Below are 144,179 nucleotides of genomic sequence, written 5' to 3' on the forward strand. Positions count from 1 at the left end.
ACTGGGATTTCGTGCCTGTGGATCAAGCATCCCATAAATCCCAGAAAATGGTGCTGGCTGTGGATCTGTGAGCAGGAAAGGAAAACCCATACCTGGAGTAATAAGTATTTAGCTCTGTGAGGATGAACCACTGGCTCTTCCAGGATGGAAGGGACATTCAAGTCGGTCTCTTTGAGGAATAGTTCCATAGGAGGACCCCAGTGTTCGTCCATGTTGCTGACAGTTTGGACATTCAGAGGCAGCAATAGATAGACTGGCCCTGGGAAGTAGAAGTTCATGTTTTGTGGCCAATACATAGCCTCCCTCTCTTTCACTATAGTCAGTCTGTTCATGTGTCCATCATGCCTGATCCAGACTTGACAATGGCAATGGCCGGCTAACATCAACTAGCTGAGAGATTTTGTCTGCTTTGTTCAGCACTTCTGTGGTAGATGACTCTGGCAGGGATTAATACTTGATACAAAAATCTTCATACTTGGTGCCTACTCTCTGTGTCCTTCAACAAGGCTGTGCTCCTTATCTCCAATCTTCCAGTCCTTTTCTTTCCACACCCCTGACCAGATGGTCATGCCATTGGCCACTGCCAGGGGTCTCTACATATTCGTTCCTCAGACCATTTCTCCTTTCACACCATCCCATAGCAGGCAGTGTTAATTACCTTATTGGTGATTTTGAAGATGAACATCCTCCTTCCTGTTTCTCTTTGGAATCTACCTTCCTAAAAAAACACACACACATCCTGGGTTGTTCCTCTAGGGTGTGAATTTTACAGAGATAGGCTTAGCATTGCCCAGTACTGCCTGTGAGTGTGTGGGTCAATTTGTCCAATTCTGCTGCTAAACTGCCTCCTCCAAACTAGCCTTTATCAGCAATTAAGGTGATACTTTGATCTCCAGCTGCCTGACTCCTGCATATTTCTCTGGATTAGTTCCTAGCTCTGGAAATATTACTTATTATGCAACTGAAACTCCAGTAGAAAGGACAGTGCTTCCGTACTCTAAAACTTCTCCAGAGAGGCAGGCACTTCTCTGGACCTAGGGAATTATAGGAACATTTGAAGTCATGGTGGACCCAGGAGCTGAAGCAGCTTGAAAGAACATTATCCCTTGACAGAAAGTTATAGGTGACAATGGGTTCTGAAGGACACAGAGGTAGGTGCAGTCTTGTTGCTTCATCTCCTTGGCTCTCTGCAGGGCTCCTTTCTAGGAAGCTGTTGTGATGAGAGGCAAGACCAGGCTCCTGCAGCAACCCAAATTCTTTGAACCCATAGTTCATTTGGACCACATCACAGAAAGAACTTTGGAAGGATCAGAGTGAAAATACTTATTCTCTTTGAAAGACTAAATATTTTTCTTTATATGCATTTTTGTTGTTCATTACAGAGTCTTTCTATACATTCAACTCTATAAAAATATTAATTTCCTACCACACTTGAGGTGTTTACTATTTTATATATTCATATATATATATATATGATGTGAGAGAAAAAAATAAGCAGTTGAGCTTCTCACGTTTCTTACAAGTATTTCTTTAGTGACTACATGCCCATATGGAATAAGCAACTTTTTCTTTTCAAAGCAATGTTAAAATACTTCTGCTCAAGCTAGTGAATTATCAGGAAGGAAGAAGTTCACATATAAGTGTGGGAACTAGAGCACTTAATTTCACCTCAGAATATAAGTGTCTTGGGTTTTTGTGTAAAAGAAACAGAATACATTTGATGTTTACTCTCTTAATTTTCGCAGTACCAACAGTTGCCCCCCATCTGGCATTCTGGTGGCCACACCTGGGTCATCACAAAACTGAAAACAGATGTGTGGGCTCCTAGAAAGCAGAAGTACGTGTCAGATTGAATCAGAGAAGCAATGGGAACATTATAGGGTGAAGCCTGTGTTTAACCACAAGATGCCAAATTTGATTGGGGTTGCCACTGACAAAGAGAAGCCACAGATGAGCAGCTGGGAAAGGAAGAGAGGCAGAAGGAGAAAAGAGACGGAGATAAGACATGGGAGAGCAGATGTAGCTCAATCCAGGGTACTTTGGTGTGTTTTGGGGTTTGGGTTACTTTGAGTGAGCTCAGTGCTACAATCATTCCTCTCACCTCCCTGCACTGCCCAGGATTTGACACCTGTAACATGTACACTTTCATAGAAGGCCAAATACCATGGCAATTAAGAGCCTGGGCTTTGAAGTCAGGAAATCTGGTGTCAAAGCCCAGCTCCATTATTTACCACTGTGTAGTCAGTAATTAACTCAATTAACAGCTCTGACTTTTAGTTTCTTTATCTGTAAAATGGAGCCAATAAGGGATTCTTCCTCATAGAAAGGTGTGGTGATTATTATATGAGATAATAGATTATAGAGTTCTTAACACAATGTCTGGCACATAATGAGTCCTAATAAAAGTTAGCTCATTTTATTAACCTGGGTCAATAGTGCTCTGAGTTCTAGAAAGACCGAGAGGTGTGTGGACGTGTCTTTGTTTACTCCCCACCTTCACCAAAGCCATTCCTCTTTTATCTATTTTATATGTCTTCTGTGAAGATTTTACTTGAGTGAAGTTTTGCTTTTAAAATACCCTTCGAAACCATGATCTAAATCACCGATATAAATCCTGAATTGGGCAAGTCCTACAACTTACCCAGGACACTTTACTAGAAAATTCTCTCCAGACTATTAGGGATTACCCTTTGGTATACAATACCCCATGAACACAATGTCCCGTCAACTATGAAGACACTTGTAATGCCATCATCCTGCCTACACTTTAATATCTTAAAGGAGACACTGAGAAATTTTTGCTAACTGCCCTGCTCCACTCTGGAAACACTGCAGGCACAGCATTACCTCAATCTATCAGTCTGGTTGATAGAAAAAGAAACAATATTGTTTCTCTTTGGTTTCATTGTTTCCAGTGCAGCTTCACATGCTGGCAATGATCATTTACAGGTTCTTCAATAAATCTGTTCCCTCCATACAGAGCTCAATACCATGGGAATTCATATAAGTTAAATAAAGGGAATGGGAGAGTAGACATAGGAAAAGCTTTGATTTCTATAATTTCATGCCAAGGAAGTTCGATTGAGAGAGAAGTTTTAAAAATCTCTTTCTGGCATTAGTTATATAGTTAAATCGTTTTCTTTAAAAAATAAGAAAGCTAGATGCATCATCATTTTAAAAGGTTAAGTTGATGCCTCTTTTCATGCACTAAGTATTCTTAATGTAGAGGAAGATTCCAGGTGGTCTCTCTGATTGTTCTATGCTTGAACAACGCTTCGAAAATTAGTCTGGGATTGTATTTACCATGCCTCCACCTCCATTTACCAAAAGGTAGCATATCAACCATCTGCACAGGGATAAAATTTATATCATGCAGTTTTTAAAAGAATATGTTGTTTTCATAGCAGGGCTATGACACAAGAAGGCAACAAAAGTGAATTTTATAAACTTAAAGGGCAAGGGCCTGGAAAAATAAATAAATTCATTACATTTATTTGACGATAATGAAAATACATTTTTTAAAAGAGCAGAAAGATGTTTTTGCTGATATAGAGAGAGGATTGTAAATCTTACTCTAAAAACTAAGTAAATAAAATCTTTAAGTAAAGTAGAGTATATTTAGTCAGAGGATAGGATATATTGATAATCAAACACCACATGCACACTATAAACATAATGTTCTGGGAATTAAATCTCCAAAGCACTGAAATACGACGTTATTAAAATGGAATTGAATGTAATGCCATCATTTAAAATTTTTGAATTACTACATGAGTTCCAGGGTTGTACATGAAACCCCATAATTGTTATGTAGTACTGGGTTAACAAGGGAAGTGTCAGCTAACAGGCATTTCTCACTAATAGAATAAAAGATAATAGAATTTCTGCATTCGATAGTATCTAGTGGCCCATCACCGCAGCTTAAACATTTTTTCTTCAGAACTATATTCTTTCATCTAAATCTACACTCTGTAAGCATTTTTGAGCTCCTAATGTTGTAATAATTATAAAATAACTTAGAAGTGTTCTGTGCTTTGGCTACATGAACCCTGATTGAATATTTCTCTTAAGCAATCTGTTTAGATGACCTTTAATTATTAAGGCCATAAATTAGCTACAGATAAAAAGCTACTAAAAGTTATTATTGAGCATCTACAATTTTAACTTACAAACTACCTTTCTACTCATTTGCTCTGGAGAGGGTTGGGAGGCTGATGAGCTTTTTCTCATACCTCTCCTTGTTTATCTGATGCACATCCAGACCAGATGCATGCCCCAATGAACCATGATGCATGCCCCAGCTAACCACAGCCATGCTCCCCTCATCATCCAACTGCTCATCCCCTCCCTGTTCCCTCAGTCAACCACAGACCCTCCTGGGGATTAAAACATTTTATGCAGGGCAATCTGTTCCCCACTTAGACTCATGCCTAGATATCCAAGTGATCATGGCATATATTTTCACTGAACTTCTCTTTCAACTGAATCTAGAAGAGTTAAGAAAAATGACTCAGTAATTCACTCTTCTAGCTTTTTTAGGGTAGGAGAGTGTAAGGGAGAGATGAAATCATCCAATTAAATTTTAAGAGCCTTCAGAGTAAAACATCATTTGCTCAAAGTCACTAAGAAAAAAAATTAAACTAAGGAAACATTATGCCCTCAGATGCATTGTTTATCCAAAGCTGTATCTAAAATCATTTAGAAATCAAATACTTCCACTGAATTGGTTTCATGGCCATGCAAGCTGTGCAGTTCACACAGGATCCACACTCAAAAGTGCCCCACACTTGACTTAATGCTCTACTGTCTTCATCTTGAAATTCTTAATAATTTAAACTTTGAACTTATATATTGTAAGTGAAGTCTGATGGGACAATGTGACCTGTGCATGAACAGAAGAGATAAAAGTGTTCTCCATTCTTTGCTGCTGAATTTGCATGTAACTTTCTAGATTTGCCCCATGAACGCAGAATTCTGGAGGAGATCCACAATGCCTGAGTGTTCAGCAAGATTCAAAACAAGTACAAGGTAAGCATGTTATGTACAAAACTAAGTGGGGCCTTGACAGCCCCAAGAGGCTTGTGCTTTCTGTTCAAAGCAGAACTTGCTTTCTGGTTTCCTAAGAAACACAGATGACTGAAAAACACTATCATACCCTTTCTTACTTGTATTGCTCCCCTATATTAGCCAACCATTTACACTGAAAATGACATAGAAGGAAAGGGAAAGATAGTGACCTATGGTTCTTTTACTTTCAGTTCTTCTTTACTCATCAGTAAACTGAAGGTAGTACTTGTAGGATGCGTGCATATCATGAAGTGAAATAAACACAGTTGAGTTATTTTTGTGCTGTGTTTCCACTGTTCTGGTAAGGACAAAATATATGCGCATATATGAGCTACAATATATGAAATCTGTAATTTTGGTAATTCTGCATGAATTACATGCTCTTATATTTGCATTTAAAACTGGCATTGCACGATACAAAGATAAACATTAAAATTCATGTTAATAATTTAAAATTTTACTTTTTCTTTATTTAGAATGACAAAAATATCAAATAAAAAACACCATTGAAAATCAGAAAAAGACCTCAAAAGAAAGAAAAAAACTTTATATTTTAGTACCTTTTTTTTTAAAAAAAAAAACAGCTTTATTAAGATACAGCTCACAAAAATGAAATCTTGCCATTTGTGACAACATGGATGGATCTGAAGGGTATTATGCTAAGTGAAATAAGTAAGACAGAGAAAGATAAATACTGTATGATTTTACTTATATGTGGAATCCAAAAGACAGAACAAGGAGATACAAACCTCTAGTTATAGAATAAATAAGCCACGGGGATGTAATACACAGCACAAGGAATATGGTCAATAATATCACAATAATTTTGTATGGGGACAGATGGTTACTACATTTATCAAGGTGATCATTTCATAATGTATGCAAATGTCAAATCACTACATAGTATACTTGAAACTAACATAATATCGTATGTCAACTATTTCAATAAAAAAAGATGAACACACACAAATGATATAGTTCACATACTCTACAATTTACATTACAATTTAGAAGTATAGAATTCAATATTCACAGACAGGTGCAACCATCACCACAGTCAATTTTAGAACATTTTCATCACCTCAGAAAGAAAACCCCTCTCCTTACCCTTGCAGGTCCCTCTCCCTCACCTATCCCTAGGCAATGAATAACTTACTTTCCATCCCTACAGATTTTTCTATTCTGGATATTTCATTATGAGTGGAATCATACAATATGTGGTCTTTTTGTGACTGGCTCCTTTTACTTAGCATATTGCTTTCAAAGTTAATTCATGTTGTAGCATGTATAATACATCATTCCTTTTTATAACCAAATACTATTGCATAGTATGGATATACCACTTTTGTTTATCCATTTATCAGTTGATGACCTTTTGGGTTGTTTCCATTTTTTGGCAAAACGAATAATGCTGTTATAAACATTATATTTTAGTACTTTTTATGTCACTTTTTTCCTCCTTTTTGAGCAAGAGGACCTGTATTTTATTGTTTTTTTCTCTGGGCTCGGCAAATTATGTAGCCATCCCTGGTTCCGATTCATTTAATTTAAGAAGCATTTGTTAGGTGTCTACTCCGTCCAAGGTATTAGAGTTGACAGTGCCTGCCTTTCAGTGGTCTACAGTGTGGTAAGCAAGTATAAATCAAATCCATAAAAATGTACTTAGCACTAAAACACTTCAATACACAGAGTACGGTTAGACCTGGACAGGGACTTCTCTATGGAAGTGTGCTCCAACTTCTGGGATCAGCATTGGTCAATTTCATGAAAATACTGACTCTCTGAGGGCTGATTAACAGAGAGTCTTTTCCCTAAACTAAGCAGGCAAAAGCAGACATGCTGATAAGGACCAGGGAAACCCAGCCTCTGAAGCTGCCAAGTGCCTCTGCCATTGAAGACGGGAGAGAAAAGATTTAATATTTGATAAAAGCCAGTATAGTAACTTTATTTGACGTCGTCTTTCTGTTGTGACTAATGTTTGCCATTAAAATATATCTCAGTTGACTGGTGAATAGTTCAAATGAAAAGAAGGCTAGGACATCAGTCTGAATCAAAAAGTACCTCCACGACTTAAGAGTAAGGACAAGACTGAAGGTGCCTTTAATACTTCAGAATTGATTAAAGTGGGTGGGGACTGAGGAAGGATGGTCTCCAGGACACCCTGAATAAGATTCCTGGGTTTCCTGCCATTACAGAAGTGGAAAAGGAAAAAAAATCTTATGAGAAAGAGACACATAATGCAAACATGTAAAACAATCCACAATGGGTTTTTGTTTGTTTTTCTTTTACTCTTTCATGAGTATATGTAGACTAACGCTAATGAAAAAGCACAGGCAAAAAAAAATGCTGTTTAAAAAAAGGAAGATGAAAAAAAAAGAATGCTATTCACTTAATTGTTGATTCATCACCTATTTATATTGTGATCCTGCTCTATGGTAGAATATATAGGGAAAATACATGGTTCTTCCTTTTCAAGGAGCCCAGACTAAAAAAAAAGAAACTAATCAATATCTAAATAAATTATACTGTGAACAACTGAAACATAGAAATATGAAAAGAGGAGAACACAGAAGGAGCTTTCAATTCTGGCAGTAATGGGACTAATATCTACAATATCTGAACTGGTCTTTGAAGGATGAGGAGGGGCTCACTATGTAAAAAAAGAAGTTCAGGGGGCTTCCCTGGTGGCGCAGTGGTTTGGAATCTGCCTGCCAGTGGAGGGGACATGGGTTCGAGCCCTGGCCCAGGAAGATCCCACATGCCCCAGAGCAGCTGGCCCCATGAGCCACAACTACTGAGCCTGCACTCTAGGGCTCGCGTGCCACAACTACTGAGCCCATGTGCCGCAACTACTGAGGCCCGCACGCCTAGAGCCCGTGCTCTGCAACAAGAGAAGCCACCCCAATGAGAAGCCCAATGAGAAGCCCACCACAACAGAGTAGCCCCGGCTTAACACAACTAGAGAAAGTCCGTGTGCAGCAATGAAGACCCAATGCAGCCAAAAGTAAAAATAATAATAATAAAAATAAGTTCACTCCAGCATGGCAGAAGACCCAGCGCTATGAGAGAGCATATTCTGTCTGGGGAATGTGACTGTACTAGTGGGCTGGAGAGTGGGGTGTGTATCAGGGAGATGCAGATGCAGATTCTGACCTCAGGCTAAGGGCTCAGGAATGTTGCTTTTGTCCTGTGGAATCAGGGATATTTTAAGAACAGGAATGATATGCTAAGATACATATTTTAGGCTGACAAATCTGGGCTGCAAGAGAGGAAAAATCTTTGAAGGGAGAAGAAGAAAATGGAGGCTCAGAGACTGGTTTGGAGACAAAGGTAAGAAATGATGCGAGTTTGGTAGGGCACTAGCAATGGGAAGGAAAAGAAAGATCTGAGGGGCATTTCAAGGAAGAATCAAAAAGATTTAGGCATCAGCTGAATGTAAGTCAAACTCAAGCTGAAAGCTGTATTGTAGAGCCTGACCAAAAGTCCTCACCCTTAAGAAGTTTACAATCAAGTTGAGAAGGCAAGACAATTACATGGATACTCAAGCGCACACACACGTATCCACAACCTAGCAAACAAACAATAGCCTAAGCGACAAATGACAAGAGTCATTTGGAATGAATGAGAGAGTAGTATAGTTGACAAATGCTATGACAGTCAGAGGAGCACAGTAGTAGACCATTAGGCACAATATTTATGAGTACAGGCTTTGGAATCAGGCCTTTTATCGAATTTCCATACAACCACTTAACAGCAGGGAGAACTTGGGCAAGTTATTTAATCTTTCTGAGCTTCATTTTCGCATTTGTGAAGTAGGCATAATAATCACACCCTCAAAGCGTTGATGTGAAGATAAAAAATGTATTACCTGTATAGGGCCTAGTACCTCGTATATGATCAATAAATGATAAATATTATATTTGTGATGTCTTGGAGATGGTCCAGGATGACTTCTCCAAGGAGGTGAAACTTTGTAGACCCTAAACTGAATTTATAGAATGGATAGATTTTATATAAGCAATGAGAGAGCAAGGCATTTGCTACAGTCATGAGGAATGATATGAGCATTATATAGAATAAAACAAGGCAAAATCATAAACCAGTTCCTCTGTGTTTCTTCTCTATACTCCCATTCTGTACACATGGGGTTTTTAGGGTCTGATTCCTTCATTCCTTGAAAGCAAGAAATGTATCATTTATGACTGTCACTGTATTCTCAGTACCTAACGTAATGCCTGGTGCATAGTAGGCACTCAGACATGATGTTCAACGAGTAGAGAAATAAACAGATCTTCATGGAGCTGCAAGATTAATCAGGGATGGATTTTGTGGGACAATGTCACTGATATGCATTTTATCAGCAGGGTATCTTTTTTTCTCCCATGCCATAGCTATTTTTATTTGAGTCACAACTGGAGGATGGTTTTACATCCTTGGCAACATAAAGGCAGCAGCTTGCTTCTTTTCTGGCTTAGGACTTTAAAGAATAAAGTATCTTTAAAAGGAAGTTAAGAGACTTACATGGTGGCGCAGTGGTTAAGAATCCGCCTGCCAGTGCAGGGGACACAAATTCGAACCCTGGTCAGGAAAGATCCCACATGCCGTGGAGAAAATAAGCCCATGTGCCCCAACTACTGAGCCCGCGTGCGGCAACTACTGAAGTGCACGTGCCTAGAGCCCATGCTCCGCAACAAGAGAAGCCACTGCAAGGAGAAGCCCATGCACCACAACGAAGAGTAGCCCCAGCTTGCCTGCGCGCCGCAGCTAGAGAAAGCCTGTGTGCAGCAATGAAGACCCAACGCAGCCAAAATAAATAAATAAATTTTTTAAAAAAGAAGTTAAAATCCATTGGAAAGATATAGCTTGATAGCTTCCATCACTAGTTATTAATAGATTCTAGAACAGATCTTGAAGCAATTCCTTATAGTAGCACAATATCCTAAGTTAAAAGCAAGTGCAATCAACCTTCTAACACTTTTTAACTATTTTTAAAAACACTTTCTAGGGACTTCCCTGGTAGCACAGTGGTTAAGAATCCGTCTGCCAATGCAGGGGACACGGGTTCGAGCCTGGGAAGATCCCACATGCCGCGGAGCATCTAAGCCCGTGTGCCACAAGTGTGCCACAACTGCTGAGCCTGCACTCTAGAGCCTGCAAGACACAACTACTGAGCGCACGTGCCACAACTACTGAAGCCTGCGTGCTTAGAGCCCATGCTCTGTAACAAGAGAAGCCACCAGAATGAGAAGCCTGTGCACCGCAATGAAGAGTAGCCCCTGCTCGTGGCAACTAGAGAAAGCCCATGCACGGCAATGAAGACCCAACGCAGCAAAAATACATACGTAAATAAATAAATATATTTAAAAAATAAAAACACTTTCTATAAATAACTTTACATGAGAAATATTGTTATAACTTATTAAATGATCTTTTTCTCTCTCTGTATCTTCACTGTCTTGAACATAGTCTTGATTAAAATTATAGCCTTACTTTTCACGGAAATAAAATTTAAGTTATCTAAAATATACTTTTAAAAAGTATTATAGATAATGGACATACACGCTCCCCTCTGTCTCTCCTCAACACCCTTGTAGTAATCAGAACAGAAACCTCCTTTCTTCTCTTGTTTCCATTTTTTAATTATCCAATCAACTTTCTGTATCAGTACATTGAGCTCTTCTCATTATTTTTACAGCTGCATACTATTCCATTTATGGATGTACCATTGTTTATTTAACCAGTTCTCTATAGATCAGTGGTCTTTATCAGGGGACTGGGAAAGATCTTGTCCCCCAGCCTTACCCCAGGAGACATGTGGGAATGTCTGCAGTCATTTTGGTTTGGAGGGAAGAATGCTACTGTCATCTAGTGAGTAGAGGCCAGGGATGCTGCTAACCATCCTACAGTGCAGAGGACAACCCCACAACAAAGAATTTATCTGGTCCAAAATATCAGTTAGTACTGAGATTGAGAAACCATGCTATAGATGGGCACTTGGGCTCTTTCCAGTCTTGGCTAGTACAAACAATTATTCAACACATAACTTTGTAAATTTGTTGTTTTATATAAATGCAAATATATTTTTAGGATAAATTGCCAGAAATGAGATTGCTGGGTCAAAGAATAAATGCAATTGAAATGCCTTCCAAATGTCCTCCGAGGGACTGTAGATTTTATACTCCCAACAGCATTTTATTTATTTCCATAGTCTTGTCAGCAGAGTGTGTAGTCACACTTTTGCTTTTCTTTTTTTCTTTTTGCGGTACGCGGGCCTCTCACTGTTGTGGCCTCTCCCGTTGCGGAGCACAGGCTCCGGACGCGCAGGCTCAGCGGCCGTGGCTCACGGGCGCAGCCGCTCCGCGGCATGTGGGATCTTCCCAGACCGGGGCACAAGCCCGTGTCCCCTGCATCGGCAGGCGGACTGACAACCACTGTGCCACCAGGGAAGCCCCACACTTTTGCTTTTTAACAATCTGAAAGATTCAAGATGTCATTTTAGCTAGTTTTATTTTGCAATTATCTTATGATAACATCTTTTTATATGTTTAAGGGCCGTTTGTGTGTTTGTTTGTTTTGGCTGCACCATGCAGCTTGCGGGATCTTAGTTCCCCGACCAGGGATTGAACCTGGGCCCTGGCAGTGAAAGCATTGAGTCCTAACCACTGGACCTCCAGGGAATTCCCAGGGCCATTTGAAATTTGTTTTCTGTTTCCTGAGTGTGAGAGTCAGACAGTTGTCTATTGGATCGAGTTTTCAGAGGAAGGGACTTGGACAATAGCCCCCTCTACAGTGTCGTGCAAGAAACCACCACAGATGGAGGGTAGAGACAGAGAATTTTCTCTCTTATCTGGGCAAGAGTCAAACTTCCATTTTACGTGAAGTATAAAAATGGGATAATCACCAAAGATTAATGATTTAGGACTCTTTCAGTTGCTGGGTTATTGCAGCTAAGGACCTACACTCCTTGACAATAGAATTTCTAGACAGTGAGTTCCATGAGAATGCAAAAATCCACAAAGACCGTGTCTCTGATGTTTTTGTTCATTAATGTATCTCCAGAATCTAGAATAGTACTTGGTGCATAGTTGACTCAATAAATAGCTGTTGGAATGAATGGATAATCTGCAAACTGTGTTATAAGGATATGGGAATGGGAATGGAAAGAAAATGACAAGAAAGAGGCTTAGAAAAAAAGAATTTGTTGATTGGGACTGGAGTGTCAAGGGTAAGGAAGGAGTTAAGAAGATTTAGAGGATTAACCAGCTGGTGACTTTGGGAATTGTAGCCCCATTGACATAAGCAGGACAGTCAGAAGGGTGTCCAGTTACAGGTGTCAGTTCGTGTTCATGCTGAGTTAGAGGAAATGACAGGATATTCGAGTGGAAATACTCAAAAGGCAGAGAAGGGACAGAGTTGAAGGTATTGACTTGGAAGATATTTGTTAAAAGGGTTGATATTTCAATATTGCCTGAGATCTTTGAAGGACAGAATGTTGAAAAAAACATTTGCTAGGAAAAAAATTATTTTTAAAACTTTTTTGAGAAATAGGTGAGCTCAGCTAATCAATAAAATAAGCCCTTGCTCCATCAGCTATCCTCACTTCCTTATATTTTCAAGTCCTCTCTCTCAAATGGCAACTTTCTCTAATCAATAAATGTGCTCAAATATCGCTAGTACTAATAATGTTCTCTCTCACTTCTCTGGTGACCTGCCTATCTCCTCTTCAAGCCCACAGGGTCTCACATTTCCAAAGTGATCAAAGGTTTTCCCAAACAGAGAGGAGTTTTGATGCCAGGTGGTGACAATTTTTAACCTTTTATTATGAAAAATTTTAAATAGTTACAAAAGTAGAACAGAATAAAGAATTCCTGTCACCAGATTAAATAATTACCAACTCATGGGCAATTTTGTTCAATCTGTTAGCCCCCTATTGCCCTCATCATTTCTTATGTGCAAATCCCAGACTTCAAATGGCTTCATAGAGAAATATTTCAGTGTGTATTTCCAAAAGATATGGACTCTTTAAAAAACATAATAACAAAACTATTGTCACATCTAAAAATGAAGTTTCTTAATATCATCTAATATTCAGTGTTCAAATATCCTTGATTGTCTCACAAAGTTTGGTTTTTACAGTATTTGTTTCAATCAGGATCCAAATAATGTCCATACATTGCAACTGGTTGCTATGTCTTTTACCTTTTTTAATCTATAGATTCCCCTGCACTCTGCCCCCTTAACTTGACATTTATTTGTTGAAAAAAACATGTTTTTTGTCCTATAGTGTTTCCATAGTCCAGATTTGCTGAGTTATCCCCAATGATATTGTTTAGTATATTCCCCTGTCCCTTGTGTTTCCTGTAAATTGATAGTTTAGATCTAAGCTAGGTTTGCCTAGATTTTGGATTTTTTTAATTTTTATTTTTTTTTGGCAGGACTACTTCATATGTGGTATTAGACACATAAAAGGCACACAATGTCTGATTATCTCTCTCCCTTTTTTTTTTTTTGCGGTACGTGGGCCTCTCACTGTTGTGGCCTCTCCCGTTGCGGAGTACAGGCTCTGGACGCACAGGCTCAGCGGCCATGGCTCACGGGCCTAGCCGCTCCGCAGTATGTGGGATCTTCCCGGACCGGGGCACGAACTCGTGTCCCCTGCATCAGCAGGCGGACTCTCAACCACTGCGCCACCAGGGAAGCCCTATCTCTCCTTTTTAATGTGAGCAGATGTAATTAATACATCTATTAAGTCATTAGAAGTTGTAAAATGGTGATATTCTAGTTCTATTAAGTCCTTCTGCATTTTTAGCTAGAATACGTCTATAAATGAGAAATTTTCTCTCATGAACTATTTGGTAGAGTTCATATAGGAAAGGTAGAATAAGGGTTTGATTCTTTCCTTTTGTTTTTTTTTTTTACTGATTTTCAAAATACAGCGTTGGCTCCCTAGAACCTTCTAAATGTGACCAATTAGTTTCTTCTAATCATTATGAACTCATGGATTTAAAGTTTATGTTTTTCAATCCACTGCAATTATTTTCTTTTTTAATAACTTAATACTTAAATTATCCCATCTTTGGTCAGTTGGCTTCTGAGTTCTTTGATTTGCCTTCTTGCTTTGTGGTATTACAAAATATTCCAAGCTTTTCTTTTATATTTTCTGCCCTAGACAGAATCAGCCATTTCTCCTAGGATCCTTGATTTCTTTTAGTGCAAAATGCTACATACAGCCTACAAACTGGGTGCTGGGGTTGCTCATTACTCCTGGTTTGTCATTGTTTCTAGACCATTTCGGTGGGCAGAGATAGGAAATGTATATATCTATATATTTAAAGATAAAAGACATTATGAGATCATACTGATATTTTCAATTCAAATTTAGGGTTTTTTTCCTCTTCTCTTTTACATCTATATCTCATCTGTCCCATGGCAAAAATCCCAGTTCTCAGTGATGCCAGTATAATTGCTAATTTGCTTTATGCCACAGCACATAATTATCCCATGATAATACCAACACCTCCATCAACTATATGAATACTGAAATTGAAAACAGTTTAAGGGTTTTGTTTGTTTGTTTTCTTTTGTTTTTGCAATTTTCTTTTTCTTTTTCCTTAAGGTATATCCCAATAGGAACCTACAGTCAAATTACTGTGTTTTAAAGTCATTTGGAATAGTTCCTCTCTGTGTGGTTATGCCACCAACTGGATATGTGGTTAAGTTGAATTGGTTTTTTGCTTTAAATTTTTCAAGATTTTTTAAAATTTCATTTTGTTTTATAACTATATTAAATATTTACATTGTTCCAGAGTCTAAACTAAAAGCAAGGTATAATTAAACACATCTATCTTCTATCCCTGTTCCCACAGCCCTATCCTTCTTGCTCCCACAGGTAACTACTTTAAAAATTGTGTGATTTATCATTCCACTTAAAAATATATATAGACAAATGTATGTGTACATTCATTTTTCTCTACTCATGCATGGATAAATGGTAGCATATCAAAACACTTTTGTCCACCTTGCTTTTTGCACTTAATACATCCTGATGATCATGTCATTTTAATATATAAAGATGTTTCTCATTTCTTTTTACAGTTTTATAATTCTACAGTGTGTAAATGTATCACAACTTTTTCAACTTTTCCCATATTAATGGACTATTGGGTTGTTTCCAGTCTTTCGATAATACAAAGAATGTAGTTATGAATAGCCCCATGCAAAATTTGTTCTCATTTGTGCCAGTAAATGTCCGAGATAGATTCCTGGAAGTAGGATTTATGGGTCAAATACACATGTAATTTTGCCAAATACTGCCAAATTCCCTGCCATTCACGGTTGTAGTGTTTCGCATTCCCATAAGCCATATAGGAAAGTGTCCATGCCCCAAACAGCCTCACTAAAAGAGTGTTGTCAAACTTTGGGATTTTTGACAATCTTATAGGTGAGAAATGATATCTCACTGCAGTATTGATTTGCATTGTTTTTCTTATGAATGAGATTGAACATCTTTTCATATGGTTGGGAGTCATTAGCATTTCTTTTTTGTGACATCTCTAATCCACTTTTTCTATGGGATTTTTGGTCTTTTATATTTTAGAAGCTTTTTATATGCTAGAGATATTAATCTCTTTTCTATGATAAATATTGCAAAAATTTTCCCAATTTGGGATTTTTCTATTTTGCTCATTGTGATTTTTATCACATAATTTAAAATTATTTTATGAAATAAAATTTATTAATCTTTTCCTTATTGTTTCTTGGTAGGAAAGTTTTCTCCACTCTCACAGAGAAATTCATTATTTTCCTCTTTTTACAGTAAAACATTTTTTACTATATGATTATCTTCTTCTAGTCTAAATTAATAAATACAATTGGCTGACAATCATTGCAGCATATTCGGTTTTATTTGTGTGTATGTAAGTGACCAGAAACTCATAGTATGATGAAAGTCCTGCTCTTGGAAACAACAAAAACAGAAAATACACCCATGCTATGATATCTCTCTTTCATGCTTTTTGTGAATATTTGATGTTTCATGTAAGACTATAGCTCTCATGCCAAGTAAAATACTCATATTGAGTTCTACAGACACGCTTCAGTTGAAAAGTTCTAGAGAAATACTAATGAAATTATAGTTACCAACTTTACTTTTTCTGGATTATTTGAGACTCACTTTCTTTGGGTGGTATTTTAAAAATTGTATTACCAGTCTTTCTTCAAGGCTGGTAATATAAAAATCTTCAATAGGATTTTATAATTATTCTATAAATTATGCTGATTATATTTTATTATTTTTTTAAATTAATTTTATTTATTTATTTTTATTTATTTATTTTTGGTTGCATTGGGTCTTTTTTTTTTTTTAACTTTCCCTATAATCCAAGTGAAAACCAGCTGAGAAGTTCAGCTTCATTAGTTGTAACATGCAGGCTCAGTAGTTGTGGCGCACGGGCTTAGTTGCTCCGTGGCATGTGGGATCTTCCCGGACCAGGGCTTGAACCCATGTCCTCTGCATTGGTAGCCAAATTCCTAACCACTGCTCCACCAGGGAAGCCCTGCATTGGGTCTTTGTTGCTGTGCACGGGCTTTCTCTAGCTGCAGTGAGTGGGGTCTACTCTTTGTTGTGGTGCACGGGTTTCTCATTGCAGTGGCTTCTCTTGTTGCAGAGCACGGGCTCTAGGCAGGCGGGCTTCAGTAGTTGCAGCACACAGGGTCAGTAGTTGTGGCTCATGGGCTTAGTTGCTCCGCAGCAAGTGGGATCTTCCCGGACCGGGGATCGAACCCGTGTCCCCTGCACTGACAGGCAGATTCCCAAACACTGTGCCACCAGGGAAGTCCCCTGATTATATTTTAAATTGAATGTTTGTTGATGACTTAGCAAGAAATATATGACTCTCAACACTAAACGCCTACTAACACTAAACTGTAGAATTTAATATTTCAGGAATGTTTCTTGCAGACGACCAACCCCCATCAAAGTTTCCACTTGGTTCAAAAGTTATCTTATGAAAGTAGAATAGTAAGTTAAAGTTTAGTTCAAAGCCTGATTATCATGAATTGAAGTATTTATTATCTTCTATGCTTATAGTACCATATTTGGGCAATGTAAAGTTGAGTAATACATATTTTCTACCTCCCAAGACGTCAAAGATTAGTGAAGGAAATAAGCAAAACATACAACTAATGACAATATAAACCAGACTGTGTGGTGTTTTTCCCCATTTTAAAAGCACCAATTGTGGTTATAAGCAATTGCTAAATGAATACAAGTGTTGGGTCAGGAGTAGCTTCACAAAACTAGTAACATTAAAGGATGATTAAGGTATGGAAAGATGAGATGCAGGGGAAGGGCATTCCAGGCAGAGGGCACAGCATGAAAAAAGGCAGAGAAGTAAGTGAAAACGTAGCACAGGGGGAAGTGGGATAGAAAATGGTAGATGTATAGCCAAGATAGGAACACAGGGATAGTGGGTGTTTTTAGTGGAAGAAGGGAGGAAATAAATGATAGGTGATAAGTAACAGTTGAAGGTACGGAAATGGATGAACTAATTTATGAAAAGTAGACTATAGAATAAAAAGGAGAAGGACTGAGGAAGGGGTGTCGTAGTTATTATTTAAGGGCTAAGCAGAGGAAGAAGAATTAGCAAACATGCAGGTAGAAAATCCATCAGAAAAGTATTGAGGTTTTAAGATTCATATTATTTTCCTTTACTTATTTTTTATATTAAAAAATTACTGGACTTTATTTTTTGGAGCAATTTTAGGTTTACAGAAAAATTGAGAAGAAATTACAAAGTTTCCATATACTCCCTTCCCTAATCCTTCAGTTTCCCCTGTTACTAGCATCTTGCATTGGTGTGGTACATTGGTTAAAACTGATGAACTAATATCGACACATTAATATTTACTAAAGTCCATAGTTTATATTAGGGTTCAGCTTTGTGTTGTACTATTCTATGTTTTTTTTATTGTACTTCTCAATGTTCTTTTTCACTTTAAAGATATATCTTGATAATGAGTTTATTCATCTCTTATTCTTCCTTATGGTATTTTATAATTAGTCATATTTTAAAAGTTTTTCAAAATTAATAGATCTTTTCTTGAGAATGGGAATTACAGAGCTATCTCCTCTGTCTTTACTTCTGGTTTCATGGAGCTATTTATCCATAGTCCAAAGTAGTTATCAGAAAAGGAAATATTCATAAATTTTGTAATCACACTTCTAGTATTTTCTACTTCCAATTTAAATGAAACATAGGTGTCACAATTCTTTTCTTCCTTTTCAAAGAAATATTTTATATGGGACTATGGAGAGCAAATGTTAATAGTGTTTATTTCCATATAGATTATGAGTAATTTTTATTTTATGCTTTAAACTTTTTTCTATATTTTTCCAGAAATAACATCAATACTTTATAATTGGAAAAATATGTGTTAGAGACAACTATTGGTTTGTACAAAAATTTTTTTGTTTGTTTTTTATTTTATTGTGGTAACAACACTTAACATGAGACCTACCCTCTTAAGAAATTTTTAAGTAAACAATATATTATAGTTGACATAGGTACAATGTTGTACAGTAGATCTCTAGAGCTTATTCATATTGTTTAATTGAAACTTTATGCTTGTTATTCTTTGATTCCATGAATTTGAGTATTTTAGATACCTCACATATGTGTAATCATGCAATATTTTTCTTTCTGTGACTTATTTCACTTAGCATAATGCCCTCAAGATTCATTTATGTTGTTGCATGTGAGGTGGTTTGTTCCACAGAAGTTTGTGGCAATCGGTTTGCAGGATATCTGACACAGATCAAAAAAATTTCTTTTGGGCTTCCCTGGTGGCGCAGTGGTTGAGAGTCCACCTGCCGATGCAGGGGACACGGGTTCGTGCCCCGGTCCGAGAAGATCTCACATGCCGGGGAGCGGCTGGGCCCGTGAGCCATGGCCGCTGAGCCTGCGCGTCTGGAGCCTGTGCTCCGCAACGGGAGAGGCCACAGCTATGAGAAGCCTGCGTACCGCAAAAAAAAAAAAAAAGAAAAAAAAATTATTTTGCTTTTGTGAAAATACAGAGGAAAAATCTAACGTTATTTTACAATGAAAATATGTTATATGTTAACAAAAGAACCCTTTTTACAGAAGCCCCTAGAAATAAAAGGAAAATTAAGGCCAAAGCAAAATTCATGTCATGACTTAAGAGCATTTTACTCCCAAAGATACAAGATCTATTAATTTAAACAGTGGGACTTCTGTCCATAAGAGTACCAAATATTCTGAATGGATAGAAGACTCGAGCTGTAAGCTGATGGACTTTTGTGGTCTAAAAGCAGTTGAGAGTTTCTACGCTTAAGAAAAGATTTCTCATGTTACAGCAATTGAGGTTGTCAAAAGTGTATAGAACAGATTGTGTTTCACGCTTTTTATGAGTGAAACAGCTTGCATGGCTTATTGAAGGTGGGTTAAAACTGTGGGAATCCTTATTCCATTCACAACTCTGAATACGTACTTATGGTATTTATACATCTAGAGTTTAAGTGATCGCTGATTACCATCTGTACATGGATAATTTTTACCCTATGAACTATTGGTTCCAAAGTATTGTTTTGACATTATACACTATAACTGATCTAAACAGAAGTAAATACCACAACAGTTCGTTCTCCAAAACCAAATTCAGCCCAATAATTTCCACATTATTGTGAAATCTAACATACTCATCACCCACACTTAGTTCACTACATAGTCAAAGTTTGGGAAAGTAAGAATGAGATCTATGTAGACATTATCATCACCCACTTGACAAAAATCCTAAATGAAATCAATTGAGACCCCAGAGTTCAATTTAAGAAAGTTACACAGACCTAGAATTCCCAAAATTTATCAAGTATGGCTGTTGGCTGATATTTATGGTCTCCCTTTCCATTTGTATTCTACTGTTTCTTTTTAATCATGGTACAGTATAACTTGTCTAAAATTTTTTCAAGGACTGGAGATTCAGAAACAAAACTAAACAATTTGAAAGCAAAACTTCTTGGGATTATAGATGCAATCTAAAAAATAGAAGCATAAGGTATGGGAAATCTTTATATAGACATTTTAATAGCAGCCAAGGCATAATAGGTACCAAACAATCAAATTCCAGCTACAAAGGACTGTTTTAAGACTCATTTTAAAAGTTGTATAAACAGCTTCTCATAACCATAACACTTCCCACCAATTAAAAAAAGGAGGGTGGAAAAAAAAAAAAAAAAAGGAGGGTGGGAAAGCATATGGATGAGAAAGAGGATTATTGTTAGACATAATTGAAGTTATTTATTTACAAGTATGTATTTCTAAATATCAGAATAATTGAAGTTTTGTGTTGAGTCGTTTAATCAAAATCTGTCTAAAGTTGGAGAGAGAAAATATCCTGAGAGATTGCTGTATTGATTAATTCCTAACCTGAGTTGTAATGCATACTGACCTGACTAATATAATCTGAAACTATTAGGTCAATATTACTGTAATTATCTAATTCTGAAAGTTCATACACATATGGTTGACTCTAATAACCCTTGAATATGTTTGTAATTCATTGAGGAGTTTTGACCTGTTCTAACAACCACAGCAAAAAAGGAATTAATGGGAGTGTTCAATTGTTAATGAACCTAATAAGAGAGGGAAGAGAAATTTACATTCCTAGAATGTCACTATATATCAGACATCATGCTAGGCACTTTACATGGGTTACTTACTTAATATTTCCAACAATCCTATGAGTGATATATTGTAGCATTATCCTACTTCACAGATGAAGAAAAATAAGACTTAAAGGGAGAAAGTGATATGTAGGTGACACTTAGTCCTTCTTTGTGATGAAAACCCAAACTCATGAGGATAAATTAGAGGAAGCTGTTGTAAGACAGTGAGGCTGGGCGAAAAACATGTCAGCTAGGTTTCAGCATGAACAAATGCAAGGTGACATTTCTTTAAAATATATTCAGAGAATAATGGTAAGTCATTATTAACTACTCCTGTAGTTAATAAGATACTAATCCAAGCTGTTACAGGCAACACACCAATAAAGGATTGAGCATTACCAAACACTAAATGTAAAACTAAATTGAAAACACTGCTCTACTCTTCTACAAACTACAATATATCCAGATCCATTCTATTCTATTCTGCCTACTTCATCTCTAGAAATAAATAATGCAATCAAAAAAGGCCCGGATGAAATTGACTGACTTATTTAAGGGAAAATGACACGAAGTTTTTTAGGTTAAAAATATAGATTCTTCCATCCTCAGGGCACTTTATGTGAAATGTTGGTCTAGACTCTGGAGTATGATGGCAAGAAGGATGAACATGCTCACTCGTCTCTTTTCCAGTAACTCATGTGACAAACATCAGATACTGTCCAGATGCTAGAAATCAAAATGACAATGATATCTTTTAGTCACTTGTCTAGACATCCCTGCCATTTTACTGTGACCTGGGATATAAATGCAGACCTGTGCCAGGCTCTACCTATCCCCTTGGGCCTGGAAAAGCAATTCCATACTGTTGCATTTGTTTTCCTCAACCCCTGACCTACCCCAACCCTGGTTCTATATCATCCTCCCATCCTTTAGGGGAAGGCTAGTTAAAAAAGTTTAGGGACTTCCCTGGTGGGGCAGTGGTTAAGACTCTGTGCTCCCAATGCAGTGGGCCCAGGCTCAATCCCTGACCAGAGAAATAGATCCCACATGCGTGCCACAAGTAAGAGTTTGCATGCCGCAACTAAGGAGCCAGCCCACCGCAACTAACCTGGCGCAACCAAATAAATAAATAAATATTTAAAAACAGTTTGTTGTCCTAATTTCTCCCTCCAGCTGGCCTGGGCTTCACTGGGGAAGATGTCTCATATGTGTTGAACCCTAGGATCAAAGTCCCTGTGTCAACTTCAAAACCTTGCAGAAATGAAAGTGAAAAAACCTATCATTGTTCCTAGCCCTCGTTATTTATGTAGAGTAAAATATTTTAATCAGGCCTTAGTACAAACAAGACAGCACATGAAGACAATAAATCTACAGTACAATTTCTAAAATATTTATTTGATAAAGTATGGTCAGTTTAATGAATATAAACCCCATTAATATTAACAAGTTCATAATGGGAAATACAGGGACCTGTGAAATAAGACATAAATATAGTAACTACAATTGAAGTGGAGATTAGAGCTAGCCTAGTGGTAGCAGAAAATCCCAAAGCGTTGGGCCCCTCCCTTCCCAAGGTCAGCTCTGCACTGGGCACAGGAGAAGAGTTAAAGCCCAAGCACCATGCCTTTTCTGACTGGCTTAGATTACAAATCCACTGAGCCAAAGTCCTTGGTTTGGCCATCATTTTATCCATATAGTTATCATAATCAATTTTTCTCGCCCAGAATACCTCTCATACATCTGCCCCTACTAGGTACATGAGTTTTTTTTTTTTTTTTTTTTTTTGCTGTACGCGGGCCTCTCACTGTTGTGGCCTCTCCCGTTGCGGAGCACAGGCTGCGGACGTGCAGGCTCAGCGGCCATGGCTCACGGGCCCAGCCGCTCCGCGGCACGTGGGATCTTCCCGGACCAGGACACGAACCCGTGTCCCCTGCATCGGCAGGCGGACTCTCAACCGCTGCGCAACCAGGGAAGCCCAGTACATGAGCTTTTGCTAAAAGCAGTTTGTTACAGGTTGGGTTCTCTGGGAAGCAGACCCTGAGATGGAAAGTAGCACATGGGAAGTTTATTTAGGAATCTCTTAAAATCAACACTTATAGGGGAAGGGAAGAAAGAAAGAGTGGGCAGAGGGAGAATTTGGCTGCAATGTAGCCACAACAAGGTCTTAGCTGACTCCATGGGAAGGTCTGAAGTTAAGATGATCCTTGAGTTGTCTCCTGCTGAAGTAAAGGAGCCTGATGGCCAATAATGTTGAACATCTTTTGCTGTGCTCATTGGCCATTTGTTGATTATCTTTGGAGAAATTTCTCTCTTTTTAAAATCAGTAATGTTGTTTAATCTATTTGTTATACAGAAGAGGAAATAAAGGAACGTAGAGTTATTTTCACAAGATTGCCCAAATAAAATCTGAGCAGGGCATATAGCATTTCGTTCCCACCTTCTTTCTTTCTTTCTTTTTTTTCTTTTTTTTTTTTTTCCGGTACACGGGCCTCTCACTGCTGTGGCCTCTCCCGTTGCAGAGCACAGGCTCCGGACACGCAGGCTCAGCGGCCATGGCTCACGGGCCCAGCCGCTCCGCAGCATGTGGGATCTTCCCAGACCGGGGCATGAACCCGTGTCCCCTGCATCGGCAGGCGGACTCTCAACCACCGCGCCACCAGGGAAGCCCTCTTTCTTTCTTTTTAAAAAAATATTTATTTATTTCAGCTGCACAGGGTCTTAGTTGCGGCATGCAGGATCTAGTTCCGCGACCAGGGATCAAACCCAGGCCCCCTGCCTTGGGACCGCAGAGTCCTACCCACTGGACCACCAGGGAAGTCCTTCCACCTTCTTTCTTGAATGACCCTGGACCATTGACGCAACCAAGCATCACAAGGCCTTGGCATAAGCCATTCCAGAGTCTAAAGAATTAGACTTAAAAGTCAAGCAGGGACTTAAAAGTTTGATTCTATTAAAAATGAACTCATATATATATTTTCAAGCAAACTATTCTCAGGGGATTCCTAAGAGTCCTTTCTCAAAATGACTAGGTTTCACAATTAACCTTTGTGAATTTTTTAAAAATAAATTTATTTATTTATTTTTGGCTGCATTGGGTCTTTTTTGCGGGCTTTCTCTAGTTGTGGCGAGCGGGGGCTACTCTCCGTTGCGGTGTGCGGGCTTCTCATTGTGGTGGCTTCACTTGTTGCGGCTCACAGGCTCCAGGCGTGCGGGCTCAGTAGTTGAGGTACAGCGGCTTAGTTGCTTCACGGCATGTGGGATCTTCCCAGACCAGGGCTCAAACCGGTGTCCCTGCGTTAGCAGGCGGTTTCTTAACCATCATGCCACCACGGAAGTCTCCAACCTTTGTGAATTTTAAACAGAAGAACAAAATTAAGCTGTTAAAGGATCAAATGAGATAATGTATGACAAAGGAAATACAAGAGATTATCATGATTAAATATGTTTCTTGGTTTACCACAATATTTGCCCTATGCTAGAAAGTGAATAAGTAATTTTAAAAGAACTAAATTATAGTTTTTTTAGGCTCTTTAAAAAAATTAATTTCTGGGCTTCCCTGGTGGCGCAGTGGTTGAGAGTCCGCCTGCCGATGCAGGGGACACGGATTCGTGCCCCGGTCCGGGAAGATCCCACGTGCCGCGGAGCGGCTAGGCCCGTGAGCCATGGCTGCTGAGCCTGCACGTTCGGAGCCTGTGCTCCGCAACGGGAGAGGCCACAGCAGTGAGAGGCCCGCGTACCACCAAAAAATTTGTGAATTTTAAACAGAAGAACAAAATTAAGCTGTTAAAGGATCAAATGAGATAATGTATGACAAAGGAAATACAAGAGATTATCATGATTAAATATGTTTCTTGGTTTACCACAATATTTGCCCTATGCTAGAAAGTGAATAAGTAATTTTAAAAGAACTAAATTATAGTTTTTTTAGGCTCTTTAAAAAAATTAATTTCTGGGCTTCCCTGGTGGCGCAGTGGTTGAGAGTCCGCCTGCCGATGCAGGGGACACGGATTCGTGCCCCGGTCCGGGAAGATCCCACGTGCCGCGGAGCGGCTAGGCCCGTGAGCCATGGCTGCTGAGCCTGCACGTTCGGAGCCTGTGCTCCGCAACGGGAGAGGCCACAGCAGTGAGAGGCCCGCGTTCCCCCAAAAAAAAAAAAAAAAAAAGTGCATATGTAAAAAGACCAAATAACTAATCTGCTCTAAGACCAGTATTTTCCTGAAAAAAAAATTAAAAAAAATAAATAAAAGGGGTGAATCTCCATACTGTAAACAAACAAACAAATAAGCAAACAAAAAACAAACAAAATCACACATCTAATTAACTCTCATTCATCCTTGAGATCATAGTTCTAACATCTCTTCCTTAGGGAAGACTTCCCTAGACCTCCACACTAGGTATAAGGTCTCATAGTCCCACGAAGCTTTCATTCACAGCAGCATGTAATTACGCACTTGTGACAATATTTCATTAGTATCTGTCCCCCCTACAACCCACATGCTACATTGAAATGCCAAGAGGGCCAATAATTCCAGTTTTTAGTGCAATGGCTGACATATAGTAAACATTAGATAATATTTTTATTAATAGATTTTAATTTTTAGAAGTTTTAGGTTTATAGAAAAATCGAGCAGATATACAGAGTTACCATATAATGTTCCCTCCCCCACCCTGGTTTCCCATATTATATCTTTAGCGTGGTAGTTTTGTTAGAATTAAAGAGACAATATTGAAACATTAACTGAAGTCCATAGTTTACATTAAGGTTCATTCTTTGTGTTGTATAGTTCTATGGGTTTTGACAACTGCATAATGTCATGATCCACCATTATAGTGCAATATGTAATAGTTTCATGACACTAAAAATCCCCTATGTTCTTCCTATTTATTCCTCCCTCTCTCTCCTCCCTAACCTCTGGCAACTATTGATCTTTTTACTGTCTCTATAGTTTTGCCTTTTCCAGAATATCACAGTGTTGAACTCATACAGTGTGTAGCCTTTTCAGACTGGCGTCTTTCACTTAGCAATATGCATTTGTTTCCTCCATGTCCTTTCATTGCTTCATAGCTCATTTCTTTTTATCATTGAATGATATCCTACTGTAAGGATGTACCATAGTTTGTTTATCCATTCAACTGTTGAAGGACATGTTGGTTGCTTCTAGTTTTGCTACAAACATATGTAAACATTCATGTGCAAGTTTTTGTGTGGACATATTTATATTTATTTGGGTAAACACCTAAATTTGTGATTCCCAGATCATATGGTAAGACTGTACCTAGTTTTGTAAGAAACTGCCAAACTGTCTTCCAAAGTGCCTGTACCATTCTCCAGCAATGATAAGAGTTCCTACTGCTCTACATCTTCACCAGCATTTGGTTTTATCAGCATTTTGGATTTTAGCCATTCTAATCGGTGTGTAATAGTATCTCATCGTTTTAATTCGCAGTTCCTTAATGACATATGATGTTCAGCATCTTTTCATATGCTTTATTTGCCATCTTTATGTCTTCTTTGGTAAGTTGTCTGTTCAGGTTTTTTGCCCATTTTTAATTGGGTTCTTTGTTTTCTTATTGTTGAGCTTTAAAAGTTCTTTGTATTTTTTGGATATGTTCTTTACTGGATGTGTTTTGCAAATATTTCTCCCATTCCTTGATTTCCTTTTCTTAATGGTGTCTTTTGCAGAGTGAAGTTAATTTTCATAAAGTTCAACTTATCGATTTTTTAATTCATGGAGCATGGTTTTAGTGGTGCATCTAAAAGCAAATTGCCAAACCCAAATCACAAAGACTTTCTCCTATTTTATCTTCTGTAAGTTTTATAGTTTTGCATTTTACATTTCTTTGTATACTCAGTAGCATTTGTTAGATAAATTAAGGAAGGTTAATGTCAACAGAAATGGAACAGATGAGTTTGGGTGGGAAGAAAGTTACTGGTTCTACCGATTTTGAAGGCATCAGCATAAAATGAACAGTTAAAGCCTGTTGGGAACTCATCCAGAGAACTAAGTTGCAGGTTAAGACATAGTTGAGACAGCCAGTTGATCAGAGGGCAGGATTCAGGGTAGACAAAGGACAGATAAGTCAGAAGAGACATAAAGATCTGGTTCACCAGTCAGAATTTCAAGAGAGGGAGTCCAGTACCCTGGAGAGCTCCCCACGTTTTGACAGCCTGGGAGCTTTCAAACGCTCCTAGATGACAGCATTTACATTTTCTCACAGGTTACATGACCAGAAACCTATATCACTGTACCGCATGAGTTTTAAATATCCTTTTAACTATTACAAGAGTGTAAAAATTAGGAAACAGAGAGGAACATAAAGGAGGAAAAAAAATCTTACCACAGAGATAATGATTAACTAATGACAGCGGTGAAACAAGATCCACAAATTGACCCTATTTATTCATTCCTGTTTTCTTTTGTCAGCAATCCTTCAAATACTCCAGTTTAATTTGTACATTTTGTGAAATTAAATTTGAATACCCAAGATTATGTAATTAAATATATTCTGATTCATTTTTAATTACTATTTTTGCCAAACCCTTGTTCCTGGCATAGGAGAGATAGGGAAGAACACTAGTGAAGCAAACTGGACTGGAGTACCAAGGCTTGATTAGGTGTGTAGCTTTCCATCTAATACCAGCCCTCTCCTTTATTGAGCTCTAGCTGAACTTCCTGCTGCATACTTGACATCTTATTTTAATATCCCATGGGCACCTTAAACTCAAATTGTTCAGAACTTAGTTAATTAGCTTTTCCCTCAAATTGTTCCATATCTTTTATTATCTATCTTGGTTAATTTTAATATCAACCACCTTATCCAGTCTTTGCAAAAATGAAGAAGGGAAGAAAGAAAGGAAAGAGGGAAGAAGAAACGAAGAAATACAGTCATCATCTCTCATCTCACTCAAGCCACAGACCTCAAAGATTATCCTCAAATCAATTCATTCTGTCACCTATCTCTTCCAGTGACTGCCAAGTTTTGTTGGCATCTCCTTCTGTCTCTGATGTCTCTTCTTTCCTTGCTGTTCAGACCTTCAGCCATTACTCACCTAGACGGTTGCAGCGGCCTCTTTATTTGCAGTATTTCCCATCTTGAATCCAATTTCCACACTACTACCAGAGTGATATTTCTAAAGGATGGATTTATTTAAAAATCCTCTGACGATTCTCCTATTTCTCTATAGGATAGTGATTAAAAAATCATCTCCAGAGTCAAACAAAACTGGATTCAGGGAATTCCCTGATGGTTCAATGGTTAGGACATGGCGCTTTCACTGGGGTGGCCCAGGTTCAATTCCTGGTCGGACAACTAAGATCCTGCAAGCTGCGTAGTGCTGCCAAAACAAACAAAAATCGGATTCAGATCTGCACTTACTGTTCTGTGACCCTGGACAATTTGCTTATCTTCTCTGTACCTCAGATGCTTTACCTGTAAAACAGGAATTGATAATATATGCTTCATAGGGTGGTTGGGAATATTAAATAAAGTAGCATATGTAAAGTACTTTTTCACACATCTTAGCAGAGGGTAAACATTCAATAAATATTATTATTATTACTATTATTATAATAATGGAAGTTCAAACTTCACTGCATGTTAGTAGATTTAAAATATTTTGATAGCCCAGAATAGCAAATCCTTCTTTGGGAAAACATCTTATCTCACAGTCCAGTCCAGTACTCTGCCTCTTGCAGTGACAGCTAATAAGACTCCACTGTTTTGGCTACAGGGATGGGCATTGGTTCAATTTTTGTTGACTATCTCATCTTCTTGCCTATAACATCTGGTTCAGGATAAGCATGTGACCCGAGCCTAGCCCAGCAGAATACTTCACTGGGATTTTTTTGGCTGGTACACTGAAGGTGGGGGGTAGGGATGGGGGAAGGAGGTAGAGGTAGAAAATTCCCTTTTCTTAATTGGTTCCTCTAGAAAATATAACCTTCCTAAAAGCCCTGTTTCCCACTAAACAGAGAACGCCATCTGTAGAGGAAGAGATGAAACACCATTCAGAGAGGAGAAGAGATGAGAGAGAGAGAGAGAGAGAGAGAGAGGGAGAGAGACGGAGGATCCTTATATCTCTTTAGTTTCTGTTTCTAGGCAACACCAAGGCAAGGGTTTTCACCTTTCCAAGGCTTGTTCTGGTTACAGTCAGGACCCTTGCAATGAAAAAAGTCTTGACTGATACCACTTGTCATACGAGGTCTCTCACGATAAGACCCAACCACCTTTCAATCCTGTTTCTATCTTTCACACTAGGTTTCACTAAATTTGTTCTTATTCCTAGCACACATCACACCCTTCACACTTCTGTACATTTGTATTGTATCTCAATTACTTATTAATGGCACTATCTCCACACTCTAAGCCCTCCAGCTCACTTTGTGGATATATATTATCAATGCTTGTACCCTGTCCTGAACACTGTGTAGCACAGTATTTCTGCTATTTATTGTTAAATAAATATCCATTTAAAATTTTATTTATATAAAGGCAGATCTGTGGTCCAAATGTGTTTCCAGGAATAGGGATATAAAGAATAGTAATGGCTTCCTACCCTCAAGAAGCTCGCAGTTGAATCAGGGGAGTCAGACATGTAATAACTGCTGTAAGAGAAAAATACTTTTACACATATTATTTCCTTTAATCCAAATGATAAAGCTTTAATGTTGATATTCTTATCCTCCCCATTGAATTCAGCAAAGAAGCTCAGGCTGTGAGAGTTTAGGAAACTTGCCCAAGATCACTCAGCTAATAAAGTGAGAGAGGCTGGCCAGCAACTCAGGTCCTTTGTCTTCCAGCGTTCCTGCTTCTGTTATTCTGTCTCTCACGTCATGCTTTCTGTCTTTTCTTGTCTACATCTTTGAACACTCAGTGGACAAAATAGCAGAGCAAAGCAGATAAGATGCTTTATTTTTTCTTACCACTGGATAATTCTCTCTCTCATCCCCTTCCTCCTAGCTTTTGCTGATTTAATCTTCAAAAGCTTCTGTCATAGGCAGGATATGTCACAAGCATGAATTGGAACCTAGTTCTTATGACTCTTTTTTTGGGGGGCCGTGCTGTGCGACATGCAGGACTTTACCCAACCAGGGATCGAACCTGTGCCCCCTGCAATGGAGGTGTGGAGTCTTAACCACTGGACCGCCAGGGAAGTCCCTTATGACTCTTAATTGAGTGATTTGTTTTGACTGCACACACAGTTTTCACTTGCCTTAAATTTTTGACTGCCAAGACAGCACAAATATCATTTGATGGAAGCACATGTAAATTATTCTGGGATTAGGGTAGGGGAAAGATGATTTGACAAGCCTGAGGAATGTGCACATGCTACAGGGTCCCAGCTCTGGGGAAGCTTTGCACACTGTGGGAGGCTGCTGAGAGTACACTTTGGAACCAGGAAGGAAAACCACTTTATTCTTATTTTTTTAATATCTTTATTGGAGTATAATTGCGTTACAATGTTGTGTTAGTTTCTGCTGTATCACAAAGTGAATCAGCTATACATATACATATATCCCCATATCTCTTCCCTCTTGCGTCTCCCTCCCACCCTCACTATCCCACCCCTCTAGGTGGTCACAAAGCACCGAGTTGATCTCCCTGTGCTATGCAGCTGCTTCCCACTAGCTATCTATTTTACATTTGGTAGTGTATATATGTCCATGCCACTCTCTCACTTCGTCCCAGCTTACCCTTCCCCCTCCCCGTGTCCTCAAGTCCATTCTCTATGTCTGCGTCTTTATTCCTGTCCTGCCCCTAGGTTCATCAGAACCACTTTTTGTTTTTAGATTCCATATATATGTGTTAGCATACAGTATTTGTTTTTCTCTTTCTGACATACTTCACTCTGTATGACAGACTCTAGGTCCATCCACCTCACTACAAATAACTCGATTTCATTTTTTTTATGGCTGAGTAATATTCCATTGTATATATGTGCCACATCTTCTTTATCCATTCATCTGTCGATGGACACTTAGGTTGCTTCCATGTCCTGGCTATTGTAAATAGTGCTGCAATGAAAATTGTGGTACATGTGTCTTTTTGAATTATGGTTTTCTCAGGGTATATGCCCAGTAGTGGGATTGCTGGGTCATATGGTAGCTCTATTTTCAGTTTTTTGAGGAACTTCCACACTGTTCTCCATAATGGTTGTATCAATTTACATTCCCATCAACAGTGCAAGAGGGTCCCTTTTTCTCCACACCCTCTCCACCATTTATTGTTTGTAGATTTTTGATGATGGCCATTCTGACCCGTGTGATATGATACTTTACTGTGGTAGGAAAACCATTTTACATGGCATGGTCTCTCCAGCACTCTCCTCTGACAAAGCTTAACATTCTGCCAGCTGGTGAGGGAAAAATATTTAAAGGATCCACATCCATTTTCACAAAACAAGTAATGAAGGGTGAATTTGGAAATGGTAGGTAATAAATTGATAATGGGCATGCTATATTTTAAGATGTATTATATGAGGGGTCTAAATTTGCTATATATATTTTTACAACAAATAACTGGGTTTAAAAACAATGTTCATGTTACATATGGACGTTTCAGTTTTGGATAAAAAGGAAAGGAATTTTAACAAATCCTTTTGATTTGATTATTATGAAAACATTCTTTATTTTTTTTTTTATATTTCAGATCCATTTCCCTTTTCAGACCGATGAAAGCAAACTCTATAAGGACACAGAATGTGTTTCCTTTTTTTTTTTTTAACATCTTCATTGGAGTATAATTGCTTTACAATGGTGTGTTAATTTCTGCTGTATAACAAAGTGAATCAGCTATACATATACATACATACCCATACCTCCTCCCTCTTGCTTCTCCCTCCCACCCTACCTATCCCACCCCTCTAGGTGGTCACAAAGCACCAAGCTGATCTTCCTGTGCTATGTGGCTGCTTCCCACTAGCTATCTATTTTACATTTGGTAGTGTATATATGTCCATGCCACGCTCTCACTTCGTCCCAGCTTACCCTTCCCCCTCCCCGTGTCCTCAAGTCCATTCTCTATGTCTGCGTCTTTATTCCTGTCCTGCCCCTAGGTTCATCAGAACCATTGTTTTTTTGTTGTTGTTACAGAATGTGTTTCTTTGACGTCTCTGACTTGTCTAGTTATTTGTATTTCTATCTCTGCACAATGAATAATGTAAAAGATCTTCTAGTCTTTCTCCACAGAGAATAATAGCTAATAATTGAGAGCTTGTAGGTTTATAAACACAGTATTTTATAATATTCTCTGTGATTTTTCAATTATATAAATTTTTATAAATTTTGAGAATTACCTAATATCTTGAATATTCTGCTCAAATTTTTGTATTTTTCACTTTTGGCTTTGAATATGGTAGAGAGCTCAATGCTATTATTGAGTTCTGTTACATATTAACATATCTGGATTATTTCAGTCAGAGTAAATTAAAATATGCTGGGTGGCAGACAACTCCAAATCGCAGTGGCTTAACACAACAAGAGTTTGTTTCTCTAATTAAAAATTTACATGCAAAAAGATGAATACAGGCCCATACCTCACAGTATACACAAAAATTAACTCAAATGGATCATAGACTTAAATGTAAGAGCTAAACCTATAAAACTTCCATGAGAAAACATAATAGAAAATCTTTGTGATCTTGGGTCAGGCAAAGAGTTCTTAGCTATAACATCAAACGCATATGGCATTGAAAAAAGATCCATTGAACTTTATCAAAATTAAGGAACTTTTGTGCTTCAAAAGACATGATTAGAATATTACTCAGCCATCAAAAGAAACTAAATTGAGTTATTTGTAGTGAGGTGGATGGACCTAGAGTCTGTCATACAGAGTGAAATATGTCAGAAAGAGAAAAGCAAATACTGTATGCTAACACATATTTATGGAATCTAAAAAAAAATTTTTTAATGGTTCTGAAGAACCCAGGGGCAGGACAGGGATAAAGACGCAGACATAGAGAATGGACTTGAGGACACGGGGAGGGGGAAGGGTAAGCTGGGACGAAGTGAGAGAGTGGTATGGACATATATACACTACCAAATGTAAAATAGATAGCTAGTGGGAAGCAGCTGCATAACACAGGGAGACCAGCACAGGGAGACCAGCTCCATGCTTTGTGACCACCTAGAGGGGTGGGATAGTGAGGGTGGGAGGGAGACGCAAGAGGAAGGAGATATGGGGATATATGTATACATATAGCTGATTCACTCTGTTATAAAGCAGAAACGAACACACCATTGTAAAGCAATTATACTCCAATAAAGGTGTTAAAAAAAAAGTGGTTAAAAGATTTGAATATATGTTTCACCAAATAAGATATAAGAATGGCTAATAAGCACATGAAAAGATGCTCAACATCATTAGCCATTAGGGAAATACAGATTGAAACCATGAAGAGAAACCACTTCACTCCCACTGGAGTCAGTAAAATAAAAAAGATAGACAATAACAAGTATTGGTGAGGATGTGGAGAAATCAGAACTCTCTCTCATTGCATACACTTTGGAAAACACTTTGGCAGTATCTCAAAAGATTAAACATAAACTTACCATACAATGCAGGAATTCCACTTCTAGGAATCAATCCAAGAAAAGTAAAAACAAGTATCTACACAAGACTTGTACACAAATATTCATAGCATCATTATTCATAATAGCCCCAAACTGGAAACAATTCAAATGTGCATCAACTGGTGAATGAATAAACAAAATATGGCACATTCATACAATGGAGTACTATTCAGCAATAAAAAGGAGAGAACTAGAGACACATGGTACAATGTGGATGAACCTCAAAAACATTGTGCTGAGTGAAAGAAGTCAGACCAAAAGATGACATACCATGTGAGTCCATTTATGAAATGGCCAGAAAAGGCAATTCTATAGAGACAGATAACAGATTGCCTGAGTTTGGCAGTCAGAATAAGGATTGATTGCAAACGGGCATAATGAATTCTTTTAGGGTGATGGAAACATCCTAAAACTGGATTGTGGTGATGGTTGCACAACTTTAGTCTCTGCTTGTGGCATTTTTCACAGAACTGGAACAAAAAATTTCACTATTTGTATGGAAACACAAATGACCCCAAGTTCCACATATGTGCGTTAATATACGGTATTTGTTTTTCTCTTTCTGACTTACTTCACTCTGCAAAAATATATATATTAAAAAAATTTTAATTTATTTTTGGCTGCTTTGGGTCTTCATTGCTGCACGTGGGCTTTCTCTAGTTGTGAAGTCCCCCCACCCCCAATTTCCCCCCTTGGTGTCCATACGTTTGGTCTCTACATCTTTGTCTCTATTTCTGCCTTGCAAACTGGTTCATCTGTACTATTTTTCTAAGTTCCACATATGTGCGTTAATATACGGTATTTGTTTTTCTCTTTCTGACTTACTTCACTCTGCAAAAATATATATATTAAAAAAATTTTAATTTATTTTTGGCTGCTTTGGGTCTTCATTGCTGCACGTGGGCTTTCTCTAGTTGTGGTGAGCGGGGCTACTCTTCGTTGTGGAGCACGGGCTCTAGGTACAAGGGCTTCAGTAGTTGTGGCTCGCGGGCTCTAGAGTGCAGGCTCAGTAGTTGTGGCGCACAGGCTTAGTTGCTCCGTGGCATGTGGGATCTTCCCGGACCAGGGCTCGAACCCGTGTCCCCTGCATTGGCAGGCAGATTCTTAACCACTGTGTCACCAGGGAAGTCCCCAGAAATTCCTACGACCACAGTTACAGGAATTTTTTTTACTGTGCCTCCCTCAGTGCCCTTTATTCCCTGAGCACCTGGCTTCCTCAAATTAAATGATTGCCCTCTTGTACTTATATGTTTACATAGGGAAATAGCAAGCTTTTTTTTTTAATTTCAAAAAGACAGGCATCATTGACTTCTCTAATGTATAAGAAATTAGAACAGTTTCGTGTGGCTAAAGCCAAAAGTTATACCAGTAAGTGGAAATTATAGGAAGGCAGATTGTACATCTATACAAGGAATAACTTTCTAGTTATTAGTGTTTGTGAAATTGAAATGACTGCCTCTGAGGTTCTGAACCACTGAAGATGTTGAAGCTGAGGGTTGCTGACCACTTGAGAGAAATGTTGAGGAGAATTTAGACCAAATGTTCTCTAAAACTGATATTCTGTGACTAGGCTTAGATGCACAGCAAATATACCTGTTTGTGTAATATCTTTATCCATTTTTGGACTGCATCTACTTTTTTTAAAGTTAAACTCTACTCAACCAAAAAGTGTGAAGGGCATTGAAGATATATTTTTGAGAAACTATGTTATCACTGAGTTCAAAATGAAACTTGAAGGGTAGCAGATAGACTGAAGCTGTCTTCTTAAACAGATTGAAAAACATGGTACTAATTATCCCTGTGATGTAATATGACAAAATATAAAATGATTTTTAAAATATTTTGACAAAGTTATAAACAAAGGTCCCTCATGTGGCTACTAAGAGGAGCTGGGTTTTATCTAAGTAGAAGTCAGAGAGACAAGCATGCACTCTCTGTCACTTGGAACCTCTGTCGGCAGCTAAGGGTCTGCCCTAGTACGAAAAAGTTCTGTATTCCTAAAATAAACCACTTTGCACGAAATTATTCTCAAATTTCATCGCAATTCGTAAGGATTTGCAAAGCAAGTAAACAGAGAAACCTTTCATCGTCAGGGAAAAAAAGTCCGAAAATCTTCTATATAAGCAGCTTCTGATAGGAAGGAATTTGGGACTGGACAATAATCGCCGAACAAAATATAATTCTGACATCCAGGGTCTTTTCCGCGCTGAATGAAATTCGAACAGCAGGTCTCAGGGTGAAGATAAGAGATTTTCTCCACATAAAGGATACTGGCAAGGCAAGACGTAGCGAGCACCGTCTTATTTCTCAGGAACAGAACACGCAGCGTGAAAGTTGGACACAATCTTCCCTCTGCAACACAAACAGAAGCAGGACAGCGTAGCGTCCCAAGCTCAGCGTTCACTATTGTGTTAGCGCCGGCGGCGGAAGGACTTAGCCCCACCGCAAAGTTAAAGAGTCCTTCTTTGTTCAGCCCCGGCCGCGGACGCAGGGCACGGTGTTCTTCCGCGCTTACCACACAGTCTCCGCCCCCTCGCGGCTCTGGAGAGCTGCCATTCGGTCCCGGAGTCTCTCTGCGCTCCCAGAATGCACCGGCAGTCCGCGGGAAACCAAAATGGCGAAGGGTTGTAGTGAAGTGGGCTGTGTTTGAGGCCGGTGTAAGAACGCTCACTCTCTCCCCCCCCAACCTTCGTCCCCAGGTCCTCGGTTTGTGCGTGTGTATGTGCGGGGTGCCTGGTGGGGCGGGTGCCCGGTAAGTGCTCGGACTCGCAGGGGAAGCGCCCACGGGGTCGTGATTGGTTGTTTTTTCCTGTATGAAGCGGTTGGCACCACTGAAGTGACCGAATGAGGTGAGAGACCTTGGCCTGGGAACCAGGCTCTTCCGGAGGAGGTGGAGGGGGTGGGGAGGAGGAAGAAAGGAAGCAAGTATAAAAGGGAAAGATGGAGGCTCGAGGTGGGGGTGGGGGCTCCAGTGTACGTATGGGGGTGCCTTGCATATATGTATATGTTGAAAAGAATGGATGGAAAGGGGCAGTCAGTTGGGTGTTGGAGAAAATAGGGACTAAAGGAGCGAGCAGGGCGTTGGGGAAGTCGGTTGGAGGAACAAGATGAAACGTTGAGACGGGGAAGCTGTGTTTGGAGGGGCAGGAAGGAACCTGGGGGCGGGAGACGGTTGGAGGGGCAGGATGAACCTGGTGATGAGGGGGTGGGGAACCGAGGGGAGGAGCCGTGAGGAAATGGGGACTGAGGGAGATGAGGGGGACCAGAGTGCAGGGGTTGCCTGGGACCTTAGGGGCCGCAAAGGGAAGTAGCAGCATGAAACGGGAGGGTGGTGGAATTGTATGGAATTGGAGTATGGGGGTAGAGTAGAAGGGCAGGATGGAGTAGGAGGATAAGGGGAACACTAAGTAGAACGTGAGAGCAAACCCTGAAAGCTTAAGGGGAAGAAGTGGAAGGGAAAGTGTGAGATGGGGGAGAGGTACCTTATATTCGGAGCCCACCAAAAATTTGAGACAGTTTTCTGTTTAATTAAATCTAACTCGTATGCCTGCTTGGATGTGGATTTGTATTATTGTATTCATTTTTACAACTGAGGTACTTACGGTTGAAGGGATTTAAACTAATTTGCCAAGATTTCTTAACATGTTTTAGTAGTGCCAGAACTCTTAACTATGTGTTTTACAGTCTGGCGTCCTTGGTTGCTAGAATTTTTCTTTGGAAGCAGCTAGAGGGAACAGATGGATTTATCGGGGTGATTTGACGAACTGTGAGGGTTCCTGAACAATGGGTAAAGGGATATGGAATGCTATTCTATTCTTTAAAACATTTAACTTTGGTTAAAGATAGAACCCATTTACTAATTCAAATATATAAACCTAGGTAGACCTGTGTATAACGTAAGAAAGCACCATGTGAGGTCAGTATAGAACTAGAAATATGTAAATAGTGCCTGATTTAATTTGACTCCAGATGCTCCGGTAGTAGTAACTTTCTCCTTCAGATTGATTCCAGGTGACCCTTCTGTACACTTTGCCTATAGGCTGGTTTCAATTTCCATGTTTTCATTCTCCCTTGAGAATTTCTTTTTTGAGCAGTGGATTGCAAAGACAGTGAATTTAAAAGTATTTAATGTGGGTAAAATAAAATGTACTTAAATTATTGAGTGACCTTTTCAGAGGTTTGAAATGCTTTAAATGGAGCCATTTTGACGAACAGCTGTAAGTGCCCAGTAGTTTTGGCAAGGAAAGAGCTGATTTTAAATGTCTTTTCTATTCTTGATATTTGGAATGTTATTCACACTCCAAGCATTTGTAGTGATAGCTTGCAAAGGGAATACAAGGTGAAACTTTTTTTTTTAGGTTCCTAATATAAAAATCTGTTTGAATTCATACTTTAAATTTGCTCGCCTTCATTTTTTTTAAGTGCTAAAAATATTCTGAAGTATTTGAATTAAGAGTGCACCTGTTTCCTGATAACTGCATATTCATGTCAATGGGCATTAACGGAAATCTATACCTATCATGATGAAATGCACACACAATTTTAGAACTAGAAGTATAGAAATCATCTGGTTAAAATTTTTTTTCTAGATGAAACAAAATATATTTAATTATGCTTTTAATTATGCCTGTTACCTCAAAGCTCAGTTAGGAAAGGAATTTTATCCTTTGTATTTTGCTGTGGGTCATAAGTTCTTTGATGTCATGGATTATAAATATACCTTTTCATTAGATCTTTGACTGAAAGGATAATTTGCTTTATTTGTATTTCAGCATAATCTTTACATCTGACTTTAGGAAACTGGCAGTATAGTGATAATCTATTTTAACAGATGGGGAAATTTGCCTCTGAGCAGTTGCCATGGCCAACATCTGTAGACTGGTGGTTCTGAAAGTAAAATTTAATTGCAGCTTTAGTTAGTCTAAACTTCCGTGAATGATACTCCTTGGTTGATATTTTTATGCTTTGTTTCCCATGTTCTTCAAGATTTGTTTCTTGCAGCAAAATACAGTATCGCAATCCTAAATTGGAATATGGTAGTTTCTCTTTGGATGTTTTTTATGTATTCGAGTAGTGTTGTCCAATAGAACTTTCTGCAATCATGGCAGTTATCTATATCTGCTGTATCCAGTATGATAGCCATAGGCCAATGTGGTGTTGAACACTAGAAATGTAACTGATGAGGCTGATAATTGAATTTATAATTTAATTTATTTCATTAAAACTAAAATTTAAATGGCCATATGTGGCTGCTGTATTGGACAGCACAGTATTGCATCCATTTATTAGGCATTGTCACACCCATCAGCCATGGAAACCACAGGAACTAAGGAACTATCTTTGAACTAGGGAGAGTCAAATTCTCTTTGTACATTTTTAAGATGAAGTAATCTTCATTTTTGCCACGCATCACGTCTTCTGTCATTTCTCTGTTTTCATATAACATTGCAAAAGAATAATGAAGTTATCAATGTCTCTGGTCTTTTTAAGATGTAAGTTTCTTTTTCCTGTGTCAAAAACAACAAAAATGGATTTTAGGAAAATTAGTTTACCTTGTTATTTTAAAAAATTTATTTTGTTATTTTTACTCAAAAAATTTCAAACACATACAAAGTGAATAGAAGTATAATGAACTGTTTTGTATCCATGCTTGTTTCATCTGTACTTCTACCCCCCCCACTCCTTTGTTTTTATTATTTTTTAAAGTTTTTTGAGGGAAAATTTACACATCTTGAAGATCTTAACTCTACACTTTTAATAATAGTTTAATTGAGATATAATGCATGTATTATATTTATATATACATAACTCACATGTATATACCCTTTTAAGTTATAATTCAATGATTTTTAGTATATTCAGAGTTGCACAACCGTCACCATTATCTAATTTCAGAGCATTTTATTACTCCAGAATGAAAGTCTGTATCCATTAGTAGTCACTCTCCATTCCTCCCTACCTGGGCCAACCACTAATCTACTTTTTGTGTTTATATTTTGTCTGTCTTGGACATTTCATATGAATGGACTCATACATTTTTGTGGCCTTTTGTGTGTGGCTTCTTTCACCTAGCGTAATGTTTTCAGAGTATATCCATGTTGTAGCACATATCAGTACTTCCTTTTTATGGCTAAAATAGATTTCATTGTATGTACATACTACATTTTGTTTATTCATTCATCAGTTGATTGACATTGTTTTTTCCCCACTTTTTGGCTATTATGAATAATGCTACCATAAACATAACATGTACAGGGTTTGTATGGACACGTGCTTCCATTTCTCTTGGGTATGTAGCTAGGAGTGGAATTGCTGGGTCAGGTGATACCTCTGTGTTTAACGTTTTGAGGAAATGTCAAGCCATTTTCCAAAGACCCTGCACCCTTTTACAGCCTCACCAGCAACTATGAGGGTTACAGTTTTTCCACATCCTTGCGTGTACTTGTCTTTCTTTTTGATCATAATCATCCTAGTGGGTGTGCAGTGGTATCTCCTGGTGGTTTTGATTTACATTACCCCGATGGGTAATGTTGTTGAGCATGTTTTGTAGTTATTGGCCTGTTGTATACCTTCTTTGAAGAACTGTCTATTCAGGTCCTTTGCCTATTTAAAAAAAATTGGATTATTTCTCTTTTTACTGAGAGTTGTAAGCATTCTTTGTATATTTTGGATACAAGTCCCTCATCAAGGTTCTGAAAAATGGATATAACTGTGTTTCTCATAAGCCTATCATGGTGTAGAATACTTGTCTCTAGGAAGCTCACATGTAGCCTTTCTCAGTCTTCCCTCTCCCTAATTACTGTTCACTTTAATTTTGAGTAGAACTTTATATAATGGAATCATTCAGTATGCATATCTGTTAAAATTTTTGTTTCATGAAACTAGAACTGCAGTCTTAGCTTGAAAAATCCCATTATGCAAAGGATATTGTAGTAGTGGCTTAAGAATCTTACATTATGTGGTGACAGTCCTAACCAGTACTTTGTGTAACATGAGGTTTTTTTTAATGGCTTATGAAGACAGTTCTCTTATTTTGAATGGATAAAACTGAGTAGGGACTTAATGAGTATTTACTTCCAAATGTTGCCTAAGATGAGGATTTAAAAATTAAGGGCACAGGGCAATGTGAGGGATCCTTGTGATGATGGAAATATTGGTATCAAATATTTTTGGTTGTGATATTATTCTGTAGTATAAAATGCTACATCAAAGATGCTTCCACTTGGTAAGAGTTACATGGAATTTATTATTTCTTACAACTGCATATAAATCTACAATTATCACAAACTAAAATGATTGATTAAAAAATAAAAGTTAGGGGGACAAAAGTGGACCAAAGCAGGCGTAGCAAGAACAGGTCAAATTGGTTTGGTTTCGGTCAGTCAGGTTCTAAAAACAAACTAAAGATGCGCGTTTGTTTTTCTCTACCCTTACTAGTGAAGTTTACATTGCAGGAAAAGCTCCCACAATTTTTTTAAGTTGTAGTGGGGGGTGGAGTGGAAAGACACAGGTGTCTACTGGAAAGTACTGAATGTATACTCAGAAGATTGGGGTCTTTGTTTAATCTGCTAGATCCGCAGCAGTTTTAGTTTCTTTACCTGTAAAATGGGGATGTTACCCACATGTGTTACTCACAGGATTGTTGGGAGGGTCAAGAAGGAAAATAAAGGAGAAAGCACTTTATAAACTCTAGGTGCAGTGTAATTGGGTAGTATTATTTTCCAGAATCTTTTCCCAGAAGAGTTGTTGTATAGAACAAGAGAATCAGGTATACCTGTGATGAAACCTATGCACTAAAAACATCTTCTACAACTTTCCTCTCCAGATGATGAGTATGTCTAATACTGAATGAATAAATTATTTTGCCCTGTTCATAATTATGACTTCAGACATGTTAACTAAACTGCCATGTACGCTGTTGAGTATAATATATTTAGAAGTGTTACTGAACCAGATGTTGAATTTTTTAAAACCATATTTTGTTAGCATTTGAAAATACTGGCCCTTGGTGTTTTGGTATGACCAGTGCTGATAGATCTAATTGATCTAAGATAAGCACCCATAGAGCTATCAATAAAAAACCGAAAAACAAACCAAAACAAACAAGACCAGTTTCTTAGAACTCATACGCTAGAGATTCTGATTTGAGAGATTTGGTACAGGCTTTTATATACGTTTGTGTTTAAAATTTTTTCCCACTTGATTTTGTTTTGCAGCCAGGGTTAAGAAGTACTAAATTTTGTTCTAGGGTCAAGTTTAGAAACTTACCACTTATTAAAACATTACTAAGAGCTATACAAAGGAAATACTAATAATAGGCATGTTTTTCATACTTGAAATGAAAAAGAAAAATATTTTAGTAGTGTTTCCATCACACTCATTTAAAATCTTTTAAATAAGTGGTTAATAAAGTAGTTAATGGAACTTTGTAGTTTGGGAACCTTGTGAACCTGTTAAATGTTTTATAATATTGCATTTAGGTGTTGTGAGATAGAGAATTCTCCTTTCAGGGAAGCGTTTAAACAGAGGCTAGATGATCATCTTATTTAGGGATATTATAAGGAGGGATTTTTTTTTTTTCATTAGCTAGGAAGTAAATGACCTTCTAGGAACTTTCTGAAACTAAAATAAGTTTCTAGATTATAATGAAAACAATGGGCACTCTTTTTCCTTTAGGTTGATGAGAATTGTCGAGGGGGATAGAATCCTTCCCCAAGTTAAGTTTCTCCTGAATGTCCTCTTTTCTATTTTTTCAGTCTTTTCCACTTTATGTCTAAATTCATCTCTTAGATTTTTCTTTTTCAAAAACAGCCTGCAGAATATGATGTTTTTCAGTTTTTTTGTTTCAAGAGTTTTATTGCTGTTCATTAGAGAGGAACAAACAAAAAGTGGTTATTTGCAAAAATTAAAAATTTAGAATAGCCTTACAGAATTCACTAGTGCAGTGATTCTCAAATTTTTTGGTCTTAGGACCCCTTTACAGTCTTAATTCTTGAGGACCCCAAGAATTAAAAAATGAGAATACATATGTGCACACCCCATTAATTTGAAGAGTGAAATCATCACATATCATTTAGTCCCTGGAAAATTCCACTCTACAGTTCTGGGAGAATGAGTGAAAAAGGCACATAATGTCTTAATATTATTTTGAAACTAGCTAGGACTTTGTAGAGCTCATAGATCCCCAGGTACCATACCTTGAGACCTGCTTCTTCAGTCTACTCTTTCTTTAGGGAGTTAGGGTGGTTTTATGCATTGCAGGGTGTTTAGCATTCCTGGCTTCTCTCCTTAAGCAGATTTTTGTCTCTTCTTGGGAAAAATTTGAGGCTCTCAAACATGAACTACTTCAGGACAGGAATAAAGACGCAGACGTAGAGAATGGACTTGAGGACACGGGGAGGGGGAAGGGTAAGCTGGGACAAAGTGAGAGAGTAGCATTGACCTATATACACTACCAAGTGTAAAATAGATAGCTAGTGGGAAGCAGCTGCGTAACACAGGGAGACCAGCACAGGGAGATCAGCTCCATGCTTTGTGACCACCTAGAGGGGTGGGATAGTGAGGGTGGGAGGGAGATGCAAGAGGGAGGGGATATGGTGATATATGTATACATACAGCTGATTAACTTTGTTATGCAGCAGAAACTAACACAACATTGTAAAGCAATTATACTCCAATAAAGATGTTAAAAAAAACAACAAAAAAACCCACCATGAACTGCTTCAACTTCCTATCTTCACATCTACCAACTTAACTATAAATGTTTCCAAACTGACATGAAAAGAAATGTACCTTCTTTGATTCAAGACTAGTCTTTCCCTTAAAGATTCAATTTCTCTGACTTGTGTTTTCAGTTATCTTTTGATATCCTCCTTTCATATTAGAAACATGGTCAAGACTTTTCATACTTAAAAACAGAAAAAGCCATTCACCTTAACCTTGTATCCTTATCCAGATGTTTGTAGCCCTCTCTCCTTTATGTAGCCAAGCTCTGAAAAAATAGTTTCAACTTCAGCTCTCATTTAAACTTTTATTAATAAAGATATATATATGATACACTCATTGTAGAAAATTTAAATATTAAAAATCTTTAAAAAGTAATCTATATCACTCAGCTACCAAAAATGCCTTTTTTAGTCTCATTGCCTTCTTTTTAAGCATATTTTTCACTTATGCTAAACACTTAAAAATTTCCTTTAGTGGGTAATGCATGTAGTTGACTAAAAATATCAGAGTATAGAAACAGAAGGATTTAAATGAACAGCTACAGTCTTTAGGCCTCCTGAGTCCTGCTGTGAGAGGGAATTACTTTATTTTTAAGTGTTATATTCCTTTGTTCTGCTCATTGTCTCCATAATGCTAAGTGATACTTTTATACTACTATTTTTTTTTTTTTTTTTGCGGTACGCGGGCCTCTCCCGTTGCGGAGCACAGGCTCCGGACGCGCAGGCTCAGCAGCCAACGGCTCACGGGCCCAGCCGCTCCGCGGCATATGGGATCTTCCCGGACCGGCTCACGAACCCGTGTCCCCTGCATCGGCAGGCGGACGCTCAACCACTGCGCCACCAGGGAAGCCCGTATACTACTATTTGATTTACTCACTTTAGACATTTTGCTGTATAAAGACATAAAGATTATGCTGTGATAAAGATTCAGTTAACTTATGCCCTACATTTCTTTTCTTTTCCCCTTTCCAGTTTTTGGGTTCTCTACTGGTTAGTTCCTTAACTTTAAACTTAAACCTTTTTTCATATCCCATCAGTTTTGGACTTTATTCCTCCACCTCGTAAGGCAAGTAGTATTAAACTCCCTTCCTTTGCCTTGGTTTCTCTTCCTCCTTCCACTGCTCAATTTTTGTCATTTTCACATTGCTTTTCTGTTTTAAATTTTGATAACATTTAATATTCTCTTCTTAGCTATAATTATCTGTCTTGTTTATAGTTGATTCTAAAGGTTGAAGATTAATAAGCAGCTTTTATATGATCTTGACCAAGTAAATATTATCGTCTGCTGTGCTGGATAGAACCATGATTACAGTTCCTTTCTTGTAACACTTTTTTCTCTTAAATTTCTAACACTTTTTCATGTTTTCTCTGCCTTTGTCTTATCTGTAAATTTTTCTGGTGTCTTAAACTGTCTAGTTTGTTAATCTTCCTTTTTCCTCAAACACCACTCTTTAGAACCTTTTTTTTTTCTTTCTTTTTCTTTTTCTGGTCCAGACTAGTTGTGCTCTAGATTTTTTTCATGGCTGCCATTGTGGGGATTCTCTCTGTTGCTCTCTTGGGTTGGGTGCACTGTTTCCTGCATCCCATGTTTTTTCTTTCTTGGGGGATATTTCCTCACTTTACTAGAGCCAAATCCTCAAATCTTGGTTTAAGAGCTTAACATTTATTTTATATGCCTTCATTTTTTTCAAATTTAGTTTGGTTCATTGGGATTCTAGTTTGAACTTTATTTTTCTTCACAATTTTGAGGCAGTCCATTATCTTCTAGAATCTTAACTCTAATTCTGCTTCTCATTCTTCTGTAGGTAACTTGATTTTTCTTTTCAGAAGCTTATTGAGTCTTCTGTTTTCAGTGTTATGCAATTTCATGCAAATTTAGGGTTTTTGAAAATCAGTACTTTGAAAGTCCTATCATTTTGAAGATTTTTGTCTCCTTTCAACCTTGGGAAATTTTCTTTTATTATTATTTAAAAAATAATATTCCCTCACACCTGTTAGATTGGCTCTTGCCGAAAAGACAAGAAATGACAAGTGTTGGTGAGGATGTAGAGAAAAGGAATCCTTGGGCACTGTTGGTAGGAATGTAAATTGGTGCAGCCACTATGAAAAACAGTATGGTGGTTCCTCAAAAAATTAAAAATAGGACTACCATATGATCCAGCATTTCCATTTCTGGGTATTTATTTCAAGAAAACGGAAACACTAACTCGAAAAGATACCCAGTTGACCTAGAATGACACAGGTTTGAAGTGTGCGGATTCACCTTTATGTGGATTTTTTTCCCACAAATATAGTACCTGTATTTTCATTTTACAGGTCTTTAAGTGTGGGGGGAAAGTTTGTGTTTGATTAGAGATCACAGTATGTGGAATCAGAAGAACTAGGATTTGATTATGTTTCTATCCAAGACTATTTCAGTTTCCTGACCTTGGGTGAGTCATTTATCAGTTCCTTTGTTTTTGAGGCAGAGATAGCAGCACTCAGATTTTGACTCTGCATCGGGGTGGGGGTGGGGGTGGGGTGCTGGTTGTTGCCCCTAACCTCCTACTTGTTCAAGGGTCAACTGTATATACCTCCCATGTTCATTGCAGCATTATTTATAATAGCAAAGACCTGGAAGCAACCTGAGTGTCTATCGGTGGATGAATGGATAAAGAAAATGAGGTAGGGATGTGTATGTGTGTGTGTCATGGAATATTATTCAGCCATTAAAAAGAATGAGATCTTGCAGTTTGTGACAACATGGTGACTGAACCTTAAGGGCATTATGCTAAGTAAAATAAGTCAGAGAAAGACAAATACTGTATGATCTCACTTACATGTGGAACCTAAAACAGGACAACAACCAAAAAACCCAAGCTCAGATACAGAGAACAGATTGGTGGTTGCCGGAGTTGTGGGCTGTGGGTGTGGGTTGGACAAAATGGGTGAAGGGGGTCAACAGGTACAAATTTCCAGTTATAAAGTTATGGGGATGTAATGTACAGCATAGTGACTGTAGTTAGTAATCCTGTATTGCGTATTTGAAAGTTGAGTAGATCTTAAAAGTTTCATACAGGAGAAAAAATTGTAACTGGGAACTGGTGTTAACTAGACTTACTGCTAACTGATGTTATAAGACTTTTGTTGTCATTTCACAATATATATAAATATCAAATCATATTGTATACAGGAAACTAATATAGTGTATGTCAATTGTATCTCAATGTGAAATATTAACTAGTAAAAATAAAAAGGTGCTGTGGAAATATATTTCTAGATATGGAAAGATGTTTCAAATATACTGTTAAATTGTAAAAAAAGAAAAGAAAAAAGGCATGTTATGAGCAGTATGCAAAGACCTAATTTTTAGAGATGAAAATATACACGTAGATCAAAAAAAATTTTTTGGTTCTGTGCATTATCTCTTTATTGAGGGCCTCTTTTTTTTTTTTTTGCGGTACGCGGGCCTCTCCCGTTGCGGAGCACAGGGTCCGGATGCGCAGGCTCCGCGGCTATGGCTCACGGGCCCAGCCGCTCCGCGGCACATGGGACCCTCCCGGACCGGGGCACGAACGCATGTCCCCTGCATCAGCAGGCGGACTCTGAACCACTGCGCCACCAGGGAAGCCCTCTTTTCTTTTATATTCTCCATTTCCTTGATCATTTACCCTCCCCCCACCGCCCCTCAATAATCTGGGGATATTTTCATTGACTTATTTTTCCAGTTCAATTAAAGATTTTTTTAAATCACATTTTTAATTTCAGGAGCTCATTCTTGGATTCTGATTGTTCCTTTTTTACATCATCATGTTTTCAATGTTTGGATGCAACATATCCTTAATTTTTTTCTATGTATATTAATTAGACTTTATTTTGGCTGCAGTTTACAGTATCTTAGTTCCCTGACCAGGGATGGAACCTAGGGCCCTGGCAGTGAAAGTGCTAAGTCCTAACTACTGGACTGCCAGGGAATTCCCATAGACTTTATTTATTTTATTTTATTTTTTGGGGGGGGGGGTTTTGGGTTTCTTTTTGCGGTACGTGGGCCTCTCACTGTTGTGGCCTCTCCCGTTGCGGAGCACAGGCTCCGGACGCACAGGCTCAGCCGCCACGGCTCACGGGCCCAGCCGCTCCGCGGCACGCGGGATCCTCCCGGACTGGGGCACGAACCCGCGTCCCCTGCATCGGCAGGCGGACTCTCAACCACTGCGCCACCAGGGAAGCCCCATAGACTTTATTTTTTAAGTTCTCTGTTCCTGGATTGTTTCCTTTGTAATCTGTTTTCTTGGGCTTCGTCTTTTATATTGTAGTTTTTCAATATTATTAAATCAGGAGGCAATACATGCTTTGGTACCTGGCGTGGCAGGGTTTAATTCATGATGAAATGTGGATAGCTAGCTCCCTTCTGCTCCCATGTTCCAGAATGTGAAAGGCATTGGGACACCAGCACTCATTCACCCTTCTTAGTTCTTTTCAGGCACTCTCCTTGTGAGTTGAACCCTCACTTTTTTTTTGTTTTCCTTCCTTTGCTCCCAAAGCCAGCAGCTGGTCATACCAATGATGGTTAGATGTAGAGGAGGCAGCCAATTCTTGAGATGCTGCTCAAGAATGGTGACATCTCAGGAACATGGGGAGGTATATTTAAAAATAGTCCCTTCCTCCCCTCAGTAAAAGGGGGAAGGGGAGTAGAAATGAAAGGAAAGAGAACTAACTAATGCTGTAGTGCAGCAGTCCTGGACCTTTTTGGCACCAGGGACCAGTTTCGTGGAAGACAATTTTTCCACGGACCAGGGTGGGTGGGGGGTGGTTTGGGGATGATTCAAGCGCATTATATTTAATGTGCACTTTATTTCTATTATTATTACATTGCAGTATATAATGAAATAATTATACAGCTTACCATAATGCAGAGTGGGAGCCCTGAGCTTGTTTTCCTGCAACTAGATGGTCCCATGTGGGGGTGATGGGAGACAGTGACACCCGAAGTGTGTTGCTTCTGTCCATTCTACTCTGTAATCTTGTTTTGGTTGCTGTCACTGCAGAAAACCCTGCTTCACAAAGATAGGATGTTGGAAATGGAAGCAGGCTTTTCAGTGTTTTTGTGGCAGTCTCAGGATATCCCACCTTGAACATATGGAGATTTGAAGTTGTCTCAAACATACTTTTAAGGCCACCATCATTTGCGATCTCAAGCAGTCAATCCTCTTTTAGCACGGACAAAGTTGATTCACCCGGCTTATTCACAAATGGGTCGTGGATCCATTCCTTCCCAGTTTGGGGGTCTTTTGTGGTTGGGAAGTAACGCTCAGATTCTTTTGAAAGCTGAGATAGGTGATCATGCACCAGCTGGGAGAAAGAAGGCCCTGGTTCAGTCTCTTTCAAAATCTCTGCTAATGTTTGAAACGTCAAAAATCCCAGTGTTTACTTGTTGCCCCCATAATTACAGTTTGGCTTTGAATGCAGCCACTTTATTTGCCAACCTGAACACAGTTGTCGTTTTCCCTTGAAATGACAGATTGAGTTCGTTGAGCAGGTTGAATATGTCACACAAGTAAGCAATTTTGTGACCCACTGTGTGTCACTGAAATGTGCTGCCAGTGGTGACTGTTTTTCTAAAAGAAAACTCTGGAGCAGCTCTCGTAACTCAGAAACTCTGGCCAGTGATCTACATTTAGAAAGCCATCTCACTTCTGTGTATAAGAGAAGATGTGTGTGCTCTGCGTCCATCTCCTCACAGAGCTGCATGAACAGACGTGAATTAAGGGCATGTGCTTTAAAGTGGTTGATAATTTTAATCAGATCCTGTAAAACGTTAAATTCAGGTGACATTTTTCGGCTAACCAGCACTTCTCTGGATGACACAGTGCGTAGACTCACATTCAGAAGTGACCTCTTCGACCCAAGTAGTGAAACCAGAAAGCCGTCCAGTCGTGGCAGCTGCTCTGTCCCTGCATATACCGACACAAAATGACCAATTCAGTTTTCCTGATATGTAATCGTTCAAAGACTTGAATAGTTCTGCAGCTGTGGTGTTGGTTGGCAACAAAAGTGTACTTAACATATCCTCATGTACATCCTCCTGAAAAATATATCGAACAAAACCACGCATTGTTGCCTTGTTGTCAACATCGGTAGACTCATCAACCTGGATTGTGTACCATGGTGACTCATTAATCCTCTAACAATTGTGCCTCAATGTTCTCTGCTGTTTTGTCAATTCATCTAGTTATGGTGCTAGCTGAAAGAGGAACACGTGCCACCTTTTGAACTGCAGCCTCTCCTAAAAGTTCACAACAAATGTCCTTAGCAGCAGGCAGGATCAACTCTTCAATAGTAAAGGGCTTCTTAGCTTTAGCAATGCAGTTAGCCACTAAGAATGATGTTCACAGTGCAGACACATTTGATGAAGTGGTGGCCTTCAATAATTGCTTCTGTTCTTCGTGGTCACGTTTTTTTCTTTTGCAAAACTCCAAAGGCTTGTCTTTTAATGCAGGGTGCTTGGTCTGCATGTGGCAAAGCAGTTCTGAAGGTTTCATGGCTTCGTTGGATAGCCGGTTGCCACATTTTATACAAAGCGGGCTTGGAGAATGTGAATCACCTGTTGCAATGAACCCATAATTTTAGTAGCATTCTTGGTATTTTCTTTTAAATGCAGCTTTCTTTTTGTTGGCAGTCTTAGAGTCTTTTGCTGTCTCATCATCGGGTCTTCCCCCTTTTCAAAGAAGCTCTCCAGCGACGTTTGTTTTTTACTAATTTTGGCTGGGGTTAGCCTGTGGGCTTAACAAAACTGTGACTGAGACAAGTGCAAAGTGCAGGAAAGAGGCGCGGACGGAAGTGGTAAATAAAACAATGGGCGGGCCATGTGCGGACTAAAATAAGTGACGGATTCTGACTTAAAGCCTGCCACCAGGTGCAGCTGTACAATTGAAGTACATCGACTCACTATAAAGCCTGCCACCAGATGCAGCTTAATTGTCACTTGCCACTCACTGATAGGGTTTTGATGAGTCTGCAAGCAATTGATTTATTATGGTCTCTGTGCAGTCAAACCTCTCTGCTAATGATAATCTGTATTTGCAGCCGCTCCCCAGCACTAGCATCACCACTTCAGCTCCACCTCAGATCATCAGGCTTTAGATTAGATTCTCATAGGGAGGGCGTAACCTAGATCCCCCGCATGCGCATTTCACAGTAGGGTTCGTACTCCTATAGCGGATCTGAATAGGGGCGGAGCTCAGGTGGTAATGCGAGCCGTGGGGACTGGCTGTAAATACAGATGAAGCTTCGCTTGCTCACCTGCCGCTCACTTCCTGCTGTGCGGCCTGGTTCCTCACAGGCCACAGACTGGTACCGGTCCGTGGCCCCGGGGGGTTGGGGACCCCTGCTGTAATGAGTTGCAGTTATTAATGGGATTTTCAGGAACATTGGGCCAAGGTGGAAAAAAAAAAGATTGAGAAATACAGTCGGCCCTCATATATGTGGGGTTCTGCATTCGTGGATTGAACCAACCTTAGATGGAAAATATACAGGAAAAAAATTCCAGAAATTTCCCAAAAGAAAAAATTGAATTTGTCTTGCATTGGCAACTCTTTACACAGCATTTACATTGTATTAGGTATTATAAGTAACCAAGAGATGATTTAAAGTATATGGGAAGATAGGTTATATGCAAATACTATACCATTTTATATGAAGGACTAGAGCATCCTTGGATTTTGGTGTCTGAGGGGTCAGGGGAGAAGGGGTGGGGGTGGGGGTCCTGGAACCAATATCGTGTTAATACTGAGTGAGACTGTAATGTTTACAAGGTCCAAATGTAACACATAAAGCCCTTTATGGTATGTTTGTTGACAACGTCATCTCACAGGAATAATGAGAAAAATGAATTATTGTTGTGATTGGAATATTGGGGAGTGGGAATGAGGATTGTATGAGAGGTTAACTTACGAAAGCATTTTATATTTTGTAGGGATTTAAACTTTATTCTTTTGACCAATGTGATTCTTAAACTTAATTTTGTTGCCAAAATGATTTCTTGCCATATCTGAGTATCTCTATTATTATTTACTAAATGGTTTTCTTTATATTAGCTTTAACTCATTTAGCTTTATTCTAAGCAATAACCATCAGTTTGGGAATGAATATATTTTTAACACGCACTAAAATAATTATACAAAATGAAAAATGTTTTTTCCTGCCAAGATACTTATTACAACTCTGTAAAATGCTGTATATCATCAACTATGAGATGCCAACAATTGCAGGATGTGCTATTATTCGGTGTATCATTAAGAAAGGAAAGGCCCTATTAATTAAGCTGGAACACAGAGCTTATCATGTAGAATTTTTATTTTATGCTGATTGAAAGACAGCTTTTTATCTATCATTCTTGTATAAACATAAAAAGGAAAGTATAAAGGACATTGGGTTAAGGTATTTCTATGACTTTCTGTTAAAAATTTGCTTGTTTTGAATTACTTAAAAAAACAGTTAAAAAACATTTTTATTGAGATACTTCATATGTCATAATTCATCCTTTTAAAGTATACAATTCAGTGTCTTTTAAAAAAAATTCATAGAGTGTAGAATCATTACCATTATCTAATTTTAGAACATTTTATTACCCCAAAAAGAAACCCCATACCAATTAGCATTCATTCTTCATTTCCGCCGCCTCCCCCTAGCCCCTGAAAACCACTAATCTACGTTGTAGGTTTATATTTTGCCTATCCTGGACATTTCATATAAGTAAAATCATACATTTTGTGGCCTTTTGTGTTTGGCTTCTTTCACCTAGCATGTTTTCAGAGTACATCCATGTTGTAGCATGTATCGGTATTTCCTTTTTATGGCTAAAATATATTTAATTATATGGACATATATTTTGTTTATTCATCAGTTGATGGACATTGGGTTTTTTCCCCCCCACTTTTTAGCTATTATGAGTAATGCTGCTATAAACAGACATGTACAGGGTTTGTATGGACACATGCTTCCATTTCTCTTGGATACGTAGCTAGGAGTGGAATTGCTAGGTCAGACGATACCTCTGTGTTTAACGTTTTGAGGAACTGCCAAACCATTTTCCAAAGACCCTGCACCTGCAACTAAGGGTTGCAGTTTCTCCACATCCTTGCTTGTACTTGTCTGTCTTTTTGATTATAATCATCCTAGTGGGTGTGCAGTGGTATCTCATTGTGGTTTTGATTTGCATTACCCTGATGGCTAATGTTGTTGAGCATGTTTTAAACCCTGTAGTTATTGGCCTGTTGTATAACTTCTTTGAAGAACTGTCTATTCAGGTCCTTTCCTATTTAAAAAAAAATTGGATTATTTCTCTTTTTATTGAGAGTTGTAAGCATTCTTTGTATATTTTGGATACAAGTCCCTTATCAGATGTATGATGTGCAATTATTTTCTCCTATGGGTTGTCTTTTCACTTTATGGTGTCCTTTGAAGCACAGAAGTTTTTAATTTTGATGAAGTTTAATTTATCCCTTTTTCTTTCTTTGCTTGTGCTTTTGATGTCATATCTGAGAAACTGTTGCCTAACACAAGGTCACAAAGATTTACTCCTATGCTTTTTTTCTAAGAATTATATAGTTTTAGCTCTTACATTTAGTCTATGATCTGTTTTGTGTTAATTTTTGTGTATGGTGTGAGGTAGGTGTCCAGCTTTATTCTTTTTACATGTGAATACCAGTTCCCTAGAATCATTTGTTTAAAAACCCTTCTTTCCCCATGGAATTGTTTTGGCAATCTTTTCAAAGATCAGTTGACCATAAACGTAAGGGTTTGTTTCTGGATTCTTAATTTCATTCCCTCCACTTATGTGTACTTATGCCTGTATCATAACATCTTGATTACTTTTGCTTTAAGTTCTGAAATTGGGGCATGCTTAAACTAGTTTTGTCGTTCTTTTTCAAGGTTATTTAGGTATTCTGTGTTCCTGGCTTTATGTGGATTTTAAGATCTGTCTGTCAGTTTCTGCAAAAAAGGCACCTGGATATTGATAGATATTGCATTGAATGTTTACGTCAATTTGGGAAATATTGCCATCTTAACAATGTTAACATCTATGAACATGGGATAACTTTCCATTCATGTAGGTCTTATTTATTAATTCCTCTCTCTGTTGTGTAGTTTTCATTGTACAAGCCTTCCACTTTTTTGTTAAATTTATTCCTAAATGTTTTGTTCTTTTTGGTACTGTTGCAAATGGAATTTTTTCTTAATTTCATTTTCTGATTGTTCATTGCTAGTATGTAGAAACAGTATTGAGTTTTGTATGTTAATCTTGTATTCTGCAACCTTGCTGAACTGATTTATTAGTTCTAATAGTTTTTGTGTGTGTGTGTGTATTCTGAATCACTACTTGAGTTTTATAGCATAGCTTTCCCTCACAGTGTCAATTTTGGTGCCATCATGAACATTGGTGATAGTATTTCTTAAACTAATCTATGTAAGAATTAAAATAATTATATAAAGATTGGTACTGGTCTCTATTGCAGGTTTATAGTGAAGTACAGCAGGTCTTTTCTTGATTCTCACTTTAGGAGACCAGCTGAACATGTCTGATTTACTATGTGTACCCTGACTTCACCTATAATCATTTGTTTCCCAGAGGGATAAAAGGTGCCTCAGTATTTTCTCTAATATTTTCTCCCCAGTGGCTTCTGATACTCATTCTCTATGTTTTGATTCTGGTGTTCTTATTGTATGCATATGCACTGGCAGTGAGGAGTACTTTGCTGCTGCTGCTTGGCTAGTTAGTGATTAGGAGTTACCAGCAATTGTAAGACAGATTTGCATTTCATAGACTTAAAATGTGAAAATTACGTGTCCTTTAGTTAATGACTTCTCTAGGCATAGGGCCCATTGGAGCTCTTTAAGCAAAGAAGTGAGTGGCTAAAACAGGTTTTCCTTACAGCAAATTGAAAGTGCATTAAATAAGTGATGGGGTTGGTGGCAAAAAGATCAGTTAGGAGTTGATGGTAATAGTGCAGGTGAGAGCTGATAATGATCTGAAATAAGGCTGTGGTTATAGGCGACATTTGTGAGGTGGTCTTTAAGGAGGAATCAGGATTTGGTGAATATTTGGAGGGTTAGGGAAGAGGATTAGGGAGGAATCAAGGATAAAAAATTTCTAGATAGAGATGGTCAGATAGTAATGGTATTAGCTGAGATAGGGAATACTGGAGAAAGGGGAGGAATTTGAAGAGAATGTTAGTTTTGTTAAGTTAAAGGTGCTGGGATAATCCAGGTTGAGGTGTCTAGTGGGCAGTGTCAAATGAGGGTCAGAAGCTTTTGAGATAGGATGGGGCTGGAGATGAAAGATTTAGAAATTGTCAACAGACAAAAATTAGGTGAAGCGTTAGGAGAACATGACTACTTAGGACAAGCAGAACATGTAGCACAAGAGGAGGGAACCCTAGGCAACTCCACCATTTAAAGGGTTGGCAAAGGAGGAAGAATCAGTAACAGGAAATGTCAGATAGATGGGAGAAGAATCGTTGCAATGGGGTGAGGAGTATTTTAGAAACTAAGAGAAGTGAATTTTAAGAAGTATGTCATGATCATCAGTTATTATGTAAAGATTTGGGTACAATGAGAACTGAAATTAGAGCATTGACTGGTATTGGGTCATTTGGAGGTCTTTGATGCAACTGGTAATTAGGACTGTCAATTTGCTATGGATTAAGTGGAGTGTGCTTTTTAAAGTTTATTGGTGAAAAGAGTGATAAAAATGGAGATGTAGTTTGTAAAGATTTTTGTTGTTTTTGTTTGTTTTTAATTTTGGTTACGGCAGATTTACACCAAGGAGAGTTGGAGATTTAAAATAAAGGAAAGGCAATAATTGATAAAGTGTGATTCTCAATACGAGATCTCGCTCTCATACTGGAGAGAAGAGACTTGTCTTTCTTAGAGAAGCTTATTAGGTACTTGTTTTTGTGGATAGGTTTAGGGGGAAAGGGGTGGGAGAAAGTTGAGGTATTTAATATTTGTAGCTTCTGTTTTCTCTGATTAGACTCTACCTTGTGAGTGAAGGAATTGAGTACCCCAGCAGATCTTACACCAAGTTCTTCTTTCTGAAAGTGTGTATACATAGGAGAAAAATGGTAAACACATATTTTTCAAAAAGCTTAGGTGCTATAACTAGACATATGCTAAGTTATTAATACACAACAAAAAAAGAAGTCAGCTCTTTGAGGACTATCTGGCACAAATACTGCTTTACTATTCCTAGGTGAGTATTTTTTTTTTTTAAGAAAAATAGTTTTATAATATTAAGATGTTTTAAAACATATAGAAATAAAATAAACCAGTTTTCAGTGAGAAGAGAGATGATCATTTCCTCCTCACAGTTTAAAGTTTCTTTATGGAAACTTGAACCCCTCTGTTGACAATTGAGGACTTTTTGATAGCAGTTCATGAATTCTCTATTAGAAGAGTAGTTTATGCAGCTCCGGTTAAGAACACTTACCTAGTACTAAAAATAAATTTATACTGAATTTCAAAATATTCTCCTCATAATGTAGTTTTGGATCCTAATGACATTACCTTTTTTCTTTTTAAACAGGGATTTGTGAGTTTTTTAATTTAATTTTTATTTTTATTGAAGTATAGTTGATTTACAATGTTGTATTAGTTTCAGGTGTACAGTAAAGTGATTGTTATATATATATATTTTCTTTTTCAGATTCTTTTACCTTATAGTTATTATATCAGATGTATGATGTGCAATTATTTTCTCCTATGGGTTGTCTTTTCACTTTATGGTGTCCTTTGAAGCACAGAAGTTTTTAATTTTGATGAAGAAAGTATAGTTGATTTACAATGTTGTATTAGTTTCAGGTGTACAGTAAAGTGATTGTTATATATATATATTTTCTTTTTCAGATTCTTTTACCTTATAGTTATTACAAAATATTGAGTATAGTTCCATGTGTTATACAGTAGGTCCTTGCTAGTTATCTATTTTTAGGTCCTTGCTAGTTATCTATACACATAGCAGTGTGTATATGTTAATCTGAAACTCCTAATTTAGCCCTCCCCCCTTTCCCCCTTGGTAACCACAAGTTTGTTTTCTTCTTCATTTATATCATTTTTTTGTTTAAATATTCCACATACAAGTGATACCATACAATATTTGTTTTTCTCTGTCTTGCTTACTTCACTTAGCATGATAATCTCTAGGTCCATCCATGTTGCTGCAAATGTTACTATTTCTTTTTTATGGCTGAGTAATATTCCATTACACACACACACACACACACACACACACACACACACACACACACACACACCCCATATCTTCTTTTTTTTTAAATTAGTTTGTTTTATTTTTGGCTGTGTTGCGTCTTCGTTGCAGTGAGCGGGCTTCTCATTGTGGTGGCTTCTCTTGTTGTGGGGCACAGGCTCTAGGCGTGCGGGTTTCAGTAGTTGTGGCACGTGGGCTCTAGAGTGCAGGCTCAATAGTTGTAGCACATGGGCTTAGTTGCTCCATGGCACGTGGGATCTTCCCAGGCCAGGGATCAAACCCGTGTCCCCAGCATTGGCAGTGGATTCTTAACCACTGCACCACCAGGGAAGCCCCCACATATCTTCTTTATCCATCTGTCATTGGACATTTAGGTTGCTTCCATATCTTGTCTATTGTAAATAGTGCTGCTGTGAACATTGGGGGTGCATGTATCTTTTACATTACCTTTTAGTCATGAAATAACATCAACAGATAATCTGTTGGGTGCTCATCTTGAAGAAAGTACTATAATTTAGTGCTATATGCTATGGAGAATTTATTTTCTTATTTGTTCAACAAATATTATTGAGGACCTTATAATGTGGGATATAGTTTTACATGCTAGAGATATATTGTGGAACAGCATAGACATTTTCACTGCTTTTGTGGAGTATGCAGTATTTTGGAGGAGGGAGTGGGGAGGGAGACACACACAGACACATACACACAGGAAGCAAGTAAACACACAGTATCACCTATGTAGTGTTTTTTTCTAAAACTGTTTAACTTTAATCATGAGGAAAGGATAAGGCAAATCCAGAACATGTAGCATGCTACCAAGATAGCTGAAATGAGAAAGTGTTGAGTGTTAAAAATACAAAACAACAAAACAAGGACAGGGATAAAGTTGAGATGAAAGGAGGCAAAAGAGACATGACAAATGCAATGTGTGAACCTTGACTAAGATCCTAGGTTTTGAAAAAAGCTTTGAAGAACATTTTTTTTTGTATGTCAAATGGGAGAATTTGGACTGTACATTAGGTGATGATATTAATGTTAAATTTGCTGCGAATGATAATGGTCTTGTGGCTACACAGGAGAAAGATCATTGTTCTAAGGGGGTACATGCTGATATTTGCTGGTGAAGTGTCATGGTGTCTGCAGCTTTCAAATGGATCAGCAAAAATGTGTGTGTGTGTGTGTGTGTTGGAGAGAGGGAGAGAAATGTGAAATATTAATTGGTGAATCTAGGTGAAGGGTATACTGATGATTATTATGTTTTGACTATATTTGGCAACTTTCAAAATAAAGAATTGAGAAAAAAGAAATGTAAATATGTTATAAGTGCTTTAAAGAATAAGGCTTCTCTGATAGTATTGTAGAGTGCAACTATTTTGATATAATTACTTAGAAGAATCAGTTATTCAAAGAATGGAGACGTTGGGGTGGGCAGTGGGCAGTTTTGGGAGTAGGTACAATATGTATGAATGTCTTCGGTGGGAAAGGTCTTGGTTTTGAAGAATTGAAAGGTGGAGTGTATGGCTAGATATTGAGATGCAAGGATGTAGTACTCCTATGAGAGGAGAAAAGTAACGTGACACTTTATAACATTTTTAGCCTAATAAATATCTTTTTAAAAATTTATTAAAGTATAGTTGATTTACAGTGTTGTGCTAATTTCTGCTGTATAGCAGAGTGATGCAGTTATACACATATATACATTCTTTTTTAAAATATTCTTTTCCATTATGGTTTATCCCAGGAGATTGGATATAGTTCCCTAGTCTAATATCTTTTTTTTTTTTTAATGCATTTATTTATTTATTTGGCTGCATTCGGTCTTATTTGCAGCATGCGGGGTCTTTTGTGGTGGCGCGCGAGCTTCTCTCTAGTTGTGGCACACGGGCTTTAGAGTGCGCGGGCTCAGTAGTTGCAGTGCTCAGGCTCTCTGGTTGTGGCACACGGGCTCTAGAGTGTGCGGGCTTAGTTGCCCCGCGGCATGTGGTTCCCCATACCCTGCATTGGAAGGCGGATACTTAACCACTGGATCACCAGGGAAGTCTCTAAATATCTTAATGTCCCTGTTTTGTTAGTGTTGGAACTATTTATAAAAGTCCTTTTGTATTTATCTATATGAGACTCTTATATGCAGAAGTTTGAAAAAGTAAAATAGAGACAGTTGGTTGTTTTTGAACTTTCTATTTTGTCAGAATCAGGGACAGCCAGCTGTTCTTACCCAGGAAACTTAACATCCAAGTTGAACCATCTCCAGAAAGACATTTCATCATTGGTAAATTAAGCTTGTGGAAGCCTTGTGGTTAAATATACTATGGACAGAAGGCTTGTTAGTGGTAATGAATGACCTGATTTGACCACTTGTTGAGTCTGAAAATGTTCTTGGCCTTCCCACTATATTTTGTGACTTCATTTCATATTTGGGATCGAAAATGACAAATATCTAGAATAACTTCATCTGTTTCAGAGACTATGTGACTTTCTTTAGATCTTCAAGGAAGTGATTGTTTTTTAAAATTTTTATTGGAGTATAGTTGACTTAAAATATTGTGTTAGTCAAGGAAGTGATTTTTATTTCTGAGTTACTTGTTGAATGGAAGAGTAGTCTCCCCTTCCTATCTTATGGCATTGTTATTAGGAAAAAATGAGATGTGAATGATCCTGAGAAAAGTTAAACAGTATAATAAGGTGAAGATGTTTTCAGGCCCTTTAAAATGTCTGTTCTGTTGTACTGTCCAAGATCCAGTTCATATTTTTCTTTTAGGAATTGGAACTTTTAAACTCTAGGGCATTGTTGGCTTGCAGCAAGGATACCACAGTTTTGTTTGGTCTTAGAACCAAATTCTGCAGGAGGACCAAATTCTGCAGGATTACAATGAAAATTCTCAACTTTCCATTCAGTTCATTTTTGGCTGAATTTTTAGTGGAGTTTCATTTATGTATTGCAATCAACCTTACCAGTTTTGGACTTGAACGTGAATATATATTTAACTCACAGTTATCTATGGTTTTTATGTATATTATTAGTATTGTTGGTTTTGGTGTTTTAAATCTGTAGTTACCTGCTATCTATTGTATGCAATATAACTAACTTCTATGCAAGATAACTAATCATCTCACAACTAATATATCATCAGAGATCTGTAAACTAATATTACTAGCTAATAATAAAATGTCATTGTGGAGGCATTCTGTTTTCTATTTGCACAAATAGTTTAGATGACTATGGATGTTGTGATGAAAAGACTTAACCAACTGTCATTTTTATTTTTTTTATTATTTTTTTAACTGTCATTTTTAAAAATCCAGTATATTCTTGAAATCTTATACTCTCTCTAAATGTTTGGTATTTCTTTGCCATTCTGAAAAAACTTGATATGTTAATGTAAGTGTCATTTACAGTTCTTAAAAAAGTTAACCATCTCTTTTAATAGTTTATAAAAATCTTTTTATGATCACAAAATATTATATACTTGTTGCAAAAGCTTGAGCATACAGAAGTGTTCTATAAAACTGATATTTTATCCTAAATTTTAAGGTTTTTAAGTATATTTTCTATAATTTCATGAAGAGAGCCAAGGCCACACTCACTGAAATTGTAAACACTTCTGTCATTGCCTGACCTGTTAGCTGGCTAAGCTGTTTTTAACTCTACAGGGCACAGGCCGAACCTGAGGTTGGGGGTGGAGAATTTGCCTCTGCTTTTAGTTTGTCTTCAAGTGAGGTGAAATTAAGGGCAATTTAAAAAGAGGTTTTGGCCTTTTGTGTAGTATATGTGTATTCATAGGATAGTGATATTTGCCTGATAGGTGGATTTTTCTTTTTTTAACTAGTATTTGTACTGGTAAGTATAGGCTTTCATTAATTTATTCAAGAGATAATTATTAAGTACCTACTTGGTGCCAGACACTGTGTAAAGTTTTAGAAAGCAAAATATTTTCTTTCACTTGTAATTTGAAATGCAAATTCCATTTGTTTGAAGTTATTAGGTCATAAATTTCTAGAAAATTGTTTGAGTCTGCTTTTAATATATGTTTTACACAGAAGATTCAGACTTAATCATCAGTGTATGAAAGTAAAAGAATAGGTTTGTTAGAATATGAATATTTATGGTTAAAAAATAATCTAGTTTCAACAGCCTCTTCATTCTTGCAACCAGTAGCTTGTATTAATGCTCAGATTTTTCCTACCCCAAAACGTCTTTTTACCTCCTTGAGGAGCTAAGCTTTTAGAAAGAGTAAGCTAAACTTAACCTGTTAGTCTTTGCTTCTAAACTCCATGTTTTCTGGCATTTAAGCTCAATGATCATATGTGACTGGAATTGTTAACTTCGATAAACAGTTTTTATTACTTATTTTACCTAACCTATTAGGTACATCTGATACGCTACTTTTTCCTTTTTCTTAGTTGTCTTTTTTTTTTTAATGATATTTCTCTCTGTATTATCTATTTCTGTGGTGACTCCTTGCCTCAGAGGATTCTTTTGTTCATCATTTGAAAAAAAGAGTTTTCTGAAGATTCCCAGATTTGACTTGCGCAAACCTTTAGCTTTTCTTGGTGGGATGAAGGTAGTGTACTGACGTAGGGTTGCCAGCTTTTTATTTTGGGAAGTAAAAATGTTTTTAAAAACTGCCACATATCACCATTATTTTGTAAAAGAAGAGGTATTTCAGCTCTAAGAATGTAAGAAGGATATGCTCTCAAAATACAGAATGGTCGGTAAGGTGATTAATTTTAACTCAATTAAAGCTCAATATACTGTCCTTGCTTTTCTTTGTTATAGATTGACACTGGTCTATAGACCTAATTACATTTGAGAACTGCTGACTTAAAACAGTAGTTTTTTGAGCTGGTTCAAGGGGAAGGGAGTGTGGGGAGTTCTGTGGTCTAATGTTAAGGAAAAACTGTAAAGTGTGTCATAACATATTAAAGGCTTCAAAGTAATCCTTTGTGAAAAAGCCCCCCACTTTACATGGTATTATATTTTTCATGTAGCAACTCCATGAAAAAAGTAGAACTACATTTAGTTCTACTTTTTTCATGTAGAACTGTTATTCCAGAGGATACCCATTTGGGAAACACTGCTGTGGATGTTGATGTTACTAAGAGTTTTTCTTCACTTTTATCATTTTCTATATTTTTAAAGTTAATTTCTAATATTCATCAAAGTATTACTTATTAAGAGTATAAAACATCAAATAGTTGTAAAATTTAAAAACTTTTAACCAAAAAGATGCAGTTGCTTTATCTGTTCCCTCTACCCTTCTTAGAGGCAACTTTTTTTTTTTTTGCGGTACGCGGGCCTCTCACTGTTGTGGCCTCTCCCCTTGCGGAGCACAGGCTCCGGACGCGCAGGCTCAGCAGCCATGGCTCACGGGCCCAGCCGCTCCGCAGCATGTGGGATCTTCCCAGACCGGGGCACGAACCCGTGTCCCCTGCATCGGCAGGCGGACTCTCAACCACTGCGCCACCAGGGAAGCCCTAGGCAACTGTTTTAAACTTTTAACTATTTCTTCTTTATATTTCTAAATAAAACATTACTGTGTCTTTTAAAAAATATTTATTTATGTATTTGTCAGCGCTAGGTCTTTTAGTTGAGGCATGTGAGATCTGGTTCCCTGCCCAGGAATTGAACTCAGGCCCCCTACATTGGGAGCAGGGCGTCTCAGCTACTGGAACACCAGGGAAGTCCCATTGCTGTGTTTTAATTAATTAGTTTTGGCTGTATTGGGTCTTCTTTGCTGTTCCCAAGATTTCTCTAGTTGTGGTGAGCGGGGGCTACTCTTTGTTGTGGTGCGTGGGCTTCTCATTGCAGTGGCTTCTCTTTGTGGAGCACAGGCTCTAGGTATGCGGGCTTCAGTAGTTGCAGTCCGCGGGCTCAGTAGTTGTGACACACGGGCTCTAGGGCATGTGGGCTTCAGTAGTTGTGGCTCGCGGGATCTAGAGTACAGGCTCAGTGGTTGTGGCGCATGGGTTTAGTTGCTCCACGGCATGTGGGATCTTCCCGGACCAGGGATCGAACCCATGTCCCCTGCATTGGCAGGCGGATTCTTTTTTTTTTTTTTTGCGGTACGCGGGCCTCTCACTGTTGTGGCCTCTCCCGTTGCGGAGCACAGGCTCCGGACGCGCAGGCTCAGCGGCTATGGCTCACGGGCCCAGCCACTCCGCGGCACGTGGGATCTTCCCGGACCGGGGCACGAACCCGCGTCCCCTGCATCGGCAGGCAGACTCTCAACCACTGCGCCACCAGGGAAGCCCGGGCAGGCGGATTCTTAACCACTGCGCCACCAGCGAAGTCCCCATTGCTTTGCCTCGATTCACCAATTTTAGGCATTTTCTTCCTGTGATGTTGGATGTGGAATTTCTCTCATAGCCACTTCCTCCATTCTTTCAATATGGTTATATAAAAAATTTCAAAACCTGTTTACCTTTGTATGATTATATGAAAATAGTTCACATATGAGCCACATAGAATATGATACGGCAAAGTAATGGTGAGGCTTTAGTGAGTTAGTATATGCAAAGATCTTAGAACAATGTCGGGCATTTGTTAGCTGTTTTTAGCTCTTATCTCTAGGATTCTATTTCTTTCTCATACAGCTAGGTTTAAAAATTGTCTCATGAAAATTTGCTTAGTTTTCTTTGAACATTGAAATCTTCACAGATCTTTCCACTGTTCGTAAGATGTCTTGCAGTAATTTCCCACAGTCACTCTGTTATTTATCAGTTGCGTTTATTTTTCTTAGAGATATTCTCCTGGAGTTCTGCTCTAAGTAGCTCCCTAAAAGATGTTGTCTTGAGGCTTGCCTTCACAGTCATCCCTTTGCTTGTCTGCTATGTTGACTCCCTTGCATCTTATGTCTGTCTTTTATTTGGTTTAGTTCCTCTTTGGTATCTTCTGTCAGGGCCAAAGAATGTGTGTTTGGGGACAAGTCTTACAGACTTCTTAGGCCTGAAAATACTCTTATTTTACCTTCATTCTTTTTCGTGGGGGGGCGGCCATGAGGCATGTGGGATCTTAGTTCCCCGACCAGGGATCTAACCCGTGCCCACTGCAGTGGAAGGGCGGAGTCTTAACCCCTGGACTTCCAGGAAAGTCCCTACCTTCCCTCTTTTTTTTTTTTTTTTTTTGCGGTACGCGGGCTTCTCACTGTTGTGGCCTCTCCCGTTGCGGAGCACAGGTTCCGGACGCGCAGGCTCAGCGGCCATGGCTCACGGGCCCAGCCGCTCCGCGGCATGTGGGATCCTCCCGGACCGGGTCACGAACCCGTGTTCCCTGTATCGGCAGGCGGACTCTCAAACGTTGTGCCACCAGGGAAGCCCCCTACCTTCACTCTTGATTGATAATTTGGCTGGTTATAAAGTTGATTTTTACCCAATTTATTTTTCGCTCAGAATTTTAAATGAGTAGTTTCATTGTCTTTTAGCTTTTAATGTTGCTCTAATGATAATGTCATTCCTATTCTCAGTCCTTTGTAAGTTGCCTTTCTAAGCATAGTCTCTTTGATTTACCTTTTCAATCTGGTGACTCTTATCCTTCAGTTCTAGAATGTTTTCTTCTACTTTTCCTTTGATAATTTTCTATTTCTTTTACTGTTTGTAAGGCCAACTGGCCCGAGGCAGGGGAACACAATCAGATTCACAGGTTGCATCAGACCGAAACTCTCCGGACCACCCAGTTCCAGGAACTGACCTGGGGACTTTGAACCCAGCCCAGCCTTCCCGCCTTTCGAGGGGCGGGACTAACGGTCCCCAGGATACCCGAAAAGACCACCAAATAAGGAATACCCTGAGCCCTCCCAGATTCACCACACCCCTTTCCCTTCTTCCCCTATAAAATCTTGCCCAACCCTCGCCCTGGGTGCGACTTCTCTGGCCCCTTTCTCTCGGACCAGTGAACCTCGCCTGGGAGCGCTCCTTAATAAAGCGCACTTGAAGCTTTCCTCTGTTTTGCGGTGCCGTTTGTTAAGATCCGACCTTACATTTGGTGCCGAAACCGGGAGGGGTACCAAGCCCAGCGGGTTACCGCGTGGGCTGCTCCTCGCCTCCCCCAGGAGACAACCAGGGAACCTCTAGTCATCCACCCGATCCGGCAGAAAACAGGGTAAGTCCCCCTCGTTCCCTCCGATCCCCAGAATCCCTGCCCAGCGGACTCCCTGTCCTTAATCGCGGCCGCGTCAGGGACTCCTCCGTCCTCTCTCCGGGCCTCGGGCAACTGTGGAGACGTCCCAGTTGCCTGACCGCTCTCCGACCCATCGGGCCTCAGGTGATTGTGGAGACGTCCCAATCGCCTGACCGCCCTCCGACCTGCCGTGAATTGGAGACTGAGACCAGGGACTCCTCCCTCCCTCTCCATTCACTCAGGGACAGACTGGGGGTCATGGGAACCTCACAATCGAAACCAGATCCTAAGACGCCCCTGGGGTGTCACCTAGCCAATTTTACAGCCCTCGCTATTTTCCTGAAGGGACTTCCGATTTTAACATCCTCCGTGATCTAGATAATTACTGCCGCAGGATGGGCAAATGGTCCGAGGTCCCCAAGTTCAGGCCTTCTGGTATTTGTGCTCCCGCCCTTCCCCTCTGCGTCGATTGTTCCACTTCCCAGATCCTTCTTGCCAGACATCTCCTACATTCAAGCCCCTAAATAAACTGCTGCCCGAAACCATGCAGCTCAGGTTCACCTTACCAACAACTCCACGCCTGTCAGAGCGACTGCCGTACCTGGCACCGATCCAGGCTGGACTTAATCAGGATGGCCAAGATGGCCACCGTAAACGCGACCTCATGATCCAATGCCTCCTGGCTTGCATGCAGGCTGCAGCTCATAAGGTAGTCAATTTTGAAAAAAGAGATAACCCAAGAACCTAACGAAAATCCAGCTATCTTTCTCAATCGCCTTACAGAAGCCTTAACTCTCTACACCCAGCTGGATCCCAACACCCCGGCAGGGGCAGCGGTCCTAGCCACCCATTTTATCACCCAATCAGCCCTGGACATCCGAAAGAAATTAAAACGGGCAGAAGACGGCCTTCAAACCCCTATTCGAGATCTGGTAAAAATGGCCTTTAAAGTCTATAATGGCCGTGAGGATTTGGCAGAATCCAGCCGACAGGCTCGGATGCACCAGAAGGTGGCCCTCCAAACCCAAGCTCTTGTAGCCGCCCTAAGGCCGGCCATCTCCCATGGATCACAGCATCCACGGGGTCCGCAAAGGGCAACCCCGCCGGGGGCCTGCTTCAGATGCGGAAAAGAAGGCCACTGGGCTCGTCAATCTCCCAATCCCCAACCCCCTTCTAAGCCCTGTCCCAGCTGCGGGCTAACGGGCCACTGGAAGAGTGACTGCCCTACGACTGGCCCTCCCTCAGCGTCTCCACGCGTGGGGCAGGCCGACCCAACGGCATTACCACTCGAACTGCTGGGATTGGCTGACTACTGACGGCGCTTGGACTCGAAGACCCCCATCACCCTCGCCGAGCCCAGGGTAACGCTACAGGTAGCGGGTAAGTCCATCTCATTCCTGGTGGACACGGGGGCTACCTGTTCGGTCCTGCCTACCTACTCCGGGCCAGTTTCTCCTTCCCAGATCTCGGTCATGATGGCAAACCATCCTTCCCACTCCAGACCGGTCCACTCCCATGTCATATCGAAGGACTCCCTTTTACTCATTCCTTCTTAAGTCATACCATCCTGCCCAGTTCCCTTGCTAGGCCGAGATGTCCTTTTCCACTTAGGGGCCTCCCTCCAGCTGGTTAGACTTGACCCTAAGGTCCCCTCCTCCCAACTCCTGCTTCCTCTTCTCGGCCTGTCTCTAGAACCCTCCCCCTCCTATCCCCCTCTTCCAATCACACCGAACCCAATCAATCCTCAAGTCTGGATACTTCTAAGCCCATAATAGCAACACACCATTCCCCCGTTCTCATCCGCCTAAAGGACTCCTCCAAATTTCCATCAAGGCCCCAATTTCCCATCTCTGAGACTCACCTTAGGGGCCTACAACCTATTATCACCAGACTCCTAAACCAGGGACTCCTTATCCCCACTGACTCTCCCTGCAACACCCCCATCCTGCCTGTCCGCAAGGCCTCTGGGGATTATCACCTGGTCCAGGACCTCCGACTAATCAATGAGGCCATAATTCCTCTCCACCCAGTAGTACCAAACCCATACACCTTGCTCTCCCATATCCCCCCATCCACAACCCACTTTACAGTTCTGGATCTCAAAGATGCCTTTTTCACTATCCCCCTACATCTCAACTCCTATTTCCTCTTCGCCTTTACCTGGACGGATCCGGATACTCATACTTCCATTCAGCTCACCTGGACAGTTCTTCCCTAGGGCTTCCGCGACAGTCCTCACCTCTTCCGTCAGGCGCTGGCACGGGACCTCACTTCCTGCTCCCTTACCCCCAGCACACTCCTTCAATATGTAGATGACCTCCTCCTTTGTAGCCCATCTCTCAGCCTCTCAAGACAACATACTGCAGATCTCCTCAATTACCTTGGCTCTCGTGGTTATCGGGTCTCCCCAGCCAAGGCTCAGTTATCTATCTTCTGTAACCTACCTGCGGCTTCACCTTACCCCTACCACAAAAGGTCTAACAGCCGATCGCACCCGGATTATCCGTGAACTCCAGCCTCCGGAAACAGCGGAACAAATTCTCTCCTTTTTGGGCCTTATAGGATTTTTCCGACACTGGATCCCTAACTTTGCTCTTCTTGCTAAACCCCTATATTTGGCTGCTAAAGAAACCCCCGAAGGACCCCTCACCTCTCCTTCCGCCGTTCGGCAGGCCTTTCTCACCCTCCGTAAGGCTCTGATATGTTCTCCTCCCCTTTCTCTGCCCAACCCAAACCGACCTTTTCACCTTTTCGTGGATGAACGGACCGGAATAGACACTGGACTCCTTGCCCAGCCTGTAGGGCCTTCCTACCGCCCCGTGGCTTACCTCTCCAAACAGCTAGACCCAACCATTCGGGGATGGCAACCATGCCTTCGGGGATGGCAACCATGCCTTCGGGCCCTAGCAGCGGCAGCCGAACCGACCAAACAAACACTCAAACTGACTCTGGCCCACCCACTAACCGTGTTTTCCTCCCACCGGCTGGTCGACCTCCTAGGCCCCAAGTCTCTCTCCCTCCTGGGCCCCTCCCGCATCCAGGAGTTCCACCTACTATGCATTGAAAACCCAGCTATTTATCTTGATCTCTCCCCTCGCCTGAACCCGGCTTCCGTCCTGCCTCCTTGATTCAAAAAATCTCACCATCTGTTACGGCAGCCTCCTAAATCTAGCTGATACTGGGTTTCTTTGCAACTCATCCCTCACGGTAAACACATCAGTTGAAGCACTAACCTGGCATGTTTTTGTGGTGCAATGGTTCCCTCACAAAAGAGATCAATTCTTCCTCCCCCTTCCCATGTATCCCCGTTACTCTCCCACTGTATAGCCAAGCCGAATTTTCCTCGCTAATCACGCCGCCCTTTACCCGACGAAAAAGAGCTATCTTTCTTCCTCTGGTCGCAGGCATCTCTCTCACCTCTTCCCTGGTCGCTGCAGGCCTCGGGGTGGGGGGTGGGGGTGGAGCTCTAACACATAGTGTTTCAACATCCCACGACTTAGAACATAAACTCCAGCTAGCCATTGAAGCCTCCGCTGGCTCCATCTCCTCTCTCCAGCGCCAAATCACCTCCATAGCCCGAGTCACTCTCCAGAATCGACGAGCCCTGGATCTCCTGACGGCCGACAAAGGAGGTACCTGCCTCTTCCTACAGGAGGAATGCTGCTATTACATCAATGAAACAGGACTCGTCGAAGACAACGTAAAAGCCCTCCATCGCTTAAGAGAAGAACTCCAACGCAAGCACCAACAGTCCGCCTCCCCAATTCCCGATTGGTGGCGATCCACCCTCTATACCTGGCTAACACCAGTCTTAGGCCCCTTAATTCTCATCTGTATCTTGCTCATGTTTGCTCCCTGTTTTCTTAGGTTACTTCGCAGGTGCATGGAGGAAGTCTCTCGGGTGGCCACAAACCAAATGCTCCTCGGTCCTTACACCTTGCTTCCTAACAGAACCCCCCACTGGTCTCCCCTAAGCCTCGGACCTCTGGTGGCCCGACTCCCCTTTCGACGCCGCCATTCAGCATGAAGTATCCGGAGATCAGAACGCCGCCTCATTACACCAAAGATGTCGGGATGTAAGGCCAACTGGCCCGAGGCAGGGGAACACAATCAGATTCACAGGTTGCATCAGACCGAAACTCTCCGGACCACCCAGTTCCAGAAACTGACCTGGAGACTTTCTGGACCACCCAGTTCCAGGAACTGACCTGGGGACTTTCCACCCAGCCCAGCCTTCCCCCCTTTCGAGGGGCGGGACTAACGGTCCCCCACGGTACCTGAAAAGACCACCAAGTAAGGAATACCCTGCGCCCACCCGGATTCACCACACCCCTTTCCCTTCTTGCCCTATAAATTCTGCCCAAACCCTCGCCCGGGCGCGACTTCTCTGGCCCCTTTCTCTCGGACCAGTGAACCTCGCCCGGGAGCGCTCCCAAATAAAGCGCACTTGAAGCTTTTCTCTGTTTTGCGGTGCCGTTTGTTAAGATCCGACCTTACACTGTTTATTGTACTTTTACTAGTCACATGTTAGATTTCTTAGATTGATTTTCTTAGCTATTTTCAGTTAGTTTTGGGTTTTCTATTGAGTTTTTTATTTTGGCTGTAATTTCATTTCTTAGAGCTTGTTATTATTCTCCCTTTCACAGTATCTTACTTCGTGGATGCAGTATTTTCTCAGATTTCTGAGGATATTATAGTTTGTTTTTTTTTTAACAAAACCCTTTTCAGAGGTGTAAGACAAAGCACCTATGTAGACTGCATAAAATAAATTTATAGGTTAATAAATTATTATAACATGAAGGTCTTTGTAACCAACCCCGGGTCAAGAAATAGAATGTTGCCAGCCAACGCAGAAGCCGAAATTTCAAGTCTTCTGTTCCCTCAAAGGTAATCACATCCTGACTTTTGTGGTGATTACTTATTTTTCTTTCTAGTCTTATTATGCAAACGTGCCTCTTAAAGATTATAGTTTAGTTTTGCCAAATTAAAAATAAATGTTTTAAATCTTTTTCACTTACAGGTTCCAGCTTGCATCTCAACCTTTCCTTCCTTGCTTTTTTCCTTTCTCCCTCTTTTCTTCCCTCCCTCCCTCCCCTTCCTGTTATTTGCTAAAGAAACCAGGTCATTTAACATGCAGATTTCCCAGCCTGGATCTTGCTGATTATATCCCTTTTGGGTAGCTGACCATTTATTTCTCTGCATTTCCTATAAATTGGTGGCTAGATCTAGAGGCTTACCAGATTGAGATTTGCTTTTTGGAGTGGGGGCAAGACTACTTCATAGCTGTGGTGTCTTCTCCCGTCAAGAAGCATAGAATGTCTGGGTGTTCGTTGTGCACGATTAGAAGCTACTGATACTCAGTGCAAGGATCCATTTATTCATTAGGTAATGCAAAATGGTGATTTAAAAAATTCATTCCTTTTTTTATTTATTGGCTTGATATGTTTATAAAGAAAACTTACCCCTATTTTCTTTATAAAGTAGACACTTCACCTATTCCCCTCCCTGTGTCTTCCCTGATTCAGTTCCTTGAAAGAATAAACTTTCCATCTTCTGATGGGAAATGCAGGATTGGAGATGTGACTTGGGAATCCAGCTGTCCTTTTGTACAGACTTCTGCATATTATTCCATTCTTTGTGCCCCACCTGAACTCTGCCTTTTCCATCTGGTGCCACCAATTCTTCAGGCTTTTGGGGTTCTGTGGTACAAATGGATTTGCTTCTCATTGTTCTTTCTGCTGGGCGCTTAAGTTTAATCTTCCTCATTTTAGCAGTGTTTATTATTCTTTCATCTGCTTTCCATTTTCCTTTATTGTGGTTTGGAGTTTCACAAGTACTCTCATATGAGTGAAGATGGACTCTGTTTTAATTTTTCTTTTCTCCTTGTTTTAGGGAGAGAAGGGACAGAAAAATCTTTACTCTGCCATCTTAATACAGTAAAATCCTCCTCATCCTATTTCTCTTCTCATTTCTATCCAGGGATCCAAACAGCCATCAGTATTTTCAAGACTTCCAGATCTTTAGTTCCAAACCTGATTTTTGTTCTGAGCTTCTGATTTCATGTATCTTTATATCCAGCTGCTTCCTAGATTTCCTGATTAATCTTCTGCAGATGTTTGCCAGTTTTATCAGTCTTTTCAAAGGACTGATTTTTGGTGCCATTGGTTCTGTTTTGTGGGGTTTTTTTCTTTCATTTATTTCGGTTCTTTTTTTTTTTTCATTTGGTTTCCTTGCTTTTGTTGTTATTTCCCCCCACCTTCAACATGAGATGGATACTTGTTAACTTTCTGTCTTCTATCTTTGCTTTTTTGTTTTGTTTTGTTTTCTGAGATCTGCTCCACTTTTTATTTGTTGAAAACTTACTCCAACTGGCAAAGTAAAAACGACAACTAGAACTTTTCTCATTTCAATCCCTGGTGTGACCCTGCATCCACTACTGGGATTTTGTTTCTTTGTTTTTTGATGTATGATTTACATATTATATTTCAGACATACAACATAATGATTTGATATTTGTATATACTGTAAAATGATTACCACAATAATCTAGTTAACATCTGTCATCGTACATGGTTATAAAACTGTTTTCTTACAATGAGAACTTTCACGCTTTTAGCAATTTTCAAGTATGAAATATAGTATTATTAATTGTAGTCACTATGCTGTATATTACATGCCTATGACTTGTTTTATAACTGGAAGTTTGTACCTTTTGACCCTCTTCACCCATTTGGCTCACCCTTCCTACCTCTACTCCCCACAGCTGGCAGCCACCAATCTGTTTTCTGTATCTATGAGCTCAATTTTTTGTTATTGTTGTTGTTGTTTTAGATTCCATATGTAATTGAGATCATATGGTATTTGTCTTTGATTTATTTCATTTAGTCTAATGTCCTTCAGGTCCATCCATGTTGCAAATGGCAAGATTTCATTCTTTTCTGTGGATGAACAGTATTCTATTTTACACATACACACACCCTTCGTTTTCTTTTCCCTCCCTCTTTCTTATTAAATTTTATTTATTTATTTATTTTTGGCTGAGTTGGGTCTTTGTTGCTGAGTGCCGTGTTTCTAGTTGCTGTGAGCGGGGAGCTACTCTTGTTGCGGTGCGTGGGCTTCTCATTGTGGTGGCTTCTCTTGTTGCAGAGCACGGGCTCTAGGCACACGGGTTTCAGTAGTTGTGGCACATGGGCTCTAGAGTGCAGGCTAAGTAGTTGTGGCGCACAGGCTTAGTTGCTCCACGTTATGTGGGATCTTCCTGGACCAGGGATTGAACCCATGTCCCCTGCATTGGCAGGCAGATTCTCAACCACTGTGCCACCAGGGAAGTCCTTTCTTTCTTTCTTCCTTCCTTCCTTCCTTCCTTCCTTCCTTCCTTCCCTCCCTCCCTCCCTTTCTTTCCTCTCTCTCCCTCCCTCCCTCTCTCCCTCTCTCCCTTCCTTCCTTCCTTCCTTCTGACTGGTCACACTGTGTAGCATGTGGGATCTTAGTTCCCTGACCAGGGATCGAACCCATGCCCCCTGCATTGGGAGTGGGGAGTCTTAACTACTGGACCACCAGGGAAGTCCCCCACCCTGTGTTTTCTTTATCCATTCATACATAAATGGAAATTCAGGTTCCATGTCTTGTGTATTGTAAATAATGCTGCAGTGAACATGGGGGTGCATATATATTTTTCAGTCAGTGTTATTGTTTTCTTCAGATGAATGCTCAGAAGTGGAATTGTTGGATCATGTGGTAGTCCTATTTTTAATTTTTTGTGGCCTCTCCATACTGTTCTCCATAGTAGCTGCCCCAATTTACATTTTCCACCAATAGTGCACAAGGGTTCCCTTTTCTCCACATCCTCACCAACACTTATTTGTTGTCCTTTTGATAATAGCCATTCTGTTATCAAAATACAAGTGTTATTGTGGTTTTAATTTACATTCCCTGCTGATAAGAGATGTTGAGCTCCTTTTCATGTGCCTATTGGCCATCTGTATGTCTTCTTTGGAAAAAGTGTCTATACAGATTCTCTGGCCATTTCTGAATCAGATTGTCATTTTGCTATTGAGTTGTATGAGTTGCTTATATATGTTGCATATTAACCCATTACACAATATATAATTTGAAAATATTTTCTCCCATTCTGTAGGTTGCCTTTTCATTTTGATGATGGTTTCCTTTGCTCTGCAGAAGCTTTTCAGTTTGATGTAGTTCGACTTGTTTATTTTTACTTTTGTTGCCTTTGCTTTTAGTGTGAAATTCAAAAAATCATTGCCAAGACTGATGTAAAGGAGCTTACATCCTGTGTTTTCTTCTAGGAGTTTTATGGTTTCAGGTCTTATGTTCAAGTCTTTATTCCATTTTAAGTTAATTTTTGTGTATGGTGTAAGATAGTGATCCAGGTTCATTCTTTTGCATGTGGCTGTCCAGTTTTTCCAAAACTTTATTGAAGAGACTATCCTTTCCCCATTGTATGTTCTTGGCTCCTTTGTTGTAAACTGTTTGACCATATATACATTGGTTTATTTCTGGGCTGTCTGTTTTGTTCTATTGATCTGTTGTTTTTATGCCTTTACCATACTGTTTTGTTTACTATAGCTTTATGAGATAATTGTATTATAGTTTGAAATCAGGAAGTGTGATCCCTCCAGCTTTGCTTGTCTTTCTCAAGATTGCTTTGGCTGTTCGGGGTCTTTTGTGGTTCCATACAAATTGTACAATTTTTTGTTCTATTTCTGTGAAAAATGCCATTGGAAATTTGATAGGGATTGCATTGACTCTAGGTGGCTTTGGGTAGTATGGACATTTTTACAATACTCATTCTTCCAATCCATGAGCACGGTATATTTTTCCATTTATTTGTGTCTTCAGTTTCTTTCTTCAGTGTCTTATAGTTTTCCGAGTACAGGTCTTTCTCTTCATTAGTTAAGTTTATTCCTAAGTATTTTATTCTCTTTGAATCAATTGTAAGTGGGATTGTTTTCTTAATTTCTCTTCTTGATAATTTGTTATTAGTATATAGAAACTCAGGTTTTTGTTTGTTGGTTTTGTATCCTGTAGTAACTTTACTGAATTTGTTTACTAGTTCTAGCAGGTTTTTGGTACAGTTTTTAATATATAATGTCATGTCATATTCAAATAGAAACAGTTTTACTTCTTCCTTTCCAATTTGGATTTATTTTTTGCAATCAGTTTTATTTTATTTTTAAATTAATTTTTATTATAGTTGCTGTACAATGTTGTGTTTGTGCTATACAGCAAAGTTAATCAGTTATACGTATACACATTTCCCCTCTTTTTAAGATTTCCTTCCCATTTAGGTCACCACAGAGCATTGAGTAGAGTTCCCTGTGCTATACAGTAGGTTCTCGTTAGTTATCTGTTTTATACATAGTAGTGTATATATGTCAATCCCAATCTCCCAGTTTATCCCACCCCTCCCTCCCCTCCTCGGTATCCATAAGTTCTCTACATCTGTGTCTCTATTTCTATATTGCAAATAAGTTTATCTGTACCCTTTTTCTGGATTCCACATATAATCAATAGTATATGATATTTGTTTTTCTCTTTCTGACTTACTTCACTCTGTATGACAGTCTCTAGGTCTGTCCACATCTTTGCAAATGGCACTATTTTGTTCCTTTTTTTATGGCTGAGTAATAATCCGTTGTATATATGTACTACATCGTCTTTTTCCATTCCTCTTTTGATGGGCATTTAGGTTGCTTCCATATCTTGACTGATGTATTGGGTTGGCCAAAAAGTTCCTTCAGTTTTTAAGTTAAAAATAAAAGATTTTTCATTTTCACCAAGAAGTTTATTGAACAATGCATTCAACGTTTTGTTCCACTACCTTCTGCTATTTTTCAGGCAACTTCATAATTCCGTCTTCCCAGAACTCTATGTTTTTGAGCAAAGAACTGTTCCAGGTGCCTTTTGCAGTCTTACAGGGAATTAAAATTTTTTTCCATTAAGAGAATTTTGTAAAGACCGAAATAAATGGAAATCCAAAGGTGCAATGTCTGGTGAATATGGCAGATGAATAAGAACTTCCCGGTCAAACTGTAACTATTTGTGCCTGGTCATCAAAGAAACATACGGTTTTGCATTATCCTGTTGGAAGATTATGCGTTTTCTGTTGACTAATTCCGGATGCTTTTCGTCGAGTGCTGCTTTCAGTTGGTCTAATCGAGAGTAATACTTGTTGGAATTGTTTGGTTTTCTGGAAGGAGCTCATAATGGAGGACTCCCTTCCAATCCCATCATATATACAACATCACCTTCTCTGGATGAAGACTGGTCTTTGGTGTGGTTGGTGATGGTTCATTTCACTTGCCCCACGATCTCTTCCATTCCACATTATTGTACAGTATCCACTTTTCATCACCCGTCACAATTTGTTTTAAAAACAGAACATTTTCGTTGTGTTTAAGTAGAGAATTGCATGTGGAAATACTGTCAAGAAGGTTGTTTTCACCGAACTTATGTGGAACCCAGACATCAAAGTGATTCACATAACCAAGCTGGTGCAAATGATGTTCAGTGCTCGATTTGGGTATTTTGAGTATGTTGGCCATCTCCTGCATTGTATAACGTTGATTGTTCTCAGTTAATTTCTCGATTTGATCTCTGTCATCTTCAGCTGGTCTACCCGACCATGGAGTGTCGTCCAGTGAGAAGTCTCCAGCATGAAACTCCGCAAACTACTTTTGACACGTTTGATCAGTCACAGCACCTTCTCCATACACTGCACAAGTCTTTTTTTTGAGTTTCAGTTGCATTTTTACCTTTCTTAAATAAAGCATAGTATGCCGAAAATGTTGCTTTTTGTCTTCCATCTTCAATATTAAAAGGGCTACACAAAAATTCACCAATTTTGATAGGTATTTTTTTTTAATGCACACTGATATGACAGCTGTCACAATACAGTATAACAAAATTGTTTCAAATGAAGTTAAAGACAGCTAAGTGCTACTGTAGCCATCTTATAGAAAATACTGAATGAACTTTTTGGCCAACCCAATAAATAGTGCTGCAGTGAACATTGGGGTGCATATATCTTTTCGGATCATGGTTTTCTCTGGGTATATGCTCAGGAGTGGGATTGCTGGGTAATATGGTAACTATTTTTAGTTTTTTTGAGGAACCTCTGTGCTGTTCTCCATAGAGGCTGTACTAATTTACATTCCCACCAGCGGTGTAGGAGGGTTCCCTTTTCTCCACACCCCTCTACCATTTACTGTTTGTAGATTTTTTGACGATGGCCCTTCTGATCGGTGTGAGGTGATACCTCATTGTAGTTTTGATTTGCATTTCTCTAATAATTAGTGATGTTGAGCATCTTTTCATGTGTTTTGACCATGTATGCCTTCTTTGTATTTCATTTTCTTGACTAATTGCTCAGGCTAGGACTTCTAATAGTGTGTTGAATAAAAGTTGCAAGGGTGTGCATCCTTGTCTTGTTCTTTATCTTAGAGGAACAGCACTGAGTGTGATGTTAGCTGTGGGCTTGTCATATATGGCCTTTAATATGTTGAGGTACATTCCCTCTACATCCACTTTGTTGAGAGTTTTTATCGTAAATGGATTTTGAATTTTGTCAAATGCTTTTTCTGCATCTATTGAGGTGATCATATGGTTTTTATTCTTCATTTTGCTGATGTGTATCAAATTGACTGATTTGTGGATGTTACACCATCCTTGCATCTCTGAATGATCCCACTTGATCATTTTAATATATTGTGTGTGATCTTTTTAACATATTGTTGAATTCAGCTTGGTAATATTTTGTTGAGGATTTTTTGCATCTGTGTTAATCAGGGATATTGGTCTGTAATTTTCTTGTGACATCTTTGACTGGTTTTGGTATCAGGGTAATGCTGGTCTCATAAAATGAATTTGGAAGTGTTCCCTCGTCTTCTGTTTTTTGAAAGAGTTTGAGGTGGATTGGTATTAATTCTTTGAATGTTCAGAAGCCATCTGGTCCTGGACTTTTCGTTTGTTAGTTTATTTTAAAATTACTGATTCAATCTTCTTACTGGTAATCGGTCTGTTCAGGTTTTCTGTTTCTTCATGATTCAGTCTTGGTAGATTGTGTGTTTCTAGGAATTCACTCATTTCTTCTAGGTTGTTCGTCTTGTTGATGTACAGTTGTTCATAGTAGTCTCTTATTCTTTGTATTTCTGTGGTATCAGTTGTAACATCTCCTCTTACACTTCTTATTTTACTGATTTGAGTTCTCTCTTTTTCTTGGTGACTCTAGCTAAAGGTTTGTCTATTTTGCTTATCTTTTCAAAGAATGAGCTCTTAGTTTCATTGATCTTATTTATTGGCTTTTTAGTCTATATTTCATTTATTTCTGCTCCAGTCTTTGTTATTTTCTTCTTTGTGCTAACTCTGGCCTTTGTTCTTCTTTTTCTAGTTCCTTGAGTTGTAAAGTTAGGTTGTTTATTAGAGATTTTTCTGGTTTCCTGACATAGGCCTGTATTACTGTGAACTTCCCTCTTAGAACTGCTTTTGCTGCATCTCATAAGTTTTGGTATGTTGTATTTTCACTTTCATTTGTCTCAAGATATTTTTTGTTATCTTTTGATTTTTCTTTGAATTATTATTGGTTGTTCAGTAGTATGTTGTTTAATCTCCACATATTTGTGAATTTTCTAGTTTTTTTCTTATAATTCATTTCTAGTTTCATAACATCACAGTGGGAAAAGACTGTAATAAGAGATGCAGAAGGGCATTACATAATGGTAAAGGGGTCAATACAACAAGAGGTTTTAATATTTGTAAATATTTATGCTCCCAAATAGGAGCACCTGAATATTTCAAGCAAATGTTAACAAACCTAAAGGGAGAAATACACAGCAGTACCATAATAATAGGGACTTTAATACTCCATTTTCATCAATGGATAGATCATCCAGACAGAAAAATCAAAAAGGAAACATTGGCTTTAAATGATTCAGGTGGACTTTCACAGATATATACAGAACATTCCATCCAAAAGGAACAGAATATACTTTCTTCTATTCCATCATGTGTTTCAAGTGTACATGGAACGTTCTTCAAGATACATTATATGTTAAGCCACAAAAGAAGACTTAATTTATTCTTTTCTAAGACAGATATTTTAAGACTTATCTAAGTACTGCATTAGCTGCATCCTAAAAGTTGTAATATATGGTGTTACTATAATTGTTCAATTAAAAATGCTTGGTAATTTCCATTATGATTGCTTCTTTGGCCCATGGGTTATTTTAGAAGTATACGTCTAGATATTTAAACTTTTAATTTATATTTCTTATCGCTTTTTAGCTTTATACCGTTGCAGTCAGAGAACATAGGCCATGTGATTTTTCTTTTTTTTTTTAAAGATTTAATTTTTTGTTTTTATTTTTAGCTGCGTTGGGTCTTTGTTGCTGTGCGTGGGCTTTCTCTAGTTGTGGCGAGTGGGAGCTACCCTTCGTTGTGGTGCATGGGTTTCTCATTGCGGTGGCTTCTTTTGTTGCGGAGCACAGACTCTAGGTGTGTGGGCTTCAGTAGTTGTGGCACATGGGCTCTAGAGCACAGGCTCAGTAGTTGTGGCACACGGGCTTAGTTGCTCCGCCACATGTGGAATCTTCCTGGACTAGGGCTTGAACACGTGTCCCCTGTATTGGCGTGTGGATTCTTAACCAGGTTGCCACCAGGGAAGTCCGCATATGATTTTATAGCTTGAAATTTATTGAGGCTTGTTTTGTGTCTCAGTATATGGTCAGTGTTTATAAATATTTTATCTAATAGACATCCATTCTTTGACGAAACGTAGATAATTTAATGTTGCTACTGTTTTCCTCCTAATTTCCCTCATACTGTCCTCCCAGTTCCCCAAGTTGAAAACCTGGGAGTTTCTCTGAATTTCTCCTTTGCTTTTAATACCACATCAAGATAATTCTTAGTACCTGTCCAGTCCACTTTTTAAATTATTTCTTAATATGAGTCATGCTATGATTAAAATAAAAACCTTGGAAAGCCTAAAGTATATAAACTAAGTTACTCAAAGCCCTACTACACAGGGCTTTTTTTTTCCTCCAATTTCTTCATGGCCCTAATTCATGTTATTCTTTCCTTGTTCATAGATTATCACAGATTTATTATGGTTCCCATCTTTTCTCTCCTTTAATAGCATTAATTTATTTGTATGTTCATTCATTCAGCCAGTATTGAGAATCTATTTATGTGCTAGGTACAGGGGATATATAGCAGTGAAGTAGAGAGGCAAGATAATTTAGCTTGGGTCTTTTTTAAAGACCCAAGCTTGGGTCTTTTTCATTTGGCCAATGTTATTTCTGCCACTTTCTCTCTGTTATAATTTTAGCTGTAACAATTCTGAAGTTTTGTTCCTAGAAAAGTGTGTGTTGTCTTGGGACTCTGAACCTTTGCATATGTTCCCTAGGCTTACAAAGCCCTCTATAAAGTTCATCTGGGAAAATACTACTCATCTTTCAGGTTAATTAGCTGAGTGTTGATGAAGCCTTGACTGACCTTTTTTCTTGCTTCTGGATAGATTAGAAATTCTTTTTGAGTGTATTCATTATAGGAATTATGTTACATAGTTTTTGTGTGGCCTTTTGTTTCCCCACTTAGGCTGTGGTTCCTTGGTTTTATGTCACATATTCTTTCATATTTGTTTCTCTTGCCACCTAGCATAGTACCTGGCACATAGCCGGTATTCAGTAAATACTTGTTGAACGTCCACAGCTGTACAGTTTAAATAAAATCATTATGTTTTCCTTAACTTTCATTTGGCCTTTTCTTCAAAATGGTTTTTGGGAATGGCCTGTTTTGGTTGCTTAAATGATCTGGTTAATTAAAAAGTATATTTGTTCTGAGATACCAATTTTCAGTTATTAGCAGCTTAGGAGACGAAAGTGTATGAGTTAGTTGTTTATAATAAGGCTGTATTCTGGGACTTCCCTGGTGGTCCAGTGGCTGAGACTCCGTGCTTGCAACGCAGTGGGCGTGGGTAGTATATATATGTTATTGCCAGTCTCTCACTTTGTCTCAGCTTACCCTTCCCCCTCCCCATGTCCTCAAGTCCATTCTCTATGTCTACGTCTTAATTTCTGTCCTGCCCTTAGGTTCTTCAGAACCATTGTTTTTTTTTAAGATTCCATATATATGTGTTAGCATATGGTATTTGTTTTTCTCTTTCTGATTACTTCACTCTGTATGACAGACTCTAGGTCCATCCACCTCACTACAAATAACTCAACTTCATTTATTTTTATGGCTGAGTAATATTCCATTGTATATATGTGCCACATCTTCTTTCTCCATTCATCTGTCCATGGACACTTAGGTTGCTTCCATGTCCTGGCTGTTGTAAATAGTGCTGCAGTGAACACTGTGGCACGTGACTCTTTGAATTATGGTTTTCTCAGGGTATATGCCCAGTAGTGGGATTGCTGGGTTATATGGTAGTTCTATTTGTAGTTTTTTGAGGAACCTCCATACTGGTCTCCATATTGGCTGTATCAATTTACATTCACACCAACAGTGCAAGAGGGTTCCCTTTTCTCCACACCCTCTCCAGCATTTACTGTTTGTAGATTTGTTGATGATGGCCATTCTGACTGGTGTGGGGTGATACCTTATTGTAGTTTTTATTTGCATTTCTCTAATAGTGATGTTGAGCATCATTTCATGTGTTTGTTGGCAATCTTTATATTTTCTTTGGAGAAATGTCTCTTTAGGCCTTGTGCCCATTTTTGGATTGGGTTGTTTGTTTTCTGGATATTGAGTTGTATGAGCTGCTTGTATATTTTGGAGATTAATCCTTTGTCCCTTGATTCGTTTGCAAATATTTTCTCCCATTATGAGGGTTGTCTTTTTGTCTTCTTATGGTTTCCTTTGCTGTGCAAAAGCTTTTAAGTTTCATTAGGTCCCATTTGTTTATTTTTGTTATTATTTCCATTTCTCTAGGAGGTGGGTCAGAAAGGATCTTGTTGTGATTTATGTCATAGAGTATTCTGCCTATGTTCTCCTCTAAGAGTTTGATAGTGTCTGGCCTTATATTTAGGTCTTTAACACATTTTGATTTTATTTTTGTGTATGGGGTTAGGGAGTGTTCTAATTTCATCCTTTTACATGTAGCTGTCCAGGTTTCCCAGCACCACTTATTGAAGAGGCTGTCTTTTCTCCATTGTATATTCTTGCCTCCTTTATCAAAGGTAAGGTGACCACATGTGCATGGTTTTATCTCTGGATTTTCCATCATGTTCCATTGATCTATATTTCTGCTTTTGTGCCAGTACCATAGTGTCTTGATTACTGTAACTTTGTAGTGTAGTCTGAAGTCTGGGAGTCTGATTCCTCCATCTCCGTTTTTCTCCCTCAAGATTGCTCTGGCTGTTCAGGGTATTTTGTGTTTCCATACAAATTGTGACTTTTTTTGTTCTAGTTCTGTGAAAAATGTCATTGGTAGTTTGATAGTGATTGCATTGAATCTGTAGATTGCTTTGGGTAGTATAGTCATTTTCACAATGTTGATTCTTCCAATCCAGGAACATGGTATATCTCTCCATCTGTTTGTATCATCTTTAATTTCTTTTATCAGTGTCTTATAGTTTTCTGCATACAGGTCTTTTGTCTCCTTAGTTAGGTTTATTCCTAGGTGTTTTATTCTTTTTGTTGCACTGGTAAATGGGAGTGTTTCCTTAATTTCTCTTTCAGATTTTTCATCATTAGTGTATAGGAATGCCAGAGATTTCTGTGCATTAATTTTGTATCCTGCTACTTTACCAAATTCAGTGATTAGCTCTAGTTTTCTGGCAGTGTCTTTAGGATTCTTTATGTATAGTATCATGTCATGTGTAAACAGTGACAGCTTTACTTGTTTTACTATTTGGATTCTTTTTATTTCTTTTTCTTTGATTGCTGTGGCTAAAACTTCCAAAACTATGTTGAATAATAGTGGTGAGAGTGGGCTACCTTGCCTTGTTCCTGATCTTAGTGGAAATGGTTTCACTTTTTCACCATTGAGAAAGATGTTGGATGTGGGTTCGTCATATATGACCTTTATTATGCTGAGGTAAGTTCCCTCTATGCCTACTTTCTGCAGGGTTTTTATCATAAATGGGTGTTGAATTTTGTCGAAAGCTTTTCCTGCATCTATTGAGATGATCATTTGGGTTTTATCCTTCAGTTTGTTAATATGGTGTATCACATTGATTGATTTGCATATATTGGAGAATGCTTGCATTCCTGGGATAAACCCCACTTGATTATGGTGTATGATCCTTTTAATGTGCTGTCGGATTCTGTTCGCTAGTATTTTGTTGAGGATTTTTGCATCTGTGTTCATCAGTGATATTGGCCTGTAGTTTTCTTTCTTTGTGGCATCTTTGTCTGGTTTTGGTATCAGGGTGATGGTGGCCTCATGGAATGAGTTTGGGAGTGTTCCTCCCTCTGCTATATTTTGGAAGAGTTTGAGAAGGATAGGTGTTAGCTCTTCTCTAAATGTTTGATAGAATTCACCTGTGAAGCCATCTGGTCCTGGGCTTTTGTTTGATGGAAGATTTTTAATCACAGTTTCAATTTCAGTGCTTGTGATTGGTCTGTTTATATTTTCTATTTCTTCTGGTTCAGTCTCGGAAGGTTGTGCTTTTCTAAGAATTTGTCCACTTCTTTCAGGTTGTCCATATTTTTGGCATGAAGTTGCTTGTAGTAATCTCTCATGATCCTTTGTATTTCTGCAGTGTCAGTTGTTACTTCTCCTTTTTCATTTCTAATTTTATTGATTTGAGTCTTCTCCCTTTTTTTCTTTATAGTCTGGTTAATGCTTTATCAATTTTATCTTCTCAAAGAACCAGCTTCTAGTTTTATTGATCTTTGCTATTGTTTCCTTCATTTCTTTTTCATTTATTTCTGATCTGATCTTTATGCTTTGTTTCCTTCTGGTAACTTTGGGGGTTTTTTATTCTTCTTTCTCTAATTGCTTTAGGTGTAAGTTTAGGTTGTTTATTTGAGATGTTTCTTGTTTCTTGAGGTAGGAATGTATTGCTATGAACTTCCCTCTTAGAACTGCTTTGCTGCATCCCATAATTTTGAGTCGTTGTGTTTTCATTGTAATTTGCTTCTAGTTATTTTTTGATTTCCTCTTCAATTTCTTCAGTGATCTTTTGGTTATTAAGTAGTGTAGTGTTTAGCCTCCATGTATTTGTATTTTTTACAGATTTTTTCCTGTAATTGATATCTAGTCTCATAGTGCTGTGGTTGGAAAAGATACATGATATGATTTCAGTTTTCTTAAATTTACCAAGGCTTGATTTGTGACCCAAGATATGATCTATCCTGGAGAATGTTCCATTAGCACTTGAGAAGAAAGTGTATTCTGTTGTTTTTGGATGGAATGTCCTAAAAATATCAATTAAGTCCACCTTGTTTAATGTATCATTTAAAGCTTGTGTTTCCTTATTTATTTTCATTTTGGATGATCTGTCTATTGGTGAAAGTGGGGTGTTAAAGTCCCCTACTATGATTGTGTTACTGTCGATTTCCCCTTTTGTGGCTGTTAACATTTGCCTTATGTATTGAGGTGCTCCTATGTTGGGTGCATAAATATTTACAGTTGTTATATCTTCTTGGATTGATCCCTTGATCATTATGTAGTGTCTTTCTTTGTCTCTTGTAATAGTCTTTATTTTAAAGTCTATTTTGTCTGATATGAGAATTGCTACTCCAGCTTTCTTTTGATTCCTATTTGCATGGAATATCTTTTTCCATCCCCTCACTGTCAGTCTATACGTGTCCCTAGGTCTGAAGTGGGTCTCTTGTAGACAGCATATATACAGGGCTTGTTTTTGTATCCATTCAGCCAGTCTGTGTCTTTTAGTTGGAACATTTAATCAATTTACATTTAAGGTAATTATCTAGATGTATGTTCCTGTGACCATTTTCTTAATTGTTTTGGGTTTGTTATTGTAGGTCTTTTCCTTCTCTTGTGTTTCCTGCCTAGAGAAGTTCCTTTAGCGTTTGTTGTAAAGCTGGTTTGGTGGTGCTGAATTCTCTTAGCTTTTGCTTGTCTGTACAGTTTTTAATTTATCCGTCGAATCTGAGTGAGATCCTTGCTGGATAGAGTAATCTTGGTTGTAGGTTTTTCCGTGTCATCACTTTAAATATGTCCTGCCACTCCCTTCTGGCTTGCAGAGTTTCTGCTGAAAGATCAGCTGTTAACCATATGGGGATTCCATAGTATGTTATTTGTTGCTTTTCCCTTTCTGCTTTTAATATTTTTTCTTTGTATTTAATTTTTGATAGTTTGATTAATATGTGTCTTGACGTGTTTCTTCTTGGATTTATTCCTTTCCCATATTAGGGAAGTTTGCAACTATAATCTCTTCAAATATTTTCTCAGTCTCTTTGTTTTTCTCTTCTTCTGGGACCCCTATAATTCGAATGTTGGTGCATTTAATGTTGTCCCAGAGGTCTCTGAGACTGTCCTCAATTTTTTTCATTCTTTCTTCTTTATTCTGCTCTGTAGTAGTTATTTTCACTATTTTATCTTCCAGGTCACTTATCCGTTCTCCTGCCTCAGTTATTCTGCTGTTGATTCTTTCCAGAGAATTTTTAATTTCATTTATTGTGTTGTTCATCATTGTTTGTTTGCTCTTTAATTCTTTAAGGTCCTTGTTAAATGTTTCTTGTATTTTCCCTATTCTATTTGCAAGATTTTGGATCATGTTTACTGTCATTACTCTGAATGCTTTTTCAGGTAGCCTGCCTATTTCCTCTTCATTTGTTTGGTCTGGCGGGTTTTTACCTTGCTCCTTCATCTGCTGCGTATTTCTCTGTCTTCCTATTTTGCTTAACTTAGTGTGTTTGGGGTCACCTTTTCTCTGGCTACAGGTTTTTAGTTCCCATTGTTTTTGGTGTCTGCCCCCAGTGGGTAAGGTTGGTTCAGTGGCTTGTGTAGGTTTCCTGGTGGAGGGGACTGGTGCCTGTGTGGGGACTGGTGCCTGTGTTCTGGTGGATGAGGCTGGATGTTGTCTTTCTGGTGGGCAGGACTGCTTCCGGTGGTGTGTTTTGGGGTGTCTGTGAACTTAGTATGATTTTAGGCAGCCTTTCTCCTAATGAATGAGGTTATGTTCCTGTCTTGCTAGTTGTTTGGCACAGGGTGTCCAGCACAGCTGGGTCTTAGCGTTGAGACAGAGGTCTCTGGGAAAGCTCTCGCTGATTGATATTACGTGGGGCCAGGAGATCTCTGGTGGTTCAGTGTCCTGAACTCGGCTCTCCCACCTCAGAGGCTCAGGCCTGACACCCGGCTGGAGCACCAAGACCTGTAGAGAACTATGGGAAAAATCTGACTGGTGTCTTGGATGTTTCTTTGTTGGGCGATTTATCCTGCTGGGTGCTCATGGCTGGAAGGATGCGCTGGTGGCACCCAGTGTCTCCTGGATCCCTCCTGCTTGGCGCCCCTAGGACCCCCTTGGACAAGAGATGCGGTGCCCGGGAACAAGGAAGTCTCAGCGCCCGGGCTGTCTGGCCCCCTCATGTATTTTAATATTAGCCTTGTAGTCGTCTCCACAGATTATCTCAGACAGATGAAATAAACTGTCCATGGTCTCACAAGTAACAATCAGAAAGTTTCCTAGTTAGCTCGGGGAATAAGTTGGGGAATGGCTGGGGGAGAAAAAAAGCCACACTGTTTGAATTATATATCCAGTTCTCAAGTTCTTGAGTTAGGGTCTTATTTACTGTATGAGTAGTAAAACAAGAAGGAAGGAGTGGCTTAAACCCTTGGACTCCACTTGATTTCAAGGGAAGAAACTTTTTTGTCCAGGCAGTCTCCTTCAAGATGGATATCAGTAGTAGTGGTGAAAAAAAAAATGCTACTCTAGTAATAATAGCATTATAGATAGAAATAGTCTGTATGTGTGTGTCATCAAATTTCAAAAGCAAATAGTAATAGTATTAGTGAGTATTGTTGAAATATGATTTGACTCCTGCTGCTCAGTTACCTGTATCATATGTTATGAGTGTGATACGTCATCCCAAGTCTGTGGTCAGGATTTGTCTAGTTTCCCCAATCCTTAGTCACATCCCTGCTCTCATTTACCAATTGTCTTAACATACCCACTTGAATATATTTAATACGCATCCTGTATATGTATGTGTCCTTATAAAATATTTGGTGGTGTTATGTATGCATTTTTTCAGTTTGCATAAATGATAATTGTGCTATATATTTTGTTCTGTTTCTGTTTTTATCAACACTTTTGCAGAATCTTTCCATGTTTTTGAATGTATGCTCCACTTCCAAGATCAAAACAATATTCTACATTTTCCAGTTAGATTTCAAGTTTTACATTTTACCTTTATGTCTTTGGTCCATTTGGAGTTCACCTTTTTGTGTATTGTGAACTAGGGATACAACTGTTTCTCCCTTTAAGTGAGCCATTTTCTCCAACACTGTTTAGTAAATAATACATCCTGTATGTACAGACTTGTAGTATCATTTTTATCATTAACAATTTCCCATAAATAGATCTGTTTTGGAAATACCTGTTTTGTTCAACTGGTGTTATAGATTGTCTCTTACCAGTACAGAACAGTTTTCTCTGGAATGTGTCACAGTATCTGGTAGGGCACGTCTTCACCTCTTTGTTTTTCATTTTAAAAGTTGACTTAGTTATTCTAGGACTTTTACTTTTTCATATTAATTTTCTGAAGTGTTTGACCTCAAAAAATTCTGCCGGGGTTTTTACTGGAATTTCATTGAATTTATATGCTAAAGATTATCTGCCCAATACCGTGAAATTTAGCTTGCATCAACTCCATTTGGGAGAAGCAGGAGTATTCTAGACACTCTTAACATCCTGTAAAAAGAAAAGGTACGGACTGGAGATTTAATGGGTGTTGAGAAGAGCATTCATAACCCAACAGCAAAGGTAGGGAGTACAGAGCTTAAGGAACGGGCAGGTAGGCCAGCTCCTTTATTTGTTTCTGTTTTCTGTGTAAATTTCTCAGGTTTGACTTAAACATGAGAGCCAGTGTAGCCTTGATGCAGGATGAGAGATACAGCTTTGTAGCCATAGACCAGAGTCAACTGAGCACCCAGAAGCACTATTCTCCCAATCAAAAAGTCTATTTATGAAGGAACTTTTACAGTATATGAACTGGGAAGAATATTTCCAACTTATATAATAATGAAGTTCAAAGTATGTAAGATGCTCTTGAAAATCATTATGGAAAGGATTAACATTTCAGTTTTAAAAACAGGCAAAGATCATCAACTGCAGTTCCCAGAAGACATACAAATTGTTAACAAATTTATGGGGAAAAAAAGCTTCTCAATAATAGAAATGTAGATGGAAATTTGTGCTTGTGTGTGTTGTCAAATAGCGAATGAATAATGCTTACTCCATTTTGGTGAAGGTGTGGGCCATCAGGTCTACTCTGATAGTGTCAGAGTGTTGGTTTTTAAAAATTAATTAATTAATTAATTAAATTTTATCTTTGGCTGTGTTGGGTCTTTGTTGCTGAGCCCGGGCTTTTTCTAGTTGTGGCGAGTAGGGCTACTCTTGTTGCAGTGCGCAGACTTCTCGTGTGGTGGCCTGTATTGTTGCAGAGCACGGGCTCTAGGTGTGTGGGTTTCAGTAGTTGTGGCATGTGGGCTCTAGAGCTCAGGCTCAGTAGTTGTGGCGCCCAGGCTTAGTTGCTCTGCAGCATGTGGGATATTCCCTGACCAGGGCTCAAATCTGTGTCCCTTGCATTGGCAGGCGGATCCTTAACCACTGCGCCACCAGGGAAGTCCAGTGTCAGAGTGTTATTGGTACCACTTTTGAGATTCATTTGACAATATGTATCACATTAAATATATACATAATATGGGTTTGGAGGAAATGGGGTGTTTAAATGAAACAGTATTCGTCATGAGATGATAATTGAAACTGGATGGTGAATATCTGATGGTTCATTATACTTGTCTACTTTTGTATATATTTATAATTTTCTACAATAAAAGGGAAATGCATATTTTTTGATATAGTAATTATTCTTTATGAGTTTATCTTATATAGTATTTGAAATACTTTAAAAATAAAATGTAAAAGGATGAACTTTGTATTATTGCTTGTAATAGTAAAACACTAGAAAATCCTCAATGTTCCTCAGTTGGGTAATAGTTGGAAAGTAGCTTAACAGCTGATGGAAAGATTATCTTACATACTTTTATTATACAGATGGACATTACATAGGCTAAGATACATTTTATGTGAGAAAGCTTGTAGAGCACTACATGTAATAATAATCCACTTCTTTTAAAACATATGTAAATTATATCTACATATGGATTTTATATGTAAGAAAAATCAGGAGATGAACAGTTTTCTTTTCATCATTACTTCTTTTCAGGAAGTAGCATGGGGAATTTTCAGTTTTGATTTCTCTATTATTTATTTCAACAGCTGCATGTTTACCTTTGTAATCAGAGAGGAAATAATAAATTCTAAAAATCAATTTAACTTCTAGTAAAGCATACATTCTAGAGAGGAGGGAAGTAATCAGTGACAGTAATGGGGGGATAGCACAGGGAGATCAGCTCAGTGCTTTGTGACCACCTAGAGGGGTGGGATGGGGAGGTGGGAGGGAGACACAAAAGGGAGATACGGGGATATATGTATATGTATAGCTGATTCACTTTGTTATACAGCAGAAACTAACACACCATTGTAAAGCAATTATACTCCAAGAAATATGTTAAAAAGTGGGGGGAAGTTCCTTAGAGGGGAAGATGTACATTGTTTATCCTAGTTATGTTTGAGTTATGGTATTATGGGCCATTGGATCATTTACCCTTTATTTGCTTTCTCTAAAATTTCTTTGGGCAGAGGAATTTTCTTTTATTTTTTTACAATCCACACATGAAATAGCTTTATTATTACCATAATGTCTAATTTAGGGGCAGAGGAATTTTAAAAGAGGGTAATAATTTTACAGAATATCTGTTTATTAAAGCAGTTTTATATAATACATGATTTATGTTCTCCATGTTTATATGGATAAAAGATTGGTGTGCATGTGCCTTAGAATGTGAATTAGAGTCTCTTGTTTACTCAGAGCAAACAGATTATTTGTGCATAGATTCATTTTTAGAAAACATGTTACTTTAAATATAGATGTTTTTGAATTGAATTTGAACTTTATAAATTCCATATAACCTTTCTGACTTTTATGTACCCTGCCCTATATAGAGCATTGAGGATACAACTGTGAATAAGAGTAACACACACATTTCCTGGTTTGGGTGGAATGTTTGGGTGGGAGAGTGGTGGTGTGTGTTGCAGTGGGTTTCAGACTAAATGGGAATGACTGTAAGAGCAGAGACAGTTAAATGTGTATAACTTTATCCCAAAGGTTTGGCTGTGAATGAGAGGGAAGAAATAATAGGAAGTGGTGGGAGGGGCAGAAGGAATCAAGGGAATTTTAGTTCTCTGCTTTTCCCGCCTCGATCCTTGCAAGTTTTTAAGAATAGTTGAATGTTACTGGGAAGGTGCGAGTAGAAAGATTTATTGAATGCTGGCTCTGGTCTGTAATTCTATAACCTTGGTCAAGTTATTTAATCTGTCTTCTTAGAGTTACAGTTTTTTCATATGTAAAAAGGGATCTGTGAAATTGTTATCTGTAAAAATGTCTCCATAACATTGTTCTGAGTATTATCTCTGTTCTGCTGGCACAGTAAATGGCTCATAATGGGGGCTTAACAAATGATCTGTGAAAGAATAAATATGCAGAAAGCTTAATGTGTGGTTGAGCACATAATAATCACTCAAGTAACTTTTCCCCAGAGGTTTGGCTGTAAATGGAAGGGAAACAATAGGGAGGTTGTAGTGGGAGGGGGTCATAAGGAATCAAGGGCAAGTGTTATTAGATTAGGTACTGTTTATACACCATACACCAGAAACACTAGGTGGAAACACTAGGAGATGGAAAAAAAATTTTTAATGGTTCATTTCTTAAGATCTAAGGACATACATGTCCTCGTGTAGTGGGAGTAATATAATGGAGAGTAAGATGGGGACAGACCTTGCCATCAAAGGTGAAAAAGGGAGGGAATTTGTTGAAGCAATAGCAGAGCATATGAAACTATTTGGGAATGTTTGCAGTTTTGATTTTTGTACATCTTCCACTCTAGAATTGGAAGGCTCTAGGTCATTGTAGTCACCCTGGCATTCTGTTGAGGTCATTTCTCACCCATAATTAATTAGGTTGCTCAGGCTTTCAGTTAGTTTTTTTAACTTACGGGAAGCAAAGTGCTGCTGTGACCACTGGATTTGTAGCTTTCTAGAAAGTTACTTGCTCATAGGGTCATTTTCATACTGTGATTTGAAAGTATTGTTTCACTGTCTGGAGAAAGTTCTCAGCCTGGCATTGAGCATTCGTGCTGATAAAATTTGTTGTAGTGACTCATTCTCCATTTTTACTTATCTAGGACTCATCTTGTCAGGCTTTTAAGTCTTTTAACCCTTCTAAGTATAGTATTGAAGTGCCTTTTCCTTACAGCTGACTCTGACAATAATGTATGACAATATATATTCCTTTATTTAGAGCATGGCTCTTAAAATGTGATCCATGGGTCCTTTCAGGTGGCCTGTAAGATCTAAACTATTTTCATGATAATACTAAGATGTTGTTTGCTTTCCCACTGTGTTGACATTTGTACAATGGCGTAAACACAGTGTTTGGTCAGACTGCTGTGTACCTTAGCATGAAACAAGGCATCAAACTGTGCTAGCATTCTTTATTTTTGAGCACTCACAGTAAAACAAACAAAACACACATGTGCACACACACGCAGAAAACCCTATTTTATTCAAGAACGTTCTTGATGAAACAGTAGAAATTATTTTCACTAAATCTTAATCTTGAGTTCAGGTTTTTAATGTTATGTGTGACAGAATAGGAAATATATATATATATATATATATATATATATATAAAGTATTAATGCCATTGTTTGAGTTGCTGGCTGAGCTAGTAGCTTTTCCATGGAACACCATTTTTTACTTGAAACAGTGACTTGCTTTGGTATATGGTGGATACTTTCTTGACACACTCATTTCACTTATATTTACTTTACTTACCATTTTTAGTTTCCTAGATCTGTTCCTATGGGTTGGAGCTGCCATCTGGTGTCACTACTTAAATACAATTTTGTTCCCACCAACATCTCTGTGCTCTTATTGTCAAATATATTACATTCTTGTATGTTATAGGCCTAACAATACAGTTATGTACATATTTTTCCATATGTTTCCTTTAGAGGAAATATGCATTTATACTGTCTTTTATAATTACCTTATTTTCCTAGTGTTCTTTGTTTTGTGTGTGTGTGTGTGTATTTGAATTTCTACCTTGGTTTACTTAATTTCAACCTTAAGAACCTCCTTCATTTCTTGTAAGGTAGCTCTGCTAGCAACAAATTCTCTCAGGTTTTGTTTATCTGGGAGTATCTTTATTTCACCTTCATTTTTGAAAGACAGTTTTGCTGGATATAAGATTCTTGATTGACAGTTTTTTTTCTTTCAGTGCTTTGAATATGTCATTTCACTGCCTTCTGGCCTTCATTGTTTCTGATGAGTAGTTAACCTTACTGGGGTTTCTTTGCATGTGATGAATTATTTTTCTTGCTGCTTTCAAGATTTTCTCTGTCTTTCAGCATTTTTACTGTGGTTTGTCTGGATGTGTAACTCTGTATTTATCCTACTTGGAGTTTAACTTCTTGGTTATATAGATTAATGTTTTTTAGCAAATGTGGGGTGCTATCAGTCATTATTCCTTTGGATATTTAATTTTTTTTTAGTTTTAAGTTTTTAAATAAATTTTATTTATTTATTTATTTTTGGCTGCATTGGGTCCTTGCCGCTGTGCCTGGGCTCTCTCTAGTTTTGGCGAGTGGGGGCCACTCTTCATTGCAGTGTGTGGGCTTCTCATTGTGGTGGCTTCTCTTGTTGCGGAGCATGGGCTCTAGGCACGTGGGCTTTAGTAGTTGTGGTTCACGGGCTCCAGAGCACAGGCTCAGCAGCTGTGGTGCACGAGCTTAGTTGCTTCGTGGCATTTGGGATCTTCCCGGACCAGGGCTCTAACCTATGTCCTGGGCGTTGGAAGGTGGATTCTCAATTACTGCACCACCAGGGCAGCCCATATTCCTTTGTATATTTTTAAAATGTAGTGTATCTTTCAAACTGAAACTCTGTACACTTTAGAAGTGTGTAGAGTTTCTCCTCCCTCCTCCAAGCCACTGGTAATCCCCATTCTACTCTCTGTCTCTATCAATTTGACTGCTCTTATAACCTTATGTAAGTGGAATTATACAGTATTTTTCCATTTTGTCTGGCTGATTTTGCTTTAGCGTAATGTCTTTAAGGTTTGTTCATGTTGTAGTTTATGACAGAATTTCCCAGAATTTGTTTATCCTTATAGGTAATGAAAATAGGTATTCCCAATTGGAAACATTTTTTTTCTTCCCTATTTGTTTTGTTTTTACTTAACTTTTATACTGTTTTTGAATTATCGTCTATCTAGTTTTACGTACTGTTGTATGTTTAGTTAGTAAAAAAAAATCTAAATTGGGAAAGTGAAACCAAACAAATACGGCTTTGTTTTCTTTAAGAAAGCTGTTGGTGGTATGCTATGCTGTTTATACAATAACTGATATATAAGTTACAATGTAATTTTGGAGTATGTAATTTTGGGGTCTTATGCTTAAAAAATGTAAGTGATCTTATAATTGGCTTCTCAGTTGAGTATGATTTGTGAAATTGGTGGCTCTTAGTTTTTTTTTTTTTAAACTTCCATTCTGCATATTTGAGGGACTGTGACACATTCCCGTCAATAAACAAGGCTTAATTCAGTGGTGATTCCCTGGAGGTAGGTCATGACTACCCTTCCAGTGGGTTGAATATACCCAACTACCCAGAGTCACTGGTTAGTGTGTTTTAACTACATGTGGCATAATCTTTTCTTAAGCTGAAGTACAGTTGATTTGCAGTGTTTCATGTGTACAGCAAAGCGATTCAGTTATACATATATGTATATATGTGTATATATTCTTTTTTTTTTGTTCACATGGCATGCAGGGTCTTAGTTCCCTGACCAGGGATTGACCAGTGACCCCTGCATTGAGAGCGTGGAGTCTTAACCCTGTACTGCCAGAGAAGTCCCTATATATGTATTCTTTTTCTGATTCTTTCCCATTATAGCTGATTACAAGATATTGAATATTGTTTCCTGTGCTATACAGTAGGTCCTTGTTGTTTATCTGTTTTACATATAGTAGTGTGTATCTGTTGGCCTAATCATTTTTATTCTTTATCAAGTGCTTATGAAATTATACCATGCAGCTTCTTTTAGTTTATCTAAACCTAGATATGAGATTCACGGCATCCTTTGCTTATGACCATGGCCTACCCACTTCAACTTACAGCTGTCATTTTAATGAGAGTTGCCCTGAATATGTTACCTTGGAGTGGTTGCTGAATCCTGGCCTCATTGAATGAATATTGACAACTGCTATCATTTTATTTTAAGCTTCTTTGTTTCTGGAGTTTTTATGATTTGAGGTACTTGTTAATATTTTCCCTAAATGTAAGGTTTTCAGTAAGTAAAAAAATTTGATTAATACATGAAATATATGATTGTTATAAAATAAGCTCTATAAGTAAATCAGTCCTGTTCTGTTTCGTTTTATTAATTTTTATTGAAGTATGGTTGCTTTACAATGTTGTGTTAGCCTCCACAGCACAACAGAGTGAATCAGCCATACACATACAGATAACCCCTCCCTTTCGGTCACTCTTATATATGGTTATTTATTTCCTAAACAGAGACTCTACAGGGGCAGGTAATTCACTGGTCCACAAGCGGTCTCCTTTACGTCGAAACCAAAAGACCCCAACATCCTTGACCAAGCTGTCTTTACAGGATGGACATAAAGTCAAAAAGCCAGCATGTAAATTTGAAGAGGGTCAGGATGTCCTAGCTAGATGGTCAGATGGCTTGTTTTATCTTGGAACTATCAAAAAGGCAAGTTACCTTAATACCTTTTGCAGTTTCTGTAGTAAACTTTTAATAATATTGGATTGAAATTTAACTTCATGGTTTTGATTTTAAAAGAAATCACCATAAGTTTTCCTCTGTATTTCAGATAAACATATTGAAACAGAGCTGCTTCATCATATTTGAAGACAGTTCTAAATCCTGGGTTCTCTGGAAGGACATTCAAACAGGCAGGTGCTACTATTTCCCTTGGACACGATTTACACTAAAATTTTATTTTCTTCAGCTTGTCATTTTCTAGTGCTTTCTGTTTAGTACAGTGTATTAAGATAACTAAAAAAATACATGTATTCTTCAGAGTCTTCAAGGAGTTATAATCTATTTTATAGACCATAAGAAGAACAAGAATTGCTCTGTTAGGGTAGAGATAGATTAGACGACAGATGCATCACTGATGCGCACATGTATAAATTATTGTTAGGACCCTTCTAAGAACTTTGAAGAAAAATTTTAGTTACTAATGAGTAACACGACTTCACCTTTGCTGTTACTTGCCTGTATTAGTACAAAGTAATATAGAGAGCTAATATTTATTGAGAACATACTGTTTGCCAGATGTTTTGGGGAATTAGGACTATTAAATACCTTTAGAATGCTAGAAATATTCATTGATAAGAATAGTTTAAAATTACTGCTTAGTTACGGTTTTTTATGTTTAGATGGGAAAATGAGGCTGCATTTGGGTACAAGTAAAAATGAATACAGGTATGCTTTGGTTTGGTAATAGGTATGTTTCTTGTTATGCTTTTTATTTTTGCAAGCTATAATTACTGTATGTTTTTTGAATCTGCTAAATAAAGGTATTTTTTTCAGATATCTATTTCATGGAAAGTGCTTTATAAAAAATTATGAATAGTAAAAATCTGAGTACTTCAGCTGCACACTAAAGCCCCACTTTTGGTATCCTTTTAATGGGTTAATGGGCCTGCACTAAGGTGTTTTTATATCTCCCCCTGTAGAAAGGAGACATTCTGTAAAGTATTTATCAATTGAGTTTTTAATTTGAATCCCAAATGCGACTTTATGGTAGGTTACTGCTGTGTTCAATTTCTTGATTTCACTCTTAGTTTTTTTTTAAAGAATAAAAAAAGTTTTGGTTAAGGAATTGGAATGTTGTAGTTGCCATTTTTATACATGGTACTCAGGGATTAGGTGGAGAACTCAATAGCTGTTACTCTAGTAAAATGTCTTTCTAGTGAAAGAAACTTTTTACAGTTTTTAGGACTGATCAGTTTAAAGGTCTAAAGTTATGTTTTGAATCTCAAATTGAGGGGTCAGTGAGGAAAGGAATAGGAGGCAGATAGGAGGTCTCCAGCAGTAGTAATATTGAACAGATCTTATTACCCTGCATACAGAATTATCCCTTTTACTTAGTTTGTAAATATGGTTCTCTCTGGTGGAACTGAAACATGTTATACTGCTTCTGTTCCCGTTGTATTAACTATGTGTCCCTTTCAACTTTTCTACCATTTTGAGGTTTCTGTGGGTTAAATATAGGTCTGTCTTTGTGTTTTCTTCCCTCCCTCCCATCCTTCCTCCCTTCCAGAAGGGAAGAAGAAAACCAGTTGTACATAGATAGAAAGTTGTTGTGAAAGTGAGGGGGTCTTGTCCTACATGTGGCATATCCAGTATATCAGTTCAGTGGTCTGTGGTTGTTTTTTCCTCGCTGGCTCCTTTTACTATCCTCATGAGATAGGACAGCTCCTTGGCCATTTAACTCTTTGTAACACCCAGAAAGTAGCACACATGTATGTAACTTGCAGTTGATATAGAATGAGTAAGTGAACCTGAAAATTGCAATATGGCAGATGTCAGTGTGGAGTGTAGCTTTAGTAGTTTTCTTCCTGTAAGGATCCTGCTTATAGTAGTTATATATCAAAATAACTTAATAAATTATAGTAATTTCACTCATAAGATTCTTTTAAAAATTTTTCATAAGTAGGAACAATGTATAGTCATATTAGTAGTCAAAGAAGTGTACATTACAACAGGGAGATAGTATATTAAAACCATTAAATAATTTTAAAAGGATTTTTAATCTTAATACCTAATACTGTTATGGTTTCTGTGAAAATGATACACTGCTGGTGGCAATGTAAATTTCTATTTTGGATATTTAATAGTTGCATTAAATACATAAAGATGTTTTATATGCTTTCATCTATACAGCAGACTCATTTGTAGCAGTTTATTCAAAAGAAATAATTCATAAGTAAAAAATCTAGATGAAAAATATTTGCTGTAGCTTTCTTTTAACAACAACAAAAAATTTGGCATGTCTAAGATGAAATGGCTTTATAGTCATTTGGGTTTAGAGTGAGGGAGACTATAGAAGGTCACTAAGCTACACAGAAAGTTTTTGTAAACTTGATGATAAAAAAGACATGTTGGATTTCACAAGTAAAGGCAGTTCTCTGCTTCCTCAGGATTGTTTCCTGAGGGTGAACACATATTGTTTGACGGATCAGCACCCTCTTTTACGAGGAACTGCCTTCTCCTACACCAGTCCACATGGTTATAGTGGGAGTCAGATCAGACACCTACCACAATCTGGGCTATTGGTCCTTTTCCAGGAAGTTGCAGATTTGGACTGAGAGGTTCTAGGCTCAGTCTGGTCGCTTTCGTGACTGGAGCCATAAACTGAGAAACTATGGGAAGCCACATCCAGCCAAGCAAACAAAGCCTGGGAGAGGAGAGGAGAGAGGACAAGAGCCAAAACAAAAAAGGAGAAATGCAAAAAACAAGCAAGCAAAAAATTTGGTAACCTGCATATCTAAGAATAGAGTCATAATAAAGTAAACTTGGTTCTTTCCACTGGACAGAATATTATACAGCTTTTAGAAGTTATACGTTTGAAAACTACAGTGTGAGAAATGCTTTTGATGGAAAAAACATTACATAGTATTAATGAAAAGAAGCATCTCACAGTGGAGAGAATATGGACTCTGGTGTATCTGGGTTTGAATCCTAGCCTTGATACTCTGTGACTGAGGGTACTTGGATTAGATACTTTATCTTTCTGAGCTTCAATTCTTCTCTATAAATAGGATATGTATCTAATAAATTGTGGAATTAAAATAATATGTATCAAGAGCCTAACATAATGCTGGCTCATAGCACAAAATTGTACCTTTTTATTATTGTTGGTATGTGAATAAAGTGTATGTATTAGTATTTTAACTATGTATATTGAAATTCATGAGAAGAGATTATTGGAAATAATTGTGCTAAAGTGATAAAATTCTATTCTAAATTTTGCAGAATAAAATTGTTTTTAGAATAAAAATGTTTAAGGAAGAAATAACTTACCTATTCAGGTAAAATGTAATTAATAACTGGAACCCCTCATTTTTGTTTCAGTGGGATATTGTTTAGGTATGTTGTTTGACACCATAGTTCCAGATTTCAGAAGCTGGAGATCAAATAATTAGTGTTCAGCCTTTTTTATAAATTAGTAGGTAAAAAGAAGCGTTCTGAATCTTGAGAGTAGGGAGTCATTGGCGGATCTTCCTTGCTCCTTTTCTTTAGTCTCATGATGTTACACAGTGTAGGGTGAGTGAGTAATGTTCATGGGTAGGTGTGTGTTCTGGAGAGTAGTTCTAGTGTTCACAAAACATCCCCTTCTCTTGCCTCCCGAGAGGGTGGGAATATTGGAAGTAAATAGTAAGGGATCCTGCCTGAGAGCAGTTTAAATTATGCCCTCTGCCAAAAAGCAGATTAAATTATGAATGTAGACAGTGAGGCATCTTAAGTTAAAGGTAGGAAGAACACAGATAAGGAGCAGAGAGAGAGCATTTTGTGTATAGTACTTTGCCTTGAGAAAATACCATTATGATCTAGGGAACAGACATTGCCAATATGGGCTACTCACTGAGTAAAAAAAGTGGTTTTGTTATATGGAACAATTCTTTATGTATATTTTAAATATTTCAGGAGCCACTGGAAGTGGGGAAATGGTCTGTACAATATGTCAAGAAGAGTATTCAGAAGCTCCCAATGAAATGGTTATATGTGATAAGTGTGGCCAAGGTAAACATTGATTTTTTTTTAATCTTGTGGAAAAGTTTTATTACATACTTAATGCCCCTGTTGAAGATTAATGATTAAAAATTCTTTACATTGGTAATTTGAAGCTGTTACCATAAGTTTAGTCATCAGTTGTAAATATATTAACGTAGGAAAAGAGAATACTAAAATGCCTTCTTTAAATTGTGTTGCAGTATTTATTAATAAAAGAGAATTTGCTTTATGCTTTTTTTGATATTAAGGATATCATCAGTTGTGTCACACACCTCATATTGATTCCAGTGTGATTGATTCAGATGAAAAATGGCTCTGTCGACAGTGTGTTTTTGCAACAACAACAAAGGTATCTTTTAAGTGTTTTGGGCTAACGCCCTAAATGGAATTTGTAAGACACTATCAACGTAATGATTGTGTACGTTGAAAGTTTATTTGAATGAAATGAGCAATCAATCTTGGGTAGAAGGAGGTACTGCTTATTGTTTGACTAATGATGCTTAAGTGACTTGCAACTATTCTTGCGCTTATTTTCTGATAGTGGTCTTGGGGCAATAATTTGAAAGAAAAGACAACAAAATAAATAAAGATTATTATTGGTCAAACAGTTTGTGATATGGTAAGAAATTTAGAATGGAAATTTCTTCATAAGTTTCAGAAGCATTTTTAAATTATAGAATTGTATTTAAAATTTTATCCTTCACTCTTTTAAATAACTTTTTCCCTCTAATATAGAGGGGTGGTGCGCTTAAGAAAGGACCAAATGCCAAAGCATTGCAAGTCATGAAGCAAACATTACCCTATAGTGTGGCAGACCTTGAATGGGATGCAGGTCATAAAACCAATGTCCAGCAATGTTACTGCTATTGTGGAGGCCCTGGAGAGTAAGTAAATATGGTTATTTAATGCCCTTAATTGCTTATATTGTCCACTTTATTTTTGTTATTGATTGTGGTATGGGAGTGATAGTGAATTGTAAATGCATGAAAGCATCAATAAAGAAAATTGGGAGGGATTAGAAGCTGTAGTTTTATTCATCTTTATCATTAAATGTTTGCTAAATAAGTGAGTCAGAGTTCTAACTAAGAATGTTTAGAAATTTACCTTTAACTTCTGATCACTGGTTCTAGTTCTGCTCTTTGTAACTAAACACATGCATCTTATCTTTCTTAGGAGGTAGCTCTTAAAATACTTAAATCCAGTAATCGTATTTCCCACTCCCATGACTCACATAACAAGTGTTCTCTTTTCTAGGCTAAAATCTGCATTCCTATCAAACATTCTTTATGACGTGTTTTCCAAACTCTGTCTTTGTTGCTCTTCAGTTTTTGAAAGTTTACTCTTGAAATAATGGTGCCATGATTACAAAATGCAGTGTTTCCAGGACTAGTCTGACAGAATATAACGAAGCTATTAGAGTTCTAGATATTATGCTTCTGTTGTTGCAAGGAAAGATTGTATTACCCCTTTTTGGTCGTCCCATCATACTCTTTTGGCTCATTATGAGTTTGTAGATGGTCGACTAAAACTAAAGCTTTTAGTTCTTTTTTTCATACAAGCTGATATTAAACCAAATTGTGCATCATGTATTTGTACTACATTTAAAAAAATGTTAGTGGATAACTTTACATTTAACTCTATTAAATTATTGGTTTCTTAAATCTTATCAGACTCCATGTTTCTCTTAAGACAGGGCTGCTCTCTAGAAGAATGCTGGGACATATAAGATGTTCAGTGACGAAAACATGAATAAATGAATATGTAAATGAATGAAATTTTAGTTCTTCATTCTACCTTGTCTCTAGTCTTACGGAATTTTTATTTGTGGTTTAACATTTCTATAACATTTCTCAGTTTTTGGTTGCCTGCAGGTTTAAGAAGCATTCTCTGGTTTCTTTAAATCATTTATAAGAGCTAAAGTGAACCTAGAGATTGATCTTTCTCCTTTACTCATTTATACCTAGCATCTTAGTTTATAGACATTATTTTATGAAGCAGATTGTTCATTGTTCTTTAAGTACTATGACTTCATGAACTATGTTTGATATTGCTAACACTTTAACACCTAACAGAGTACCTAGAACATAGTATTCATTAGCCTTTTGATGAATGAATGACCTTACTAGTAGCATCTTGCCTTTGCCTGTGTATGGCTTAAAATTAACGTGGGGCTAACTTACTGAGCAAAAGAATTATTTGAAGAAGAGGCATTATTTGGGTGGCAAGTAAGGATATTAAAACCATGTACTAACTAAAAAGAGAGGATATCTTTAGCTGAAGATTCAGTTTTAGCATCTTCAGCCATCTGAAAGAGAACAAAATCTGTCACAAAGCCTTTATACCTGGTGGAGTCTTAGATTAGATTTGTGGTTATGTTAACCAAATTTATTAAATTGCTGTACTCCTTTTCTTTTCATTATAAGGAACAAGAATAATAGAAACACAGTGAAGGCATAAAGTTGCCTATGGCTATTTGGTATATGAGACAGATAGCTCTACATATCAGTGACCTCTGAGACTGTTGATGTGAAAAAATCCCAGGCTTCACAAAGATCCTTTACTAATTTAGGACCCAGGCACTTATTGATTAGAAATAGTAGATGTAGCTTTCAAGAGCTTATAAATTCTCATGGATAAAAGAGAAGAGGAATGAAATGGTCAGTACTAATAACCTTTTTGGGAAGAAAAATTTAGCACTAAATATACCAGAAATGTGATACTGTAATCAGAACTATATTCTGTATGTCACTTTTGTCGTTGTTTTTTTTTTTTAAACTTTACCTCATGAAAGGTAGTAATTTTAATCTTAAATTTTTTCTTATAGCTGGTATTTAAAGATGCTGCAGTGCTGCAAATGTAAACAGTGGTTTCATGAAGCTTGTGTGCAATGCCTTCAAAAGCCAATGCTATTTGGAGACAGGTGAGAGAAGGGCATTTGACTGATTTTTTTTTTTTAGCTTTTTAAAATTGTATTTATGTTTTTTCATTTTCACATTTCTAAAAGTAGTTTTAATAGTGATTTGTAAAAGGTTCACCTTGGGAATATATTGTTTAATATACTTAAATTATATATAATTTTAAAAAGCACATAATTTTTGTACTTTTGGATATTGCAGAAAGCTTTGAAGTATTTGACCAGTGAACATATTTGCACCTATTGCCCCACAGTACTCTAAACTATTCTCATTGGTACCTTCTTTTAAAGAACCTCAAGGGGATCCAAAGAACCTCAAAGATAGACCTAATGTCTTTTTGGATTAAGAGAGCATGAAATAGCAGAGAGAGCTTTAGAAGAAAAATTAGATCACTAAATGTAACATCAAAAACTCTGGGTTTAGATCTTAGCTTATGTGATTTATTGTCTTTCTGACCTTAGGAAGGTCAGCTTGTCTCCTGGGCTTTTTCTACCATGTTGTTTTGAGCATTGAAAAGTGACAATGTGTATCGGAGTAGCCATCACAATTCCCGTTACACACAAGCCATTAGTAAACTATGCCTGTATATCAATCTGTATGTGAACTCTGAAGGTCTCTAATGGTTAAAAAAAAATTGCCCCTTTCCCCCATATACAAACTATTTTATTATTTGTCATTACTGGAAAAGAAACTCTTTAAAGCACAGTGTCATGATTCAAATTATATTTTGCTTTGTGTATCAGTCCTTATGTCAATTGTAGGATTTGCACTTGCTGAATATTAATTTTAATTGTTAAATAATTTATATGTATTCTTGATTACTCAGTATATAACTTTTCTTTTTTCCTTAGGTTTTATACATTTATTTGCTCTGTCTGCAGTTCTGGACCAGAATACCTCAAACGTCTACCATTACAATGGTAAGTACGGACATTTCTGTTAAGGAACAAAAAAGAGCCATATTTTTAAATCTACAGGATGAAACTTTCTATATACATTTACTTACCTTAAATAAAAATTTGTTCTTCTTTATGCCTGGCTTTATTTCTTTTTCTGTATTTATCCTCAAGCCTGATGTCATCTTCCCCAAAGATTATCTAGTTTTATTGCTGAAGTAGTAAGGCCATTCAGTTTCTAATGGCATAAAAAGTAACTTTCAAATATCTTTTAGATCTTCAAAATTCTTATTCATGTTTCTAGTTCTTTTGGGCCTTCAGAATAGCATCAGTAGAACAGAGAAACGTCTTATAACAAATATGCCAATTTCTGCCTCAGTTAAGTAATCCTTGGGCATGGGAAGTACGATGAATTTTGGAGATTTACTGAAAATGTTTATAGTAAGTGCTTAGAAATTTTTGTCAAATATTTTACATATTTTAGGAAAAGATAAGATTTAATTCATGAATCAGATAAAAGTCTGTTAAAGCGTGATCCATTTTGTAGCTTATGTAGTAGTGAAAACATGAAATTTTAGATCATAAGTTATTTTTTCTTACAGTCAGGTCCTCTTTGAATGTATTTCAAGAAATCAAATATCTTTTAATTTTTACTATTCAGGATAAATTAAATGTTTAGTTAATGTTTTTCATTTATTTTCATATGTAATGACTTATTGTGAATATGACTTGTGATATTAACCCTCTGTTCACCTAAATACTTTGGATTTTTTAATTGCTGGTTTTATAAAAATATTGTGTGATTTTTAAACAATAACCAAAAACATTGTTTTCATAAAGTTTGATTATTTTTGGATTCCAGGGTAGATATAGCACACCTATGCCTTTACAACCTAAGTGTTATTCACAAGAAGAAATACTTTGATTCTGAACTTGAGCTTATGACATACATTAATGAAAACTGGGATAGATTGCACCCTGGAGAGGTAGGTGGTCTTAGAGCTAACTTCATTAGCTACTTAATGTCTTTTTTGTTTTGTTAAAAGCAACTATCGCACATGTATAAGCCATACATCTAAAGTAGCATTTTATGTTTAGTTAGGGAGAAATAATCTTTGGTGAGGCTATAGCCCTCATTCTCCTGTTTGTTGCCTCTTGGCTTGAGGAAAAATGTAGGAGGAAGTAAATTACTTGATTCTTCCATTTTCTGAAGTGAAAATCACTGTAGTTAAAGATAGAAGGGAGGGAGAAATCCTTATTATTGGGTATCTTACTTATGATTCCTCCTCCTTTTCTTCTAAGTTTACTCTAAACTTAGAGATGGGGACTTCCCTGGTGGCGCAGTGGTTAAGAATCCGCCTACCAATGCAGGGGACATGGGTTCAATCCCTGGTCTGGGAAGATCCCACATGGAGCAACTACTGAGCCTGTGCTCTAGAGCCCGTGAGCCACAACTACTGAGCCCGCATGCCACGACTGCTGAAGCCCATGCACCTAGAGCTCGTGCTCTGGAACAAGAGAAGCCACCACAATGAGAATCCCACGCACTGCAACAAAGAGTAGCCCCAGCTAGCCACAACTAGAGAAAAGCTCATGCACAGCAACCAAGACCCAATGCAGCCAAAAAATAAATAAATAAATAAAACTTACGGATATAACCAACACTCTTCTTTCCTCTCTTGTTGGTACTCCCTTATATATATTTAACTTCCAGGAATAGTGAGACCCGATAGTAGTGTTAGCTAAGTTAGAGAGTGAAGCTACCTGAGTTGGAGATTATCCCCCTCATTCTGACATCTCATTTGCTTTTTGTTTACAAAGTGTAACCACTCATGCTGGTTTACAAAGAGTCTTTTTTTGAAAAAGCAATGTAAAAATTAATGCATATTCATTGAAGATTTTGAAACTACAGAATAGCACAAAGAAGAAAATAACTAGAGTAACTTTAATATTTACTTTGTTTTTAGCATTTATTTAGAATTATTAAAATACAGATATTAAATATTAAAATATGGACATTAAATTTTTTGTTTTATAATATGTGGAATTAGTCATGCATTACTTTTTGAGGTAAAAACTAAACTGATTTGAAATTTAGGAAGAGTTTCTGCCTCTGTAGCTTTTAGACGTGAGGCAGTTTATAAGGTTCACATCAAGTAAGATATCAAGTTTTTTTTGTTGTTGTTCTGGGGTTTTATGGGGCATCAAGGAGTGCATAATACACATTTATTTAAAAGTTAGTGGTAGATCAGTTGCATAAAATAAATACCTGTGGAATACTTAGATTTTAAAATCAAAGATATTAAAATCAATTGAGCTAAGGTGTTTTGAGTGTTAGAAATTGGAATATAATACTCATTAAGTTTTCTGTTAAAAGCTTTTTTCAGATGACTTGAGAGAAAGTGAGTGACTTGTAAATTTGATAAATTTTAATGAACTGATTAGTAATGGGAGAAAAAAGTGTGAAAGGCATTGTTAAGTGTAGTGTTCTTTATAGTCATCTTAATATTGTTCTAATACATTAATTTGAAATGCTTTCTTTCTAGCTATGGTTCTTTCAGCATTTCATATGCAGATACATCTATATTCCTTTTAGTACACTTTATGTTTTGCATGATTAAATTCTGCATTGGTTACTTCACGTAGATAGCGGGCATGCATATAAAAACTCAAGTTTTGGGACTTTCCTGGTGGTCCAGTGGTTAAGACTTTGCCTTCCAATGCAGGGAGTGTGCGTTCGATCCCTGGTACGGGAGCTAAGATCCCACATGCCTTGTGGCCAAAAAGCCAAAACATAAAAAACAGAAGCAATATTCTAACAAATTTAATAAAGAATTTAAAAAAGTGGTCCACATCAAAAAAAACCCCAAACGAACAAATTCAAGTTGTTTATTTATTTCAAATGCTATCATTTTTTATTAAAATAAAAATGTAATTTAGATTCTATTAAAGAGGCTGAAAATAGAAAATAATAAAAACCATAATTAGATGTTTTTAAAGAAATGAGTTCAGTTTATGAATTTCAGGTATCTCAGTTCCAACTAAACTTCTGACACATGTCAGAAAAAGTTTATTTCAGCAATAGGTACATGTTTTATTTTTTGTAACCTATGAGATAATGTCTTAACACATAAGAAATTTCAATTTCTTATTCTTTGCCAAAATGGAAAAATATATCTCTTTTATTTAAAAAGTAAAAACATGATTACAAAAAAAAAAAAAAAAACAAAAAAAAACATGATTACAATCTAATATAACTTTACAACAGAAAAGTTTTACTTTTCTGAGGAGTGTTTCATTTTTGGGAGCCATAAAATTTATTATCAGAACAAGTGACTTTCTAGTCACTTCTCATTGCTCTTGCTCTGCATTAAAAAAAAAGAAAATATTTCAGACGTCTTAGGTTAGTCATCTCATCCTCAGACTAGTTATTTACAGATGAAAGTTCAGGTTTTAATCCTCTGTATTAATATTTTCATCTTAATATTGTAAATGGTTTTTAGAGTGAGATTTTAATGATAAAGAGACCATAAAATTTGTCAGTAATATTTTTTCAGTGTTTTCATTTAGTTTACTTCTAAATGTTTGTGGTAATAGAAACAAAGATAATACAAATAATGTATTATTCCAAATTATTAAAGTAGTAAATCTTTGGTTACCTGAAATTGAATTGCAAATTGAATTTTGTCACAAACTCAAAATTAGGTTAATAAAAATTTCTTTTTGTTTATATTTATATTCAAAATCTTTTTATAAAATAACATTAATTAGTTATCCCTTGATATCCATAGGGAATTGGTTCCAGGACCCCCTTCAGATACCAAAATCTGAGGATGCTCAAGTCCCTTATATAAAATGATGTAGTACAGTTGGCCCTTAGTATCTGATTGATTTTCTGCAGTTGGAACCCAGGGATACTGAGGGCCAACTATACTTTCCAAACATGAGAATTGCTGTATGCTAAGTATATTACAGGCATACCTCAGAGATATTGCGGTTTAAGTTCCAGGCTGCTACATGCTGCAATAAAACGAATATCACAATAAAGAGAATCACGAATTTTTTGGTTTCCCAGTGCATATAAAAGTTATACTTACACTACATTGTAGTCTGTTGTGCACAATAGCATTTTGTCTTTAAAAAGCAATGTACATACCTTAATTTAAAAATAATGCTGTTGCAAAAATGGAGCTGATAGACTTGCTTGAGGCAGGGTTGCCACAAACCTTCAATTTGTAAAAAGACACAGTATCTGTGATGCACAGTAAAGTGAGGTAAGTGAAAGGATTTATGCTTGTATTGGTTAGTTGAGTACCTTCGAACACTCAAGTCATTTTGAACATCAGTTCTTACTATACAGACTATAGATTATATGACAAAGACGTTTGCTCTAGAATTTTAGAGAGTGTATTTTAGAGAGTACATTTTAGAGAGTACAGTTGACTCTTGAAGAACACGGGGTTAGAGGCACTGACCCTCTGCACCCTGCCCTGTCTGCAGCTCTGCACCTGCAGATCCAACCAACCGTGGTATAGTACTGTAGTATGTATTTAGTGAAAAAAAATCCGTACGTAAGTGGACTAATGCAGTTCAAACCCCAGTTGTTCAGAGGTCAACTTTATATCCTTACATACTGAAAGGCAAATTTAACATTTATGTATCATATATTTTGTTCTTTCTTGATTATTTTTAGGATTGTTAGAACATATTAGAACACAGTGATTATTTTATATCATTTCCTTATGTGATCTTGTTAAACATCTTTGAGACTTGGTGCCTTAATGATTATCACACAGACCGAGTATAGCTATTTGAGAAACTGCTGTGTTTTGAATTATTTTCTTTGAGATAGTAAAACTATGTAATATAACACTTGACATCCCAAATAAAAGTTGCTTAAGGTTTTTATATACAATAAGGTGTTTAGAATGAGGTTGTATCAGATTGCTTTTGGGAGTTACAATGAGATATTAATACTTTTTAGAATCTGCCTATTATCATTTGTCTTTGCTTCCTAATGTGATTTGAAATTTCAGTTCTGTAAGGACAACCCACTTTTCTGTTAACTGTGGTCTTAAATTTTAAACACGTAAAGGTTGATAGGAGAGCAGTGTGTTGAGTGCTGCCTCACTTGAAGGATGTGGGGAGAAAAGCATAGGTAAAATTCAAGTGAAATACTATGGCAGAAACAATGTTTTGGCTAGAGAAAATGTAGTATAGTAGAGGTGGTGTAATACTTTTAAGTGAAAATTATAAGAAATCTAGTTAAAAGCAGTACTCGGGGCCTTGTGTTGTATATTATTAGCATGCAGTGTATATGTTGGTAAACAAATTACTGAAGCTTTTGGCATACTTAAGCCTCGGTGGTGTGGAATTAAATATTGGTAATTGAGGCATGTATTTTACTGAAGGGAAGAATTTTAACTATACATAATAGCATGTATATCTGTACAGAAATATACAACCCTGAAAGTGAAAACATAGTGTGAGATTAGTGTCTGTAGAGGGAGGAACAAAAATGATTATTCTGTTGAAGATATATATTATAAACCTCATGGTCAGATGGAAGATCTAGAACATGATGCTCTTCTAATACAGCTTATTTGATTTACATTATAATATTTGCAGTCTTCGTTTTCAAAATACAGAAAGGGAACCCTTGACCGCATTATGCGAGTTGAAATAAACAGTCCTATGCAGAACAGTCCTGGAGTGCGGAAGCAACTTACAGATAAAATTTCTGGGAACCCACAGAGAATAAGTACCAAAAGAAAAAAGAGAGTTCATTGTGATTTTCAAAAAGTAAAAAGGAGTGGATTTGAGAAATTAGAAACTGTTGTTGAATGTCAGCAAAATTGTAGAGCAGATTTTTCATACATATGGCTTGTGAAGATTTAAAAAACAATAAGGGGGCTTCCCTGGTGGCGCAGTGGTTGAGAGTCCGCCTGCCGATGCAGGGGACACGGGTTCGTGCCCTGGTCCGGGAAGATCCCACATGCTGCGGAGCGGCTAGGCCTGTGAGCCATGGCCGCTGAGCCTGTGCGTCCAGAGCCTGTGCTCCGCAACGGGAGAGGCCACAACAGTGAGAAGCCCGCGTACCGCAAAAAAAAAAAAACAAAAAAAGAACAGGCAATAAGGAAAAAATGCCATTAATTTATTAGAATAAACCACGTTAAATACCCTGGTTTCTTTTTTGATATGATTAGCAACACTGTTACGTCAAATGCTAATGCACATGGTGTAGACATAGTATAACTCAGTTTCACATAAGATATCGAAATGTGAACTGGTTAAAATAAAAATTAAAAGGATTTGTAACTAATTGAGTAATAGTAACAAAAGCAGTCAATGGCTTGGAAATATTCTTGAGGGAGATTCTAATGGAGAGCCACAGGGTTCTGTTTTTTTCTCTATCTTCAATTCAAGAAGGATGACAGAATCAAGAGAAAAGACCATCTCAAACACTGAGCTGAAAACAAAATCAAATTAACAACAGTTGTTAAATTTTGCTTTTAGGCTTAAATATGCAAACAACAGTATGGAAGAAGCAGCGTATGATGGGGGATACTTGGCTTGATAGCTGTTCATCTAATAAGATTTTAGAGTTGAGGTGGCAGTGGGGGACCAGGAAGAGGATGGAATTATTTAGCCAAGCTTAATATGAAATAATCATGTGATGGGGCTGCTTAAAATTTTTAATCTAATCTTATACTTAGCCATGATAGCTATTGTCAGATATTTGAAGAACTGTCTTATAAAAAAGGGAATCCAGGAAGGAAGGTTTTGTTCACCCATGGAATGAGCTCCTTCTTTAGGTTTCATTAGTGGTACTATTTAAACCAAGGTTGCATGACTCAGTACTATAAAAGGGATTGAAGTATTAATGAAAACTTGAATTAGATGGACATCTTGGGTCTCTTTCCAACTGTAAAACCTGAGTCCATTATTTCTCCTTTAATAGAAATTTTCTATCACTGGACACTTCAGAAATTACAATAGGAAGGTGTGGTAGGGTTAAGAGGAATGACCGCCAAACCAGCTTCCTTCTTTCCTTTCCTTTGCCTTTTCCTCTTTTTTTTTTTTTTTTTAAGTACCCAATACACTGAGAATGGGCTCTCAGTGAATGTTCAGTGAAGGTACTTAATTGTCACTTGGGTTCATGTTCGAGCTCTCTAGCTAACCAGCAGTGTGAATTTAAGCAATTTAACCTTTACATCTGTTGACTAATCTGTAAAATAAAAATAGATGATTTTATGAGTCTCTTCTATTTCTAATATTCTATTTGACAGATTTGTTTGTTCTTTTTACTTGAAGAAGTTCTGAGCTTTGGGAGTTTCAACTGGTAAAGAAAATTACTAGTAGTAATTTTGAAAGTCAGTGGTGATATTTTGGAAGTTTTTTGTTTGTTTTAGTTTTTGTTGCTTTGAGGATGGTCTTTTATAACTTAATTGTTTTTCTGTTGGGCCCTAGTCTTTTTTTTTTTTTTTTTTTTTTCCTAGTCTTTAAACTTTGAAGAAAAGGCAGAAATGACTCTGAAAGAAACTTTCTGGAACAAAATAGAATATTTTCTAGAATTGAATGTTTAGATTTTAAAGTGGTATGTGATGATAAAAAAATTACTGAGCCATTTTGGGGTTTAGGGCTAACCAAAGTCTATAATTGTTATGAAAATAAAATCCCCAAATTTACATTATTTTTTTAAATTATAGAGATTATTGGTTTGCGTTAGTATTAGAAGTATTGGGAAATAAAATAGCATATTTCTCCTTACTTTTTATATTCTTTCCTGTTAATATTTATTAGAAGCTTTTATGGTTGATATTAAAGTAATTCTAATGTATTATTACTTTCCCAGGTTATAGAATTAAAATAAATTTAATGATAACTAATAATAAAATCCCATTTTTATTGTATTTTACAGTTTATAGTTCTTGCAGGCATATCATTTGAGCTATACAAGTATTAGTAAAGAAACTAATGAAGGATTTATACTCCCTTTTTTATAGGTGAGAAAACAGCTTTGAAAGGTTAAATGGCCTTAGGTCACATAGCTTGTCAGTGAGGACCTGGAATTAGAATTTAGATCTGACTGCTAGTCAGTACACTTTTCTTCTGTATCACATTGCCTCTATCTGGCACCTGTGTATTACTAATTGATGAAATTATAGTGCATTAAATTGTTTCTTGATACTTCACAGCTGGCAGACACACCAAAATCTGAAAGATATGAGCATGTTCTGGAGGCATTAAATGATTACAAGACCATGTAAGTTGATTTATTTTATGTATCCCTATGAGGGAGATATTTAGTAAGTATAAGGAATAATGGCATTAAGAATTGTGGGATTGATTATAGAGTTAGTACATACCATTTTAAACCTTTTAATGTCCTCTTCTCTTTCAGTCAGAGTAAAGCAGTGATTCTCAAAGGCTGGAGAAGGGAAGATCAGTCCTCTGGGAATGGTGGATGGGAGGCATTATCAGTGTCTCAGGGGAATTTGGTCAGTTCAGTTGAAAAAGCATACTCAATAATGACTTGTTTTTATAATTTAATCTACTGAAAGTAAAATAAAATCTTGCTAGCTGGTAGGAATATGCAAAAAATAGGGGGATATAGTATAGAGAATGTGGGTTTTTAAATGATTGAGGTCTTCTGTGGTTTTAAATTTAGTTATTGCCATCATTTAGAGAATAGTAGTATTAGTTTTTGATAATTAGTAGTATTTTGATAAATAGTAGTATTAGTTTTTGATTTAAGTTTTTGATAATTAAGTTACATTGTTTGATACATTCTTGTATAGATCTTTCCCTTCTTTTTTTTTTACACCAGCATATCTACGTCTCTTAAAAATATTTTCAAAATGCAATAGAAATAATTTTTTAAATGTATATGCTGGTTCCAACCAACTATTGAATTATAACATTTTTGTTTGCAGCAAGTTGCTTTTTTTGAACTTAGCAACATTTCCTCATTAAACAGTATTACAATTACAAGTGGCTAGATCTTTAGGCCAGCTCAAAAAGCCACGAGCAGTTACAGTGCCATAAAAATACTTTATGGGACAATGAATTCTGTAATCCAACTTAGTGTGCTTGAAATACATTTGTTCCTGTTATGGTAGAAATGGGAGCTCCCCTTTCTCAAACCTATATAAAAGTGGAAGAACAATGTAAGCACTTGGTAGTGGTTTTTATGGCCAGGCATGCTCTAGTAGAGCTAAGAGGGTGTTTTAGAATAAGAACCCTAAGCACTTTGGGAAAGGATTAAGGAGCATATTTTTCAGAAACTCAGGCCCACACTGAAATGTCACTTCTCTGCTCCAGGTTATTTCCAATTCCAGATCTGACATACCAGACACTCCTTTTATTTTCTGGGCCTCTAGGATTGGTCTCCTATTTTCTTTTCCAGTGCTTTCACCGATTCCTTTCTGGCCAGGGTTTCTCTCCTCACAGATCCACTCTGAAATAGAATTATTCTTTTCCTAAACCTTGTTTGAGATGTTTTTGACAGATGACACTAAAAATATGGAGAAACATATTGGAACTAAAAAGACACCACTCTCTATTCTTCGTTCTAACTTTAAAAAGTTGGATGCCACATTTTAAGAAGAAAAATGGACATGTGTTCTTCTCCCTTCTGATACTATTCCTCTCTCCCTACTCCCCCATCATATCCTACTATGGACTGGCTCTGGAGCAGATAAGAATCAAAGAGAGCAAGGGGCAAAAAGTCAGTTTTTCTAGTATTGGGTGGATTTCATGTGTAAAGGCTTTATATCTGAAAGTTATAACTTAGGGTCTGCCATGTATATGTGTTCAGTTTTTTAATTTTTAGTTAATTTTTTAAAAAAATTTAGGTTTATGTCTGGGAAAGAAATAAAGAAGAAGAAGCATTTGTTTGGGTTGCGAATTCGTGTTCCTCCTGTGCCACCAAATGTGGCTTTCAAAGCAGAGAAAGAACCTGAAGGAACTTCCCATGAATTTAAAATTAAAGGCAGAAAGGCATCCAAACCTATACCTGATTCAAGGTAAAAGTTGATCTGTGGCTTAGTTTTTCTCATTAGCTTATTTGTAACTAAAAATGTGTGTTATTTAGTCTCATTAGTATATTTGAAAGTACAAGTGGCAGTGACCCTGATTTGTTTTCCTGTTTATAATTTCTTGCTTGGACAAGGTACAAAGAGTTAATGCTAGATGTTTATTTATTTATGTTTAGATCTAAGGCTTTCCATGAATAGGCCCTATTGATTTTGTTAGCAAACAGCTTAAGTACTGGCCTGTTCATTTGTTTGTTCATTTCTCATTCGTTTGTTCATTCATTCCATTTATCAAGTACCTTACTGTCTAAGTGCTGGAGATATAATAACAAATGAGACTTTCTTTCTGCCCTGATGGGGTTTACATTATAGTGGGGAAGAAAGGTGATAAACAAGTAAAATAATTACAGATCATGCTAATACCATTTAGGAAATAGCAAACAGATTTAGACTGTACTGGGATGGATAGAGATGTAGGGGTCTACTTTAAGAAGGAGGCTTAAGGAAGCCCTATTTAAGATAGTATCTAAGCTGAAACTTAAAGAATGAGAATGACCTAACAATGTGAAGAACAAAGGGAAGAATATTTCAGGTAGCAAAAGTAAGTGTGAAGCTGTGAGGCATGTTCTAGGAACTCACAGAAGGCTGCTGAGGTGTGAATGAGGGCTAGAGAATAGCATCAGGTGCTAGAAACGTTGGGTAGGGCTTGGTCATACAGAGTTTTGTAGGTCTCATAAGGAGTTTGGGTTGTTTTCTGAGAATAATGGGAAGCTATTTAAAGATGTATGCAGATTGAATTATCCTTTAAAAATACTTCTTTGGGTGCTGTTTGGAAAACAGATATCAGTAGAGGTAAGAATAGAAGCAAGAAAAAATTGACTCGTTCACTTTTCTAGGTGAGAGATAAATAATGGTTGCTTATGTAGGTGTAGGTGGTAGCAGTCAAACAGAAAATAGATTCAAGATCTCCACTGGAGGCAGAATTTGCTGGCTTTGCTAATAAATTAAATTTCTGAAAGGAAGGGAGAAATTAAGTTACACAATGCCCAGATATCTGGCTTGAGCAACTAGTGGATGGTGTAACTTACCAAGATCTGGAAGAAGAGATTTTGGCAAGGTGAATAAAGCATTCTTCTGTTTCATACTCATTGAGTTTGAGATTCTTATGAGGAATATCTAAGTGGTGATGATGTTAGATATAGGCAGTTGGGTGTGTAAATCAGGAGCTCAGGAGAGGTCAGGACACATGATAATAAATTTTGAAGCTGATTTATAAAGCCATGAGAATGGATGAAATTACCTAGAGAGGGAGGGGAAGAGAAGAGAATGTGGCCCAGAATAATGTCCTGCTATCATCTAGAGTTTTGAAAGAAGTGAAGTAAATGAAGGAGACTAGCAGAAAGCAATCAGTGAAATAGGAGGAAACCAGGAAAGTTTGATGTCATGAAAACCAAGTGAAGGAGAGTATTTCAAGAAAGATGTGGGTGTATTAAACTACTGAATGTTGTTGCAGAGAGGCAGGTTAAGATGAGAGAAAAATGTTCATTGGATTAGATAACATTCTGTTATTAGTGACCTTGACAAAAACAATTCTGCTTGAGTGGTAAAGGTAGAAGTCAGATGGGAGTGGGTCAGTGTGATTGAATCCAGCACTGCCCAATTTACGTGTCAAAACTGGGCTTTTTCTACAATAAGGGACATGGGTGGATTCAAAATGATGATGATGATGATAATAAAGGAAAAGGGGAAAGAAAGGAAATAATCTTTAAAAATTCTGAAAGAGAAGGAAGAAAGTGGAAAAGGATATGTATCATCAGCTCTCAGAAGTAGTTTTACTGTACTGTAAAGGGAATGGGAGCTGAATCAATTGATGTTTTTTTTTAATAGATAGAAGATAATTGTAACTTGTTTTTGTGTGTCAGTGGAGAAGAGAATGGTGTAGGAGAGGGGGAGGAAACTGAAGATATTGTAAAGTCTTTGAGAAGCCAAAAGGGACAGGATTTAGAGCCTAAATGTGGGAGTAGCCTTTGATAGGAGGACTTACACCCCTCTGTTGAAATGGGGTGTAAAAGGCAAAGGTGGGTACAAATGCTGGTTCTGTTTTAGATTTAGCATTTGGAAGATGACTAAAGTTATTGCTTGGTAACTTCTGTTTTCTCAGTGAAATGATGAGGGAAAGATAGCTGAGAGGGAAATTTAAGGAGCAAATACAAGCTATGAGATAATTATCTTGGAGAATAAGAAAATGTAATTACAGAGGGTTGACAGTGCTTTATATCCATTTGAGTTGGTAATTAAGTAGATACTACTTTAAGGGTTTGTTTTTTCTTAAGGAAAGAATACTTATTCCTATCACTTTCAAATTTTATCATTAATCTTTTGCTAACAATTGCTTATATTATGAATTAGAAAAAAGATTTCCACAATCTTTCTTATTCCTATCATGATGTTGATAGGACACTTTGTCTGTGGTAGCTATAAGGTTTTCTTTTGATGCCACCAGGTAATGGTTTAACTTTCTCTAAAGGTATTCTCAGTTTCTTCTGGGACCTATGTATGAATTGGACTAAAGTGTACTTTCTTTAGTCCAGGGGTCCTTTATAAATGTTAATGGTGATCATCTTTCCAAAAAACAAAAACAAAAAAATGTATACCTCATCCATCTTATCCTTGAAACTTTTGATTATAGTTCTAGTTATGCTTCTCTACTTTCTCCTTCCTTGTATTTCCACCTTTATTTTCCCCAACCTTAGTTTGGTGTGTGGAGGGATAGTCTTTCCTAGTTTTCTCCAGTCACCTCTTTCTAGCCTATTATATAATATTGTTCCTTTACCTTGTTTTTAAGTTGAATGTTCCTGGATAATGTTCTTATAGCACTTAAACCATTTTATTATCCTGCTTGTATACACATTTGTCACCTTCAAATTATATTGTGAACCCTTAGCACAGGGAATGGCTTTGTATTCCAATTGTTAGTATCCCCTTTATATGGAGATGTTTGTTGCATAAATGAAATGGATGTTCTGTGTATTGATATTTGCCATTCTTCCCTTCTATTAATTAGAGATGTTCTTGACCTATTGCTTTTTTCCCCTTCCTATTGCTTGATATTTGCCTTTGTGTCTCAAAAATGGTTTTCCTGATCTTTCTAATTTTGTCCTTGAATGACTCCCCTGCCCAGTATGAAGGATTCCTTCTTCCTTTACATTCTCCCACCCCGGGCTTCATTCTCTTTCTGATTAGCATCATTTAGGAACCCACAGGATGTCCCTGTTTATACTTACTCTGTTTTAACATAGATACTTCCTAGCTCCATGAGGTTAACTACTAACTTTGTAATCACTTTTAGTATAGTAAATTCTTGAAACATCCCCCAAGTACCTACATAGTAACAACCTAAATGAAATAATTGAACTTTAAGGAGTTTTTGAATCTTCCATCTAATATAGTAGTATTTTTTTGTTTCGTTTTATGTTTTTTTAAAAAAAATTTAGGTGGTATGTATTTTTCAGAATTGTATTAGAGAACTTTTTTCTTAAACCTTTTGTATATAAATATCTCTTAAGTATTTAAATTAGAATGTATTATCTATGAACTTGACTAAACTTGTAGATTTAACTTTGTTGTTTTTATATTACCATTAATGTAAAAATATAAGTATAATCTAATTATCACATAAGTAGAGCTATGATAGTGTATATTGTCCATTGTCTTTTTGTTTTCTTTGTGCAGAGGTTAAATACATAAATGGTTTTATGTTTCAGGGAAGTAAGCAATGGCATAGAAAAAAAAGGAAAGAAAAAGTCTGTAGGTCGTCCACCTGGCCCATATACAAGAAAAATGATTCAGAAGACTGCTGAGCCACCTTTGGTAAGAGGATATATTGGCATATGTTCTCAGAGAGGAAGTCTGCTTGAAATTACTGAGAAACTAATATCTTTACTTTAGAAACCATGCTTTAGGTGTGTTTTTTTATTTTCCAGGATAAGGAATCAATTTCAGAGAATCCTACTTTGGATTTGCCTTGTTCTATAGGGTAAATAGAAAGTTATTTTCTCCTACCTTAGGAATTTTCTTTTGGGGGGGAAATTAATATTTCTACTGTTATGTAATATAGTCGTTATACCATTTAAATTCTTTTGTCTCAGGAGAACTGAGGGAACTGCACATTCATCCAATACCTCAGATGTGGATTTCACGGGTGCTTCCAGTGCAAAAGAAACTACCTCGTCTAGTATTTCCAGGCATTATGGGTAGATATTTTATGTTATTATCCTTGACTAATTTTCCTCTAGACTTTTTCTTTGTAAAGTGGTGATTAAATAAATTTTTAGCAATTGAAAGTGATACAAGTTTGTCTTTCAGCTTTTGAGAAGCAATCTATATGTTGATTCCTTAGGTTGTTGATATTCATCTGAATATTTTTGCTTTTCAGAGCACAGACATTAAAATTTTCACATTTGTCAGGAATTTTGCTATGTACACAGAGAAGAGGTATCCTGGTGTTTATAGGTGTGCTGTTTTCTGTGAGACCTTTTTATGCTTCTAATATGCAAGTGTGGATATTTTTTTTAATAAGTTGGAATCAGGAACACAGATCCTTTTATTAATAAAAGGATTTTAAACTCAGGATTTTTATCAGTAGTAGACTTCCCCTCTAATATTTTATTTAACCTAACTCTTCAGAAGGGCAACATTTTCCAGAAGTTTGATGTATCATGTAAGAAAAGTTTAGTTTACTTGGGGCCAGAGCTATGAGCTTCTAGGTTTTATACTTAGTCTTGTTTAATTTTTGTTCACAATTCAAAAACTGCTCTTGTAAATCATATAAAATTCTAAGTATTTAAAGGCTTAAAATGTAACTCATTTTTAAATGACTTGTGAATAATAATAATGTGAGCTTTTTTTTTTTTTTTTTTTTTTTTTTTCCCCTTGGCCAGGCTTTATTCTTTATTTTGGGGGTTTTTTTTTTTTTTTTTTTTTTTTTTTGCCTCTTGCCAAGCATTCATACTTTATTTTGGTGGTGTTTTTTTTTTTTGGTACATCATCTTATTTAATTCTTAAAACAATCTTTTGAGTTGTTCCCATTTTGCAGATAAGAAAACTGAGACTTAGAAGGTTTTTGTAACAAGCCCAAGATGGCATGTTTATTAACAAGTATACAGAGCTGGGATTTTAACTTTGGCAGTATGATTATAAAATCTTTGAATTTAGCTGTTACGCTATATTTTATTTATTTATTTTTTTTTTAATTTTTTTTTGGCGATACGTGGGCCTCTCACCGCTGTGGCCTCTCCCGCCACAGAGCACAGGCTCCGGATGCTCAGGCCCAGCGGCCGTGGCTCATGGGCCCAGCCACTCCGCAGCATGCGGGATCCCCCCAGACCGGGCACGAACCCACGTCCCCTGCATCGGCAGGCGGACCCTCAACCACTGTGCCACCAGGGAAGCCCCTGTTATGCTATATTTTGACTTTGTTTTATAAAATCATTATATTTCTGAACTCAAAGATTGTCTAGTTCAGCCCCTTCACTTAAGAGAACACAGAGGATAAGAGATTTAAATTTGGCCAATATCATATTGAGCTAGACCCAAGGTACCCTGACATCTAGTTTAGGCTTATTTCTTACTTAACAGTAGGCCTAGAATTAGTAACGAAGAGAATCTTTATACTAGTTCTGCCATCTGTTTAAGCACATGGAAAGGTGTCTTGTATGTAGTAGGTGCTTATTAAATGTTTCTTGCATTGAATGAATGAATGAATGAATGAATGAATGAACTGTCTTCTTTTTAATGATAAAAACGTTGACAAGACCTGACTTACAAATCCTCTTGGTAAGAATTTGCCTCCTTGGCCTCATAAATCAAAAATTTCCTCTGATTCTTTTAAGCTTAATAGTACATAGTTAAGGAAGAAAAGCTCTTCAAAGGTCAGCCTCAAGAAGGTGATTGAATTTAATGAAGGCGAGTGATAATCCATTTTATATAGCATTTGTTGTTTTGATTTGGCTGATTTTTAATGTCAGCAAGGGTAGACAATTATGGCCTTGTTTGTTCTATAGATTATCTGACTCCAGAAAAAGAACTCGTACAGGAAGATCTTGGCCTGCTGCAATACCACATTTACGGAGGAGAAGGGGTCGTCTTCCAAGAAGAGCACTCCAGACTCAGAACTCAGAAATTGTAAAGGATGATGAAGGCAAAGAAGATTACCAATTTGATGAACTCAACACAGAGATTTTGAATAACTTAGCAGATCAGGAGTTACAACTCAATCATCTAAAAAACTCCATTACCAGTTATTTTGGTGCTGCAGGTAGAATAGCATGTGGTGAAAAATACCGAGTATTGGCTCGTCGGGTGACACTTGATGGAAAGGTGCAGTATCTTGTGGAATGGGAAGGAGCAACTGCATCCTGACTGTAGGACTGAACATTATGTTCACTGCACTCTCATTTTCTGTAGGTACAGTTCAAAGCCCTAAAGGAGTCTGGCTTTTACTATCTTTCTTAAAAAAAAAAAAAAGGTAAAAAAAAAGTCACTTAAGGAGATAATACTAGCCTTAACATGTACTTGTCAATGTTATGGATATTGTCATAAAAAGATATCTTTTAAAAATCAGAACAGAGACTTAATTTTTTAAATCTTAAGATTTGTAGAATGTTTCTAGGATAGGATATTAAAAATGATTCAAACCGATGCATGGTGTTAGATAATTTTTCTAATTATTCCATTGAGTCAGTTTTTGTGGTTAGTGGTTATCAGAGCAAACTTATCATGTAGATAGATAGCACAAGTATTTGGAGAAACATTGTCTGTTTTGTTACCAAAATGTTGGAAAAAATTTATTTCAATACCTTTTAGAATTCATAAAGTGCAGTGTATATAATGCCTACTAAAAGACTGTAAAATATTGAAATTTTCTTTCAAAGTGTAAAAAATATATTGAGCCTGTAAATTGCTCTGTGACTAGACTTCATTGTCGTCTTAATATATTCTTTGCATGTGCATATATATACACACGTGTGTATATATATGTGTGTGATTGATTATGTGACCTATGCAATACAAATTATGGGAATGGGCAGCTTTGGAGTATATATCCCATAATTCTTTTTTCAGGAATAGTTGCAGTATTTACACAGCAGCATTTCTTCTCAGGCTTTTATTGGGTGCTGTTGCTTGCTATGTATGAAGAGAAATGTGTCAGACAAGTTTAGTGTGTTCTGAAGAAGGGTGTGAACAACAGTGTTCATGGGCTTTTTCGAATGCTTTTCACTTTCAGTCCTTGTAACTCAGCTGTTCAGTACCTAAAACAAATTCAAATAGTATGAATATTATCTCCTACTAGAAGTAACATTTTCAAGTTTTCATGGCACATTATGATTGTAAATGTCTCTCAGTTTTAACAGTAAGTCTATAGGAGTCCCGTGAAGATTCCTGAAATGTCTGTAGTAACTGTTAGTCATGTTGAGTAAGTGTAGTATGAACAAAGTATTTTATTGCACAGGGTTAACAAACAGTGTGTTGCCTGCAGAGACAACTGCTGTTTTATTACAACATTACCTCTTGTTTTTATACAGCGTACCAAGATTTAAATTGATAACTTTATTTTACATGTGTTAAAAAAAAAAAAGAAAAACAAGTTTCTTTTAGCACCAGTGTTAGAGCTGTCTTCTGTTTCTTTTTGTTTTGTTTTGTTTGTTTGTTTTCTTTTTTAGCCAAAGAGTAAACAGAAGAATATTCTTATTTTGGTGGCTATTCATTTTACTCTTAAAAGTGATTGGTGGATTTTAGCCTAAAATTTGGAGAGTTTGCCACCAAAATGAAAAATATGTAAAGTGTAGTGATTACAGAGCGGTTTAAAATGTGGGTTAGTACTTATTTATTCCATTGATTGATTATTTGACTGTTTATAAGAAAGTTGCTTTATTTCTTTAAACATCTTCAAAAGATGACCTTTTCTTGTCACATTATAGCCAAAAGAAGCAGAGAACTTCGTAGTCCTGCATTTGGTTCCTGGTTGGCCAGGTATAAATGAGCTTTACAAAAGTGCAAATTAAGAACTGTCACTTCTGTTTACCTCCACCAAAACTTGATTTTCCCCTAGCTATTAATTTAAAGTTGCCTTTCCTGCAGCTGCAATATTTTGAATAACACACAGAGTTTGTGTTGATTTTGAATGTTTGTTTATATCTAGGGGTAATGGAAAATGTAAATCCCGTGTAACCTTATTCACTCCACGTGTATCATATTATTTCATTTTTCCCAAAGTCCTTTAATTCTAACTGAACACCAGCAGTATTTTTAGTAATTCTTTCTTTAGCATACTTGGAAGATGATTTATTAAGCTGAACTGTCTTTAGACGTAATTATTGTGAATGTTTGTTTTATTTTATCATGGTGGTTCACATGGCTCTGATGTTCAGTTTGTATTTTTGGAATTGCTTTACTTAGATTAAAACAGACCAACATTAAATGTGTGTATTTTTTAAAGAGCTAATGAGTTTTGCTTCTGTATTTGCCTGAAAATACACACTGGTGCAGTAGATGACGACTTTTATTTAGCTAGGGAGACAAGGAGTTCTAGTTCCATTGTAAATATGTTCATTTGAATTAATCTTTATAAAACTTTGCTTTCATTTTCTACTTGTCCCCCAAATAAATATTAATAATTATTGAATGTTCATCTTAAATGATCCTGTAAAGAAGTAAACTATGTTTAGCAGCTTGTACACTTTATACTTGAAAGACAATATATCTTCCTGTATCTACCCTGTCCCCAAACTTCAAAAAAATTCAGTTTTCAACTGTGTTTTCTTTTCTTCTTAAGGATATACAAGGTGTCAGGGTTCATGTAAAAGGATTTCCTTTTTTTTTTTTCCCCTGAAAAGCTTTGCCCCAGGCTACAGAAAGAAAAGATGTAAAAATAATATACCTTATTCATTTTAATTCCATTTTTATTCAAAACAAATATATTTTATAAATACACTCATAGTCATGGGTAAATATGGATTCTTAGGCCTTTAGGTGAGCAAACTAGATCAGAATATGAGCTATCAGAGTTATTCTATAGATTCTAATGTGGGAGTGATGAAGACAGATCTTGCTGGATATATTTTGTTACTAAATGTTTAACAGAAGTGAATGTTCACTGATATGTGAGTTGAGGGTATTTTTCCATGTTTTATTTTGCAAGGTATGTTTGGTTTCTATTGTGTATGTATTAAGATTTCTGTTAGTGTTGGTGTAGAGCTAATTCTGTGTTTTGGGCTACTTGATTGAGTTTTTATTAGGTACTGTTAAGTTTTGGTTGGAACCTGATCTGACTTGTAGTTATAGCAGACTTTTATAATCTGGTTCTAGAGTTGTTTGAATGAGAATGTAATGGCAAAGGAAGATGTCTGTGCAACGTTGGGAAATAGTAAAAATGCCTTCTTTGCGTGGGGAAGTTTTCCTTTTTAATTATATTTGAGTACCTCTGAATATACTCTCAAAAGTCTCCTTCAGTTTCTTTTGTGGCAGTTGATCAGTCATGTTCTTTCCTCAGGGAAATAAAAACTTGACAGTTAAATGTGAAATGAAAATTTTATCATGGGATTCTTTTATAATTAGCAGTTAAGAAACTAGATATCTGTCTGATATAAATTTGGAGGTGGGAGACGTTGTGAAAGCAAATTGGCTCACTAAATAACAAGTAGATGGGAGCAAGTAGCTTTTAAGTTGTAATATCAAAATATCTTGGAGCAATAACTAGATCAAAATATTATGCTCTCTTTATATTTAAAATTAGAATAAGGCTGCAAATTAACCAGCTTACTTATTTTCTCCCCTCGCCTCACTTCTACCCAACAAAATCCCTCTTTGCTTTTTTTATTTGGTCTCGCTATGTGGCATGTGGGATCTTAGTTCCCCAATTGGGAGCGGAGGTGGAGTATTAACCAGTGGACCACCAGGGAGTGGTGGTTTTTGCTCTTAACCCTTGCATTTTCTCTTTGTTGGAGATGATGCATAGATGCTTAGTAATAACTCCTCACTTTTGCAGTATCTTCAAGGAATGTGATTTCTCGTTCAAGAAAGTTTTCCACTGGATTTAAGCAAGCAAACAAATGAATAAAACCTTCGTAGATGACAAGATGTACTTACTGCATAAAGTAAAACTATATCCTGTTTAAAATCATAAGTTTAATTTCTGTTCCTTATATTTACCGAAAGGTTTTGATCCTTTTTCTTCCTCCTATCCTGTAACATGCTTTCCCAGTGGGGGGAATATGGGCACAAATTGGTTTATGGCGTGGGGAGGGGGGGACAAAAAAGTCTGAGATAATGGTTTGTGGCCCTCCAGAGCTCACTCAACTCTACCTGACAAAAATCTTATTCCTTAGTATTGAGTTACTTTTGTTGAGTTTTCTTGAATATCACAAGAGCAGCACTGACATTGAGTTAAAGGAACATACACAAAATAATTTTAAGGTCAGTGCTGTGAAACCGTGGCAAATGTATAGCTATGTTCTGGAGGACTTTGATTGTTCAGTCTTGAACTCACATTGTCAGAGGTGGGTCTGCACGTGTGTATTGGCTTCTACTAACTCCCTTGTGATGTCATTTATGTTTGATCCTAAGTGCTTTTGTGTGTGACCTGAGCTTGGAGAATTAAATAAAGCTAGTTTATATTTTGTTATTTAGTTTTCAAGGTTATTTAACCCATCACTAACTGTGTTAGGTACTGAAAAGAAAAAAATGTTGACAATATCTGAATGAATATCTAGCAGCTGGTTAAAAGTAATTTTTTTCTATTAAGCAGAGGTTCAAAGTTAGCTCACCAAAAACAATTGTTTTAAGGAATTAAGTTTTTCTGATGTTTTACTTTTGTTGGAGAAATACCACGTTTGAATTTTTAAATATTTACATTGCTGTTTTGTGTTTATAAAAATTGCACATATAATTTTAGAATCAATTTATATAAGTAAATAAATTACATTGAAAGTTACTCAAAATGAAGTTATAATAGCAGCATCCAGTATTAATAATACTGTACATACTTAGTGAAGGATTAGAATTTCCTATACAGAATTAGTGGAATGTAAGGAAATTTTTCCTGTACAGAATTTGAGACAAAAACAAGATTTTGTGAGAATTTGGGTCCCCTTTGAAAATATGTAAAACTTGCTTAGATATCCCTGAAGTTAAACTTCCTTGAGGAGACATGGAAGTTTAAGGAAATGAAGCTTTTTGGAGAGAGTTTTGGGAGGGAAAGCCTACTGGTTCATTTAAGATGGAGGCACAGTTTTGGTTCCTGTTATTCCTATATTGCCAAATCTCTTCTAGAACCCAAGAGCATATCTGTAACGGTTCCATTGCTTTTTTTTCCCTTTGGTGTTACAATTTTGCATAACCATGTATCTTAGACTTTCTATGCTTTTCTTACCTCTGGATATAAATTTTCCAGTGAAGAATTATGCCATTAGAAACCCATTTTTTTAAAAACATCTTTATTGGAGTATAATTGCTTTACAATGGTGTTTTAGTTTGTGCTTTATAACAGAGTGAATCAGCTGTAAGTATACATACATCCCCATATCTCCTCTCTCTTGCATCTCCCTTCCACCCTCCCTATCCCACCCTTCTAGGTGGACACAAAGCACCAAGCTGATCTCCCTGTGCTATTGCAGCTGCTTTGCACTAGCTATCTGTTTTACATTTGGTAGTGTATATATGTTCCTGCCACTCTCTCACTTCATCCCAGCTTCCCCTTCCCCCTCCCTGTGTCCTCAAGTCCATTCTCTACATCTGTGTCTTTATTCATGTCCTGCCCCTAGGTTCTTCAGAACCTTTTTTTTTTTTTTAGATTCCATATACATATGTTAGCATACAGTATTTGTTTTTCTCTTTCTGACTTACTTCACTCTGTATGACAGTCTCTAGGTCCATCCACCTCACTACAAATAACTCAGTTTCATTTCTTTTTATGGCTGATCAATATTCCATTGTATATATGTGCCACATCTTCTTTATCCATTCATCTGTCGATGGACACTTAGGTTGCTTCCATGTCCTGGCTATTGTAAATAGAGCTGCAATGAACATTGTGGTACATGACTCTTTTTGAATCATGGTTTTCTCAGGGTATATGCCCAGTAGTGGGATTTCTGGGTTGTATGGTGGTTCTATTTTTAGTTAGAAACCCATTCTTGATACCTCTATAAACCACAGTTTGCTCTTTAAGCAACTTTTAAACCATTAAAGACCAGAAACATTTAAAATGCAACTTTATTGAAGATTTTTCTAGTTATGAAGTACTTCACGTTTTTAAAAACACTATTCTTAGCATGCTAACCTTTTCCTAATTACTGAGAGATTGTGAATGTTCATTTATTGTATGTTGCTGTGATATGGTGCTACTCTCAGGGATCCAGATGTGGTTAAGGGAATCTAGTCCTTACTCTTTTTTTTCTTTTGAAATTTATTTATTTATTTATTTATGGCTGTGTTTGGGTCTTTGTTGCTGCGCGCGGTCTTTCTCTAGTTGAGGCGAGCAGGGGCTGCTCTTCGTTGCGGTGCGCGGGCTTCTCATTGCGGTGGCTTCTCTTGTTGTGGAGTATAGGCTCTAGGTGCGCGGGCTTCAGTAGTTGAAGCACATGGGCCCAGTAGTTGTGGCTCGTGGGCTCTAGATCTCGGGCTCAGTAGTTGTAGTGCACAGGCTTACTTGCTCTGCGGCATGTGGGATCTTCCCGGACCAGGGCTCAAACATGTGTCCCCTACATTGGCAGGCGGATTCTTTACCACTGTGCCACCAGGGAAGCCCTAGCCCTTACTCTTAATGGCGTAGCCTAGGTGGTGCTTTTATATTTGTCTACTTTTCACATATCTTTTGTGTCAGTCCTCACGTTGATAATACATGTGTATTCACAGTGTGTTGAGCAGCTTTCTCCCTTTCCGTTCTCTCCCATCTAGCTTCTAAACGTTTTTAATTTACAGTAGACTGGGAAGAATTTAAGCGAAGTTTTCTGGAACAAATAGATAACCACTTAAGTAAAAATTTAAACCTTTTCTTACCCACAGTTCTGATCTTCAGATTCTTTTTTTTTTTTTTTGCGGTACGCGGGCCTCTCACTGTTGTGGCCTCTCCCGTTGCGGAGCACAGGCTCCGGACGCGCAGGCTCAGTGGCCATGGCTCACGGGCCCAGCCGCTCCGCGGCATGCGGGATCCTCCCGGACCGGGGCACAAACCCACGTCCCCTGCATCGGCAGGCGGACTCTCAACCACTGCGCCACCAGGGAAGCCCCCAGATTCTTGAGTAATGGCTCAAGAGTGATTTTCTAATGAGAACCTGCTGTATAGCACAGGGAGCTCTATTTCACTTCACTGTACAGTAGAAACTAACACAACATTGTAAAACAACTATACCCCAATAAAAAAAAATTAATTAATTAAAAAAGTGATTTCCTTTGAGAAAAAGTAAATGGCTTTCTTATATTTGTTCATTACTCAAAACGAGGTTTTTTTTTTTTGTTTTTTACTATTTAACATTTTATTGATTGAAACGTTTATGATCATAAGTTGCATCAGGTTTTCTATTATCAAACACAATTAAGATAGTTTTTCAACTGTCATTGAATAATTGAACATAGAAAATAAAAATCTTTCATTTGCAGGTACTTAGAGTTGGAAAAATTCTTCATTCTGTATTCCATCTTATGTGACATACAAGGCTTTGTCTGTTCATCTAGGAATTTAAAGGCCTAATTGAGAAGACTCTAATTGGTTGTAGAATCCATGGCAAAATAGGGTTGCAATAGAAGCCATATATTCCTATGTAGCTGAGGCAGAGCCAGCAACTACTATAATGATGAAATTTCAAATTTTCCACTATTTTCTAGCTTTTCATTGCGGAAAATGCATTTATTGGAGTAAGTTTTGCCATTGGTTGTAAGATTGGATCCATTTCTCTGGTGCAAAAATGTAATTTATCTGTGTATACATTACAGTATGGCATTTTGCACATGTTTCCTGAAGATGCAAAAGCAGTTTCAGAATGAGGAAATGCCAAGGCAATGATGAAAATAACTTTGATCTATGATGAGAAGAGAGACATTTTATCACGTCTTTTTAAGACTAAGGAAGTGTCATTGTTTTTGAGATGAAGGCTTCACCTGGCACCTTAGTCCTATTCCATATCCTTGTTTTGGTCATCTGACTCTTCACAATAGTTGCTTGGAGATAGCTGAGAGGCTGTATCCTGGACTTCAGTCCTCAGTAGGTCCACCGAATAAAAGATAATTCTCAACTTTTAGGTTGTGCAGTTTTTTTTTCAATCAACATCCTTGTTTTGAGTAATGAACAAGTTTTTGTTTTTCATGCTTCCTATTTTAGGAGATTGTTTGAAATCTCGACTCCTGGATAAGTGAGGTAAGACTGTAATATAGGCTAGAGTAGGTTGATTATTTTGTGGCTCTCTGATTGATCTCAGTTTGTCTTAAGATAGTAAAAACTGCATACACCCCTCCACCCCCCCCCAAAAAAGCAGTGGATTTGTTATAGATATGCTCTTGGGTTCTGGAGGAGATTTGGTGATAAAGGGCTGCAGGAATCCAAACTGTTCCTCCATAAAATTAGATGAGCCAATAGGCTTTTCCTTTCCAACAAGGTGTTAAGAGTTGGCTCATGCCATCTGTGCATTATGGGAAAGAGAAAATACGTTTTTTGTCTAGTTTGGACTTGTCATATAAGAACAGTATTATTTTAGAGAATAGCAAATTGACGGTGGTGTTATTACATGAACATATTTAATAGTCACAAAAGTAGTCTAAAGGAATAGAGAGGAGATAGTATTTCAGTCAGAGCAATAATTCCATACTAATCCTCATGACTTTATAGGTTAAATGAATATAAGAATTGAATAGTAGTAATTTAACTTTTTACTACTTTAAATGCTGAAATTGTGTGATCGCAATTAAACTTTAAAATGTCAAGCTTCAGAGGATCACAATTTCTAAGAAAATAGTTGTTTTACTAAATTTATGTGATTGTATGTCAGCTAAATTTAGTTTGTTTTATTTTCTTGGCTAAATAAGTCAGGAAAATGTGTAAAATTAAGTTACCTATGCTGTTTATTGCCTTTATGTGGAAGGTATAATTTAAAATGTCTCAGTAGGGTCAAACTCTTGATTTTTTTGAAATAATTTTTTTAAATTTGAAAATATTAAAAAAATAAGTTTGTACTTAAAAAGTAGTACTTAATGTAAGACTCAGTGTTTTAAAATATAATTTACGTTTATTTGGGGGCCCTTTCTAGAAAAACTATGTGTGTTGTTAGCCTTGTTATAATAAAATTTTATCTGCTAATTGAAAATGCCAGTGTCATAGATAAGCAGATTCACAAAGTATGCAATTACTTATGTTTTGAATTTAATGGCTTTGTTATTGTTTTAGGATTATTGAAATCAGTTTTGTGTTACTTAAGCACACTCTGACTTAGAAAAGCAAAAGTTAGATAACTTAGAAACATGATATAAGTGTTAAAGGGTAGTGCTGGATTAAATTTTTTTGACAGAATAAACAAAATATTGACCCATACCTAATATTGTTACATTGAAATTTTGAACCTTCACCATTAAGAACATTAAGATTTATATTGTAATGAAAATAACCTCATAAAACTTCATATATTCATCATGATTATTATATTGAGAATTGGGGTGAATTTTTAAAATTATAGTATATGTAGGTATAACTTTGGTTTTACATCTTTTAAAATTGTATACTTTTAACATAGACATTTCATATTGAGAGGTTGCCCTAAACTCAGTTTAAGGTAAGCCACTGCTTATCAACCATGTCATAAGTTTTGGTAAAATACAGTTTTAGTTAAATAAAATTCAAAACATGTTTATTTCTTAAGAGCTTCATTATTGCGCTTATTTTTGAAGATAAAAAATTTATTTTTCTGGATGTTTAAAAAACTATATATATTGGTTTCCTAGAGCTGCCATAAAAAATTACCACAAACTTGGGCTTCCCTGGTGGCGCAGTGGTTAGGAGTCCACCTGCCGGTACAGGGGACGCGGGTTCGTGCCCCAGTCCGGGAAGATCCCACATGCTGCGGAGCGGCTGGGCCCGTGAGCCATGGCCGCTGAGCCTGTGCGTCCGGAACCTGTGCTCCGCAACGGGAGAGGCCACAACGGGGAGAGGCCCGCGTAACGCCAAAAAAAAATTACCACAAACTTGGCATAAAACAAAAGCCATTTATCTCTCATGGTTCTAGAGGTTAGAAGTCTGAACTCAAGGTGGTGACAAGGTTGGTTCTTTCTGGAACCTCTGATGGAGAATCTATTCTATGCCTCTCTCTTAGCTTCTGGTAGGCAGCAGTCCTTGACATTCCTTGGCTGTACACATATCATTCCAGTTAATGCCTTCAATTTATACAACCTTAGTCTGTATCAAATCTCCCTGTCCTTTCTCTTATAAAGACACCAGTAACTGGATTAAAGCCCCACACCAAATCCAAGATGATCTTATCTCAAGATCCTTAACTTAAATACATCTACAAAGCCCTGTTTCCAAATAAGTTCACATTCATAAGTACTTGAAGTTCAGACTTCTATCTTCTGGGGGACTCAATTCAACCTACTTCAGTATTATTGCAGGATATTTTTTGTATGCCTCAGTTCCTGAAAATGGTTTTTCAAACCATTTTGTATTATTGTTTATTTAAATGCAGCAATTATATTTTGAATACCTGTGAGTTGCTTGTAAGAGAAAAATGAAATATTAGGAGTCCTGCTCTGAATTCTTTAATTATGGAGGATGCAAACATAAATAGAACTAAATTTGAGTTGAAATATATTAGGTACTATGGAATATTGGTACAGAATTCCATAGGAAGGGTAAATCTAAGAGAGGCATTAGGGAAGGACTTACTGAAGGGAATCTCATTTGAACTTGGCTCTGAAGGATGATAGGATTTTTTAAAAATTTATTTTGTTCAAGTATAGTTGGTTTACAGCGTTGTGTTAATTTCTGCTGTAAAGTGATTCAGTTATACATATATATTCTTTTTCATATTCTTTTCCATTAGAGTTTATTACAGGATACTGAATATAGTTCCCTGTGCTGTGCAGTAGGACCTTGTTGTTTATCCATTCTATCTATATAGTAGCTTGCATCTCCTAATTCCAGACTCCCAATCCATCCCTCCTCCAAGGATGATAGGATTTTGATGGGCGGAAAATAGGGTAGGATAAGAAACAGCATAAATAAATTCAAGGAGATGGAATTTTGGTGGTGGGGGCGTGGGAGTTCAATGAGCATACTTTAGAGAATGGTACAGTCTTGGGGAGTTTAGGATATAAACATGAGAATTAAGCAACGTTTGGAAACAGCATATGACTACAGGTATCTACAAATATGTGCTATATTGCTGGAGAAATGAGATTAATTTGGTGTAATATTTCTTAGGTTGTACCTTGAAGGATGGGTTAAATAGAGGCTAAGGGAAAGAAAAGCTAAGTTCAAAATGAGGGAACAGGGTAAGAACAGGCCTGGAGTTGAGAATGAACATTTCACTCAATATTTGAGGGCCTACTGTTTTCTAAGACACTACCAGGAGGAAAATGTGAAGTAGATATAATTATCTCTTTCTCTTTGCTGGGAAGCTTAGAATGTATATGTTTACCTATTTAAAGTGGCAAGAGTGGCAAGAGCATTTAAGGGAAGGGAGAGAGTACTTTTGCCTGGGGCCTGGCTGTGGAGGACGTTTGGGAAAAGGAATTATTAGGGAAGACTTCATAAAGGAGTTTAAACTGGACCATGAATGATCAGGATTTGTAGAGAAGGGAACACACTAGGGCATTCCACAGTACAGGAACGGTAAGCAAAGGCATTAAGCCCACACACAGAAAAGGACAGTAGAATTTGGGTAGTGTGTGACATAGTTGAGGCTGGAAATGATCTGGATTCTGATGGGACTGCTATGCTAAGTTGTGTTTTACAATTAATTTGGCACTGGGATGTAGGATGAATTAGAGGGAAATATGAGGTACAAAGCCAGCTAGGGCTAATCTAAATATAGGTAAATCTTTTTTTTGTTGTTTTTTTAACTGTGTCTTAAAAAAAAACAAAACATTGTATTTATTTGGTTGCGCCGGGTCTTAGTTGCGGCAGGCGGGCTCCTTTGTTGTGGCTTGCGGGTTCCTTAGTTGGGGCAGGCTGACTTCTTAGTTGTGGCATGAAGACTCTTAGCTGCAGCATGCATGTGGGGTCTAGTTCCCTGATTAGGGGTCAACCTGGGCCCCCTACATTGGGAGCACAGACGGTGCCACCAAGGAAGTCCCTAAATCTACTTAAATCTGAGGTAGTAGAAGCAGTGGGGATGTTGGGAATACTTATGAGAGAGGTTAGAGAGATTAGTTGACAGTACTTGACTGAGCAGGTCATGGGTCTTTAAGTTTTGAGGACCTGGGAGGCTAGTTATGTCATTAAATAGAGCAGCCCTGTTCAGAGAGCAGTAAGGAAGATAGGCTTGATTGGAAGAAAAGGTTGATGCTTGGAAGTAGTGGAATAAGTAAAGAAGTGGAGTAGGATGGGATTATGGAACAAGACTATTTTTTAACAGTTGTTGCTTCTGTCAGGCATTTCCCAGAAGCTTCTGCCCTTTATTATTAAACATTTGCTCATCATTCTTCAAGCAAAGACCTAGAACATTCATATTTCTTCATGATGGTACTGTGGCAGGTATGCTGAAAATTTTCAATAAAAATGTGTCTTACCTGCTATCATAGAATAAAAATAATAATTAGAGCAGATTTAAGGTATTAGTTGAACAAAGGAAGTATTTGGTATTTTGAAACAATACCTACATAGTGGGAAACCATTGTGTTGTTTTATTTAAAAGCTTATTCTGAAGCAAAAGCACTTGGAAATGTTTTCAAGAGAATGCTTTCTGGGGCTTTCCAGATGGATATTCTATACTGGGCATTCAAAAGTCCATACTTCTGAATGGTGTTAAACAAAAAACAGGTTGTAATAAAAATCAAAGAAATACTGAAAAAAAACTAATGTGAATGTAGTTTGAGTTTTAAAAAGAATGAGGTAAAGTCTCTGTTCTGGGAAGGAAACAGAGTCAGTAATATTGATACTTACAATATTTATAAGGTATTCAGAGTAGTGAGTAAAAATGTCAGATGGTTTTCTTGGCTAACTCTGCAAAGCAGCCTTAAAATATTTGAGGTAGTTACTGAAAGTGACCTCTTTAAGAAATTATACTTGTGTTTTGGTATTGAGAAATATAAATTTAGGTGTAGAAAATGACAAGCATTTGCTATAGTCTAGTAGTAGTAATAATTGAAAACTAGTTAAATATAACAATCAACAGGCAGTTCATTCCCTTCATAAGGAAGCTGCAGTATTCTCCAATTATGGATTTTCTTGTAATAGAAATTACATCTGGTGTTTAAAGTACTCCTTTTCTCCATCTAAATCTGACTTGGAGGAAATAGTGCTAATTTGTTTATCATGTATTGCTTTTCTGCTTACTTTCACGTTGTGTATTAGCTGGCAACAAAAAGTGAAGTGGTTCTAAGAAAATGAAGATGTGGTTTAGAAGAAAGGGGCAATGATTGGGAGGCATGGAGGTAGTAGATGAGAAAAACAGAGGAGGAAGTCTTTATCAACTCTGTTATTTTTTTCCCCAAGTGAAAAAGGTTTACTGTTTTCAACTATGATACAAAAATATTTCAGTGAAAATTCAGATAACACAAAACGTACAGTTCTGAAACTCCTCCAAATTCTACAATCCAGAGATAATGGTATATAAGCCTTAGCCTTCAAGACGTTTTATCTTTTTCTGTTTTTACTTAAAGAGGATTGTTCATGTTGTTTTGAAACTTCACTTTTTACTTAGTAAAGAGTGTGCCTCATCTTTGCATCAGCAATTACTGTGTTCTAGGCATTGTGCTGGGTGCAGTGGATAGAATAGACATGTTCTCTGCCTTTAGAGATTAGAGTCTTGTATAGGGTTTTTATATGTTAATTCTGATATGGTGTGAGGAGTGATTTGAAAGGGAAGTGTAGAGGGTGCACATAAGAGGGATGCAACATAAATTTGAGGAATCTGGCAAAACTTGAAGCAATGAATGACAGCTGACTTGGAAAAATGAGTAGCTGATAATTCCTGAATACTAACTAGTCTTCCTCCCCAGGTAAACCATCAACTCTTTAAAGGCATATTCTTTGCTTTTCTATTCTCCAAAGTAGTGGATATAGTAATGCTCAAATTTTTCATATTCTAAAGTATTAAACCTTGCCTTGGGTCTATTGTGATGAATGTAACTTGTATTAGAGGCTATGGGTATATAGAAGTATTGCATCCTGATCTTCCCTTGGGTGCCAGAAAGGAAATGTATTATCAAAGGAGAGAATGAGCCAAATGCATAATGTTTTCTAGCGTTTCCCTGTTCCTCATTCTAAATAAAATGACCTTTTTCATTCTTTATTCCTTTGCTATTGGTCCAAGGGATAGTGAAGTAGTAATTGCCAGCACATTTGTTTTTAAATTTATGTCCCTTTGGCGTTTAAGAGTTTACAGTGGCTTATATTATACTTAGTAAGTTGCTTCTCAGCTGCATGTCCTATATATGCCTTAATTCTAAGATCCTTTACAGCAAAAAGACGTTGTTACCTTTATAGGTGAAGGAATCAGTCATCCACTGTTTAAGATTTTCCTTATACCTACATGTCATGATTGTCCAGTGAAAAGTTAGCATTTGAAAAAGTCAAGGATGGCTTCTCTGTTGAGATTCACATGATGATTTTGCACTAGTTGAGAAGTAGGTGTAGTCTTCACATGGCAGTATTCTAATAACCACTTCATTGTAGTATAACCTCTGGATATTTTGGAAAATGGAATCGCTCTAAAAAGGAAAAAGGTTGACTTCTGACTCCTCTTTCGTATTTCATGTCAACGATCAGGCTCAATTCGTTAAGAGCCTTGAAGAATACAGTGTTTCACATTTCTACTGATAATTAAATTCTTAAGAATTGAACCAATACCTAAAATGACAGTTCTTTTTTCAATGAGAATATTTTGTTTTTATTTAACATGAAGTTAAATTATTTTACTTATTCCTGGGCTCATTTAGAAATATGTATTTTACAACACAGTAATGTCTGTTCCAGGTATAAAATTCACCTGCCCCGTTTTTGTTTTAACTTTTTATTTTGAAATAATTATAGATTCACAAGAAATTGCCAAAAAAAAATGTTTAGGGAGTTCCTGTGTACTCTTCAGTTTCCCCCAGTGGCGACATCTTGCATATAGTACAATCTTAAATCCGGAAAATTGATGTCAGTACAAACCACAGAGTTTTTTCAGATTTCACCAATTTTACAAGCACTCATTTGTATGTGTATATAGTTCTGTGAATTTTGTAACACATAGGTTTGTGTAACCATCATGAGAGTGAATTGTTCCATCCTGAGGCTGCCTTTTTTAGCCACATTCCCTTTCTTTCCTCCATTCCTAACACCTGGCAACCACTAATCCGTTTTCCATCTCTATAATTTTGTTATTTCAAGAATGTTACATAAAAGAAATGGTATAGTGTGTGACCTTTTACGATTTTTTTCCCCCCACTAACCATAATTCCTTTGAGGTCTATCCAAATTGCTGCATGTATCAATTGTTTATTCTTTTTATTGCTGCTCAGTGTTCCATAGTATGGATGTACCAAGTTTAACCATTCACTCTTTAAAGCACATTTGGGTTATTTCCAGGTTTGGGCTATTGCAAATGAAGCTGCTTTGTATAATAATGTATACAGGTTTTTATTTGAGCATGTTTTTATTTCTCAGGGATGTGTCCAAGAATATAAATGCTGGGTTTCATGGTAAGTGCATGTGTAGTTTTATAAGAAACTGCCAAAATATTTTCCAGAGTGACTCTACCATTTTATATCCCACTAGCAATGTAAGAGTGTGATCCAAGTTCTCTTGCATCCTTGCCAGCATTTGGTGTTGTAACTACTTTTTCTTATTTTAGCCTTTCTGGTAGGTGTGTACTGATATCTTATGGTTTTAACTTGAATTATCCTAATGGCTAATGATGTTAAACTTATTTTCATGTGCTTATTTGCCATCCACAAATTTTCTTCAGTGAAATGTCTGTTCATGTCATTTGCTCATTTTCTAATTGAATTTTTTTTTTTTTAACTGTTGGGCTTTGAGAATTCTTTAGATATTCTAGTCCTTTTTTGGATATGTGATTTGCATCTGTTTTCTCCCCATCAGTAGTTTAATTTTTCATCCCTTAATAGGGTTTTTCATGGAGCAAAGATTTTACTTTTGAGGAGGTCCAATTTATCAGTTTTTCCTTTTATGGGTCATGTATTTGGTGTCAAGTGTGGAACTTCTTTGTCTAGCCCTAAGTGCTGAAGATTTTCTCATATTTTTTTCAAAAAGCTTTATCATTTTAACATTTAAGTTCATGTTTTTACCTGTGTTTGTCTGTTACTCCAGCACCATTTGTTTAAAAGGCTGTCTTTTCCCTATTGAATTGCTTTTGCACCGTTGTGAAAAATCAGTTGGACTTGGTGTATTCTAGAATGTCTGTTCTGTTGATCTATGTGTCTGTCCCTCCACCAGTACCACACCATATTGATTACTGTAGCTATAAGGTAAGCCTTAATATAGGTAGACTTTATTCTTTTTCAAAATTACCTTATTCTTTTGCCTTTCCATTCCATATAAATTTTAGAATAAGCTTGTCCTTGTCTACAAAAAAACCTTGCTGGATTTTGATAAGAATTAATGTTAAATTTATAGAACAATTTAGGGAAGAATTGATCTTTTTACTATGTTGAGCCTTCCAACCTTTGAACATGGTATGTTTCTCCATTTATTTAGGTCTTTCTTCTACCAGCCATTTGATAATTTTTATCATACTGATCCTGTACATGTTCTGTTAGATTTATACCTAAGTATGTCATTTTCTTTGGAGTAATTATAAACGGTATTGTGTTTTAAATTTTGTTTGCAATTTGTTTTTTAACACCAAGCAAGAATCCAGCAAAACAGAACTCTACAATGTGTCTTTTGAAACCCTGGCCTTTTCTTTCAGCTTTCTCCTAATCCTTTAAGGATTAGACAGTATTACTTAGTGCTTTTAAAATTGGAGTATAAAGTTTAGTTTTGTTAGTCCATCCTTCCATTTTACACCAGATGTAGAAGTAATCCCTTTTATGTCTGATCATTATTGCCACTTGAAAACTTCCAAGACTGGGGAGTAGTTGCTTTCTTTATATATAAGGGAGTTCATTTCACTGTTGGATAACTGAGTCTCTTTGTTCATTTTGCTGTTGACTCATGGTCATTGAAGACCTCTGATTTTTTTCCCTGCCGTACATTTCCTCACCTTTTCTTCTAGATGCAGGGATCTGGCATCCATGATATGCTCGTTCTCAGATGATGTCATCTTAGGTGAGGATTCTTTATTGTGTCATTCTCCTAGATACACATTAACTGTATATCCATTGTCTAATGACACAAGCCTTCCAGAAGCCCAGACACCTGAAAGTGATGGGCGTGCAGAACCAGGAAGGTGCCTAAGGAATTCTACCAGCTTGTGGGGGAAGAGTGGCTTGTCTAAATGGTATGAAGGAAATCACCAATAATATACCAACCTTCACCAAGCACTAGACTCTCTTAATGCTCTTTTAACTGAGTTTTAAGATGTTACTTAAAATACCTATACAAATGAAATAGATTCAAAGGAGTTTTGATTTCCCAAGTTCACCCAGTTAGCAAATGGTCCAAGGATAATGTGGACACCAGAATCCCAAATTGCGTGGGTGAAAAATTAAGATTCTGGAGCCAAATTCCAGTCCTAAACAATCAATTTCTTCAGTGGGGTAGAAGACTGGAACAAGCTTATTTAGCATCCCAGACTTTCAGAACTGATGATTTTTGCCCCTGTATTTTGAGCACCTTTTAGTTACAATGCATGTTTGGGCAACAGTAGAATAAGTACATATATAAACAGAAGTCTAATGCAGGGTAGATGATATACAATAAAAAGTGCAGAGACGTATGGGTTTTCAAATGGAAGGGAGAGTACACTTGGTTAAGATGAAATCAGTGAAGGCTTTAAGGATTAGACAGCATTTACAATGACTGGTAGATAAATAAGACATTCTTTGATTGTAATTTTTATTATATATACTCAGCACAGTATTCAATGCTTATTTAATATGGCTGTGTCTGTTCATAATTATAAAGCAATTTGAGCAACACTGCATTATTACACTTCAACTGAAAAACCATTACATGCTGAACCAATATCTTTGAAAATTTCAGATAAAGAATTTTCTTTGGGAAGGCACAGAATTATAGGTACTCAATTATTGTCAATTTTAGGACATAATAATACTTAAGAAGGATAAACATACATAGCATAAAATTACATTTCAGTTTATCATTTATTTCAGTGCTATTTCAACCACTTATCCTCTATATCTTGACATTCACATGAAAGAATAGCAATCATTAATGATCCAAATGCAAATCATAGTGAAACTCTAGGCCTCAGTTAAATATTGTAGTATTTTTAAAGTTTATATGATTAAAAACTGAAGACAAAATAAGCTGTTAAGTGATAAATAGCTTACCCAGTTTTAGCATAATTTTAATGTCAAAACAATACTGACATTAAAAAAACCATATGAGGCAGATAAACAATATTCTGTTAGAAATATTAAAGAATTTAGTACAAATGTGCTTACAGATTTTACTTTTTGGTTAATACAGGTAACATGCTTCTTAAATAATCTCTTCTTTTCACTTTGTCTATAAAAATAAAATTGTCCTCAATATTCTTTGTTTTATAAATAAGGCCGTTATTATACAGTAAGTTACTGAATCAGTGGTTTAAAATCAGTGACACAAATCATATGTAGAAGGTGATGTAACAAATTTATTGTTAGGTAAAGAATCAGTACAGTACAGTAACCAGCTATACGTAAGAGGTAGAATTCTTAATCACAGTTTTATAGAAAAGATGCAGTAGTTTATATCTGTACTGTTTTATTAGCTATAGTACTTTAAGTTTGCTTCTTATTATGAGTGTATCAGAAGGGGAAAAAGGAGGGCTATTCATAGGCAAAAATCTTATTGGCCCTTGTTTTGCATGTGTTAATAGGGGCTACTCCTGGACACTTAGGAGCATTTTCTTGACCAATTAAGGTAATAATACCTTATCTCATTTTTAAAAAGCTTCAGAGTTGGGAAATCTAAACTTCTTTTCTGAAGAAGAATAGAGGGAAATATATAAGAAGGAGGGAAATATCTCTTTTTGTACCACTCTTGAGTGTAAATTATAGCTGAAAGCATTCTCTCTGGATATCATTATTGCTTATTAAGAATTCCAGCAGTACCAACCCACAGAGGTTGTTCTACACTCAAGTTTATAAGTTGATTGTTTCTAACTTGTATATGTCATAAACAATATTACAAATGGGTATAACCTAAAAATTCTATTTAATTCATTAAATTATTAGTACTTGAGTAAGACAGGATGGCAGAGACTATAGGGTTATTCACATATTGAGTGTTTAAACTTCTGTGGGTTTCCAATCCTTATCTGAATGTCAAATAAAGTGATCAGAAAGGTCACTTTATGAAAGTTGTAATAAAAATAAAATTTATACCCAGTAGGGCTTATGTTTTGTAAAATGTGCCTGAATACTTATAAATGATAATTCAAAACAGAATAAAACAACTGTAAAAAAATAAAACCCAGTTTCTTCCAGTTAACTGGAAATTAATCTCATAATTTATATGAGGATTGAGTCATTATGAGCCAATCAGATTCCAAATACTTTATTTATAGTTTAAGTGACCTTTATTTTGATAGGATATTCTCTAAATTCTTTTATATTGAGTTTATTCTTTTCTTACTGATTTTGAGAACACAAAAGTGATATTTACTTACATTAGGTCCAGATCCTTTTAGCAATATTTCCTTCACAACTGCTGGTATTAATGTATTATCCAAGTCAGTAAACACATTAAAACTAACATAACACTGTTGATAATATAAAAATAAAATGATTTTCCCTCACATTTAATTTTTAAATCTATATTTTGGTTAAGGATTAGACAGAATGTATTCCTATAGAGACTGGGAGCAATCTTTATTCTTCAAAGAGAAAATCTGTCCTAATTTTAATAAGTATGACTTAGCATTTTTAAGAATTATTCAAAATGTCAGCTTTTGGGAATGTAAGCTAGGTATATAAAACTATTTGCTATTAAAATGAAATATATTTGGTTATAAAAACCCCACATATCTTTTTCACAGCTATGCTTCTATTTACATTTAGGAGATACATATGTAAAAAGAGAAAAGTTGAGTCTTTGTCTTCTAAAGATATCCATGATTAGGTAATTCTCAGATGATTCATAACTTAATATATTGAAAAACTTCTACAGTTAATTTGTAATTGCCACATTTACAAAGAAACTTCTGGTTAACAATCTTTTAAAAACATAGTTCAGTGTTACATTTAGGCCCAAAGTTCATTTATTTAAATCACCTATGACATTTGCAAAATTTTTTCAAATGTAGGAAACTGCCGTTATTAATATGGCTTCATTCATTTATACCTGCAAGATACTTGTTATACACTTAAGTACAACTGGAACAATAAGATTACTTGCACAGATGAAAGTGAAGCCTTTCCTCTCACGTTAAAATTAATATTTATTCCACACTATGGTAATGCCTGAAAACGTTTTGCAAACAACTATTAATGGTCTTGACTGTAACAGTTTATTGAATTTTTCTGCCCCTTTTTTTGAATGTTAAGTACTCTACTTTGGAGTTTTAAGTTTTACTTTTCCTCTTATCTTCAAATAGACTCTTAAGCATATATACTTGAATGGCTGACACTACCACCATTACCACTAAATTAACCATAGACCAGAAATTTACTCTATCAAAGTTGCTTTCTTGTATGTTTCGATCACGAGCTTCAAATGCTCTAAGCAGAGTTTGGATATGACCACTTTTGCTTAGTCTGGACTTGATACTGTTGATGGACTCCTGGAGATAAAAAAAAAAAATTTATTGTAAAAGAATGCTCAGTAATTTTAAGTTAATTTAAAAATGTGCTTCACAGTACTCTTACTAGTTTAATATTCAAACACAATTTTAATTAAGGGGTGGGTACTACTTAGATTACCTAAAGATCTTCATTATATAAAGTTTATGTAATAGTTCTCATGATGTATTTAAATTATTGTCTATAATTAGTTATTTTAAAAATGAACAAAGCTACTGTGAATTGAAAATAATGTGAAAATACATTTGAGTGTTATAGTGCCAGTAATTTTATATACATTATCTTCTTAGCCCTAACAACCATAAAAAATATAATCTGTTTTTAATACAAAAATGTTCCAAGATCTCATTCATAAAACAAGCTTATCAAGATGCATTCTAAGTTGCACATCTTCTGAAAAAACTATTTTTATAGTAGGGTCCTGGTGAGAAGTGATTTAAAAACTATAAAAGGTTTACATGAATATAAAGTACAGTTGAGATTCGAAATTCAAAAAGTATTAATGGCAAAAATAAGAAAATACTAGGAACAGATTTTCCTGGATAGTCACCTTGCTTAAAATCCTCATTTAAATGCAAAAAAAACACTCAAAACCTGCTCTGCTAAACCTACAAAACTACAAAATATAATAGTTATCATATGGGCACATTTGTAAAGCAATGGTATATTTTCCAGAAAAATATGGGATTCAGATCCCCAAATAAAAAGACCATCCGTAGTTCTTTTCAATATCATGATGATGACAATCAAGTATAAAATTATTTATTCAAGTTTGCTGTTGTGATAAAAATTTTGGGGTGGGCAGAGTAAACGAAAAATCTCCTGAAAGACATTTTATTTTTTTTCAAAAAAGACCAAGTATTTTAAGCCATATTTAAATCTGAACTTTCTGGTCATTTTGTTTAATTGTGAATGAAGTCAATCTCTTGAGAATGCAGTGAAGTACTAACAAAATTTACAACTACTTCTAGTTTGCTCTTGTTGGCAATATAAATTTAAAATGGGAGAATATATTAATATGATTGAGATTTAAAAAATGAGTGGGAAGAAGACTGGACTAGTCGTGAAACTACGGATACATCATTTCCATTTTAAGCCAGTTCCTTACTTATAAAATGGAATGAAAGGGGAAAGGGAGTTTGGAGCTGGACTAATGATAACTAAGTCTTCTTCTAGTTCTAAAATTCAACTAAGTTTAGTATACATATGAAATGATGAGATCAAAAATTTTCATGGTAAAAATTCATGCCAATTAAGCTTAATCCTTTGTTTGTATTCACAGTGACACCAATGGAGAAGGTAAGAAAACTAGTATTTATTGTGTGCCAGACTCTGTTTAAAGCATTTATATACATGCCATATCACATTTCATCCTCACAACAACTCGAGGTATTATCCCCGAGGATAATAGGAAACCAAGGCTCGCAGAGCTCAGTCACTAAGGAATTACACATATGATATGATCATTTAATTTTCTGACTTCTTAAGCTAACTGATCTACAGTATGTCTCATAATTTGATAGTTGCTTTCCTAAGAAACCTCAAAGTGATCAAAATATATTATTAAAAAAAAGTTCAGGTTATAAGAGTATTAGAGGTTATATAGTTTCAAACATGGAATAATCACATTATTTCTCCTGTAGAAAGTTCTATAACACAGGTATATACACTATTTATAAATATCACTGAGAATTCTATCATTTTATTACATCTAGCTATGGCCGAAGGGTAATGATCTTTCTCCCCATCACTGGCAGTACTATTATTAGCAAGTAGGTTCTTATACATGCACGTTTCATTATGCATGTTTATGATAAATAGCGCATAAAGCAATTCAAGCCAAGAAGCCATAATCTAAAAGCTTTTACTCCTAAGTGTAGTGCTAGTTTCTGCTATGTTAACAGTGTTCCCCAAATTAAGTAATATCAAATTTCATATTATAAAAACTATGGTGTGGGAAAAAATGCCTGTACATCTTAAGTGTTTACAAATTACTCAGTTTTATTATATGTGCAAGTGTTCTGCAGATCATTATTACAGTCTTCTGTTTGTGAACATTCTAAGGGAGTTCTGCAGTTAAGAGTCTGTGTCCAAATTCTAGTTCTCTCTCTCTCTGGTTCTCTGACAGAGACTTACAAAATATCCCTAATCCATAATTTTCCTCATTGGAAAGATAGAGATAATAATCCTCATAGAATTAAGCAAGCATTAGGTGAGATAATGCAAATAAAATGCCTAGCTCAGTGCCTATCGCATACTAAGGTCTCTAGATGTAATTTTTATTTTATTAAACCATACTGACCAGAATGTCTTCCAGTTTCATATCCAACATATCTGTGCCAGTAATGTATTTCTTCCAGTCCTCTTGTTCTTGCTCCTGTTCTCCCATATTATCCAGGATTAATTCAAAGAAAATCACCTTCTCAGAAATGGTGCTGAATGTATTATCAAAGCAGAACATGTAGTCACCGCCTTCAGTCTCTATCCTGTATGAAAAAGAGGACATGTCTTCAGTTATCTGTACTTGCATCTGGGATCAAAGGAAAAACTACTGTAAAAGAGAAGGAATAACATGGTTTATAATAATTGGACAGGTTACTGATGGAAAGACTTCCTTAGTATTGAAAGACAATTTAAAATTTCTTGGGAAACCAGCAATCTGGAAATATATATTCAAGTACTTGCAACTTAGATGTGCTTGGCATTTACTCAGTAAATTGGGCAAATGAGCTTGACCTAACTTTTGGAAGAAAACAGGATTAAAAACCTAGATACATGATACCTCACAATGAACCTTAATATTTATACATTATTAAAAGTAATCTATAATGAGTTCAATTCATATGGAAATATCACTACAAACCTCCCCTTTGAGATTAATCTGTAAAGTGAGTTTTGCTTTGTTTTCAAAAGCAGTGATGGACTGTCCTAAATGCTTTCTTCTAGGCCCCTTTGGATTAAGTACATCTTTGTAATAGTTTACAAAAATTAGGGATGAGTTCAGTGTCCAAGAACCAGAGTTTTACTCGCAGTGGCACTACCTTTACTGAATAAGTGCCACTCATAACAACTTATGATCTTGTCTTCACATTCAAGATAATTGACCTGGGCCGAGTTAATTTAGCAAAATAGCTTTCTAATAATATTTTTGTGGAGAGAAACTTTAACAAACAAAATGTTGCACAGGCTAATGACATTTACTACTGCTGGCCACAAAAAACAAAGTTCAACCTGTGTTTTAGTTTTCGTTGTAACTATTCACGAAGGTTGGTCTAAATGATTTTGAATTTGGTTATCTCCAATATGCTAGGTCGCTTAAATTTGGGGGCAGCTTATATTATTTCCTACAACCTTCTGAACAACATGTGAGTCTCATCTTTTAAGCCAATCTCCATCCTTTTTTTCCCCTTATTTCTGACTTAACTGTTGTGTTTAAGCATAAGAGATAACTACTCAGCAATGTGATTTGATTTTAGCATATGTACGATAAATAAAAATAGCCAATACTTGTATACCTCTTCATAATTTACATAATGCTTTGACACATTTTATTTCTTTTAACCCTTATCATATTTGAAAGTAGGCATAATCGACCTTTTCAAGGTGAGTAAAAGGTTCACATAGATTAAGATACTTGCCCATGATCACACAGCCTGTTATAGGCATACATGAAGCTTGGATATCTGACTCTCAAGTTAATTGATCTTTCTACAGTACTGCTCAGAGCCTGTCTGTATTCTTTGCAGTCTCCTCAATCATGACAAACTTTCGTCTTTTGAGGATTCATTTAACTTTTGAAAGGATCCTGAAGCAAACACTGGTATGGATACAGGGGGAACAATATTAAAAGCAACAAAACAAAATAAAATGTTGTGACCATTATGTAATATGACCTAGATGTGGGGCATTTCCTGAGGAAAACTTTCCAGTGTATTCTAATGAATGGCATCACTGATACAGTAAGCGTATAACCACCAAATGTGACTATTCACTTAGACTATGCATTCTCGATGAGGGGATACTGCCCCCTAGGGGTGAAAACTGTTTCAAGATGGGCAAAAAAAAAAAAAAGCTATAATAGTATTGTGGCCCTCCAAAGCTAAATCCTATGACAACATCTTATTCCTTAGTATTTAATTTTCTCTCATGGGGTTGTCTTGGGCATATCACAAGCAGCATGAGCTCATGGAAGACACACACAATGTGTCCAGGAACACTGCTACAAAATGCTAGCAAATAGCTGTGATTGGAGGACGTTTGATTGGTTGATTGCTTGATCTAGAAGTCACAGGGCAAGAGGTGGCCTACACATGCCTAATGATACCGGTGGCTCCCTTGTGGATGTGTATGTTTGATCTTCAATTTTTGAGGTGCCTTGCATTATTTTCTATAGCCTTGTGTGATCTTCATCTTCAAAGCCAATCTTGTTTTTCTTCCCCCTCTTTGTGACTTACTGTTTTTGTTTAAGCATAAGAGAACTAATCAGCGATGTGATTGGATTTTAGCATATATACTATAAATAAAAATAGTCAACACTTGTATATTCCTTCATAATTTACACAATGCCTTCATACATTTTATCTCAATCTTTGCATTTTTGGGGGAAGATTTGAATAAAACTAGTTTATATTTTATTATTTAATTTTACAAAGGTTATTCAACCCATCATCAATTATGCCAAACACTGGGGAAAAAAGTCAATAATATCTGAATGACCACTGGGTAGCTAAAGTTATTTTCCCACATCAAGCAAAAGTTAAAAGTTAAGGTCACTAAAGTACTTTTTAAGAAGTCAATGTAATTTTTTTAATCATTCTACTTTTCTTGAAAAATATTTGGAATGATTTTAAAAATTTTAATTACATTGCTATTATGTATATAAATTGCTAATTTGCATGTGTAGTGGACACAATGTATGATAAATTATATTAAAAGTTATTCAGAAAATATAAAGTTAAATTTAATGTTAATAACTTTTTAATCTAACTTTTAATTTTGTTTAGTCTTAATTTTATTTAACCCAAATTTATTTAGTCATTCTTAACCCTGAATTGGATAAAAAGGGTAAGCTTTGTACCTATTCTTTTTATATATAAAGCACAGATATACATAGAGTTAAAAAAAAAAAGGGGGCATGTAGTATATATTCGGTATTAAAATTTCATGGCGGATGATGAGGAAAAAAATGCCTAAAAAAGGTTGTATGGGGACAGGGGTAAAAATGAAAAAAAACTGAGAAGCACTGACTCAGATGTATGAGCTTCAACATGTGTATATAAAAAAAGGATGTTTATTACTTTATAGTCATTCCTATATTAATTTCTAAATTTGTGTTGACTACCTTTAGTATAAAGGAATATTATTACTACAAATGATATAAAATATTATCCAAATAAAAGCATATAGAGTAAATTTTCCTTTCAAGTAGAAAAAGAATTAGCATAAGTAGTCCAAAATTTATGTTATGGTGTGAGTTAAGGTAATATTAATTCAGTGGTCTAGAAAAATGCTTTTATATATGACAGTACTGGACAAATAGGTATTAAGCAGTTTAAGGCTCTGTCTGGAGACATTTTTACTAACCCTGACTTCTGGAAGGATAGCATTTGTTTTAAAGATTTAATTTAAGACAAAAACTGTTTTGATGGTATAACTGAGATTTTAGTTGCCTTTAAAAAGTTAATATAGCTAAAGATAAATTTTT

General features: G+C 37.0%; 2 protein-coding genes across 5 annotated transcripts in view; one reads left to right on the top strand and one right to left on the bottom strand.

Moving 5' to 3' along the window:
- The first annotated feature begins 35,876 nt into the window (after positions 1-35,876).
- On the top strand, positions 35,877-119,859 carry MTF2 (metal response element binding transcription factor 2). Of its 3 annotated transcripts, XM_024743571.1 has the most exons (16): positions 35,906-36,170; positions 93,262-93,278; positions 93,359-93,460; positions 93,582-93,663; positions 97,427-97,522; positions 97,762-97,862; positions 98,249-98,397; positions 100,338-100,433; positions 101,280-101,348; positions 102,187-102,310; positions 109,523-109,590; positions 111,182-111,352; positions 115,126-115,231; positions 115,345-115,397; positions 115,510-115,614; positions 117,424-119,859. In XM_024743571.1, the coding sequence occupies exons 5-16, from the start codon at positions 97,447-97,449 to the stop codon at positions 117,779-117,781; spliced, it is 1,476 nt and encodes a 491-aa protein (XP_024599339.1). In that variant the 5' UTR covers positions 35,906-36,170; positions 93,262-93,278; positions 93,359-93,460; positions 93,582-93,663; positions 97,427-97,446; the 3' UTR covers positions 117,782-119,859. The 3 variants fall into 3 exon arrangements, with proteins under 3 accessions (XP_024599338.1, XP_024599339.1, XP_024599337.1); XM_024743570.1 differs by having other exon boundaries at positions 35,877-36,170; positions 93,262-93,460; XM_024743569.1 differs by having other exon boundaries at positions 35,921-36,073; positions 93,262-93,460.
- Positions 119,860-135,546: 15,687 nt separating this feature from the next.
- Positions 135,547-144,179, bottom strand: part of TMED5 (transmembrane p24 trafficking protein 5) — a 16,229-nt gene continuing 7,596 nt past the window's right edge. The window contains exons 3-5 of one of the 2 annotated variants that reach the window (XM_024743625.1): positions 140,778-140,961; positions 138,844-138,896; positions 138,252-138,458 (exon numbers count right to left, since the gene is read on the bottom strand). In XM_024743625.1, the coding sequence (XP_024599393.1) occupies positions 138,395-138,458; positions 138,844-138,896; positions 140,778-140,961 (301 nt within the window). In that variant the 3' untranslated portion in view covers positions 138,252-138,394. Of the gene's footprint in view, positions 138,459-138,843; positions 138,897-140,777; positions 140,962-144,179 lie in introns of both variants that reach the window. The other variant, XM_024743624.1, reaches the window with a different exon arrangement.

Source organism: Neophocaena asiaeorientalis, unplaced genomic scaffold, assembly GCF_003031525.2.
Source record: "Neophocaena asiaeorientalis asiaeorientalis breed wild unplaced genomic scaffold, Neophocaena_asiaeorientalis_V1.1 scaffold317, whole genome shotgun sequence".
NCBI lineage: Eukaryota > Metazoa > Chordata > Mammalia > Artiodactyla > Phocoenidae > Neophocaena > Neophocaena asiaeorientalis.

What these genes read in the sequence shown, in the direction of transcription:
- MTF2 (XM_024743569.1), top strand. Translation starts at nt 36,042, where the DNA reads ATGTGCGGGGTGCCTGGTGGGGCGGGTGCCCG. An exon ending in CCAATGCTATTTGGAGACAG is followed by an intron (nt 100,434 to 101,279) that starts GTGAGAGAAGGG and finishes TTTTTTCCTTAG; the next exon opens with GTTTTATACATTTATTTGCT. An exon ending in GATTTGCCTTGTTCTATAGG is followed by an intron (nt 115,398 to 115,509) that starts GTAAATAGAAAG and finishes CTTTTGTCTCAG; the next exon opens with GAGAACTGAGGGAACTGCAC.